We start from the raw sequence: 144,179 nt of genomic DNA, 5'->3' as shown, positions 1-144,179 counted from the left end.
GCCATTTTGTGACTTCTTTCCCTTGTGTTCCTTGCAGCCATGCTAGTTGTTGTCAGTTGTTCATAGTAGTGCTTTTTTCCCTCTTCCGTGCCATGCCTTCCTTGAGCATATCGGAGTTGTGTAGCCGTAGTTGTGGGGCGTAGAAAATGCTATGTGGCTGATTTTGGCAGATTGTAGTGTTTTCTTGTTTTGCTCGTAGATGTTGAACCGTAGCTCCGATTTGATCGTGTCCTACATGAAACTTGCTTAGAATCTCGTGTAGTTTCATTTTCCCTTGCTGGTTGCATGTTTTGAAGTGCTTGTAGCCGTCGTTGCACACATATTGCATTCATGCCATCATATTTTGCGATGCTTGTAACTTTTGATCCATAGCTCCGTTGGAGATGTTCTTTATGTGCAGATTGCTTGCCTTGACACGTAGAATCACGTGAACCTATTTGTTTTTCTGTTTAACAACTAATTAAATATGTTAATTCAGATCTGGACAGAATTATAAATTAACATGTGGGGTCGTCTCAGAGGTGCTATATGTCATTTCCGACCTCATTTAAAATGTCTAGATAGGTAGTTTAATTTCCTATTCACCTCTTGCATGTTTGACAACATTGATATTGCCGTGTAAATAACTGGGAGTGAACTAAATAATTTATATGTGGAGTTTCGTCAATATGCAACTCGTTGCATATTGAACTTCACTTAATGTGTAATGTTTGTTTGTTGTGAATTGTCATGCCGTGCCTTGCATGTTTTCAGCTTTTCATGCATCATTTGTGTTGTGTATCGTGTGGTGAATTCTGTGTGATGATTGTGTTTCCGGTTTGCTTCGTCTCGATAGAGTTCCGCAAGCGTGTCGGATGTGAGGACCCGTTCGACTACATCGGTTCGTCTTCTTCACGGAGGCATTCTTCTTCCAAGCGGGATCTCAGGCAAGATGATCATTTCCCCAGATACCATTACTATCATTGCCATGCTAGTCTTATCGCTTCTATCGATTATGTCTCGTTGCCTACCACCTGTTAAATATCAGCCTCTCAACAATGCCATGTTAACCATCAACCTGTTCAACCTAGCAAACCACTGATTGGCTATGTTACTGCTTGCTTAATGTAATACCCCAAGTGTAGGTCTTTCCCTTTTTGTAACCTTCCTTGTGGGGCCACCTTGTCAGAGATTGTGATGATATCATTTTTGTGCCATTATTTCATGTGTGTTCCCTAGTGCTTACTTCCCTTGCATGCATGCATTACATATAATTCCTTGCCATACTTATGAGTGCATGCCATGATCATGTTGCATTTGATTTTACTAGGAGTAGTGTTGTGGTGTTGAGAGTGCATGTGATCTTGCTAGGGTTAAGTGGTGGTTTTGCACTACCTTGTGATGCATGTGATAATGGTGTGTGTGATGTAGGAGTAAGTGCTAGTCATGTTTAAGCTCTTGCCTTTTAAACTCCTTTTCCCTCCTATTTTTATTCATGTCAAAATTCCTTCTTCCCAAAGATGATTCTAAAATGTCTGGTGGTTAGATAAAATGTGCTTATGAGGGGGTGCAATTTTTCTGGTTTGTTCTTTGGTTTTTAGAGGTGCAAATAAACTCAAAACAGTAGGTTAATTACTGTTTTGCATTTATTTCAAACATCTCCAAATATTGCATTCCTATTTTTCCCTATTGGGCCATAATTCCTTATGCCCAGCAAAATTTTCCTTTTGAATTTTGCCACAGTAGATTATTTTGTGGGTTATTTTTTTCTATGTGGGTGTTTAAAACTAAATAAGAATTCCCCTCCCAGCTTTATTTCTTGCCCTGGACAGCATGGGCCTCCTTCTCCTTCCGGCCCAGCTGCTCCCTCCAGAGAGAGCCCACGCGAAGCCCCCCTCCCTCCTTCCTGACGGCGCTTCCTCTTTTTCTCGCTGTCCTCTTTCCGTCAGCACGTGTGTGAGAGAGAGAGCTGACGGCGCCGTGAGCAGCACGTCGAGGTCCCCCTATAAGATGCGTTGGCGTCCGTGCCCGTAGCCTAGGGTTCCCCTTCTCCCCTCAGCCGCCGCCGCCACCTCTCCCAAGCCCATCTCGTTCCCATCTCTCTTCCTTCTTCTCTGTCAGGTAAGGTAGCAGAGAGCAGTAGACAGAGAGCAGTAGGCATCGCCGGTGACGCCGCGCCCCGCCTCCGTTCGCCGCCGTCGTCATGCCTGGGAGCTAGGGGTGGATCCCCGCGATCCATTCCCGGCGCTAGGGGCCCTGGGAGCCGACCACATCACCGGACCCGAGCTCGTCTAGGCCGTGCCCGCGGTGTCCCCCCAACTCTCCTTCGGTTCTGCAGTCGGGGCCTTCTTCGTCGACGGCCTGCTTCCCTTCGGCGCTCCTCCTCCCCATTCGGCGCCCCATCTTCCCCAAGGTGAGGCCGCGTCCTCCCCCTTCCTTCTTCCTCCGCGGTTCGGCTCGTTCCCGGTGTGGCGCGTGCTTCTCTGTTCCTTAGCAGCGGTTTAGGAGGATGAAGTAGCGAGGCTTGTTCTGCAGTGCAGAGTGTGTGCGTGCCTGCGCTGCGCAGAGGGGCTTCCTCCCCCTCGTGGTAGCTGCCGTGGACAGGCTGGATCCCTCGCCGTGTTGAGTCGTACTGAGTCCCCATGGCGTCTTCTCTGTTACCGACGAGCAGCAGTTTTCGCGCAGGGCATAGCAGTTAGTCGGGAGTGTTAGCTCACCTAGTTTCAGACTCTCTTCTCTGTCAGTAGCCATGTCATAGACGAGTGGTAACTAGCATGGTGCGCCTGTAGGAGGGCGTGGGTTCGAGTCCCCCCTCGGCGCCTTTTGTTCTTTTGTTTTGATTTATTCCTGCAGGTAGCTTACCTTGCCTTTTTCCCTTCTCCTGTTAACATCAGTAACAGCAGCGCAGTGGATGTGTTGTGGGGTGTTGTATCAGGGGGTCTGGGGTTCAAATCCCAGGAAAACCCCAGGTGCAGGAATTTTCACTAAGTCCCTGAGAACTGATGGTTTTGGGAAAGTTTGTGACCTTGTATCTTCTAGAGTTTAATTCCTTTTGCTGTGATTCTTGCTGGATCTTGTAGTGTTCTTGGTTTGAAAAAGCCACATATATTATTTGTCATATTTGAAGACCTGTAGCTATGTTGCATGTGGCTCACAAACAGCTAAGATGCAGAAACTGGCAGATTGCGTAGTTTTGCCATTTTGTTCAAAGTTTGTGTTTAATTGTTGTCTGGGGTTCTACCTTGCTCCATTTCATTCATGTTGGGTTAATATATGTCTTGGCAACCTGGGAACACCAGATTTGTGCCAATTGTGTGTGTGGTAATGAATCTTTCACGTAGGGCTTCATATCGTGTTTCGTTGATTCCCGTTGATCCGTAGCTCCGTTTGCAAAGTTCTTTACATGGGTTTGCACCGTTTTTACGAGATGCATATTCTCATATCATTCCCATGCATGTCCAAATATTTTAGTGCAAATTTCTGTCCAGGAACTTGTTGTAGTTTATCTTGCTTGTGCTAGTGTTAGAATAGTGGTGCATGCTCAACTTTCATCTCATGCATCATGTGATTGTTGCATTTTGTGGTGCTCCTGTTCATTGGCTGTTATTCTTGTGTTGGGTAGCACCGGGAGCGGAGACCGATTACGTGGAGTCAGGAGAGTACGTGTAGGACGATCCAGAATCATTCCAAGCTGAGGATATCAGAGGCAAGATGACATGACCTTGATCCCATATCTAGACTTGTTATGTTAGTTTTGATTCCACGTCATATTGCTCGCTGCCTACCACTGAAAAAATATTGCCTCTTCTTATGCCATGAGCCCAAACACCTTACTCTTTCCTAGCAAACTTGCATGGCTAGGTAGGCTTGCTCAGCTACTAATGTTAGCATTGTTAGTTGCAGGTGCTTATAACTCATGAGTTGCCATGAGCTTGATATCATTATATTAATTTCTGTTATTTAATTAATGTATCTATATATTTGGTAAATGACGGGAGGCCTAGCCTTTTGCCGGGTGTCTTGTTACGTTATTGCCGCCTTAGTTACCGGTTACCGGTGTTTGATTCCATAATGATCGCTCCTAACACGTTCGGGGTTGTTATGGGGACCCCCTTGATAAATCGCGTAGTGTTAAGGCTTGTCCGGCAGGACCCAACTTTGGTTTTAATCTGATAATCACATAATAATCTGCATAGGGAATAGCTACCCCGAGGAATTTAATCAACAACCGGGCCAGTGCTCCCCATGAGTGTTGGTCCCACCTGAGCGATGTCTGGGGCCCCACTGGTCACCCAGAGGTTTAGCCATCCCGACGTCTAGCTCATCTGTCGTGTCCTGAGACTGAGATACGCGGCTCTTATCAGGGTCGTCGACACGACGGGAGGTCCTGCTAGCCTTGTTTTGCCTTAGCGGTATATCTTGCGTATAGGAATCCCGGTGAAGCTTTGGTTTTCCCCAGAGTTGAGGTTTTCCTCTAAGGAAACCGACGAGATCACGAGATTCGTGATAGAGGATGCCTTTGCGGCTTGTGTTCGTTTGTGATGGACTAGTTGGAGCACCCCTGCAGGGTTTAATCTTTCGGAAAGCCGTGCCCACGGTTATGTGGCAACTTGGAATATTTTGTTAACATCCGGTATTAGAGAACTTAAACATAAGCTAATAAAAATGCCAACTGTGTGCGTAACCATGACTGTCCCTTTGAAGATCTCTCTCTTCGATCGGGAACACGGTGGGGTTATGAATGCCGTAGGTATGTGTTCAGGATCACTTTCTGATCAAGTATTCCCGATCGTTAGCGTAGACCACTATCACTTCCTTCTCGCGTAAGTTAGCCACTTATTCAGTCATAGGATGCAGCAGCCTGAAACACTTCACCCCTTCCTTACCCAATAGCATGACTAGGTCTGGCACCAAGGTCTTAGACTGCTGAGTCCCCGTGGCTCACGGATTCCTCCGAAACTTCCAGCAGGTACAGGTACCCCAGAGTCAGATGATCCCGACGGCACCCAGCTGGCGTGGCAGTACGACGAGGAGACAGATCGCCTTTACGTGAACTATCCAGAGGACTGAGCCGTGGTCGTGATCGTGGGCCTACAGCGGGTAGCATAGCATTTTTATTTTTTTGTAGTCCGTACCGGAACTACCTTGTTTGTATCTGCGTTGTACTCTGTATTATTAATAAGAAGACAGTTGAATCCCAGATTGTCTACTATATTTATTATTACGTGCTATGTTTACTTGCTTGCAAAACACTTAGATGCGCTTCTTTCCTATTCGGGGGCCTCGACCCCCAGATCGGAAAGGACCGCATCTTGGTCGTTACAAGTTGGTAATCAGAGCCTTACGACCATAGGAGCCTTTGTGTGATCGTATTTGGCCGAGTCGAGTCTAGTAAATGTTTTGAGTCTTAGTTATATCGGAGAGTAGGTTTCATTTTTCTCCTCTTCTTTGCTCTGGTGAGGCTTCCGTCTTAGGAAATCTTTAACTCTACTCCTTTTCCCGCTCAAAATTTTTTTAGGATCACGCGGGTGTTTGTGAAATCTATATGATTTCGATGTGACGGAATCGTGTCCTGGTGCCTCCTATCTGCTCTAAGTATCAGGGGAGTTGAGCTCCAGGGATTATCGCGCACATCACCATCATTCAGATTTCTGAGTACCTAAGAACGGAGGGTGTTCGTTATTGCTTCAATACGGGTAGTGGTGAGATAACCCCGACGTCCCCAGTACTGGTGTAGATTGTTCGGGGGTACTACCACACTTGGTATCGGGTGATCACGAGGATCTGTGGTAGACGAAGGTCCGAGATGCTGGTCGTGTGTTGAAGGGTGTGATACAGGTGACGGGTTAGTTTAGGAGTTGTGTGAAATACTCCTTGTATCCGGGTGCCTGATTGCATGACCCGTTATTTCGGGAATTCATAAGTAGGATATCTGGTAGTATCTTATAGGACTATCTTCCTACAGACGCTTGATTGAGGTTTGGGAAATCTCGATCATATGTTTGTTCCGAGCAGTACTAGCTCACACTTGTTTGCTGTGGCCTTATCGGAATTTTGTCGTCTGTTACTTTGAGAATGCACTCTTGCTATGTTGTTCGAGTGCAATGCAAAGTTCTATTCAGATATTCTATCTTTTGATTCAGCTTATCTTCAAATATTCTGTGAACTAATATGCTGTCCGTCTTCAGGATGGCTCCACCAACTCGTCAGACCCCAGCGCGTGAGGATATGCCGCCTCCACCTCCTCCTCCGCCACCGCCGCCGCCTCCTCCTGCAGAGGCCTAGCAGGCGATGATGGCAGCTACCAATGCAAATACTCAGATGCTGTTGCAGTTGATCCAGGAGAGAGCCAATCATCAGCAAGGCAATTTCCAGCAGGGTGGCAATCACTTTGCGAGTCTGAGTCAGTTCCTGTCAAACCAGCCTAGGACGTTCACTTCTTGCGACCAGCCGTTTGATGCGGAAGATTGGATCTGTGATATGAACAAGCATTTCGAGTGTAGCAATGTGCGTCCAGAGGATTATGTCAAGTTTGCAACATTCCAGTTGAAGGGGCAGGCTTCTATTTCGTGGCAGCAGCTTAAGGACTCCAGAGGTGGCAGGGTGATGTCTTGGGACGAGTTTTGTCGTGACTTCAGGTCCCACTACATTCCTTCCAGTTTTATTGAGGAGATGCGTGAGAAGTTCAGGCGCTTGAAGCAGGGCAGCAATTCTGTGTACAAGTACAATGTTGAGTTCCACGAGCTGGCCCGTTACGCATTGCAGGATGTTCGAGATCAGAAGAGCAAGATATACCAGTTCAGGGGTGGCTTGAAGGAGGATTTGCAGTTAGCACTCGCTTTGCACGATCCTGAGGAGTTTGACAAATTCTATAACTTAGCTCTCATAGCACAGGCAGCCTTGCTCAGGGTGGAGAACTCCAAGAAACGTTTCAGAGATTCCAGCTCTTCTTCGACTCAGGTGGTTCAGAAGCAACAGAGGTTTTGGGTTTCTCCTCCTCCTCCTCGGCACTCTCAGCAGCCGAAGCACTCAGGTGGACGTGGTTCTTCCCGCCCACCCAACCCTGGATTCCAGCAGAGATATCAGCATCAGAAGCAAGGGCCTCCTCAGATTCAGTTCCGGCAGCCAGCAGATGTCACTTGTCACAAATGTGGGCAGAAGGGTCACTATGCCAACAAATGCACTTCTCAGCTCCGTCTGCCGCCTCCTCCTCCAGGCAAACCTCCTAGCAACGCTCTTGTGAAGTTCAACCCCAGATCAGCTCGAGTCAACCTGGTGAATGCAACTGAGGCAGAAAATTCTTCGGATGTGATCATGGGTAATCTCTTAGTCAATGATTTTCCTGCGAAAGTCTTATTTGATTCTGGTGCTTCGCATCGTTCCTCTCCATTCCATTTGCATCCAAGCATAGTGTTCCTGTTGAAGAGCTTCCTAGTCCGTTGTCAGTAGTTTCTCCAGGCAAGTTCATGCATGCTAGTACCCGTGCTCCGGATGTTTCTATCAAGTTGGACAATTATTCTTTTTTGGCCTCTCCGTATGTCTTGGGCAAGTCCGACATCGATTTGATCCTTGGTATGGACTGGTTGGCCATGAATAAGGCATCAATTGATTGCGCAGCTAAAGAAGTGAAGCTGACCCACTCTTCGGAGGATGTGATCATATTCGCGGCGCGCGATGACACAATCCGCTTGTTCTCCTTGAATGAGAAGGGTGAGATCAATCCCATTGAGCAAGTTCCAGTAGTCTGCGAATATCAGGACGTGTTTCCTGAAGAGTTGCCAGGGATGCCTCCGCACCGTGAAGTGGAGTTCGTCATTGAGCTTGAGCCAGGCACAGAGCCAGTGTGCAAGCGGCCGTACAAGCTGGGTCCAGAGCAGTTGAAGGAACTCAAGAGGCAACTCGATGAGCAGGAGCGTTTGGGTTTGATCAGACCAAGCTCGTCACCGTGGGGATGTGGTTTTCTGTTTGTCAAGAAGAAGGATGGCACGGAACGACTGTGTGTCGATTACCGCCCATTGAACAAGAAGACAATCAAGAACAAATACCCACTTCCGAACATAAATGAGTTGTTTGAGCAGCTAAAAGGTGCTAAAGTATTCTCCAAGCTTGATCTCAGAATGGGCTATCATCAGATTCACATTCGTGAGGAAGACATTCCAAAGACGACATTCAGGACCAGTTTTGGCTCATATGAGTATACGGTCATGTCTTTTGGTCTGGCTAATGCTCCTCCGACTTTTTGCCGATTGATGAACTATATTTTCTCGCCATTCAAGAATGAGTTTGTCTTGCTCTATCTCGATGACATTCTGGTCTTTTCTGAGGATGAGGAAGAACATGAGAAACATCTCAGGTTGGTGCTTGATAAACTGAGAGAATACAAGCTTTATGCCAAGTTTTCCAAGTGCGAGTTCTGGCTGAAAGAAGTGGTGTATCTTGGGCATATTATCTCTGCCGAGGGCATTAAGGTTGACCCGTCCAAGGTTCAAGCCATTGTTGAATGGGAACCTCCGCAGAATGTGAAGCAGCTTCGAAGCTTTCTCGGTCTTGCCAGATATTGCAGAAGATTCGTTGAGAACTTCTCCAAAATCGCCAAGCCGCTCTCTAGTCTTCTTCAGAAGGGTGTCAAGTATGTGTGGTCTCCAGAGTGTCAACTGGCTTTCGATACACTCAAAGAGAAGCTTACCTCCACTCCGGTATTGGCGCCTCCGGATGATTCCAAGCCGTACCAGGTCTTTTGCGATGCTTCTCTTCAGGGTTTTGGTGTAGTCTTGATGCAAGATAGGAAGGTGGTTGCTTAATACCTCCAGGCAGCTGAAGCCTGCGGAGAAGAACTATCCTATGCACGATCTCGAGCTAGCAGCTGTTGTGCACGCCTTGATGACTTGGAGACATCTCTTGTTGGAACGTAAGGTTGAAGTTTTCACCGATCACAAGAGCCTCAAGTATATCTTCACTCAGCCTAACTTGAATCTTCGGCAAACACGTTGGGTGGAAATGCTCCAGGATTTTAATCCGAGTGTTGAGTACATGCCAGGCAAGGCAAATTTTGTGGCAGATGCATTGAGAAGGAAGGCATATTGCAACAGTCTGATTCTGCAACCTCTCCAGCTGGGTCTTTCTGAGTCTTTCAGGAAGCTCAATCTTCAGCTGGTTCCTCAGGGTTTTCTTGCGAACCTTCAGATCTCTCCTACCTTGGAAGATCAGGTCAGAGCAGCTCAGCTACTTGATACTATGGTGAAGAAGGTCAAGATTGGTGTGGGAAAGAGCCTTCCCAAGTATAAGTGTTTCACTGTGGATGCCAGGGACACGTTGTTTTTCGAGGACCGCCTTGTCGTCCCGAAAGGTGATCTCAGGAAGGTGATCATGGAAGAAGCTCATAATTCTCTGCTTTCTATTCATCCGGGAAGCTCCAAGATGTACCATGACTTGAAGCAGTCGTTCTGGTGGACCCGTATGAAGCGTGAAATTGCACAATTCGTCAATGAGTGTGATGTATGTCGAAGGGTGAAAGCAGAACATCAAAGACCAGCGGGCCTCTTGCAGCCTTTGCCGATTCCCGAGTGGAAGTTCGATCACATTGAGATGGACTTCGTCACATGGTTTCCGAAGTCCAAGAAGGGCAATGACGCTATCTTCGTCGTCATCGACAAATTGAGTAAATTGGCGCATTTCCTTCCAGTCAAGGAGTCCATTTCAGCAGCTCAGCTGGCAGAGTTGTACACCTCGAGGATTGTCTCGTTGCACGGTGTACCTATGTTGATCTCATCAGATCGCGGGAGTATCTTCACTTCCAAGTTCTGGGACTCGTTTCAGTCTGCTATGGGCACGAAGATCTGCTTCAGCACATCGTTCCATCCTCAGACTAGTGGTCAAGTGGAGAGAGTGAATCAAGTTCTTGAGGACATGCTGAGAGCCTGCGTTATCTCGTTTGGCATGAAGTGGGAGGATTGTCTACCTTTCGCGGAGTTCTCGTATAAAAACAGTTATCAAGCTAGCTCTGGCAAGGCTCCGTTTGAGATTCTCTATGGCAGGAAGTGCCGTACTCCGCTCAACCGGTCCCAGACAGGTGAGCGTCAGATCCTTGGCAATGATATGATAGAAGAGGCTGAGGAGATGTGTCGGATCATTCGCGACAACCTCAGAGCAGTGCAGTCCCGTCAGAAGAGCTATTACGATAGCAAGCACCGTGACATGTCATATGAGCTTGATGATTTTGTCTACCTCAAGGTGTCGCCTATGAAGGGTATGCAGCGTTTTGGCATCAAAGGCAAGCTTGCGCCTCGTTTCGTTGGTCCGTTCAGAGTGGTTGGCAAGAGGGGCGACCTCGCGTACCAGCTCGAGCTTCCGTCAACCTTTGCAAATGTCCATGATGTGTTCCATGTTTCTCAGCTTCGGAGGTGTTTCAAGAACCCCGAGCGCACTGTGCATCTTCAAGATATCGATCTCCAGCCTGACCTCTCTTATCGCGAGCATCCAGTTGCGGTTCTCGAGGCGGCTGAGCGCAAGACCCGTAACAAGTCTGTCAAGTTTCTCAAAGTGCAGTGGTCACACCATTCCGATAAAGAGGCTACATGGGAACGCGAGGATCACCTCCGTTCCGAATTTCCCGATTTCTTTCAGTCTTAGATCTCGGGGTCGAGATCTTCTTTGTAGTGTGGGAGAGTTTGTAATGCCCCAAGTGTAGGTCTTTCCCTTTTTGTAACCTTCCTTGTGGGGCCACCTTGTCAGAGATTGTGATGATATCATTTTTGTGCCATTATTTCATGTGTGTTCCCTAGTGCTTACTTCCCTTGCATGCATGCATTACATATCATTCCTTGCCATACTTATGAGTGCATGCCATGATCATGTTGCATTTGATTTTACTAGCAGTAGTGTTGTGGTGTTGAGAGTGCATGTGATCTTGCTAGGGTTAAGTGGTGGTTTTGCACTACCTTGTGATGCATGTGATAATGGTGTGTGTGATGTAGGAGTAAGTGCTAGTCATGTTTAAGCTCTTGCCTTTTAAACTCCTTTTCCCTCCTATTTTTATTCATGTCAAAATTCCTTCTTCCCAAAGATGATTCTAAAATGTCTGGTGGTTAGATAAAATGTGCTTATGAGGGGGTGCAATTTTTCTGGTTTGTTCTTTGGTTTTTAGAGGTGCAAATAAACTCAAAACAGTAGGTTAATTACTGTTTTGCATTTATTTCAAACATCTCCAAATATTGCATTCCTATTTTTCCCTATTGGGCCATAATTCCTTATGCCCAGCAGATTTTTCCTTTTGAATTTTGCCACAGTAGATTATTTTGTGGGTTATTTTTTTCTATGTGGGTGTTTAAAACTAGATAAGAATCCCCCTCCCAGCTTTATTTCTTGCCCTGGACAGCATGGGCCTCCTTCTCCTTCCGGCCCAGCTGCTCCCTCTAGAGAGAGCCCACGCGAAGCCCCCCTCCCTCCTTCCTGACGACGCTTCCTCCTTTCCTCGCTGTCCTCTTTCCGTCAGCACGTGTGTGAGAGAGAGAGAGAGAGCTGACGGCGCCGTGAGCAGCACGTCGAGGTCCCCCTATAAGATGCGTTGGCGCCCGTGCCCGTAGCCTAGGGTTCCCCTTCTCCCCTCAGCCGCCGCCGCCACCTCTCCCAAGCCCATCTCGTTCCCATCTCTCTTCCTTCTTCTCTGTCAGGTAAGGTAGCAGAGAGCAGTAGACAGAGAGCAGTAGGCATCGCCGGTGATGTCGCGCCCCGCCTTCGTTCGCCGCTGTCGTCATGCCTGGGAGCTAGGGGTGGATCCCCGCGATCCATTCCCGGCGCTAGGGGCCCCGGGGGCCGACCACATCGCCGGACCCGAGCTCGTCTAAGCCGTGCCCGCGGTGTCCCCCCAACTCTCCTTCGGTTCTGCAGTCGGGGCCTTCTTCGTCGACGGCCTGCTTCCCTTCGGCGCTCCTCCTCCCCGTTCGGCGCCCCATCTTCCCCAAGGTGAGGCCGCGTCCTCCCCCTTCCTTCTTCCTCCGCGGTTCGGCTCGTTCCCGGTGTGGCGCGTGCTTCTCTGTTCCCTAGCAGCGTATTAGGAGGATGCAGTAGCGAGGCTTGTTCTGCAGTGCAGAGTGTGTGCGTGCCAGCGCTGCGCAGAGGGGCTTCCTCCCCCTCGTGGTAGCTGTCGTGGCCAGGCTGGATCCCTCGCCGTGTTGAGCCGTACCGAGTCCCCAAGGCGTCTTCTCTGGTACCGACGAGCAGCAGTTTTCGCGCAGGGCATAGCAGTCAGTCGGGAGTGTTAGCTCACCTAGTTTCAGACTCTCTTCTCTGTCAGTAGCCATGTCATAGCCGAGTGGTAACTAGCATGGTGCGCCTGTAGGAGGGCGTGGGTTCGAGTCCCCCCCTCGGCGCCTTTTGTTCTTTTGTTCTGATTTATTCCTGCAGGTAGCTTACCTTGCCTTTTTCCCTTCTCCTGTTAACATCAGTAACAACAGCGGAGTGGATGTGTTGTGGGGTGTTGTATCAGGGGGTCTGGGGTTCAAATCCCAGGAAAACCCCATATATTTTTTTCCTTTTATTTCTTGCTGATTTTTTTTGTATTTTTCCTCCCTTCCTTTGTTTGCTACTCTAAGCCTAGATCAAAAGGTTGCAGATGTTCTTATGTATCTCTTTTCTTCCCTGGTGTTTGATGGAGGGTGAGAGAGAGCATGTATGTAGGGCATGTATGTGTTTGCGGTCTTGTAGTTCATGTTGTTGGTGTGTTGGCAAATAGGCATTTGTGCATAGAGGTTGTAAGTAGAGTTGATGGGGTAGGTTTGGAGATGATGTTGTTGTGAGTGCACCCCACTTGTGGTTCCTACTAATGTGTTTGAGAGGTGATGCTACCAAGTTACTTGCTTAGTTTTTCCCCCCTCTTGTTGTTCTTAGGATTAAGGGCATGATGTTGTTGTGAATGAAGTGGTATATATGTGAGAGTGTGCACCATCACATGCCCTTATGTGGAGGTGTGCATACTCTCTTGATGGCCTAGGGTCCCATTGTGAGGTGCTTGATCTAATAATATTGTGATATGGGTGTTGGTGTTGTTGATGTGCATGACACAAACATGGGGTTCAAACCCCCATGTCACTTTGTCATGGTGCACATGAAACTCTCCTATGTAATTATCATCTTAGAAGCATACTTGTGGAATTGCATTTGCACTTTGTCGAAAGTTTGGGGCTTTGTACCCATGGTATAGATGGAGCCCAAGGGCATGGATTTTGGGTGTTAGTAGTAGGGGTTTGTACTCAACACCATAGTGGTGTCAATCACCTCTTGGTGACATGGGTGTGCAAACTATGCCTAGACAAAGTGGGCATGTGGCTGGAAAATTCCAGATTTTTGAACTCTGAAAATTTCACTGAAGTCTGGAATGCTGAAAACATTTTCTTCCCCTGTAGATAGGGTTGTGCTGGTCATTCTGTGGAGAACTGGACTTAGTTCAGTGCTAGTGTTTTTAACCTGGGATGTTTGTGAAGCTTCCTGTAAATTTTCAAGTCATTTGGAGTCCATTAGCGTGTGATTTTATTGCTGTCAAAAAGCTTCAGAACAGAAACAGAATCTCAGGTGCAGGAATTTTCACTAAGTCCCTGAGAACTGATGGTTTTGGGAAAGTTTGTGACCTTGTATCTTCTAGAGTTTAATTCCTTTTGCTGTGATTCTTGCTGGAGCTTGTAGTGTTCTTGGTTGGCAACAGCCACATATATTATTTGTCATATTTGAAGACCTGTAGCTATGTTGCATGTGGCTCACAAACAGCTAAGATGCAGAAACTGGCAGATTGCGTAGTTTTGCCATTTTGTTCAAAGTTTGTGTTTAATTGTTGTTGGGGGTTCTACCTTGCTCCATTTCATTCATGTTGGGTTAATATATGTCTTGGCAACCTGGGAACACCAGATTTGTGCCAATTGTGTGTGTGGTAATGAATCTTTCACGTAGGGCTTCATATCGTGTTTCGTTGATTCCCGTTGATCCGTAGCTCCGTTTGCAAAGTTCTTTACATGGGTTTGCACCGTTTTTACGAGATGCATATGCTCATATAATTCCCATGCATGTCCAAATAGTTTAGTGCAAAGTTCTGTCCAGGAACTTGTTGTAGTTTATCTTGCTTGTGCTAGTGTTAGAATAGTGGTGCATGCTCAACTTTCATCTCATGCATCATGTGATTGTTGCATTTTGTGGTGCTGCTGTTCATTGGCTGTTATTCTTGTGTTGGGTAGCACCGGGAGCGGAGACCGATTACGTGGAGTCAGGAGAGTACGTGCAGGACGATCCAGAACCATTCCAAGCTGAGGATATCACAGGCAAGATGACATGACCTTGATCCCATATCTAGACTTGTTATGTTAGTTTCGATTCCACGTCATATTGCTCGCTGCCTACCACTGAAAAAATATTGCCTCTTCTTATGCCATGAGCCCAAACACCTTACTCTTTCCTAGCAAACTTGCATGGCTAGGTAGGCTTGCTCAGCTACTAATGTTAGCATTGTTAGTTGCAGGTGCTTATAACTCATGAGTTGCCATGAGCTTGATATCATTATATTAATTTCTGTTATTTAATTAATGTATTTATATATTTGGTAAATGACGGGAGGCCTAGCCTTTTGCCGGGTGTCTTGTTCCGTTATTGCCGCCTTAGTTACCGGTTACCGGTGTTTGATTCCATAATGATCGCTCCTAACACGTTCGGGGTTGTTATGGGGACCCCCTTGAAAAATCGCGTAGTGTTAAGGCTTGTCCGGCAGGACCCAACTTTGGTTTTAATCTGATAATCACATAATAATCTGCATAGGGAATTGCTACCCCGAGAAATTTAATCAACAACCCGGGCCAGTGCTCCCCATGAGTGTTGGTCCCACCTGAGCGATGTCTGGGGCCCCACTGGTCACCCAGAGGTTTAGCCATCCCGACGTCTAGCTCATCTGTTGTGTCCTGAGACTGAGATACGCGGCTCTTATCAGGGTCGTCGACACGACGGGAGGTCCTGCTAGCCTTGTCTTGCCTTAGCGGTATATCTTGCGTATAGGAATCCCGGTGAAGCTTTGGTTTTCCCCAGAGTTGAGGTTTTCCTCTAAGGAATCCGACGAGATCACGAGATTCGTGATAGAGGATGCCTTTGCGGCCTGTGTTCGTTTGTGATGGACTAGTTGGAGCACTCCTGCAGGGTTTAATCTTTCGGAAAGCCGCGCCCGCGGTTATGTGGCAACTTGGAATATTTTGTTAACATCCGGTATTAGAGAACTTAAACATAAGCTAATAAAAATGCCAACTGTGTGCATAACCGTGACTGTCCCTTCGAAGATCTCTCTCTTCGATCGGGAACACGGTGGGGTTATGAATGCCGTAGGTATGTGTTCAGGATCACTTTCTGATCAAGTATTCCCGATCGTTAGCGTAGACCACTATCACTTCCTTCTCGCGTAAGTTAGCCACTTATTCAGTCATAGGATGCAGCAGCCTGAAACACTTCACCCCTTCCTTACCCAATAGCATGACTAGGTCTGGCACCAAGGTCTTAGACTGCTGAGTCCCCGTGGCTCACGGATTCCTCCGAAACTTCCAGCAGGTACAGGTACCCCAGAGTCAGATGATCCCGACGGCACCCAGCTGGCGTGGCAGTACGACGAGGAGACAGATCACCTTTACGTGAACTATCCAGAGGACTGAGCCGTGGTCGTGATCGTGGGCCTGCAGCGGGTAGCATAGCATTTTTCTTGTTTTGTAGTCCGTACCGGAACTACCTTGTTTGTATCTGCGTTGTACTCTGTATTATTAATAAGAAGACAGTTGAATCCCATATTGTCTACTATATTTATTATTACGTGCTATGTTTACTTGCTTGCAAAACACTTAGATGCGCTTCTTTCCTATTCGGGGGCCTCGACCCCCAGATCGGAAAGGACCGCATCTTGGTCGTTACACTTAACCCTGTTGATAGCGTTGCTAGTTGCAGGTGCACATGCTTCCATGTGATAACATGGGTTCCTTGTTATATCACCATATTTAAATGCTATTTAATTTAATGCACCTATATACTTGGTAAAAGGTGGAAGGCTCGGCCTTTCTAGCCTGGTGTTTTGTTCCACCTTTGCCCCCGTAGTTCTCGGCTACCGGTGTTGTGTTCCATAAATGAGCGCTCCTAACATGATCGGGGTTGTTATGGGGATCCCCTTGATAATTCGTTTTAGATTAAAGCTGGTCTCGCAAGGCCCAACTTTGGTACTACATTTGCCTAATAACCTAATAATAATGCATAGGGACCCGCCGGCACCCGCGGACTAATTTAATCAACCCCCGGGCTAGTGCTCCTCATGAGTGTTGGTCCCACCTGAGCGATGTCCGGCGCCCCTCTGGTCACCCGAAGGTTTAGCGATCCCGACGTCTAGCTCATCCGCCTTGTCCTAAGAACGAGGTACGCGACTCCTATCGGGATCGTCGACATGTCGGTCGGCCTTGCTGGATTAGTTTTTCCTTTGGCGAGATATCTTGTGCATCGGGATTCCGGTGATGCTTTGGGTAATCTCAGAGTTGAGGTTTTCCACTAGGGAATCCGACGAGATCGCGAGCTTCGTGATGGAGGATTTCTATGCGGCTTGTGGTAATTTGTGATGGACTAGTTGGAGCACCCCTGCAGGGTTAAATCTTTTCGGAAAGCCGTGCCCGCGGTTATGTGGCAACGTGGAAACTTTGTTTAACACTGGTTCTAGATAACTTGAAGTTAACTTAATTAAAACTTGCCAACTGTGTACGTAACCGTGACTGTCTCTGTCGTGAGTTCTTTCTCCGATCGAGGACACGGTGGGGTTATGTCTGACGTAGGTAGGTGTTCAGGATCATTCATTTGATCATGAGTAGTTCGCGTCCGTTATACGTAGACCTTCCCCCTCTTATTTCTTGTACTCGTAAGTTTAGCGACCAAATATATGCTTAGCCGCTGCTGCAACCTCACCACTTAACCATGCCTCACCCATTAAGCTTTGCTAGTCTTGATACCTTTGGAAATGAGATTGCTGAGTCCCCTGTGGCTTACAGATGACTACAACACCAGTTGCAGGTATAGGTAAAGGTTACTTGACGCGAGCGCGTTGATTGTTCATTTGAAGTTGCTTCTTCTTCTTCTTCTTCATCGATCTAGGATGGGTTCCAGGCCGGCAGCCTAGGATAGCAAGGATGGACGTCGTTCTTATTTTTCTTGTTTGTTTTCGTCCGTAGTCGGACCCTGCTCTTACTCTTGATGATTATGTAATGTACTGATGTGACTCTGATGTAGCTTGTGGTGAGTGTAAGCCAACTCTGTATATATATCTCTTCTTTTCAGTACATGTACTTGTAATGATATCCATTCTTGCGACATGACGAGATGCACTTCTATCCCTGACGAGGCCTTCGTGCCAAATTGAGGATAGGGTCGCATCTTGGGCGTGACAAGTTGGTATCAGAGCCGTACCGACCTAGGAGCCGCCTTGATTGATCGAACTTGGCCGAGACGAGTCTAGTTAAAAAACTACTTTGAGTCTAGTTATATATCGGAGAGTAGGATTCTTTTTTCTCCTCTTCTATGTTCTGGTGAGGAATCTTGACGTAATAATTTACTCTACTCCTCTTCCCACTCAATTTTTTTTAGGATCACGCGAATATTCTTGGGATCTATATGATGCTGATGTGACGGAGTTCTGTCTTGGTGCCTCCTGTCTGACTTGATTTTCTTCCGGGGAGTTGAGCTCCAGGGGATTCTCGAGCACATCATTATCATTCAGATTTCTTAGTATCTCAGAAAGAAGGATGTTCGTAATTGCTTCAATACTAGTAGTGGCGAGATAACCCCGATGTCCCCAGTACTGGTGCAGATTGTTCAGGAGTACTGCCATACTTTGTATCGTTGTGATCACGAGGGTCTGTTGTAGATGAAGGTCCGAGATTCTGGTCGTGTGTTGACGGATGTGATACAGGTGATGGGTTAGTATAGGAGTTGTGTGATTATTATTCCTTGTATCCGTGTACCAAATTGCATGACTAGATATTTCGGGAGTTCATAGGTGGGAATTCAAGTAGTTACTTATAGGACATTCTTCCAAGAAATGCATGATGTTAGGTTGGGGTTCGACATCTAGTGGATTCGTTTGTTCACGGTCGACTTACAGCGGTACACGTTGTGTCTTAAAGAGTCCTTGTAGCTTGCTACGACTCGGGGACGCTTCGTATGTCGGGTGCACTGCCTTGCACTTGATGGCTACTGTAAAATAGAGCCCGTGCGATCCTGTCCACAAAAATATCGGACGAAATCTTTCTCATGAGTTTGTTCTGGCTTGTTTCATTAAGCCTCACCCTTTGTTTTGTTGAAATGTGGTATTTTGAGTTGCTTCGATGTCAAGTGGTGATTTCAGATCTTTCCTAATCTGTGTTCTCATATTTTTATGTGAGAGTATTAATTCTTTTGCTCTATCAATTATCATGTCAATTCCTTTTCAACCGGAGTCATCGTATCAACTATTTTCCAACCGGTGTGTTTCTCTCCAAGTGGATTCAAGCGTCTCCAATTCTTGCAGATCTTTCTCTCATTTATTCCGGAGTTCATCTCATATGTCCCGAGTTGTCTTTGTTTTTCCCCGCCCTCCCACCCTTTTCGTCAGTGATTCAATTTTTATCCAGGAGTTTTCTTTTCATTGTGCTTTCGTTGCTTGTTCTTTTCTCTCTTACCCGGTGATTCATTGTGAAGATTCTCAGGAGATTCGTGTCATATGTGTTCATTCTTGTCATATTTTCCGGTGAATTTAATTTAGTTGTCCGTGTTCATCATATCCTATTTATCCTTTTTATTCTTTCCCATGTCGGAAATTTTTATGAGCCTATCTTGGTATTTATTCCTCTTTTTTTCTATCCGGGGTGTTGAAGATATCTCGGAAGTTTCGTGTTTTCAATTCTTTTAAGTATTTCGAGGTTCTCAACCTCATCTAGTTCTCTTCATACCGGTGCAATATCTCTCTTCCAAGCAATCTTTTCTAACGGTGGTTTCTTCGAGTGGGCCATAACCCACAGGTTTTCCGAGGATCTTCTCTGGCTCTTGTAATCATTCGGAGATCTTTAACTCTTTTCAACTATGACGTAAGCATGATTTTCATCAGTGATATTCCTTCTCCAAGATCTATTTGAATTAATTCATTCTTTGGCTCAACCTTGCATTCTTCGTTATTTTGTTGTTTCTCATTCGTTGTTCTCGTCATCATTCTCAGCTTGCGATTTGAAGGAGTGTTTCTCTCAAATCTTGGTCCAGTCTCTTGAAGATTCATCATTTCAGCTTGGTGTCGTCATCTTATTTGCTCCAATCATGAGTGATCCCTTCTTGCTATCCGGTGCTTCTCTGAGTTGTTTTTATTTCTCGATCCTCCGAAGGCCATCATTTCAGAAGATTCTTCGTTCTCAACTTTCAGCGTTCATCCTCGATTCTTCTCAATTGTTGTCTCTTCATTCGTCTCTCGATTATCCGGTGCCTTGTTTAAGTTTTCTTCTCTCGGGTGGCTTATGATCTCTTCATTCTCATGTATCTCCATTAATTCTTGGAATTCCATTCAGTTGTGAATTCTTACCGGTGCGTCCTTCAATCATGCGTCAAGTGGTGCTTATCTCTCTCTCTCTTTAAGATTCTTTCAAGAGGAATAAGCTGTATGCTAAATCCGTTGCTTGTCATCAATTTAACTTGATGAAGGATAAGCATAACATAATTCTTATTCTTGTTCTTCCTTCTTTCAATTGATCCCAATTCTTCGTCCGGAGTGGCTCATGATATCAATTCCATGTTCTCAAAGTGTGCTTATCTTTTCTTTTCCCGAGTTCCAAGTTTTCTCAAGTATCTCTTTGTTTAGCTCATCTAAATCTTGGCTGGTCATAATCATATTCTTTTCTACCTTCATATCTTTGCATCGTTCATTTGTATACGGAGGTCCTTCATGGTGGTTCATCAAGGTTTCAATTCATTCTCAAGTGTTCTTCAAGATTCTTGTTGGAGAACCTCAAGTATCCTTTCTCTTGCATTTATATGTGCAATTTTTTCTTCCTTTATCCTTTGAGGTGGTATTCTAGCATTCTTGTTAGTGTAGGAGCCTCGAAGAGTTTTCCTCTCAAGAATGAGATAATTAAACCCACCAATTCTATGATCATGAGATATTTTCAACCCATGATTTCTTCATTGAGCTATCTTGTCTCAGTTTCACCTAAAGCTTTTCCTATGGATTGTTGCTCTCATGGTGCTTGTCATTAATCCAAGTTCTCAATGTATCCTCTTGGTGTAAGAGTGTTCATTTCTTGTTGCTCCCAAGCTATCCTTGTTTCTCTTAGTGGTTGGTTGTCACCTCATAGTTGTTGAGATGATTTTCATAAGCCCACTACTATCTTGTTCTTTTCGTTGTTGGTTTTTCCAATTGCTACGTCAATTCTCTGTCCGGAGGCTCTTTAATTCTATTGTGATGATAGTTGTCATTCTTTCTTCATTCTCTTCTTCCGCTTGAGCTAGTTCCTATTCTATTGTTCCGGAGGCTTTGTGATGTTGCTCTTTTGGGTCTATCATCTTGTTCTATCAAGATCATGGTGTTCCCTTGATCTATTTACTTGTTTGTTGTGAATATTGTCTATTTCTACCATCTTATCGATTTTTTTGTCCCTTTTTCCTATCGAAGTGCTGCCGAAATTTTCTGTGAATACTTGCTTCTTTCCCATATCATTCCTCATCTCTTTGCAACTTTCAAGGATCATTGGTTTCATTCGTTTGTCAAAGAAGCGATTAAGTTTTACCTCTTGTTCTTTCTCATCCTCTCCCCCTTTCATTCTTGGATCTCGGGGCAAGATCTTCTTGCAGTGTAGGAGAGTTGTGACAGCCCGATGCCGACGTTCCAGAAGATTCCTCTTCTATTCCGTTTTCGTCGTGTGTCTATTTTTCTTTTGTCGCATCATCATTGCATCATGTGCATCATCTGCATTGCATTGGCATCTCTGTGCCGCCAGTTTTTGAAACTTGCATCCGTTGTTAGTTGCCGGTTCACGTCGTTGTCCGTTCTGAGCCCGACTGCACTCGCACGCGCCCGCGGTACTGTCGTAACTCTGTTTTTAAAGCGTGTATAAAACTTTCTCCGATTGAGCTAGAATTTGTCGTGCCGTTTTATTTATATATAGGTAGGCCGCCTGTCAAATTTTGTCGCGATCGGAGTCCGTCTGGTACCCGAACGGTCGACCATAGTGGCACCGTATTCGGTCTACCGTCGGACGTTTGTCGGTGTTTTAAAAATCGTTGCCGTGCCGCCCGTTCTCCCACTCGTCCCCGGATATCCCCTCTACACGGCCACGTACCCGTTCCCGCGTTTGGAATCGTCCGAATCCGACCGCACGGTTGGATCCGGAACGAAATTCCGGCTAACCTAGCCCCCCCGTTTGTCTATATATACCCCTCCTATTTTTAAGGCAACCTACCACTCTCTCGTCCTCGTTTTCCGTGCCAGCCCAACAGCCAGCCGCCACCTCTCCCTCTGCCTCTCCTCTCTCCTCCCGCGCCAGGGCCCGCCAGGCCCATCTGGAGCCTGCCCCGGGCCCGAAAACCCTAACCCTAGCCGAGTTCCTCCCATGGCTGCTCTGCCCCGCCTCCATTCGAGCCTCCCACCGGCCCCAAGCGCGCCCTGCCTCGCCGGAGCTCCGGGGGAGCCTCCCTGAGAGCGCCTGAACCCCGGTGACCCCGCACTGGACCCTCTCCTTCCTCCTCTTCTCCCCTCCCTCTCTAATCCCTCCTCTCTCTCTTATGCAGGAGCATCCATGTCCGTCATGGCGCTGCTCGCCACCGTCCCGGATCCGACGGGAACCGGTCGGAGTAGGGCCCCACTGCCCAGATCCGCTCGTCCCTGCCGTCGTGGGTCACTGCCTCGTCGGCGTGGCACCCCTGCTCGCCGGAGCCGCCGCCATGGCTCCTGAGCCAAACGATGACCCGTCCCGCTTGCCCTCCTGTCGCTCGCGTGAGCGAGGCGTGCATCGCAGCGCGGCCCAGGAGCCAGCCCAGGCCAAGCCAGCCTACCGCCTCGGCCCAGCTCCCCATCCGCCCGGCCTTCTCCAACCGCCTCCCCCAGGCCGCCTCTTCCTCCAACCGGGCCAGGCCCATAAGGTGAGGAGCCCCCCTGCTAGCTATTCCCCGCCCCTGGCGATGCATAGCAACTCGCGACCCGTGTAGCCGAGTAGTATTAGGAGTTTTGGCCCATATAAGTATTTTAGGAATTTCTCTGGGATTTAATTAATTTTAGGAAAAAAGGCTATAATTTAAAACACTCGTAACTTTTAATCCGTATATCGGATCGGAACGTATTAGATATGTTTTTCTTGTAGTTTTTCGCGTAGTATCCGTTTTTGCAACTTGCATAAATGTTTGAGGTGGTTTGACCCACTGTTTGCCTAGTGTTGCATGCTGTCCCAATAGGACGTCCCGTAATTTATTTTTTCGCGCAAGACCGTATAGCCCGGATGCCGTAGTATAAATGCCCATGTTTTAGGGACCATTATTTCATGTTTTTTAGAGCGGTCATTGGTATTTTTACGTGTAGGATTTGCCGGTAGTTTATTTTCCCGTGTATAGGTTATTATCTCGCATTTTTGTGTGGCATTATTTTGTGTTGCAAACCCCACATATTTTATATGTTTCCGGGGTATGCAATTAGTTTTAGCTTTTGAGCAAGTTAGTTCGCGCGATATTTTGCTATGTTGCCCTTTTGTTTAATTCGTAGGATTTATTCCGTGCGTCGTTGACGGAATTGTCAACTAGAGAGTTGATCTTGGATGTTTTGTTTAGCCCCTAGTATTTTTGGTTGCAATAGCAATGCATGTTTAGGTGTGTTTTGATTGTCCTCAAGTTGCTAGAAATAGTGCTGACTTGGAGGAGCTGAAATATTTCTAAGTCTGGGATCTGTTATTATTTTGTTGCTGTCTTGTCTTGCTTGCATCTTCTGATCTGTAGTTCTTTTGAGGTTGGTCCAATAGAGTTAGTTGTACCCCTTGTGTTTCTCTAGCATGCTGTAAATTTTCATGCCATTTGGAGTCCTGTAGCTATAGGTTTTGCTGCTTTCAATATAGCTTCAGATCGAAAACTGCACTTTCATGAGGTGTAATTTTCTCCAAGTCTGAAATAGTGTGTGGGAAGCCATTTTGTGACTTCTTTCCCTTGTGTTCCTTGTGGCCATGCTAGTTGTTGTTAGTTGTTCATAGTAGTGCTTCTTTCCCTCTTCCGTGCCATGCCTTCCTTGAGCATATCGGAGTTGTGTAGCCGTAGTTGTGGGGCGTAGAAAATGCTATGTGGCTGATTTTGGCAGATTGTAGTGTTTTCTTGTTTTGCTCGTAGATGTTGAACCGTAGCTCCGATTTGATCGTGTCCTACATGAAACTTGCTTAGAATCTCGTGTAGTTTCATTTTCCCTTTCTGGTTGGATGTTTTGAAGTGCTTGTAGCCGTCGTTGCACACATATTGCATTCATGCCATCATATCTTGCGATGCTTGTAACTTTTGATCCATAGCTCCGTTGGAGATGTTCTTTATGTGTAGATTGCTTGCCTTGACACGTAGAATCACGTGAACCTATTTGTTTTGCTGTTTAACAACTAATTAAATATGTTAATTCAGATCTGGACAGAATTATAAATTAACATGTGAGGTCGTCTCGGAGGTGCTATATGTCATTTCCGACCTCATTTAAAATGTCTAGATAGGTAGTTTAATTTCCTATTCACCTCTTGCATGTTTGACAACATTAATATTGCCGTGTAAATAACCGGGAGTGAACTAAATAATTCATATGTGGAGTTTCGTCAATATGCAACTCGTTGCATATTGAACTTCACTTAATGTGTAATTTGTTTGTTGTGAATTGTCATGCCGTGCCTTGCATGTTTTCAGATTTTCATGCATCATTTGTGTTGTGCATCGTGTGGTGAATTCCGTGTGATGATTGTTTCCGGTTTGCTTCGTCTCGATAGAGTTCCGCAAGCGTGTCGGATGTGAGGACCCGTTCGACTACATCGGTTCGTCTGCTTCACGGAGGCATTCTTCTTCCAAGCGGGATCTCAGGCAAGATGATCATTTCCCCAGATACCATTACTATCATTGCCATGCTAGTCTTATCATTTCTATCAATTATGTCTCGTTGCCTACCACCTGTTAAATATCAGCCTCTCAACAATGCCATGTTAACCATCAACCTGTTCAACCTAGCAAACCACTGATTGGCTATGTTACTGCTTGCTTAACCCTGTTGATAGCGTTGCTAGTTGCAGGTTTAGATGCTTCCATGTGATAACATGGGTTCCTTGTTATATCACCATATTTAAATGCTATTTAATTTAATGCACCTATATACTTGGTAAAAGGTGGAAGGCTCGGCCTTTCTAGCCTGGTGTTTTGTTCCACGTTTGCCCCCTTAGTTCTCGGCTACCGGTGTTGTGTTCCATAAATGAGCGCTCCTAACATGATTGGGGTTGTTATGGGGACCCCCTTGATAATTCGTTTTAGATTAAAGCTGGTCTGGCAAGGCCCAACTTTGGTACTACATTTGCCTAATAACCTAATAATAATGCATAGGGACCCGCCGGCACCCGCGGACTAATTTAATCAACCCCCAGGCCAGTGCTCCTCATGAGTGTTGGTCCCACCTGAGCGATGTTCGGCGCCCCTCTGGTCACCCGGAGGTTTAGCGATCCCGACGTCTAGCTCATCCGCCGTGTCCTAAGAACGAGGTACGCGACTCCTATCGGGATCGTCGATACGTCGGGCGGCCTTGCTGGATTAGTTTTACCTTTGGCGAGATATCTTGTGCATCGGGATTCCGGTGATGCTTTGGGTAATCTCAGAGTTGAGGTTTTCCACTAGGGAATCCGACGAGATCGCGAGCTTTGAGATGGAGGATTTCTATGCGGCTTGTGGTAATTTGTGATGGACTAGTTGGAGCACCCCAGCAGGGTTAAATCTTTTCGGAAAGCCGTGCCCGCGGTTATGTGGCAACATGGAAACTTTGTTTAACACTGGTTCTAGATAACTTGAAGTTAACTTAATTAAAACTTGCCAACTATGTCGTAACCGTGAGTGTCTCTGTCGTGAGTTCTTTCTCCGATCGAGGACACGGTGGGGTTATGTCTGACGTAGGTAGGTGTTCAGGATCATTCATTTGATCATGAGTAGTCCGCGTCCGTTATACGTAGACCTTCCCCCTCTTATTTCTTGTACTCGTAAGTTTAGCGACCAAATATATGCTTAGCCGCTGCTGCAACCTCACCACTTAACCATGCCTCACCCATTAAGCTTTTCTAGTCTTGATACCTTTGGAAATGAGATTGCTGAGTCCCCTGTGGCTCACAGATTACTACAACACCAGTTGCAGGTACAGCTAAAGGTTACTTGACGCGAGCGCGTTGATTGTTCATTTGAAGTTGCTTCTTCTTCTTCTTCTTCATCGATCTAGGATGGGTTCCAGGCCGGCAGCCTGGGATAGCAAGGATGGACGTCGTTCTTATTTTTCTCGTTTGTTTTCGTCCGTAGTCGGACCCTGCTCTTACTCTTGATGATTATGTAATGTACTAATGTGACTGATGTAGCTTGTGGCAAGTGTAAGCCAACTCTGTATATATATCTCTTCTTTTCAGTACATGTACTTGTAACGATATCCATTCTTGCGACATGACGAGATGCGCTTCTATCCCTGACGAGGCCTTTTCGTGCCAAATTGAGGATAGGGTCGCATCTTGGGCGTGACATGCACATGCTAGGCTTGTCAAGTTTAACCCGAGTGTTCCGCGTGTGCAACTGTTTTGCACTCGTTGTATGTGAACGTTGAGTCTATCACACCCGATCAACACGTGGTGTCTCGAAACGACGAACTGTCACAATAGTGCATAGTCGGGGAGAACACAATTTCATCTTGAAATTTTAAGTGAGAGATCATGTTATAATGCTACCTCGTTCTAAGAAAAACATCACATGCAATTCATAAGTGACATGATATGGCCATCATCTTGTGCTTCTTGATCTCAATCACCAAAGCGCTGACATGATCTGCTTGTCACTGGCGCCACACCATGATCTCCATCATCATGATCTCCATCAACGTGTCGCCATCGAGGTTGTCGTGCTATCTATGCTATTACTACTAAAGCTACGACCTAGAAATATAGTAAACGCATCTGCAAACACAAACGTTAGTTTAAAGACAACCCTATGGCTCCTGCCGGTTGCCGTAGCATCGACGTGCAAGTCGATATTTACTATTACAACATGATCATCTCATACATCCAATATATCACATCACGTCATTGGCCATATCATATCACAAGCATACCCTGCAAAAACAAGTTAGACGTCCTCTAATTTGTTGTTGCATGTTTTACATGGCTGCTATGGGTATCTAGTATGATCGCATCTTACTTACGCAAAAACCACATCGGAGATGTGCAAATTTCTATTTAACCTCTCTCCAAGGACCGCCTCGGTCAAAACCAATTCAACTAAAGTTGAAGAAACCAACACCAGCCAGTCATCTTTATGCAACGAGTTGCATGTCGGTCGATGAAACCAGTCTCTCGTAAGCGTACGAGTAATGTCGGTCCGGGCCGCTTCAATCCAACAACACTAGTAGAAAACAGGGCATTGAGCCACCCACATTGGACCCGGATTGGATATAAACCGGTTCTAAAGGGTCTGTCCGCTGGGCCCTCTCCCTGCAGCAAATGGCCGCAAGGCCTTTAGGACCGGTTTGTAACACAAACCGGTCCTAAAGGTTTTTGGACCGTTTGCTGCAGGGAGGGGGCCCAGTGGACAGACCCTTTAGAACCGGTTTGTATCACAAACCGGTGCTAAAGGTTTTCTCATTTTTGCAGCAACTGCGGGGCCCCGCTGTCAGACCCTTTAGCACCGGTTTTTGACACAAACCGGTCCTAAAGCCCTCCTCTCCTTCCTCCCCGAGCACCCTATATTCCACCCCATTTTTTCTAGCTCGAGCTCAACTCCATTTTTGCTCTCTCCTTCCTCTTGGGAGCTCTAATCCATCACCATTTTTCTCCACCATTTGTCAAGATTGTTGGCACCCATTGGTCCTACGGTTAGCATCAACATTCCCTCTTCCGGCATTGCAAGTTTTGCTCGTTTTCTTGCTCATTTCATTTTTGTTGTGCTAGCTAGGTGTTTGATGAAATGCCTAAGCTAGAGAGAGTTCATCATTTTTTATGTATACATATGCAATTTGAGCTCAAATTTAATTATGATTTGTGGTTTTTTTTAGTGTCGCGCGCCTTGTCCCCTTCCTCACCGCCGTCGATCGCCCCGTCACCGACACAACCTTGGTGAGCCTATTGTTTTTATTTACCAAAACAAATTTTGATTTGTATGATTTACATATTTACTTGTATATAATTTTCTTATTGTGTAAGATTTTTTTTATATGTATAGCGCCATGGTTTTGATATCCGCCCCCGTTGGCCCTCGTCCAGTCTATGATTCGGATGTGGTATATTATCTTTTATAACTACATATTTTCATTTCCTGATTATATGACAATTAATTACGCCGACCAACTTGACATAGATATTTTTATCTAGGAGGTAGTGGAACCGGAAATGCCAATCGACCCTATTGGTGAGAAGTTACACTTAGTTGAACAAGAAAATGTTGGCCTGAAAGAAAGATTGAAAAAAACTGAAGAAAGGTTGGAAAAAACTGAAAGAGAGAAGATGATCTTGGAAAAGGTTCTTGCCGGTGTCGTCGATGGTCACAAGAGCGAGATGGACGCAATGCGTCTGAAGATTAGAAAGATTAGAAAATATGCAATTAGTAAAGAGGCTTGGTATCATTATGCCGTCGGGTCAATTGTTACCTTTGTTGCGATTTTGATCGCATTTGTTGTTGTTTTTAAATGCATTAATTAGAGAGAGTTTTTATGGTTGGTTTCAGTGTGTGTTTTTGTGAGAACTATATATGTATGGTCACTACGCTACTTTGGTTTTAACGTGTGATGAACTTTTTGTATTAATTAATTAATTTAGTCATGATGATTTAGCATAATGGTTTTTGATAAATTTATATAATGCAGATGAACCGGCAATGGATGTACAGTGATCGACGTCGTCCCGAATTCCTTAATGGCATGCATAGTTTTCTCAATGTGGCTGAGAAAAACAGGCAGAATGGATTTATTTTTTGTCCATGTAAAAAATGCCAGAATAAGAGGAATTTCCCTAACTCAAGAACCATACACACCCACCTGTTGCAAGAAGGCTTCATGCCCAGTTATTTTTGTTGGACCAAGCACGGAGAAAGAGGGGTTGTAATGGAAGACAATGAAGAAGAAGAGGATAATGATAACTATCCTATGTTCGGTGAACACGGTGATACTGAAATGGGGGAAGACGAGCCTGAACTTGAGGACATTGTTGATGAGTCTGATGATGATCTTCGTCAGGTCATTCGTGAAGAACAGATAAACTGCGGAAGTGAAAACGAGAGGTTGAAGTTGGAGCGCATGTTAGAAGATCACAAAAAATTGTTTTACCCAAATTGCGAAGATGGCCAGAAAAAGCTGGGCACCACCCTGGAATTGCTGCAATGGAAGGCAGAGAATGGAATATCTGACAAGGGATTTGAAAAGCTGCTGAAAATAATGAAGAAGATGCTTCCAAGAGATAACGTGCTGCCCTGCAGTACGTACGAAGCAAAGAAGGTTGTCCGCCCTCTAGGATTGGAAGTGCATAAGATACATGCATGCATCAATGACTGCATGCTCTACCGCGGTCACCACGAGAATTTAAATGCCTGCCCGGTATGTAGTGCATTTCGGTATAAGATCAGGCGAGATGACCCTGGTGATGTTGAGGGCGACGACCGCCCCAGGAAGAGGGTTCCTGCCAAGGTGATGTGGCATGCTCCTATAATACCACGGTTGAAACGTTTGTTCCGAAACAAAGAGCATGCCAAGTTGCTGCGATGGCACAAAGAAGACCGTAAGGAAGACGATATGCTGAGACAACCCGCTGATGGGTCGCAGTGGAGAAACATCGACGATAAGTACGAGGACTTTGCACGTGACCCAAGAAACTTAAGGTTTGGTCTAAGTACAGATGGCCTGAATCCGTTTGGGGAGCAGAGTAGCAGTCATAGCACCTGGCCCGTGACTCTATGTATCTATAACCTTCCTCCTTGGTTATGCATGAAGCGTAAGTTCATTACGATGCCAGTGCTTATCCCAGGCCCGTCGCAACCCGGCAACAACATTGATGTGTACCTGAGGCCACTGGTTGATGAACTTTTAGAGTTATGGGCCGACGAAGGTGTACGTGTGTGGGACGAGTACAAACAGGAGGAATTTGACCTACGAGGGTTGCTGTTTGTAACCATCAATGATTGGCCCGCTCTTAGTAACATCTCAGGACAGTCAAACAAGGGATACAGCGCATGCACACACTGTTTAGGCGAGACTGAAAGTATACATATAGGCAAGAATGTGTACCCGGGGCATCGTCGATTTCTTCCAGACAGGCATCCCGTAAGAAAGAAAGGAAAGCATTTCAAAGGCGAGGCAGATACACGGAGGAAGCCAACCCTCCCTAAAGGTACTGATATATATGACATGGTCAAAGATATAAAAGTAATCTTTGGTAAGGGTCCTGGCGCACAATCTGTTCCGAATGACGCCGACAACCACGTAGCCATGTGGAAGAAGAAATCTATATTCTGGGAACTACCCTATTGGAAATTCCTAGAGGTTCGCTCTGCGATCGACGTGATGCACGTGATGAAAAATATTTGCGTGAACCTGCTAAACTTATTGGGCGTGCATGGGAAGAAGTCGAGAGATACACCAAAAGCACGGCTGCACCACCAACGTATGCACGAACGAGACGACCTGATGAATCGAGAGAATTTCAAAGGTCCTGCCAGCTACGCTCTTACCAAGGAAGAGAAGGAGATCTTTTTCCAAGTCCTGAGCAGTATCAAGGTCCCGTCTGGCTACTCGTCGAACATAAAAGGAATACTAAACCTGGAAGGGAAAAAGTTCCAAAACCTAAAGTCTCATGACTGCCACGTGATCATGACCCAGTTACTTCCGATTGCATTGAGGGGGCTTCTGCCAGAAAACGTGCGAGTACCCATTGTGAAGCTATGTGCATTCCTCAACGCAATTTCTCAGAAGGCAATCGATCCAGCAACTCTACCAAGTTTACAAAAGGACGTGGTCCAATGTCTTGTCAGCTTCGAGTTGGTGTTCCCACGAACCTTCTTCAATATTATGACGCACCTCATAGTTCACCTAGTCCAAGAGATTTCCGTTCTCGGTCCTGTATTCTTACACAATATGTTCCCCTTTGAGAGGTTCATGGGAGTCTTGAAGAATTATGTTAAAAACCGTGCTAGGCCAGAAGGAAGCATGGTCAAGGGCTATGGAACAGAGGAGGTCATTGAGTTTTGTGTTGACTTTATTCCTGACCTGAACCCGATCGGTGTTCCTCAGTCGCGCCATGAGGGGAGACTGCGTGGAAAAGGCACGCTAGGAAAGAAATCAACAACATGTATGGACGAGAAATCTTTCACTCAAGCACACTACACAGTTCTAGTTAATTCCAGCTTGGCGGCTCCATATATCCAGGAACACAAGGATATTTTACGCTCGGAATACCCGGAGCAACCTGAAGATTTCATTGCTAAAGAACACGCGAAGACTTTCGGCGGTTGGTTGCAAAGACGTCTCATTAATGACAACATTGTTGAAGATGAGCTATACTTGTTGGCCAAGCAACCATCTTCGACTGTATTGACCTTTAAAGGGTACGAGATAAATGGTAACACATTTTACACGGCAGACCAAGATAAAAAGAGCACCAACCAAAACAGTGGCGTCCGGTTTGATGCAAAAGACGACAACGGGCAAAGGGTCACATACTATGGTTACATAGAGCAGATATGGGAACTTGACTGCGGACCTTCCTTTAAGGTCCCTTTGTTCTGGTGCAAATGGTTCAACCTGTCAGGCGTGAAGGTAGACCCGAAGTACGGAATGACAACAGTGGATCAGAAGAATCTTGGGTACGGCAATGATCAATACGTCCTAGCCAAGGATGTGGCTTAGGTTTTCTATGTGAAGGACATGTCTAGCAGACCGAGAAAAAGAAAAGATAAGGAAGCGAATACATCAGACGATGAGCCAAGGCGCCACATAGTTCTTTCAGGGAAAAGAAACATCGTGGGAGTCGAGGACAAGACAGACATGTCAGAAGATTACAATAAATTTGATGAAATTCCTCCCTTCAAAGTCAAAGATGATCCAAGCATCCCGTTAAATGATGAAGATAGTCCATGGTTACGGCGCAATCAGAAGAAAGGCAAGAAGAAAAATAGATAGGGGGTGTTGTTGGTGATGTGTAATAATGTATTAAACCTTTTATGTAATTGTGTTGACCATTTTGATAAATATTAAAAATTTGACTAGTTTCCACTAAATTTGATCATTTTGATAAATATCATTTTTATTTTTTAAGTGTAAAAATGACATTTTGACAATTTGTAAATAAATGTAAAAAAACAGAAAAGGAAAACAAAAAAATAAAATAAAAGAAGAAACAGAAAAAAGAAAAAGGAAACAAAAAGAAAAAGAAAACAGGAAACAGAAAAAAGGAAAAAAGAAAAATAAAAGAAGAAACAGGAAAAAGAAAAAGGAAACAAAAATAAAAAGAAAACAGGAAACAGAAAAAAGGAAAAAAGAAAAATAAAAGAAGAAACAGGAAAAAGAAAAAGGAAACAAAAAGAAAAAGAAAACAGGAAACAGAAAAAAGGAAAAAAGAAAAAGGAAAAAAACCTTTAGGACCGGTGTGTAACAACAACCGGTCCTAAAGGTGACCTTTAGGACCGGTCTGTAACAACAACCGGTCTTAAAGGTGGGTTCGGTTCGCGCCCGAATTTTGGACCCTTTAGCACCGGTCTGTGTTAGCAACCGGTGCTAAAGGGTCTTTAGCACCGGTTGTTAACACAGACCGGTGCTAAAGGCCCTATACCACTCCGGGGTCGCCAACTTCTCGCCTTCCCGCGCGTGCCTTCTCTCCTCCCCGACTCGGCCTCGATTCTCTCCTCGCCGCCTCGCCGCGCCATCGCCTCCTCGCCGTGCCGCCGCCTCCTCGCGCGTGGCGCCGCCTCCTCGCCGCGCCGCCGCCTCCTCGCGCCGCGGCCTCCTCGCGCCGCCTCGCCGGCCGACGATCCTCACCGCCTCCTCGCCGCGCCGGCCGCCACCTCCTCGCCGATCCTCGCCGCCTCCTCGCGCGCGGCCTCCTCGCGCCACCTCCTCGCCGATCCTCGCGCCGCCTCCTCGCCGCAACGTCGCCTCCTCGCCGCCTCTTCGCCGCGCCGTCGTCAAAGGTATATCCATATTTTCGTATATCCATATTTTCGTATATTCGTATTTAAAGCCGCCTTCATCATATTCCGACGATTCCGTAAAACCCTAAACCGACGATTCCGACGATTCCGACGATTCATAGTTTACCCTAAACCGACGATTCCGACGATTCCGTAAAACCCTAAACCGACGATTCCGACGATTCCGACGATTTCGACGATTCATAGTTTACCCTAAACCGACGATTCCGACGATTCCGTAAAACCCTAAACCGACGATTCCGACGATTCCGACGATTCATAGTTTACCCTAAACCGACGATTCCGACGATTCCATAAAACCCTAAACCGACGATTCCGACGATTCCGACGATTCATAGTTTACCCTAAACCGACGATTCCGTAAAACCCTAAACCGACGATTCCGATGATTTCGTAAAACTTTCCGACGATTACAATTCCTAAAACTTTCCTACGATTCCGACGATTCCATAACTGCGGGGAAAGTTTCCGACGATTCCGACGATTCCGTAAAACTTTCCGACGATTACAATTCTGTAAAACTTTCCTACGATTCCGACGATTAATTCCATAACTGCGGGGAAAGTTTCCGACGATTCCGACGATTCCGTAAAACTTTCCGACGATTCCGTAAAACTTTGCGATGATTACGACTCCGACGATTCCGTAAAACTTTTCCGTAAAATTTCCGGTTCCGTAAAACTTTTCCGTAAATAATTTTGCTAAGTTAAATTCTTGTTACTAGCAGGTGTTGAGCTATGGATCCCCAAGAACCACATGATCAGCATGCCGATCAACTCGCGGAAATGGGTGAGGCGGAGAAGGAAAGATACATGTGCCAGATGACTCCGGAGGAACTAGACGAGGCCGTGAAAGCCAAAAACAAAGCATGGTTCGCACGGTTTCCCCTGAAGCCCCCTCCAGACATCTGGAAGGAAACTCTGAAGAACGTACCAAAGTGGAAAATTGAGCGCACCATCGACAACTTATATTATCCTGAACCGCCGCCACCGCCGCCCCTTTCAGACTATGAACGGTTCATTGAAAAGATGCACACCGCACAGATGAAGCAGGCGGAGCAGATGAAGCAGGCGGAGCAGACGAAATGCGGGAAACAAGTTCCCCAGCTCGGACAACAAGAAGCACAGTCAATTGCCCCGCTCAAGGTGTTATCTGACCAGGCTTCAGTCTCCGGTCCACGCATGGGCGACGTAGGTTACGCTATTGCTAATGTGGTATATAAATATAAGCCCGAGCAGCCTCTGGTCGAAAATCCTAGTGCTCTAACAACCCAACTATGGAATTTACATGGTTGGTACTTGGAGGCCGCAAGGCAAAAGAGAGACTGTATCATGGCGGCAGTTCAGGATCAACACTACTTCGGAGAGTACGGTGTGGAGGTTGGGTTCGATGATTTTTTCCAGATGTACAATCAACGTGCCCTCGACAAAGCTATCGTCAGCTGCTACTGTTTGTAAGTGATTTATTTGTGTAATTTAATTATTTAGTTAAGCTCGCGTTCATTGCCCGTATAATTATCACTCACGAGACATTCTTTTTGTACGCTACTATGCAGAATGAAGATTCGTGAATGCAGGCTGACAGGAATCTGGGACTTTGGGTTCATTGACCCGTATTCGTTTCATCAAGAGACAATAGAAAAGTTCAACAAGGATACACCGGATGATTTGCTAAGGTTTTTGAAGCGACAAAGTACCAAAAAAGAAATACTTTGGCCCTACGCATTCAAGTGAGTGTTACTGTCTTGTACACATTACATTTTGCTTACCTGATGTTAAGTGTAATTGATGAGTATGCATGACTGCGTGTGTACACGTGCGCAGGTCCCACTTCATATTGTTCATCATTAGAATCGATCAAGGAGTGGTTGAAGTCTGGGACCCGTTAACCTGGGACGCTGAGAAATGGAAGAGCGCGCGTCAGATGCTTCAAAGGTATATATATATCGGCCTCTTTCGTTCATCGGCCTCTTTTTCGTTCATTTCCTGATATCAAGTAAGTAATAATTAACTCTTGTATTCATTTTTGTTTGTCGGCCAGGGTTTGGCAAATGTTCATCAAGGAAGAACCCGGTACATGGGCAGACAAGCTCCACTTTCAGATTAACAAAGTAAGTAGTACTACGTACCCTGGTTTCAATACCATTACCATTCTCTTTATTATTATTAATTTGACTGAATTATGTTCTCGTATATAGGGCGTCCCGCAACAACCACAGGGCACTGATTATTGTGGATACTACATTTGCGAGTACATTCACAGGATTATCAATGAGAAATCCCGTACTTCCAGAAATCTAGAGGTACGTAACCGGATCTTCATAACTTTATTTATGTTGCCATCAATTATGTTAGTTTTGTTCATAACTTAATTGTTTTCATATACTTATTTTAAAGCTGCAACGAAAGCGGGCGATGCTAAGACCAATCCAACGTTGCAAGCCAGTTGCAGAGGAATTGGCAGGATTTCTCCTCACGCAAGTCATAGATGAAGGCGGAGAATTTTTCCATCCTATGAACCAATAGCCAGCTCCCTTCTCTATGCAAGTATAGAGCTATATATAGGAAACGAACTTCAAATTATGTAATGATAATCGGTCCAGTACTTCGTGTTACATGTATATATGTACTTTTATTTGGTGCATCAACATTTAACCGCAAACACGGAATCGGAGAAACACTTAACCGCAAACACGGAATCGGTGTTTCCGGATACGTGTTTCCGATTACGTGTTCGTAAAAAACGGAACACGGACACACGGAATCGGAAACACGGAATCGGAAAGACGTAAACGGAAATACGGAACCGGAAACACGTAAACGAAAACCCTGAAAATACGGAACACGGAAACACCGAAATACGGAATCGGAAACCCTGAAAAGAAAAGGAAAAAAAAAAGAAAAAAAAAGCATTAGGACCGGTTGGTGTTACCAACCGGTCCTAAAGGTCCTCCGACTGCGCGCACTTTTCGGCGCCCACGTGGAGGCCTTTAGCACCGGTTTGTAAGAGACCGGTGCTAAAGTGGGGGGCCTTTAGTCCCGGATACGTAGCACCGGATGTGTATCCGGGTCCAAAGGCCCTTACCAACCAGTTCTAATACCCCTTTCTCCACTAGTGCAATACCATCAAATCGACAAAAGACTAAGGAGGGCAGAAAATCGAACATCAACGTCCACAAAAACCTTTTGTGTTCTACTCAAGATAACATCTACGCATGAACCTAGCTCATGATGCCACTGTTGGGGAACGTTGCATGGGAAACAAAAAATTTCCTACGCACACGAAGACCTATCATGGTGATGTCCATCTACCAGAGGAGATTAGATCTACGTACCCTTGTAGATTGCTAAGCGGGAAGCGTCAAGAAACGCGGTTGATGTAGTGGTACAAGTTCGTGATTCAAATCACCGATGTCCCACGATCCGTTCCGATCTAGCGCCGAACGGACCACACCTCCGCGTTCAGCACACGTACAACTCGATGAAAATATCGGCCTTCTTGATCCAGCAAGCAAGACGGAGAAGTAGATGAGTTCTCCGGCAGCGTGACGGCGCTCCGGTGGTGGTGATGATCTACTCCTACAGGGCTCCGCCCGAGCCCCGCAGACATTTGATCTAGAGGCAAAACTATGTGGAATAAGCTTGAGTTGAACGTGGCAAAAGTTGTGTCTCAAAAACCCCTAAACCACCAATATATATAGGAGGAGGGTAGGGGCTAGCCTTGGGGCAGAAGGGCCCCAAGGGTGTGCCGGCCGAAGGTGGAGGAGGACTTCTCCTCCAATTTGGTTTGGGAAGGAGGAGTCCTCCTCTTCCTTCCCATCTCCCTCTTTCCTTTTTTCCCTTCCTTTGGTATTTTTACTTATGGCGCCATAGCCCTCTTGGGATGGATCCACAAGCCCACTAAGGACTTGGTGCGCCACCCTAAGACCATGGGCTCACTCCCGGGTGGGTGGGCCCCTCCCGATAAACACCCGGAACCCATTCGTCACTCCCGGTACACTGCCGGTAATGCCCAAAACTTTTCGGTGACCAAATGAAACCATACTATATATCAATCTTCATTTCCGGACTATTCCAGAAACCCTCGTGACGTCCGTGATCTCATTTGGGACTCCGAACAACATTCGGTAACCACATATATAACTCAACTATACTAAAACATCATCGAACCTTAGTGTGCAGACCGTGCGGGTTCGAGAACTATGTAGACATGACCTGAGATACTCCTCGATCAATATCCAATAGCGGGACCTGGATGCCCATATTGGATCCTACATATTCTCCGAAGATCTTATCGGTTCAACCTCAGTGCCAAGGATTCATATAATCACGTATGTCATTCCCTTTGTCCTTCGGTATGTTACTTGCCCGAGATTCGATCGTCGGTATCCGTATACGTATTTCAATCTCGTTACAGGCAAGTCTCTTTACATATTCCGTAATACAAGATCCCGTGACTTACACTTAGTCACATTTCTTGCAAGGCTTGTTTGTGATGTTGCATTACCGAGTGGGCCCCGAGATACCTCTCCGTCACATGGAGTGACAAATCCCAGTCTCGATCCATACTGACTCAATGGACACCTTCGGAGATGCCTGTAGAACACCTTTATAGTCACCCAGTTACATTGTGACGTTTGATACACACAAGGTATTCCTCCGGTGCCAGTGAGTTATATGATCTCATGGTCATCAGAATAAATACTTGACATGCAGAAAACAATAGCAACAAAATTACACGATCACATGCTACGTTCATAGTTTGGGTCTAGTCCATCACATGATTCTCCTAATGATGTGATCCAGTTATCAAGTGACAACACTTGCATATAGTCAGAAAACCTTGATTATCATTGATCAACTGGCTAGCCAACTAGAGGCTTACTAGGGACATTGTTTTGTCTATGTATCCACACATGTATCTATGTTTTCATTCAATACAATTATAGCATGGATAATACACGATTATCTTGTAACAGGAAATATAATAATAACTACTTTATCATTGCCTCTAGGGCATATTTCCAACAACCATTTGGTCCTGGTTGGTGTGACCAACCGGGACTAAAGTTCCTCCTGCCTGAGCTCCCCGCAGCAGCCATGTGGAGCTCCTTTAGGCCCGATTCATAAGCCAACCGGGACTAAAGGTTTGGGCCTTTAGCCCCGGTTCCAGAACCGGGGCTAATGGGCCTATGGAACCGGAACAAATGAGCCTTTTTCTACTAGTGTAGGGGGCTTTGCTGTACTAGGAGGTGCATTTTCCCTAGCTCTCTATATGACAGTGGCTTTAATTTTAGCAGTTTTTGACATTGCATTTGATGCAAACATATAGGCTAGCTCAACATCACAATGTAGAGGGATCCAAGAAAATTTATCCTGGTTCCAAAATCTAAACTCAATAGCATCGTACAAACCCCACTGATATTTTGTGTATATTGCATCCCTAAAAGAGTTGTATGTGCTTGTAGCATCGATCACAAGCGAAAAAGTAAAGATTGTGCCTTCATCCTTAGTACCATACCTTGCTAAAATAGTCATTTGCACTTTAATGGATGGAGAAAGTGCACGCTCTAGATCCATCCTATGAATGCAAGAAAATATCCAAAAAACATCACGCACATCAGATCTACCTAAAACACAAGTAAGAACTATTTAAAAGCAACAGATGAACTTACCCAACCGGGGCATGTTGGCTCCTCTCCTCCATGGTCAGCGGAGTCCTCTCCATATATGACACACTTGATGCGTCTCCAAAGTATCGATAGTTTATGAGGTATTCATGCCATATTCACCTATCTTTACAATACTTTCATATGGCTTTGATGCACTTTTATGATTTAATTAGAACTAACATGAGTGATGTTGTTCTCACCAAAATTACTATGATGCCATTTCTTGTACAGAAAATGGAAGTTCTCGGAATTTCCCAAAACTTTTTGGTGATTTTTGTGGAACATATTAGCAACATTAGAGCGAAGAACCACCATACAAGGCCTCCCTGTTGGCCACAAGCCAACAGGGTGTGCCGAGGGGGGGGGGAGTCAAAGGGTTGTGCTAGTTCATGGGCCCCTTGTACCTCCATTTTGCGTGATTCCAATGCAAAAGAATCCTATAAATAGATAAACACCCTCAGAAATTAGGAGAGTCTCCCTACCTCGCCGCCACAACACTATGTATCGTCAAAAAACCAACATGGAGAGAAAAAAGTAGAGAAAACAGGAGAGAAAGAGAGAGAGAGAGAGAGATCCAATCTCGGAGGGGCTCCCGCACCTTCAGACTACTATGAAAAACCCCAACAATAGTGTTGCCAAAAATCATACTAGTAGCATAGGGTGCTGCGCTACTTTTACGATGCTATAGCAAACATTTAGCTGTAGCGCGGGTTGACCGCACTACTGCTATCTGTAACTAGTAGTAGCGGGTGTTATGAAACTTCGATGTACTAATAGTTGCAATGCCTCAATTTAAAGTGTGCTACTGATAACAACTCGCTGCTGCTAAAAACATACTCCAAGCTACTGCTATTAGTTTCTGAATTTTGTTGTTGCACATTTCCTTTTTTTATTTGAACATGTTTTATACAATAGTCTCTAGCATGTCATACACATACAATTTAATCATATCATACATATTTAGTTAGTCTCATAAAATCATGTCATCATCATAATCATCATCCAACATAATTGGTGTCACTCGTCATCATCTCGAAATAGCGATTCAAGTTATGACATGTATTGAATACTTGCAACTACATCGTCGTCCATCTAAACAATGATGTAGAAGATAAGAGCTATAACGATGAGTGAGAGAAAAACCATGCAGTACAGGAGGTGGCGGTTCTCATCCCTCTCTCGCGCTAGCGTCCACCTCAAGTAACTAGCTTATACTTCTTGTCTGCTATCGAACCCTTTATGGCTAGCACCTGAGAACCCATCCACTTGAGCCTGACACTCGGGCCACTCGTCTTACAATCCGGGAACCTTCCCTATGTACATGCGATAGCACTTCTTCGCCCCTATGTACCTGTTAGAGATGCATCTTCATCAAGGGAATCAACAAAAATATGCAACATAATATAATTAAGAAACCCAAAAAGAAAGGGTGTTATCAATAGATGCAACATAAAGTAAACATAATTAATCAGGGCAGGTTCATCGTACCCAAACTAAAAAACTAGAGGTACGTAGGTCATCATGTACCCAAACTAAAAAACTATATAGTGTTGTGCAAGTTCGACAGGGACCGTTGACATCACAAAGAGTTTCATCGCTACATGAAGTACCAATTCAACCGACACATCATCATCATCGATATCGTCAATCATTATTGCAAATTCCATCCATCAGACCATCGAGGATACACCCTAGCTTCTTGAATGGACTCAGGTCCTGATGTTATATGCCTATAGGAGTTCGAAGGTCAGCTCATGGTATGGGGCCGTGGTGGAACAATCCCTTCTCTTCGATGAATTCTTTCATGATGATTGTTGCAATGTCCCTCTAGATGTGAAAGAAGTCATCTCTGTGTTTATAATCCTGATCTACTCCTAAGGATTCTGCCCATTTTCGGATATGATCACCATTTCTGGTTTTCATGCGAAGCTGTTTGTGACCCCTTCTAAACTCCATCACATGATGGATGAGGTAGAATCCATCGTTCCTGCTTGATGTCGGTTGATGCACGCAGCAAAAGTTAGTTTTATGCGAGAAAGCTGGCCTACCCTTCCTTTTTCCTAATCTCGAGGTGGCCACCCCACACGCTGAAGCCGTGAAGAGCATCATTCAAAATATCCATTATATGGGTGTAGTCCTTCTTCTTGTAGTTTTTGGACGCATCGAAATACACAACATGGGAGACTCGCGAGAAAAGAACAATAAGGACGACACACCCATTCCTGCGAGAAAAAGAAAACACATCAAATTATTCTCCATATGAGTGAGAAGGAATGATTGAAATGTACATAAGGGTTTTCTGGCAACGACTTACATTGGATGATAAGGCATGAGAACCGTTTCCTTGCCCTTATTAGTTAACATGAAGTTTCTGATGTAGTTCTTAGCAGGTTTACTCTCAATGTCACCGAGACTCAAGAAGGACTCGTGGATCTAGTATGGATCCGCAACATCGATTTGCAGGATATGTTCTCTCCTAATGGCAAAGCTCATATCGCAAAAAGGTGGACGATTGGAAAACCGAGCTGCCTAGTGAGAAACATCTCAAAGATATAATCAGACAGCAGGAAGAACACCTCCACAAGCAGTGTGTCGACATTGCACTCCCCTTGAGGCACACAAACCACATATAGCTGATATCCTAGATCCTGCGGGGCGAGAAGCCTTATCTCAGTTGAGAGCACATGGTAGTGCAGTCTCCTGAGATCCCGTGATAAGCCCTCCAACAGACCCAGCGATAGGATCGGCTCATCCACGCCATCGAACATTGCCGCCCCTTTGATGGGTACATGGTCTATAATATCGGTCGATGGAGCCGACTGGTTGCTAGAAGCTTTGGCAGCTACTTTGGCGGCAGCAAGGCCTATCTTCGGCGGTCTCTTCATCTTCTTTTTCATGGGTTCACCTTCCAAATCCTTCCTTAACCCCGCCACTTGTGTTGTCAGGCTAAGCACTGTATGATCCTCGACTAGTTGACCCTACATTGAGGTGACATCTAGAGGCGTGTTGTGTGAGGATTTCATGAAGATAGACTTCTTGCAATCAAACCTAGGACGTTCCTACCCGGGCATTTCATCCATTTCCAATTCCACATGCTCACACCCCGAGTCATATGGCTGTCAAGGCCGAGTTTTCTGGGATTTTATATTCCCGTCAAAATGACCCTTGTGCATACCAGCCCCAGGAATACTATTAGCTGGTGCACAATTCCTTGATACAAATATCCAATAAATTACAAACTTTGGAGTAAAAGGCCATGAAGGCCTAAGGAGTACAACAAAAAAGTTTCTAGTGGTTGATGGAGGAAGCGGTTTGAGGATCTCGAGGGCCTATGGGACTCTATTTCCCACAGGAACAACTGACCTGGATAATTCCTATCTCACGCGGCTGCTATCTTCGGTGCGTAGGTTCTGGGGCTATCGTCGGGATGCTCATGTCCAAACACACGATCTGGACAAGACAATAGCCAGGGACAAGCCAGCGAGTACTTTGAATGTACTCGCAAACATCATGAAAACAAACATAAAATAGCAGGTGGATAATCTGCACTTGAAATAATTCAACTATATTTTGTCAGTCATAAGTTAACTTCTTAAGTGCAAGAAAGGAGGTAAATTATCCATTGTGGGAAATAAATAAGCAATCAATGAAAGAAAATTAAATGGAACATCAGGCGGTAATCCTCTTGCATATTTCCAAGAACAGGGAATAGCCCGATCGGGTGTCTTGAGCAACGCCTCAAGAGGATAAAGATGTAAAGCATGCCTCAGTCAGGCGTCTCAGCGACACCGTATAAAGGGCTCATACGAGGTAATAAAATGCAGCCATAGTTCGCATCACAACGACACCACATGCGGGGCTTATATGAAATAATAAAATGCATGCCTGAGTCGTGCGTCCGGGCGACACCATAGAAAGGGCTTATATGTAGTAATGAAATACATGCCACACTCGGGCGTCTGAGCGACATCACATAAAGGGCTTATATGAAATAATAACAATGAGTATCCAGGAGTTAGAACCGTCCCAGCACTAGTAGGGAAACCCCTATAGGTAGGAGCCTAGTAGTAGCGCTGGATAACATCATGCACTGCTACTACTTAGCAGTAGCACTGGAAACACTACGCGCTACTACTAATGTCTGTAGTAGTAGCGTTGGATGCATTTGCAGCGTTACTCCTAAAAGCGGCCCAACGAGGCAACCAACAGTATCTGTAGTAGTAGCGCTGGACTGTTAAAAGTGCTACCGCTAAGTTCCATAGCAGCAGCGCTTCCCTGGAACCAGCACTACTGCTAAAAGGGGCCCAACGGGGCCACCGACTGCAGTTGTAGTAGCAGCACTGGATGGGGAAAAGCGCTACTGCTAAGTGCAATAGCAGTAGCGTTCCTCTGGAACCAGCGCTACTGCTACACGTGGCTGTGGGCAGCTTTTCACCCACACACACACCCTCTCCCCCTTCATCCCCTTTGCCCTCCTTTCTCCTTTCCTCCTCCATTGTTACTTCTCCACCATTCTTGCCCTTCTTCTCTCTTCCTTCTACCTATCACCCACACCCACACACACACCATCTCCCCCTATGCCCTATCCCCTACTTTCTCCTTTCCTCCACCATTGTTGCCTTCATTTCACCAACACACACCCCTTCTCCCCCTTCCTCCCCCTTTGCCCTATTCCCTCCTTTCTCCTTTCCTCTCTCTAAGTTACTTCTCCACCATAGTTACTTCTCCACTATTTAGCCATGCACCTCTCTTGGGATATATATAGGTGAGTAAAAAGTTGTGCATCTCAATAATGGGAATATGTCTATTTGCGATATGAAGGGATTTGTGTGAGTGACATGACCCGTGAGTTGCTTTTGTTTTGCCGAAATGTCGATTTATTTCTGTTTCGGCGAATTTCGAGCAAACTCAGTATGTGCTATTTTTAGGCAAGGTCATGCCAATTTTTTATATGCATGCATTTTTTATGACCCTTTTGCTTGTTATACCTTGCAGTCATGAAGGTGGGTGGTAGGAAGGTGGAGCAATACTTGCAATCCGCGGTGATGGACATGTATGCAAATAAACGGACTCGGATTAGATGTCCGTGTAAAAGATGCAACGAAGGGGTAATTTTGGACCCTTTTGATCGTGGCAGTTTGAAGGCCCACTTGCTGATCAATGGTTTCATGGATGGCTATATTCTTTGGATAAGTGAAGAAGATGATGAGGACGTCCACATGGCAGGGAATAACGACATGGGTCTAGACTAAGAGATGACCGATCGACATGAAGACGATGGCGCCGGACACGACAGGTGTGAAGAGTCCGAACACGACGGCGGGGAAGAGTTCGGACATGGCGTCGGAGAAGATTCTGGACACAACAAAGAAGTAGAGTCTGGACATGGCAGAGAAGAGTCGATGGACACGCCGCAGACTTCGACGATACTATGTTTAGTCGTACAGGACCCTCATGTTCGAGACCTTCTTCGCAAGAGTACGAATAGCGAAATAGTTGCTTCTAGAGAGGAGGCCAAGCTGGCACAACTTGAAGTAGATTTGAAGACTTCATTATATGACGGTTGCGATCCAGAGGTTACCCGCTTGAGTTTCACGCTCAAACTTCTAAAGATGAAGGAAAAAAACAAATGGACAAACAAAAGCCTCGATGAGCACTTGAAGTATCTACAAAATAAAGTTCTTCCCGCAGCGAACCTATGTCCTACTAGTGTCGATGAGGCCAAGAAAAACGTTTGCCCTCTGGATCAGCCGCACATTAGATACCATGCGTACAACAACGATTGCATCATTTATCGGGGTGAACACGCGGAAAAAACCAGGTGTCCAGTGTGCAGGCTTCTCGATACAAGAAGGCAGGAAAGAAAGCTCTTCAGAAAGTTGTATGGTACTTTCTGATCACTCCCCGGCCGTCTGCAGCGGTATTTCATAGATCCTAAGGAAGCAAAGCTCATGCGCTGCCATGCGGAGAGGAAGAAGCCCAATGATGGAGATGATCCGAAAATGAGACACCTCATAGATGGTAGCCAGTGGAGAGCACTCAATGCCGAATATCGTTTGTTTGGAGAAGATGCAAGGAACATCGTTCTTGGTGCATGTACTGATCACATGAATCCATTTGGAAACTAGAGCACCAACCACAGCACATGGCCCATCTTTGTATGGATGTACAACCTCCCCCCATGGAAGTACATGCAGACAAATTACATACACATGAGCATGCTGATTCAAGGGCCAAAACAACCGGGAAATAATATTAACCTATATATGGGGCTTTTGAATGAGGAGCTAGACACGTTATGGAAATCGCCGGTCAAGACATGGGAAGCCATCACAAGAGATTATTTCTATATGAGAGCTGCGCTCATGATGACGGTGCACGACTATCTCGGTTATAGGTACACCTGAGGCCAGGTGTGCCACGGATACAATAGATGCACGAGGTGCATGGATGATACAACGTCTCAGCAGCTTACGTCAACGAAAGATGGTGGGTCTGGGAAAATTGTGTACATGGGGCATCGTAGATGGCTCAAAAAGGATGACCCGTGGAGAAAACATGGAGATCTATTCAATGGTTTGGCTGAGCATCGAGGACCTCCACGTAAGAGGAGCGGCGCCGAAATCAACAAGCTTTTGAATAACTGGCAATAGTGCCCCGCGTCGGGAAAGATGGAAAAGGCGATGGATCCGGTGTTGAAGGTATGGAAAACGAGGTCTATTTTGTGGGACTTGTAGTACTAGCCCAATTACGACACAACTCATTGCCTTGATCAAACGCATATAACAAAGAATTCCTCAAGAGCTTCCTTGGCACACTGATGAACATGCCGGAGAAGACCAATGATGGGTTGAAGGTAAGGAAAGACTTGGAGGATTTGGAGATCAGGGGGGATCTCCACATGCCCCGTAAAAAGTCTACGGAGGAGACGGAGATGGAGACGGCGACGGGGCCAAGGGGAAGAAAAGTCAACAAGAAGGAGCAGAATTGTTGCCCCCCTTCTGGCTTCACCTTAAGTCCGAAGGAGATCGATCAATTCATCAAGTGCCTCACGGGAATCAAATTCAGTTCCGATTACTGTGGGAAGATGCGCAGATTTCTAGACACCAAGAAAAAAGGTTCAGTGGGATGAAGTCTCATGACTGTCATGTGATGCTGATGCAGATACTCCGGGTTTCCATTTAAGGGATAATGGACAAGCATGTCCGTGAGACGCTTACTAGTCTCTGCAACTTCTACGACGTTATCTCTTGAAAGTCCATCAGTGTGAAGCAACTACGAAGGCTACATGAAGAGATCGTTGTCATACTATGTGAGCTTGAGATGTATTTCGCGCCCACATTCTTTGACATCATGGTGCATCTGTGTCTCCAGATCGTGGATGACATCATCGACCTCGGGCCGACATTCCTTCACAGCATGATGCTGTTGGAGAGGGTGAATGGGGTGATCAATGGATTCGTTTGTAACATGGCCCGTACAGAGGGGAGCATCGTCCAGGGGTATCTGACCCAAGAGTGCATCTCCTTTTGAGAGAATTATATGGGAAAAGAAGACCCTGGTTTTGGTTTGCCCGTCAACAAATAGGATGGCAGGCTTGGAGGAGAAGGTCACAACAACGGCCAAAGAGAATTGCACGTGGACTACTCGGATCAATGACACCACTTTGACAGGGCTAACTTAGTAGTGCTACAACACCTAGATGTGGTAGATTATTATGTGAAACTGCACAAAGAAATCATCGCAAAGAAGTACCGTGATCAGCGGATGCGCAAGACGTACGACAAAGTTACTATATAGCAGAACGCGACTTTCCTGCGTTGGATCAAAGAGTAGGTTCGTGCTAATCCCCCCGAAGAGAGTAGTGCAGACGAGTTTCTCATACACGTCTTAGCACAGGGCCCCGCGCCCAAACTCGTGTCCTATGAGGCATACAATATCAATGGGTACATGTTCTACACGGAGGCCAAAGACATGGACATTGATTACCAGAACTCAGGGGTAACGATTGAATGCGTGACTGACTCCAATGGCACAACTGAAAGATTCTATGGAAGGGTCGAAGAGATCTAGGAGCTTAAATATGCTGGCAAGCACGATGCGACGATGTTCCGTGTCAGGTGGGCTAGGGCCGTCATAAGATAAAACAAGTATTTCACTACCATGTCTATACCCGACGCGAAGAGCGCTACCATGGACATTAACGTCATAGCCAAAACTGAGCCATGCGTACACGCTAAGCACGTGACACAATGCTTCTTCATAACCGACCCAACCAATCACAGTCGTGTTGTCGTGAGGAGAGGCAAAAGGAACATCGTCGGAATGGATGGAGTCGTCAACAAGGAAGACTACAACCAATACGGCAACCAAATGAGGAAAGTTGATGACGATGATGAAGCACATGAAAAGAAGAATCCAGACTACATTACCTAAGAAATATCGTACTCCATGGTGCCAGAAAAGAAGAATGAACACAACGAACAAGAAAGGAAAGAAGCTCAATGTGAAACGTCTTCGACATAGCTAAGAAACAATGGGAAGACGAGCACATGGGCCAAGGAGGACGCCTAACGTGAAAGTCACGGAATCCCAGACCCTTTGGTGAAGTTCATCGACCCGCGGGAGCGTGACTAGATCAGGGCCAAGCACAAGTGGGACCGCGTCAAGAAGATCTTTTACACGGACGCGAACACGAGGGAGTTCATGAGACTACCGCTACTTGTTCTATTACCACCTTATATTAATTAGCTTCTAACTAATTTGACAATAAGTTTTGTCACATTTCTAAACTATCCATGTTCCCTTTGTAGGATGAACAACACCAAAAGGCAGCCGAAAGCGACAAGTCGTCTCAGTTGTCGGCGAGGCCCAAGTGGAACAACCCGTTTAACCGGGCCTTGAACATAATGAAAATTATCTTGGTGGAAAAACCTCCGCCGGGTGGATGTGTGCATGGCGTCGGAGATGGCGCCTCGTGGAAGAAATGCTACCACGAGAGGTGGGAGGAAAGAAAGAAGAGACGGGAGCATACTCAACTGACCATCGACGAGAAGGTCGCGCGGGCGGTCGATAAGACCAAAGAAGAGTTGACCAAGGTAGTCGACGATAAGGTCAATTGAGCCGTGGTAGCTTTCTTGGGCCAATTGGTTCTGATAGTTTTTGAGTATGTGAGGAGGAATCCAGAAAAAGGTCCAAAGGACATTCCACTACTCAGCCTTGTCGAGAGCAATTCGACGAACAACGCACTACCAGCACCTGCTCACGCAACTGCAAATGCTCCCGTACCTGGTCTCGCTCTGGTTCATAGCAGCCCATCCTCCGTCTCTGGCATGCTCGGCGGGGCTTCGTCTTTGGCTGAGCTCGATGTCATCACGGTAATTGTGCGTCATACACTCTTCACAAGCATATCTATATAGTCTTCCGTTTCAGTTGCCTTTCGGATGTCTGACATCGTAGTCATGTCTTCGCAAGCCGACGAAACCCCGTGCACCCTACTGTACGATATCAATGACCATAAGGTGGACATGGGAAAGGCCACGATCATCAAGCCGAAGGACCGCATGCTCCACAACAAACAGATGCCCCATGGCCTCTTCAAAGTTTGCGTGGCCAGTGTCAGAGCAGGCTTCATGAATTTAGCTCCACCGGTACTAGCCGGTGATGACGAGACCCCTCAACTGATTGGTGCATGCAAGAGCAGGGTCTTTCCTTGGCCGAAGACTCACCATCGTGTCGAGGCGCCCGGTAGCACACCAACGGCAACTCCTCAACAAGGTATGAACACTACCCCACCTACCCAATTACCTGCACCTGGCATGGGGGGAGACAGAGGAGGACGCGATGAGGGAGAGCCTCCATTATTGCGAGATGACGTCTCCCCCGTCGAAGAAGCAAATGTTGATGATGTCATGGAGGAGCATGATGATGATGACCCTAACCAGTATATCAATACCGGCTGTGATGATGCTCGGCAATATGACTCAGACTATGAGCGTGTAGATGACTTGATGATGCCTAATTTGCCGGAGCTGGAATGTCCGACAGCTGATTGCAAAAAGTATCTCTTCATGCGATCCTCACAGTAGACACCTCCAGATGCCGCCTCTACCCAGTAAGGACAACACAGGGGTCGTCCACTAATAATTAGCCCGATGACGCTAGGGGATGTGGTTAGGGAAGGTATGGCGGGCTCACTACTGCCACCCGCCAAGAAGCCATGGAGGATACCGGAAAAGAAAGGCTGTAAAGGCGCCAGAGCTGCTTCAAGCAGCTAGCCGAAGCCTCGGGAGGTAGACGAGATACCTGTCGTAGGTGCGGAGCGTTTCCATGTCGCCGGCTACCTGATCCTACCTCATAAAGCGGCAGAGAGCATAATGAACAATGATCTAAGGAGACTTCATGATGATGTGCTGGCCACAGAGATGAGACTTATCAGCTCGAAAAATCCAGGATACCCGCTTTACCCGGCTCAGGTTCCAGGTGCGAGTGGATACGTCGACACATGGCCCGCGCAAAAGTTCATCCTGCGATTTGACTACATCTACGACATGTTCCACATGACCGAGCTGAATCTTCAGTTCATCCGCCTGTATGTGCTGCATCTCAACTACATCATCAGGTGCGAGAACATAGATACTATGTGTCTCGCGGACCCGTACTATATGAACGAGAGCTTCTTGGCACACCGCAAAGAGCACCAGGACTGTGCGAGCAAGTACATCAGCAACTTCATGATCGCTAATAAGGACAAGAAAATGATTCTCCTGCCTTATCATCCCACGTAAGTTATCCGCGGATATCCTTTTGTAAGTTTTGATCATTCCTTTGTAAGCATGGAGGCTAATTTGAGATCAGCTTCTTTTGCACAACAGGGGGGGGGGGGGCGTCGTCCTCATCTGTCTGTACCCACAATACTTCTATGCTCTGTACTTGGACTCATCGATGAACATCAAGAAGAAGGATTACACGCACATAAAGAATGTTCTCGATAGTGCCATTTTCGCCTACAACCTTACTAGTGGCTATATCCAGGTAAAAAAGTACAGGAATAAAGCGTCGGCTTTCGGCGATAAGACCAACTTCTAGTGCATCCAACAACCAAACGGTAGTAGGGTTCATGGATTCTACCTCATGCATCACATGATCGAGTTCAGAAGGGATAGACAACGCCCTCGCATGTCATCTAATTCCGGTGATGCCGATATTCTTAGCTGGGCCACAAGCATAGGAAGCGCACCGAATCATCCAATCCGAGCTATCTTTTATCACATCTAGTGTGAACGTGCCCAGGTGATCATGAAACAGGTCGTCGAAAGAGGAGGGATGTTCTACCATGGGCCAATGAGGCGGGAGACTATCCGAGATGTGCTAATCACTTAGGGTCTGGACATGAATCCTTTCAAGAAGCTCGGGTGCTTCATCCCTGAATATGAAGATGGGAACTTCGACATGGAATAGTGATTGACGATAACAATGTGTGTGTTCAATTATAATGAATACTACTACTCTTTATATGAACTCTACATCGCTCTAGTTAATTAGTTTGTGTATGAGGAACTTTGTTATTTATATATGTTTACTGCTTGTGTTTCTCAAATACATTATGTTGCATATTATATATCGTTGAAGTAATCAACTTACGATGTAGGTAGATAGATCGGAGATGGCGAAGGACTGCTACGTCGTATTCATTGGGAGGATTCCAGGAGCGTATGACCACTGGCCAGACGCTCAGTTCCAGGTGGACAGGTACCCGGGCGCTAGCCATAGAGGGTTCGACAGCAGAGCCGAAGCGAAAATGAATTACTTGAAGTGGATGCTATGGCAAGATAAGGAGCAAAAGTGGTGCCTCAAGAAGTACTACATGGCCTCATTGTTTGATGAATCAAAGTGGATCTGGAGTACGTAACTTAGTTGGTCTCCCCCGGGGGAGACGATAACTACTCCAGTCCCTGATCCATAAACCATTTTGGATCCATTTAAGAACATAGTCCAATTCTCGGCGACGCTTGGGGCCGTCTGCTCTTGTTCTATCAATTCGTGTAAGAAATCTACCAGGGCTAGGGACTTGATTGCCTTCTTAGCTTCGAATTTGATCTCCAACGGGAGGAGCTCAATTCCCCATTTGTCAACTCGGCCAATGGCGTCTCTGTTATGCAGGATTTCTGACGGGGGGCCATCACTGATAACTGTGACCGAGTGATCTTGGAACTAATGAACCACCTTCTACATGGTTAGGTAAATACCATAGACTAGCTTTTGGTAGTGTTGATACCTTTCTTAGGAGGGGGTCAAGATTCTGAGATATAATAGATGGGTATCTGAACCTTGTATGGATTCCCTAGCTCATTGTGCTCCAAAGTGAGGACGGTGCTAACCATTTTGCTACTAGCTGCGATATAAAGGAGCAGTTGCTCCCGGATGCCTGGAGAAGCTAACACCGGCAAGGTAGAGAGCAAGGCCTTGAGTTAATCGAGTGCAACTTGCGCTTCAGGAGTCCACTCGAACCTATCCGATTTTTTCATCAATTGATAAAGAGGCACTGCCTTTTCACCAAGCCTTGAGATGAAGTGGCTTAGGGCCACAAGGCAACATGTGAGCCTTTGCACGTCATGTATGCGCTCTCGCCATCTCATTTAGACTATAGCGCCAAATTTGTCGGGGTTAGAATCGATACCATGTTCATAAATGAGGAAATCGAGTAACATGTCGGTCGGCACCCCGAAAGTACACTTGGCCAGATTGAGCTTGATCTTGAAGCGCCGTAGGTTTGTGAAGGTTTCGGTGAGGTCGGTTAGGACGTTAGAACCTTTCCTTGACTTCACCACTATGTCTTCCATATACGCCTCCATGTTTCGACTGATGTGCTTTTGCAATCACTTCTAGATCATGTGCTAGAAAGCAGCTCTGGTGTTTTTGAGGCCGAATGGCATAGTGATGTAGCAGAAACACCCGAATGGGGTGATGAAGGCCGTTTTTATTTCATCTGGCCCATACATTCGGATCTGGTTATACCCGGAGTACACATCCAAGAGTGACACACGTTCACATCCTGTAGTAGAATCTACAATCTGATCTTTTGGGAGGCCCGATTGAGGTGCTTGAAGTCAATACATATACGGAGTCAATTCTTCTTCTTGGGCACCATGACCACATTCGCGAGCCACTCGGAGTGGTAAACCTTGCGAATGAACTCAGCAGCTAGGAGCCGAGCGATCCCCTTGCCAGTTGCCTTGCGATTTTCTATAGAGGAATGATGCAATTGGTCCATGACGGGCTTGACCTTGGTGTCCACTCGGAGATGGTGCTCGACCATATGCGTGGGAACACCCGACATGTCAGATAACTTCCATGCAAAGATGTCCGAGTTATCACGAAGGAACTGGATGATCTCAACTTCCTATCTTTCACTAAGTGATGTGGAGATGTTCGTCACGGAGGCACTCAGATCGTTGGGGTGAACGTCGACCTGCTTTGTTTCGCCGGCCGGCTTAAAAGAGAATCCAGTAGCCGGCCGCTTTGACTTGAGCAAGTCAGCAACATCGACTGTTTTCTTGTAACCGTCGAGCTCAACTCCGAGCACTTCCTCATTGGCAATTTTGGAGCCCCGTTGGAGGCACTCCTCGGTGACCTTCTGACTACTACTTACCGTGATTACGCCTCTCGGCCCTGGCATCTAAAGCTTAAGATATATGTAACAGGGTGTGGCCATGAAACGTGCATAGATGAGCCTACCAAGGATAGCATGATAGGCACTGCGGAAGTCCACCACCTTGAAGGCCAGTCACCTTTTTTGGTACTTTTTCTTGCCACCGAACATGACGTTCACGGCGTTTTGGCCGAGTGACTTGCTGATACGTCCATTTTGCATCATGATTTCATGTTGATATTTATCGCTTTATGGACTGTTATTATACTTTGTGGTACCATACTTATGCCTTTTCTATCTTATTTTGCAAGGTTTATTTGAAGAGGGGGAATGCCGGCAGCTGGAATTCTGGACTGGAAAAGAAGCAAGTTTGAGTCCTCTTTCTGCGCAACTCCAAATGCCCTGAAAATCAACATGGAATTTTTTGGGAATATATAAAAATACTGGGTGAAAGAAGTGCGAGAGGGGAGCTGCCAGGGGCCCACAAGCCTGGTGGCCGCGGCCTGCCCCCCTGGCCGCGGCAACAGGGCTTGTGGGCACCCTGGTGGCCCACTGGCCCCCCTCTTCTGTTATATGAAGGGTTTCGTCCGGAAAAAAAATCAGGGCAGAGCTTTTTCGTGGATTCTCCGCCGCCACGAGGCGGAACTTGAGCACAACCAATCTAGAGCTCCGGCAGGACGATCCTGCCGGGGAAACTTCCCTCCCAAAGGCGGAAATCGTCGCCCTCGTCATCACCAACACTCCTCTCATCGAAGGGGACTCGTCACCATTAACATCTTCATCAGCACCATCTCATCTCCAAACCCTAGTTCATCTCTTGTAACCAATCTCCATCTCGCGACTCCGATTGGTACTTGTAAGGTTGCTAGTAGTGTTGATTACTCTTTGTAGTTGATCCTAGTTCGATTACTTGGTGGAAGAGTTTATGTCCAGATCCTTGATGCTACTCATTACACCTCTGATCATCATTATGATTATGCTTTGTGAGTAGTTACTTTTGTTCCTGAGGACATGGGATAAGTCTTGCTATTAATAGTCATGTGAATTTGGTATTTGTCGTGGTTTTATCACGATAGATGTCCTAGCGAAAGGACTTAATGTTGGAGCCATCGCACCTTGGTGGCGACTCAAAGGGATTGAACGGGAGCGGGACTCAGATTTACCCAGGTTCGGCCCCTCGTGAGGAGGTAAAAGCCTACGTCCTGCTGTGTGTTATATTGATGATGCTTTGATTACTAGGAGGGCGTAACTCGCCTGACCTAGCTCTCGATGATTCCTAACCTCCCCTCTGCTTCCCTGGGACTTGCCTTTATATACAGGTCGAGCCCTTAGGGTTTACAAGAGTCCTTGCCATCACGCAAGTCATGATTCTTTCTATCTCTAAGTCGCCGTGCTTTCCAAGACTGGAGAACTCCCCGACAATTGGTTCTCCCCGAGGATCTTGAACCGCCATCCAGCTCCTGGGCCTATTGGGCCAAACCTTGAATCGCCAAAGGATGAGTCGCCCACTTGGTGACCCGGCCCAACTAGGGCGAGTCACCCGCAAATAATATCCCCAACATTAGGCTCCAGATTGACTTGAACCTATTCACGCCAATACTCTTACCTAGGTAGGGCGACTCATTCTACTCCTTTTACGCATCATTCGCTCGAACCGCCATCCTTTGTGGAAATATCCAAGTCGTCGAACTGTTTCTTGATGACATCATCTTATCCCTTTAATCTCGGAAGAATTGATGACGCAATTCCCAACGGATCTCGCGGCACAGATATCCCGAAAATCTTGGCGCTATTATGGCGAATCTTTATCTTGTCTTTTCAATTCCCGCGGATTCCAGCGCAGACCTATTAAATAGGCTCAGAAAGGGAGCAGAGAACATCTCCACCTACCCATTTCGTTGGCCTCTTCTTCCTTGCGACCGTACCAAGAACTCCATCGCCGCCCGAGGAACTCCGTCACCGGCCACCGCGTCCGACGTGACTCCAGGCCAATCAAGAATGCAACACTCACCGCGGATCTCCCACGGTTGCTTCCGGACGCCATTGACAGGTCAGTCCTTCGCCATTTAGAAACAGATCTTAGCTCCTCGATGTTCATTGTGTGCCGGTTTCTTAGAACACCTTGAATGCCTCCATATACGCTGATTGATTCACAATAGTAGTAGGTACGGTAGCATCGACCATATCCTCAATCGATTAGCTCCCATTTGAGGAACTATAAAGGCTTCTGTCAAATCAACCTCACTGTTTTTACCCTAGCCATAGACTGTTTTACCTTATCCAGGCCTTTTTCTATCCATTTTAAGTTGCTCGTAGATCTATATTTTACTGCCTGCCGTGTAGAAACTTGTTTATAGATCCGCACTTCACCATTTTAACGAACATCTTTGATGCTCTGAGATGTCTCCCCTAAACAATAGGAAATTCCTAAGTCGCCCTTGTGCCCAGATCCGATCCCTTATTGGCGTGTCACCAGATTCCGTTAGTCACTCGACAAATGTTCGGCGAGTTAATAGATCCTCTTAGCCACTCAACAAGTGTTCGGCGAGTTAATTTACCCATCACCTTTTCCTCTGTAGCTATGGGTACCGTTTTCAAGGCTGATTGGCTCCTGACCAAAGTTGACGATGCCTTCCTCAACGACTGCGTGAAAACGGGGAATCTTGACCCAAAAGAAGTTATCGGATGGTGATCCGAATTAGGCGAACAAATCCCCAACCTGAAGGAAGGGGAGATAGTTGTTTTTGCTGAGCACCTCGAACGGGGGTTTAAGCCGCCAGGATCAAAATTCCTCAGAGATGTTGTGGCCTTCATGAACGTCCGCCTCCAAGACCTGGGCCCCAACTAGATCAGCAACATATGCCAGTTCCAAGTATTGTGTGAAGCCTACTTGCGGATGGAACCATCAGTCCCTTTGTTCTGGTACTTCTTCCATTTGAACCGCCAGACCGAGTTTGCCAATGGCCCTATCTTAGAACTTGGAGGGGTCAACGTTCAACGCCGCAGCGACAACTCATTCCCATCACTCGCCATGCCTAGCCATCCCAAAGGCTGGGGCGAGTCTTGGTTTTATTGCCAGGAAACTTCCCCTCCGGGTGAAAACAAACTCCTCGGCTATAGGAAGGAACGCTTGCCTACAAACTTCAAACTTCCAGACAAGCTCACCGAAGAAGAGGATTCGGATTTTATTCCAGTGCTATCCGAGTTACGATCTTTAATGAACAACGGTCTTGCTGGAGTTGATCTGATCCGCTGCTGGGTGGAATGGCGCATCCTTCCCTTGAGTCGCCGAGATGGCTTGATGTGTGAGTTTGATGGTACTTTGGACCACCCCCAATGCTACTTCCGCACAACACTCATAGAGGAAGATATTGTGACCATTATCAAGAAGCTAACCGGCGAGCCCTTGGCCAAGTGTAGCCAGATAGGGCTCAAACCATTATGCAAGATTAACACGGCTCCTAAGGTAAATAATTTAACCCGCCTTTGGTTCATTCTTCCCGACTTACTCGGATTCTGATTCGCATAATGAAAATTCCACTTCAGAAAGGCGACCAACTCTAGTCCAAGAGGCCGAAGAAAATGGCCCTGAAGCAAGCCAGACCGCCTCCAAAGAGGAAGACCAAGGGTAAAAACAAAGCCGCCATCACCGAATCGTCCGATGTGGACGAATCCCAAGTCGGCGATGTGTCTTCAGAGGTAAAATTCTATCTTCTTTGTCTTGACATCCGTTGCTATAATTTGTGCTTATATCTCTCCATCTCTTATGTATAGAATGATGATAACGAAAGCCAAGATGACGACGTAGAGGTAATTTCTATTTCTTCCGACTCATCTTCTCCTCCGCCTAAGCCGGCCAGGCGGGTTTGTGGGAAAGTTCCCATGTCTCACCCGAATGCTTGTCTGGATCCTAATTTTCTCTTGAAGAGGGCGCAACACGCTTCCTATCGGAAGACTCGGAGCCACTCAGAAGATTTGGTGTCCGGGTTACCAGTGAAAACTCCTACCAAGAAATGGCGAAATGAGGTATCCTTTATCAATGTCCACCTTCGTTTTCTTTTGGATCATACTTGTAACCCGCTCATATTTTGAGATATTACTTTTTGCAGACTTCTCCCCCTTCGTCAGGTGACTCAGTGATGTCGGCCCTTCCGCCAATGGTTCGCGTACCAGGGTAAGTCCTTATAATACTTATGTTTTTCCTGATGATGATGATGCTTGGTTTTAAGCATGACCCTCTTTTCCTTAGAGCGCAAGCGAAGAAGAGAAAAACTGGCGGCTCAACTTCCACCCCGGCTCCAGAACTTAAAGAAAAGCCAGCGTCGGCTCGTGCTAACCCGATGAAAGATATATCTGATGACCGGGTTGACCTTCCAAGTTCTTCCAAGGAAGGCATGGAAGCGCCCAACCTGCCAAATCCATTGAAGGCGAATGAAGATCATGACACTGTAATCATTACTGGTACTAGCTTCGGCTTCGGCAGTCTTATCGAAGCATGTATCAACATCGTCCGATCCTTCTACTGGACATGAAATTTCCAAGGCCAAACTCTCTCAATATGAAAATGTTGAGTTTAAAGAGCTCTGCTCCGGCTTCACAAGTCGCCTGGAAACAAGTTATGAACTGGAGAAGAGTCTGCTCCATATAATGAAGAATAAACATGAGGTAAGCCTTTTACAAGACGAGCCGGGTCTTCATTGTAGAAAAAACTTTCAACCTGTAACCCCCAAGGGCCGGGTCATCTTTTAAAATATGAGCCGGGTCTTGATTGTAGAAAAAACTTTCAACCTATAACCCCCAAGGGTCGGGTCATCTTTTCAAAGATGAGCCGGGTCTTGATTGTGGAAAAAATGTCGACCTGTAACCCCCAAGGGCCGGGTCATCTTTTGAAAGATGAGTCGGGTCTTGATGTGGTATAATTTTATCTAAAAAATTATACATTAGCCCCCAAGTGTCAGGGGTGTTGCTTGCAATAATATTGAGACTTGTCCCTTGATAATATGTTGACAGGAATCTCTGGCCCAAGCTGAGTCGACGTTGGGAGACTTAAAGAAAAGTTTAGCCGACCAGCAAGATGCGCGGGCTAAAGCGAAAGAAAAATACCAGATGATCTTAGGTGATATGGAAAAGTTGAAAGCTGCCAACAAGAAGTCTCAAGCTGACCAGGCCACCATGCTAAAGCAATCGGAAATGGCTGAAACAAAGCTAGAAGCCGTGCAACAAGAGCTGGCCGGCTTAAAGAAACATATCTCCAACATGACACATGCCATCTTTGGTAAGAAGGAATCCCTGATTTTGTACTTTGTAAAAGAAAAAAATAGTGTGAAAAAAGCACTAACCATTATAGTCCCTTATGGAGGCCCGAGAGCCGCCAACCTTCAGGATGACTACATCTTGAGGTTAAAGGCGATTTACACATTGACTGAGCAGCTGTATACTAGGAGCGTGCTGACCGTGAAAGCAGAGATGGGCGCCAACGAACCAATCACATCTATCAAAAAGATGCTTGGCTGCTTATCTACCCTTCCGCCTCAGATAGGTGAGCTAACCCGATCAGCCGCCCGGAAAGGGGCACTGACTACGTTGAGTCGGTGTTTGGCGTATGCTCCGGAACTGAAACCCGAAGAAGTAGCAACAGGCTTCCCGCAGCTCAAGGACGACGAGTCAGAATTTACTCAAGATGATTATCAGCGTGTCATCAGGGAATCACGCTTGGCGGCGACTCAGCTAGCAGCAAGCTTGGATTTGTCAAAATACCAAGCTTCTTATGACAACAAGAACAAGAAGGTAAACCCGCCAACCTTTGTGACAACCAGCTTGACTCCTCGTCGGCCCGAGAACCCTTTTGATTTGGAGGCGGACCTTTCGACATTTTTGAATGATGAAGACGAATTTGCCGCTCTATCCAAGTGCAATTGGGTGCTGGGCGATTTACAACTTGAAGTCGGCCAGAGCTCAGGGCAAGTTGACCCGGAGGCACTAGCAGAATAGATCTTACTGATTTGGCCATCCGAGCCATGTAATAGGTTATTGTAGAAAACAATCCCTTGCTTGTGCTTGTTTGCGGAACTCTTCTATGATCTTTAAAAAACCTTGTGTCGCCCTTGAGGCTCCTTATGATGCTTGACCCGCCACGTCAGTAAAGATTTTGATCACCAATCTTGGTGGGCTAAAAACATACATCAAACCATCTCAATGAGTAATGGATGATAATAAATAATAACCGACTCAAGTGTTCTGTCGAATTATTTGCAAAAAAACCCGGTTCAAAAAGATCCGCGAGTCGTATAAATCTTTGAAACCTTGTGGCAGTGCTAGGAAGGTGAGAGTAAGAATTTTGTCGGCTCGTTCAAGTCGCGGCATGATAGGACGAGTTAGACAAACTCAAGTGCTACCTGAGGGAGACTTTTTGTGTAAAAAAGCTCAAGTATTTAGACCGGATGATCAGGCGCGAGTCAAGCTACAGTGAAGCAGGTTCAATGAACCAATGGTTTCTCTATTCTCCATGTGGGGCGCTAGCCGGTACCATACATGTTTTAACCAAGGTGAGTTCAGGGTCCATAGAGCGTATTGACTCGCCAAGGGTTCATGGGTCCATATGGCGATTCGGCTAACACACAGTCCAGTATAACCATTTGTAGTGCGGTAATTTTTCGCTAGCCAAATGGGTAGTAAGGCTGATCTCAGTGAGAGGAAGCCCCCAAGTGACCTATGATTAGGGGAAAGACCGGTCATAGGATTGCAGAAGCGTATACGCTCTTACCACAAAACGACTTGGGAGCTAATAGCCCCCAAGTAAGCCGGCCTAATCCTCAGAATCATATAAGGCGCCCATGTTTGAATCATGCACTTGTAGCGACTTGATCCTCTTTGGCTTATCGATACCCAGTGTTGTAATAAGTGCAACATGGCGACTTATGCTCTCTGGTATTGGTAGCGTCCATGCTTGGGCGACTTGTCGAAGAGCAATAAAGATCCATGCTTTCAAGAAGATGAAGTGGCAGGAAAGACCCAGAATTCATGGGTATCAACTTTATTGCTTTATATAAATGAAAGACTTACAATCTTCAAAAGATGAGAGAAGAAAAAACAGAGTCAATAGCTCAAGTGTAGTAAGGCCGCAGGTGGGCTATGTTCCAAGGGCGAGTTGACTCAGCCTCCGTGGTTGGCCAATCAGGCCGAAGATCCACCAAATAGTATGACCCATTGCGAAGGTTTTGCTGACGACGAATGGTCCTTCCCATGGTGGTGACAACTTATGCATGCCAGTGCGATCTTGGATCAAACGGAGCACTAAGTCGCCCTCCTGAAAAGCTCGGCTCTTGACCCGGCGGCTATGATAACGCTGCAAGTCCTGCTGATAGATAGCCGATCGGGAGGCAGCCAAATCGTGCGGTTCCTCCAAAGCATCCAAAGAATCCTGACGTGTCAACTCGTTATCCTGTTCCACATAAGCGGCGACTCTGGGCGAGTCATGCCTAATGTCACTAGGAAGAATGGCTTCTGCTCCGTACACCAGGAAAAAAGAGTAAAACCCGTAGAACGATTCGGGGTGGTTCGGATGCTCCATAATACCAAAGGCAACTCCTCAACCCAACATCCTGGGGTGCACTCCAAGGGAACCATAAGTCGGGGCTTGATTCCTCGCAGTATTTCCTGATTCGCCCGTTCCGCCTGCCCATTAGATTGCGGATGAGCGACCACCGACACATCAAGCCGGATATGCTCACGGTGACAAAACTCCTACATCACCCCTTGTGATAAATTGGTACCGTTATCAGAGATAATGCTGTGTGGGTATCCAAACCGGAAGATCAACTTTTTCAAAAAATTGACGAACGTTTCTGCATCACAGCTGCCAACGGGTTCTGCATCGACCCATTTGGTGAATTTATCAACCGCCACCAGTAGATGAGTTTTTTTATTGGATGATATCTTAAAAGGGACAACCATATCTAACCCCCAGACCGCGAAGGGCCAGGTGATAGGGATCATCCTTAGCTCTTGAGCCAGCACATGGGCTTGTCGTCCATAACGTTGACAGCCATCACATCGATGAACTATCTCTTCCGCGTCCGCATGAGCCATCAACCAAAAGAATCCATGTCGGAACGCCTTTGAGACCAGGGAACGCGACCCGACATGATGCCCACAATCTCCGGCATGGATGTCATTTAGAATTACACACTCTTCATCGGAGGAAACGCATCTTTGAAATACCCCAGAAGTACTTCGCTTATATAATTCGTCGTTGATGATGACCATGGATTTGCTCCGACGGACGATTTGGCGAGCCAACACCTCATCCGAAGGCAACTCGCCTCGTGTAAGGTACGCCAAATAAGGAAGAGCCCAATTCGGCGTAACACGGAGAACCGCCACCAACTGGGACTCAGGATCTGGTATCGCCAACTCCTCTTCCGAGGGCAACCTCACGGAAGGATTATGCAAAATGTCCAGAAAACATTAGGAGGATCCGGCTTACGTTGTGAGCCGAGGCGTGAGAGGGCATCAACTGCTTCGTTAAGTCGTCGGTCGATATGATCAACTTGATAGCCATGGAAATGACCCGCTACATCAGACACAACCCTTCTGTAAGCCGCCATCAAGGGGTCCCGGGAGTCCCACGTACCCGAGACTTGCTGAGCCACCAGATTAGAATCGCCAAGACACCTGATGCGTGTGAGGTTCATCTCCTTGGCGATTCGCAAACCATGAAGCAAGGCTTCATACTCCACGACGTTATTGGTACATGGGAACATGAGTCGGAGAACATAACAGAACTTGTCTCCCTGGGGTGAAATCAACACCACGCCAGCCCCCGAGCCATCGAATTGCCTAGACCTATCAAAATAAATAGACCAGTATGTGAGATTAGGCCTGTCTTCCGAAATTTGCAACTCGGTCGAATCATTGATGAAGTCGACCAATGCCTGGAACTTGATAGCCGTGCGAGGCGTATACCGCACGTGGTGTGGCCCAAGCTCAATCACCCATTTGCCGTTTCGCCCTGTTGCTTCTCGGTTCTGGATGATGTCCCCAAGAGGGGCGGAGCTAACCACCGTGATAGGATGTTCTTGGAAATAGTGTTTGAGATTCCGACTCTCCATAAAGACCCCATAAACCAACTTCTGCCAATGCGGGTAACGTTGTTTGTAGAGGGTTAGCACCTCGCTGATAAAATACACCGGGCATTGTACCGGATATTCTTTTCGTTCTTCCTTCCATTCGACACCTACTGCCACGCTCACTACCTTGGAGTTCGGCGCAATGTATAGAAGCATAGGCTCCTTTTCAGTCGGGGCGGCCAAAACTGGCGAGTTGACCAGCTGCTGCTTCAGGGCTTCGAAAGCTTCATTGGCCTCGTCCGTCCAAACAAAACGGTCAGCTTTCTTAAGCAACTGATAGAGGGGAATAGCTTTCTCCCCCAAGCGGCTTATAAAGCGACTTAAAGCCGCAATACGAACCGCCATGTGTTGAACTTGATTCATATTCGCTGGTTTCCCAAGCGAAGTAATTGCTTCGATTTTGTCCGGGTTAGCCTCAATGCCGCGTTCGGACACCAAGAAACCCAACAGCTTTCCTGCGGGAATGCCAAAAACACATTTGGTGGGATTAAGCTTCATCTGATACACCCGCAGATTGTCAAAAGTTTCCTTGAGATCCTCCAAGAGCATCTCCTTCTTACGAGTTTTAACCACAATGTCATCAACGTAAGCGTGAACGTTGCGTCCGATTTGGCCGCGGAGGCAGTTTTGGATACAACGCTGGTAAGTCGCCCCAGCACTCTTGAGCCCAAATGGCATGGATACATAGCAAAAAGCCCTAAACGGGGTTATGAAAGCTGTCTTCTCCTGATCTTCCACAACCATCTTGATTTGATGATATCCGGAGTAGGCATCCAAGAAACACAAGCGCTCGCAACCCGCCACCAAATCAATGATTTGATCAATGCGGAGAAGGGCGAAAGGATCCTTTGGGCAAGCTCTGTTGAGGTCAGTGTAGTCGATGCACATGAGGAAAGTGCCGTTATTTTTGAGCACTAGGACCAGGTTTGCCAACCATTTAGGGTGGAAGACCTCGACGATAAACCCGGAGGCCAAAATATTGCATTAGGGTCAACATTAAGATGGTGCTCAGCGAATTCCCTCGGTACACCAGGCATGTCAGAAGGTTTCCATGGGAAGATGTCCCGATTCTCATGGATGAATTCGATGACCGTGCTTTCCTATTTGGGATCCAGACCCCCCCCGATAGTGAACTGCTTGGATGAATCGCCAGGAACAAAGTCCACCATCTTAGTGTCATTCGTCGGTTCGAACTTGAGGGGCGGCTCGACATCAGTCGTCGGCTTCTTGATGGGCGACATATCTGCCGGATCAACATTGGCTTGGTGATACTTGAGTTCTTCTGCAGCACAGGCGATTTTTGCGTAAGCCGCATCTCCTTCCTCACACTCCTTTGCTATCCTCCTGTCACCATCGACCGTGATGGGTCCCTTAGGGCTAGGCATCTTGAGTTTAAGGTAAACATAGTAGGGGCGAGCCATGAACCGGGCGTAAGCCGGCCGCCCGAACAATGCATGATAAGGGCTCTTTAGCTTGACCATCTCAAATATAAGTGACTCGCTCCTGTGATTGTATGTTGTACCAAAAGCCACAGTGAGTTTGACCCGCCCAATTGGATATGCCGACTTACCTGGGACGATACCATGGAATATTGTGGTTGACGGCATTAGGTCTTTCTCTAATAAGTTCATCTTTCGAAAGATGTCTAAATATAATATGTTGATGCTGCGGCCACCATCCATAAGAACCTTCGAAAGGGTATATCCCCCGACTTGGGGGGCCACGACCAATGCTAAGTCGTCGGGGTTGTCAATTCTGGACGGGTGATCCTCCCTACTCCATGAGATAGTCTGCTCAGACCAGTGGAGGTACCTGGGGAGTGCCGGCTCAGACACACTATACATTCGGTGCTTCACCTTCTTGTCTCTCTTACAGGCAATGGTGGTGAACACATGGTATTGTCCGCTGCTTAATTCTTTGGGATTGCTGTGGAACACGCCATGATCATCTTGCCCCTGTGGAGCCCCCTGCGGGGGTGGCTGCTGAAACACTCCGGGCGGGTTATACCGCTGCTGGTTATGCACAGGGTACTGGCCACTGCTTGGTTGCGAGCCGCCCTGGGCCCCTGGTATGAGAAAACCGCCGAACGGGTTCTGACGTTGATTAGGTGCACCGAACTGTTCCTACCGTTGGCCCTGGTCACCGGTTTGGCCCTTCTTGATTGCCTCCGCCCGAAATTCCTGCATCACGGAACAGTCTTCCCAAGAGTGAGTCGCTGGACCATCCGCCATGGCGTGGTGCGGGCAGGGGCCCTTAAGTATCTCGTTATAGTTGCCCTGCTTCTTGCCACTATAACCCCTCTTCTTCTGGAGCTGATTGCCATTGTTAGCACTCGTGTTGGCGACGAAGTCCGTGGATCCTTCCTGCTGCCTTCTTTTGCCGTTTCCACCATGATTATGGTGGGCGCATCCCTGAAACCAGGGGTGATTTTTGGATGACTCGCCTTTCCTCGGCGAGTTGGCTTTGCTGCCGTCCTCTCCTGGATCTTTAGTATCGTCTGCTTTGGCGTACCGAGTGAGGGTGTCCATAATTCGCCCATAACCTGGACCTTGCGCTTGAATCGCCCCAACTTCTGTACCAAGGCCTCATAGTGGCAGTTTTGCTCCAAGATCAGCACAGCTTGAGCCGCCATGATGCCATCTGACGATTGGATGATTTCTGCAACCCGCCACGTCCAGTGGTGGGCCGACTCATTGGGGCGCTGAATGTAGTGCCGTAAGTCGACGATCGTGATTGTGCATTTGCAAGTTCCCCAGAAGTTTTTGACGAAACGTTCTTTCAGTTCAGCCCAAGTCTGGATGGAGTTGGGTGGCAGGTTTTTCAACCAAGTGCGCGCCGTCCCTTCGAGCATCATTGTAAAGTACCTGGCGCAGACCGCTTCGCTTACATCGAGCATGTCCATGCGATTTCGTAACTCTCAACCCATGATGCCGGCTCAAGGTCCGGGGTGTAGTTGGGTACCTTCCTTGGTCCTTTAAAATCTTTCGGCATCCGCTCATTGCGAAGGGCGAGGGCTAAGCATGGCACCCCTACTTGCCTGCCGCCTCCGATAAGCGGCGCTAGGCTGGTTTGAATGTCCTGGTGATCCCGGCCAGGCGGGTCCCGATGGTTAGGCGGGTTAAACTGAGGTAGGTGTCGCGGTCCGCTGGTTATGGCGGGTTGGTCCTCTGGCCGACTTCTGGCGCGGCTCGCCTGGGGGGTGGAGTGCAGCCGATCGAGGCTGTGCAAGAATTGCGCGTTCTGATCCACCGCCGTTTTCAACATCTCAATGGCATTTCTTGCTTCTATTTCAGCCGGGGTGTTGCCATAAACCGGAAGGGATTCTAAGTGGCGAGTTGCGGCGAACACGTTGTCCACGGGGTTGGAGAAGTGGCACTGGGGCGTCTGGAAACGGGGAACGCGATCAACTGCTGGCTGAAGCGGCGAGTTTGGTGGCTGAGCTGGCCCTCCTCCTGGAACGGTTCCTGCCCCGGGGGTGCGCGGAGTGTCGAAAAGGCGGGTAGGGTTAAGATCAGGGGGTAAACGCCCCTGGTGCCTCCTCTGTTGAATGTCGTCGGACACACGCTCATGCCTTTCAAGTCGTCAGTTCTTGGTGTTCAAGCGGGCTGTCTCAGCGGTGATCTGAGCTTGCCGGGTCTCAATCCTGGCGGCTTCTGCCTCAGCATCTCGCTGAGCCTTCGCCATCTTATCTCGTAGCTTTGCCAACTCGGCATTTATCGTGCCCTGGTTTTCTGCCGTTACAATGGTTGCCATGATCCTTGTTATCTCCGCCGACAGGTCCACCAAGATCGCAGCTGGGCTCTTGGATGTTTTGCCAGCCTCGTTGTTGCCTGTAGGGTTTTGCTGGGAATGCGTCGCCCCCACCATGTATACGGCGATCTGACGGTGGGTCCGGTCGAGGACCTCGGGATCCATTGCCAGCGACAGATCTCCGAGGCAGCCCCCATGCAGAGACTGAATTGAATCTGTGTCACCCATGGATGACTCGTCGTCCGTGTTGACCGGCATAGTCTCGTGAGTCGCCGATCGCTCTGGTTCATCAGAGCCCTGCGTGAAGCCAACGAAGACCGTGCGTGTCAGGTTTGGCATCGCAATGGGACAGACATACCTGGCCGGCTCAACGATGTCGGTGGAGGTGTCCGGCTCAGGCACGGGTGCTCCGACCATGCCGATGAAGATGTTGAACTTTGATGTCTGATATGCTTCCCTTGCAACGGCGCCAAGAATAGTCGTGTCGACGGCACCAGGAATCCTTCAGCTGCGGCTACGCCTTCAGGGATTTCCTAGGCAAGTATGCAAAGGATTTCCCCCATGGCCTTGGAGCCTTGCGTTGGTGTTCCCTCGAAGCGGAAAGGGTGATGTAGCACAGCGGTGGTAAGTATTTCCCTCAGTTTGAGAACCAAGGTATCAATCTAGTGGAGGAGTATCACAAGACCCTACACAAACACAAAAGCTTGCTCCCAACGCTATGAAGGGGTTGTCAATCCCTTATCGATTGTTTGCCAAGTGAGAACTGAAAGAAACTAAGTAACAAAGCAAAGTAAAAGCGGAGGTGTAAACGATGGATGTGAATAGACCCGGGGGCCGTAGTGTTTACTAGTGGCTTCTCTCATGAAATCAAGTAGACGGTGGGTGAACAAATTACTGTCGAGCAATTGATAGAACCGCGCAAATTCGTGACGATATCTATGCAATGATTATATCTATAGGCATCACGTCCAAAACAAGTAGACTGATACTTTCTGCATCTACTACTACTAATCCACACATCGACCGCTATCCAGCATGCATCTAGTGTATTAAGTCCATAAGAACAGAGTAACGTCTTAAGCGAGATGACATGATGTAGAGGGATAATGTCAAACCAATGATAAAAACCCCATCTTTTTACCCTTGATGGCAACTACTTGATGTGTGCCTTGCTGCCCCTACTGTCACTGGGAAAGGTCACCACATGGTAGAACCCAAAACCAAGCACTTCTCCCATTGCAAGAATCATAGATCTAGTTGGACAAACAAAACCCAAGACTAGGAGAGACTTACAAGGATATCAAATCATGCATATAAGAAATCAGCAAAGACTCAAATATATATCATAGATAATCTGATCACAAATCCACAATTCATCGGATCTCGACAAACACACCGCCAAAGAAGATTACATCGGATAGATCTCCATGAAGATCATGGAGAACTTTGTATAGAAGATCCAAGAGAGAGAAGAAGCCATCTAGATACTAACTACGGACCCGTAGGTCTGAAGTGAACTACTCACGAGTCATTGGAGGGGCGATGATGCTGATGAAGAAGTCCTCCAACTCCAAAGTCTCCTCCGGTAGGGCGCCAGGAAGGGTCTCTAGATGAGATCTCACGGAAACAGAAGCTTGCGGCGGCGGAAAGGTATTTTCGAGGCTCCCTTGATTTTTTGCTGAATATTTGGGAATATATAGGCCAAGGATCTAGGTCAGGGGGCGGCCAGGGAGGCCACAAGCCCTGACACCGCCGCCTCCCCCTGGTGGCGGAGTGGGGGCTTGTGGGCTCCCTGGAGCCCACCTAGCTTGGCCCAAAGGCCCCCTGATCTTCTTCCGTTCGGGAACAATCATTTCGGGGTTTTTCTTCCGTTTGGACTCCGTTCCAAAATCAGGTCTGAAAAGAGTCAAACATAGAAAAAACAGGAACTCACACTTGGCACTGAATTAATAAGTTAGTCCCAAAAAGATATAAAAGGTACATAAAACATCCAAAGAAGACAAGATAACAACGTGAAACCATCAAAAATTATAGATACGTTCGAGACTTATCAAGCATCCCCAAGCTTAACTCCTAGTCGTCCTCGAGTAGGGAAGTGATAAAGAATGAATTTTTGATGCTTTGATGCTACCTAGGATAGGTGTCCTTTGTAATTCCTCTTATGTGATGTGAATGTTCAGATCCATTAGATTCAAAACAATAGTTTGCTATTGACGTGGAAACAATAATAATTCAAGCAAACTAGCAAGGTAATCATGAACTTTCAAAATAACAAGGCCAAAAGAAAGTTATCCCTACAAAAGCATATAGTCTGGCTATGCTCTATCATCATTGCACAATGAATTTAAATCATGCACAACCACGGTATTGGCCAAGTAATTGTTTCATACCTTTACTTTCTCAAACCTTTTGAACTCTCACGCAATACATGAGAGTGAGCCATGGTTATAGCAATATAGATGGTGTGGAGTGTGGTGGAGGTTGCAAGAGGAGAAGATAGTCACATTAACTAGGCATATCAATGAGCTGTGGAGATGCTCATCAATAGATATCAATGTGAATGAGTAGGGATTTCCATACAAATGATGCACTAGAGCTAATAGTTTTGTGAAAGCTCTTAAAGAAAACTAGTGGGTGTGCATCCAACTTGCTTGCTCACGAAGACCTAAGGCAATTTTGAGGAAGCCTATCATTGGAAAATACAAGCCAAGTTATATAATGAAAATTTCCCACTAGCTATATGGTGGTGACAAAACGAGAGACTCTCAATCATGAAGATCATGGTGCTTAATATGCACAAGTGTGGAAAAAGTGGTAGCATTGTCCCTTCTCTCTTTTTCTCTCATTTTTTTGGTGGGCTCTTTGGCCTCTTTTATTTATTTATTTCTTATTTTGGTGGGCTTCTTTGGGCTCTTTTATTTCCTCACATGGGACAATGCTCCATTAATGATGATTATCACACTTTCAACTCAAAACTTAGAGCAACTATGACTCTATATGGAATGCCTTCGATAGTGTACCGTGGCAATGATCTAGCATGGCATAGACATCAATGGAAACGTCATGCTAGCTATCTTACGATCATGCAATGGCAATGTAGACGTGGTGGCACATGTCATGGTGGTAGTTGCATGGCAATATATCTTGGAATGACTTTGAAAAAGCCATAGTAGGTAGGTATGGTGGCTGTTTTAAGGGAGGCTAATGGTGGGTTTTGTGCACCGGCGAAAGTTGCACGGCACTAAGAAGATAGTGATGGTGGCAGGTGAAAGTGCATCTAAACCATGGACTCAACATTAGTCATGAAGAACTCATATACTGGTTGCAAAAGTTCTATTAGTAATTGAAACAAAGCATTCAACGCATACTCCTAGGGGAAGGGTTGGTAGGTATAAACCATCGCGCGATCCCGACCGCCACGCAAAGGATGACAATCAATATACTAATCATGCTCAGATTTCATCACATAGCGGTTCACCATATGTGCATGATACGGGAATCACTAACTTCAACACAAGTATTTCTAGATCCACAACACCTTACTAGCATGACTTCAATATTACCATAACCACAACTCAAAACTAATTGAGATGAATCAAACTTCTCTAACTATTCAATGCACATGAAGGTGGAAGGTTTCGTATCCCTTTGGATAACTACCCCTTTTGAGACTACTTTCAAAGCATAGATGAACTACCAAGCCACGTATCCCTTTGGAGGCCACAAGCCCTGACACCGCCGCCTCCCCCCCGGTGGCGGAGTGGGGGCTTGTGGGCTCCGTGGAGCCCACCTGGCTTTTCCCAAAGGCCCCGTGATCTTCTTCCGTTCGAGAAAAACCATTTTGGGGTTTTTCTTCCATTTGGACCCCACGGTGGGCGCCAACTGTCGTGGTTTTATCACGACAGATGTCCTAGTGAAAGGACTTAATGTTGGAGCCATCGCACCTTGGTGGCGACTCTAAGGGGTTGAATGGGAGCGGGACTCAGATTTACCCAGGTTCGGCCCCTCGTGAGGAGGTAAAAGCCTACGTCCTGCTATGTGTTGTATTGATGATGTTTCGATTACAATGACGGCGTAACTCGCCTGACCTAGCTCTCGATGATTTCTAACCTCCCCTCTCCTTCCCTGGGACTCTCCTTTATACATAGGTCGAGCCCTTAGGGTTTACAAGATTCCTTGCCATCACGCAAGTCATGATTCTTTCTATCTCTAAGTCGTCGTGCTTTCCAAGACTGGAGAACTCCGCGATAATTGGTTCTCCCCGAGGATCTTGAACCGCCATCCAGCTCCTGGGCATATTGGGCCAAAGGTTGAATCGGCAAAGGATGAGTCGCTCACTTGGTGACCCGGTCCAACTAGGGCGAGTCACCCGCAAATAATATCCCCAACAGTATTCGTTCGGTATTTTGATATGCTGTATCTTGTCTTTTCCTCTAGTGGTGTTATGTGAACGTCGACTACATAACACTTCACCATATTTGGGCCTAGAGGAAGGCATTGGGGAGTAGTAAGTAGATGATGGGTTGCTAGAGTGACAGAAACTTAAACCCCAGTCTATGTGTTGCTTCGTAAGGGGCTGATTTGGATCCACTAGTTTAATGCTATGGCTAGACGTTGTCTTAATTCTTCTTTCGTAGTTGCGGATGCTTGCGAGAGGGGTTAATCATAAGTGGGATGCTTGTCCAAGTAAGGGAAGTACCCAAGCGCCAGTCCACCCACATATCAAACTATCAAAGTAACGAACGCGAATCATATGAACATGATGAAACTAGCATGAGAGAAATTCCCGTGTGTCCCCGGGAGCGTTTTTCCTCCTATAAGACTTTGTTCAGGCTTGTCCCTTGCTACAAAAGGGATTGGGCCACTTTGCTGCACCATTGCTATTACTTGTTACTTGTTACTTTTCACCTGCTACATTTCACCTTACTACACCATCACTTGTTACCGCTACTTTCAGTGCTTGCAGTTATTACCTTGCTGAAAACCGTTTATCAGAGCCTTCTGCTCCTCGTTGGGTTCGACACTCTTACTTATCGAAAGGAGTATGATTGATCCCCTATACTTGTGGGTCATCAAGACTCTTTTCTGGCGCTGTTGCCGGGGAGTGAAGCGCCTTTGGTATGTGGAATTTGGTAAGGAAACATTTATATACTATGCTGAAATTTATTGTCACTTGCCACTATGGAAACTGTTCCTTTGAGGAATTTGTCCGGGGTATCTTCAACACGAACGGAGGCACGAGGAGTTGCTCCTCAACCTAAGGTACCTACTGAAAATATCTTTTATGAAATTCCTTCGGGTATGCTTGAGAAACTATTGGCTAATCCTTTTAGAGGAGATGGATCATCACATCTAGACTTGCATCTAATCTATGTAGATGAAGTTTGTGGTTTATTTAAGCTTGCAGGTTTGCCCGAGGATGAGGTAAAGAAGAAAGTCTTTCCTTTATCTTTGAACAATAAGGCGTTGACATGGTATAGGCTATGTGATGATACTGGATCACGGGACTACAATCGGTTGAAATTCGAATTTCATCAAAAGTTTTATCCTATGCATTTATTACATCGTGATCGGAATTATATTTATAACTTTTGGCCTCGTGATAGGGAAAGCATAGCCCAATCTTGGGAGAGGCTTAAATCAATGCTATATTCATGCCCCAATCATGAGCTCTCTATAGAAATTATCACACTCAAAACTTTTATGCTCGGTTTTCTCATGAAGATCGTACCATGCTTGACACTTCTTGTACCGGTTCTTTTATGAAGAAGGATATTGACTACAAGTGGAATCTGTTGGAAAGGATCAAACGTAACTCTGAATATTGGGAGCTTGAAGAAGGTAAGGAGTCAGGTATGAATTTCTAGTTTGATTGCGTTAAATCTTTTGTTGAAACAAACACTTCTAGAGATTTTAGCGCTAAGTATGGACTTGACTCTGAGATAGTAGCTTCTCTATGTGAATCTTTTGCTGCTCATATTAATATTCCCAAAGAGAAGTGGTTTAAGTATCATCCTCCTGTAGAAGTCAACATAGTTAAACCCAATCTAGTAGAAGAGAAAGTCATTGCCTATAATGATCCTATTGTTCCTTGTGCCTACACTCAGAAACCATCTTACCCTGCTAGGAAAAAGGATTATTCTAAAGCTCCAACTGTCATATGTAGGGGTTACATCAGACCACTTGCACCCCGTGAGGAAATTAGAGTTGAACCTAGTGTTGTTATTATCAAAGATCTCTTAGCCGAAGAAATAGACGGGCATGTTATCAAATTCTGTGAGGACTTCGCTAGAATTGCTAAACCTCACGCGAAAGACAAATACGGACCTGTAGTTGGCCTGCCCATTGTTTCTGTCAAGATAGGAGATCACTCTTATCATGGTTTATGTGATATGGGTGCTAGTGTTAGTGCGATACCCCGGTCCCTTTATGATGAAATCAAAGATGAGATTGCACCTGCTGAGTTAGAACCCATTGATGTAACTATTACGCTAGCTAATAGAGACACTATCTGCCCTGTGGGAATTGTGAGAGACGTAGAAGTCCTGTGTGGTAAGACGAAGTATCCTACTGATTTCCTCGTCCTTGCTACTACACAAGATAGATTTTGTCCCATCATATTTGGTAGACCCTTTCTCAACACTGTCAATGCTCATATTTATTGCATTAAACAGACTGTCACAGTTAGTTTCGAGGGTGTGTCTCATGAATTGAACTTCTCCAAGTTTGGAAGACAACCCCATGAAAAAGAGTCGTCTGGTAGGGATGAAATCATTGCTCTTGCCTCTATTGCCATACCTCCTACGGATCCTTTAGAGCAATATCTGCTTGAGCATGAAAATGATATGCATATGGATGAAAGAGATGAGATATATAAAATTGTTTTAGAACAATATCCTATTCTTAAGAATAATCTGCTTGCTGAACTGCTTGGGGATCCTCCCCCACCAAAGGGTGATCACGTGTTCGAGCTAAAACAGTTACCAGATACTCTTAAGTATGCCTATCTTGATGAGAAGGAGATATATCCTATTATTATTAGTGCTCACCTCTCGAATCACGAAGAGAAGAAGTTATTAAAAACTTTGAGGAAGCACCGTGCTGCTATTGGATATACTCTTGATGATCTTAAGGGTATTAGGCCCACTCTATGTCAGCACAAGATTAAAACCGATCCTGATTCTAAGCCAGTTGAAGATCATCAACGGAGATTAAATCCTAGGATGAAAGAGGTCGTCAGAAAAGAAATATTAAAGCTTCTGGAAGCAGGAATCATTTATCATGTTGCTCATAGAGATTGGGTAAGTCCAGTGCATTGCGTACCCAAGAAGGGAGGTATCACTGTCGTTCCTAATGATAGGAATGAACTAATCCCACAGAGGGTTATTACTGGCTATAGGATGGTGATAGACTTCCGAGAACTGAACAAGGAAACCAGGAAAGACCATTATCCTTTGTCGTTTATCGACCAAATGCTAGAAAGGCTATATAAACACACACACTTATGCTTTCTAGACGGTTATTCAGGTTTCTCGCAAATACCTGTTGCACAATCTGATCAGGAGAAAACCACTTTCACCTGCCCTTTCGGCACCTTTGCTTATAGATGTATGCCTTTTGGCTTATGCAATGCACCTGCCACCTTTGAAAGAGGTATGATGGCTATATTCTCTGACTTTTGTGAAAAGATTCTTGAGGTTTTCATGGATGATTTCTCCGTTTACGGTTCTTCCTTTGACGATTTCCTCAGCAACCTTGATCGAGTCTTACAGAGATGCAAAGATACCAACCTCGTCTTGAACTGGGAGAAGTGCCACTTCATGGTTAATGAAGGCATCGTCTTAGGACACAAAATCTCTGAGAAAGGCATGGAAGTTAATAAGTCTAAGGTTGATGCAATTGAGAAAATGCCTTGCCCCACAGATATCAGAGGTATACGAAGTTTCCTAGGTCATGCTCGTTTCTATAGAAGGTTCATTAAAGACTTCTCTAAGATTTGTAGGTCTCTTACCAACCTCTTGCAGAAGGATGTTCCTTTTGTTTTGGATGAGGATTGTGAGGAAGCTTTCGAAATACTTAAGAAGGCCTTGGTAACCGCACCTATTGTTCAACCGCCTGATTGGAACTTGCCCTTCGAAATCATGTGCGACGCTAGTGATTATGTTGTTGGTGTTGTTCTAGGACAAAGAGTTGACAAGAAGTTGAATGTTATTCACTACGCTAGTAAAACTCTAGACAGTGCCCAAAGAAACTATGCCACTACGGAGAAGGAATTTTTAGCAGTCATGTTTGCATGTGAAAAGTTCAGATCTTATATAGTTGACTCCAAAGTCACTATTCACTCTGATCATGCTACTATTAAGTACCTTATGGAGAAGAAGGACGCTAAGCCTAGGCTAATCAGATGGGTTCTCCTGCTACAGGAATTTGATATGCACGTTGTTGACCGAAAGGGTGCTGATAACCCTGTAGCAGATAACTTGTCCAGGCTAGAAAATGTCCTTGATGACCCACGACCTATTGATGAAAGCTTTCCTGATAAGCAATTGAATGTCATCCGTACTTCACGTAGTGCATCGTGGTATGCTGATTACACAAACTATATCGCAGCCAAATACATACCACCCAATTTCACCTACCAGCAAAAGAAGAAATTATTCTTTGATTTGAGACACTACTTTTGGGATGATCCTCACCTTTATATGGAAGGAGTAGATAGTGTTATTAGACGTTGTGTGCCTGAACATGAACAGGGACAGATCCTGCAGAAGTGTCATTCTGAAGCCTACAGAGGACACCATGCTGGAGATAGAACTACTCGTAAGGTATTGCAATCAGGTTTCTACTGGACCACTCTCTTCAAGGATGACCGTAAGTTTGTCTTGCCTTGTGACGAATGCCAAATAATAGGGAAGATCAGTAAACGTCAGGAAATGCCTATGAACTATTCACTTGTCATTGAACCATTTGATGTCTGGGGCTTTGATTATATGGGACCCTTCCCGAGTTCCAATGGGTATACTCACATCTTAGTTGCTGTTGATTACGTCACTAAGTGGGTAGAAGCTATCCCCACTAGAAATGTTGATCACCACACCTCTATTAAGATGCTTAAAGAAGTCATTTTCCCAAGATTTAGAGTCCCTAGATATCTGATGACTGATGGCGGTTCACACTTCATTCATGGTGTTTTCCGCAAGATGCTCCCTAAGTATGATGTCAACCATAGAGTTGCATCTCCTTATCATCCTCAATCTAGTGGTCAAGTAGAGTTGAGTAATAGGGAGATCAAATTGATCTTACAAAAGACTGTCAATAGATCTCGAAAGAATTGATCTAGCAAACTTGACGATGCACTATGGGCTTATAGGACTGCTTATAAGAATCCCATGGGCATGTCGTCGTATAAAATGGTTTACGGTAAGGCCTGACATTTACCTCTTGAGCTAGAACACGAAGCTTATTGGGCAATCAAAGAGCTCAACTTCGATTTCAAACTTGCCTGTGAGAAGCGGTTGTTTGATATCAGCTCATTAGATGAATGGAGGGCACAGACATATGAGAATGGCAAGTTGTTCAAGGAAAAGGTTAAGAGATGGCACGATAATAGAATACAAAAACATGAGTTCAATGTAGGTGATTATGTCCTGCTATACAATTCTCGCTTAAGATTCTTCGCAGGCAAGCTTCTCTCTAAATGGGAAGGTCCCTACGTTGTCGAGGAAGTATATCGTTCCAGTGCCATCAAAATCAATAACACGGAAGGAAATTTTCCTAGAGTGGTAAATGGGCAAAGAATCAAGCATTATATCTGTGGTACTCCCATAAATGTTGAGAGCAATATCATCAATATCATAACTCCAGAGGAGTACATAAGGGATGTCTATCAGCCTGTTTTAGACTCTAAAAACGAAGATGTATGTGTTTCGGTAAGTAATTGGACTCCAAAACTTTTCTAGTAGGAAATTTTCTCCGTTTCGGAATTTATTGAAAAATAGAAAAATAAAAAGCAGTCCGGAGAGCGCACGAGGCGGCCAGAAGCTTGGTCGCCGTGCCCCCCTGGCCGCGGCTACAAGGCTTGTGGGCACCTCGTGTGCCTCCCAGACTCCATTTTCTTGCGGAGCACTCCTTCTGGTCCAGAAAAAATCATTGTATATACGCCCGAGGGTTTTGATCTCCGTATCGCGCAGTTTTCCTCTGTTTTCGTTTCGAGCTTGTTGTCTGCAGCAGATTTAGAGCAAAGATGTCTCAGGAATCTGTTGGGGAGAATAATCTCCCTCAAGTTCATGAAGAAGTAGATGCTGATCTGAAAAGAGTAGATGTCACGGAAGCCAGTGAAAAAGCTAGGAGAAAACCCAAGCTAGGGAGGAAGTTCAACCTATGTTCAACATTGAAGACGTTGAAGGAGTGGATTTTCTCCAACCCTTCCTCCACGTGTTGTCTCCATCCTTGATTGAACTCTTGAGGTTTTGTGAAACAACTCGTGCTTGCAATATTCCCCTTTCTCGTGAAGTTGTTTTGCTGGAGAATCATGTCGCAGATCTGCAAGCTATAAGTCAAAGATTGATAGCTCTCTTGGAATCAAAGGCAAAGACTCCACCACCATCACCACCAAAGGAAGACAACTAAGCATTGGTATGGGCAACTCCCTTGGCTTGTGCCAAGCTTGGGGGAGTTGCCCTGGTATCATATCACCTTTATATCTTTTGCTTTTACCTTTGTTTTAGTTCTTTCTTTTTCATTTTTTACTTTCTTCTCTTAGTGGGATAAGTCTTTAGTGTTTAGTTTAAGTATTTTTCCTTGTGTCTCCCCCGATGTATTCGAGCTTGCGAGCTATATAATAAAGAGTATCTTAGTCAAGGGCTTTGTTTTATGCCGTGATCAAAAGTATGAAAAGAACGATAGCATGAAAGATCATGAGATGATCTTATGGAAAGTGATAGCTTCACATATAACAAGTATGATGGTTGAAACTTGTTGAGAATAGACCAACATAGACCACAGTCATTGTTGCAATTAATAACAAGTAATAAGGAAAGAGAGGTTCACATATAAATATATCATCTTAGACACTTTTTACAATTGTGAGCACTCACCAAACTATTACATGCTTAGAAGTAGATGTTGGACAAGGAAGACAACATAATGAATTGTGTTTGCTTGGTTCCAAACAATGTTATATGTCTAGAGATCCCTTAGCATGTGACGATTGCTTCCATCTCATATTAGCAAAAACTTCCGTACTAAGTAGAAATACTACTTGTGCATCCATAAACCTTCAACCCAGTTTTGCCATGAGTGTCCACCATACCTACCTATGGATTGAATAAGATCCCTCAAGTAAGTTGTCATCGGTGCAAGCAATAAAAATTGCTCTCTAATATGTATTATCTATTAGTGTGTGGAAAATAAGCTTTATACGAACCTGTGATGAGGAAGACATAAAAGCGATAGACTGCATAATAAAGTTCTTTATCACAGGAGGCAATATAAAGTGACATTCCTCTGCACTAAGAGGACACACATCCAAACATCAAAAGCGCATGACAACCTCTGCTTCCCTCTGCGAAGGGCCTATCTTGTACCTTTACTTTTTTCCCTTGAAAGAGTCATGGTGATCTTCACCAATTCCCTCTTTTGCCTTTGTCTTGACTACCGTCATATGCTTGGGAAAGATCTATATTCATATATCAACTTGGAGATGAGTACTTATGCTTTATTATTGTTGACTTTACCTTGAGGTAAATGGTTGGGAGGCAAAATTATAAGCCCCTATCTTTCTCTGTGTCCAACTGAAACTTTGACACCATGAGTACCACATGAGTTGTAACAATTGTGGAAAACTAAAGAGATGATTGAGTATGTGGATTTGCTTTAGAAGCTCTTACTTGACTCTTTCTGATTTATGATAAATTCCAATTGCTTCAATGACTATGGACTATTGTTGGCTACTACTCGGTAAGGTTTCTGTTTCATACTTTGCTTTGTGAACGAATTGTTACTCTCCCATAAGAATCTTTATGATGTATTGATGTTCTATGTGTGACCATGATGCCCTCATGTCCGTATTATGTTTTATCGACACCTTCCTCCCTAAACATGTGGACATGTTTATGGATCTTCGTTTTCGGTTGAGGACAAGCAGGGTCTAAGCTTGGGGGAGTTGATACGTCCATTTTGCATCATGCTTTCATGTTGATATTTATCGCTTTATGGACTGTTATTATACTTTGTGGTACCATACTTATGCCGTTTCTCTCTTATTTTGCAAGGTTTATTTGAAGAGGGAGAATACCGACAGTTGGAATTCTGGACTGGAAAAGAAGCAAGTCTGAGTCCTCTATTCTGCGCAACTCCAAATGCCCTGAAAATCAACGTGTAATTTTTTGGGAGTATATAAAAATACTGGGCGAAAGAAGTGCTAGAGGGGAGCTGCCAGGGGCCCACAAGCCTGGTGGCCGTGGCCTGCCCCCTGGCCGCGGCAACAGGGCTTGTGGGCACCCTGGTGGCCCACTGGCCCCCCTCTTCTGCTATATGAAGGGTTTCATCCGGAAAAAAAATTAGGGCGAAGCTTTTTTGTGGATTCTCCGCCGCCATGAGGCGGAACTTGAGCAGAACAAATCTAGAGCTCCGGCAGGACGATCCTGTCGGGGAAACTGCCCTCCCGGAGGGGGAAATCGTCGCCATCGTCATCACCAACACTCCTCTCATCGGAGGGAACTCGTCACCATCAACATCTTCATCAGCACCATCTCATATCCAATCCGTAGTTCATCTCTTGTAACCAAGCTCCGTCTCGCGACTCTGATTGGTACTTGTAAGGTTGCTAGTAGTGTTGATAACTCTTTGTAGTTGATGCTAGTTGGATTACTTGGTGGAAGAGTTTATGTTCAGATCCTTGATGCTACTCATTACACCTCTGATCATGATTATGATTATGCTTTGTGAGTAGTTACTTTTGTTCCTGAGGACATGGGATAAGTCTTGCTATTAATAGTCATGTGAATTTGGTATTCGTTCGGTATTTTGATATGTTGTATGTTGTCTTTTCCTCTAGTGGTGTTATGTGAACGTTGACTACATAACACTTCACCATATTTGGACCTAGAGGAAGGCATTGGGGAGTAGTAAGTAGATGATGGGTTGCTAGAGTGACAGAAGCTTAAACCTCAGTCTATGCGTTGCTTCGTAAGGGGCTGATTTGGATCCACTAGTTTAATGCTATGGTTAGACATTGTCTTAATTCTTATTTCATATTTGCGGATGCTTGCGATAGGGGTTAATCGTAAGTGGGATGCTTGTCCAAGTAAGGGCAGTACCCAAGGGCCGGTCCACCTACATATCAAACTATCAAAGTAACGAACGCGAATCATATGAACATGATGAAACTAGCATGACAGAAATTCCCGTGTGTCCTCGGGAGCGTTTTTCCTCCTATAAGACTTTGTTCAGGCTTGTCCCTTGCTACAAAAGGGATTGGGCCACTTTGCTGCACCGTTTCTATTACTTGTTACTTGTTAGTTTTCACCTGCTATGTTTCACCTCACTACACCAGCACTTGTTACCGCTACTTTCAGTGCTTGCAGTTATTACCTTGCTGAAAACCGTTTATCAGAGCCTTCTGCTCCTCGTTGGGTTCGACACTCTTACTTATCGAAAGGACTACGATTGATCCCCTATACTTGTGGGTCATCAAGACTATTTTGCCCTATACTTGTGAGTTATCACTTGCCTTCTTCTTAGGGATGACCCCGTGGAAGTTCTTGTTGCTCTTGCTCAATTGAGACAATGGAATGTCCATTGCCTTCAGCGTGTAAACATAGATGATGTTGTGGCCGCTGCCTCCGTCCAACAGGACCTTGCGTAGTCGGACTCCGTTGATAACCGGATCGAGAACGAGCGCCTAACACCCAGGGGTGGCTATGTGGGCTGGATGATCAGACTGATCAAACGTGATGGGCGTCTTTGCTCAGTCGAGGTATTTGGCGATAGTAGTAACTGCCATGTTAACCTCCCGATTGACGACCTTGAATCGGCTCTTGCTCTCAACGTCGTCGAAGATCATGTGGACCTTTTCGATATTCGGATACCTAGAGTCATCTTATCCTTCTTATTCATTATCCTTTTCCTGAGAGGGCTCTCCACCCATCTCCTGCCGGAGCATGCAACAATCTCGAGCGGTGTGCTTGGGGTAGATGGGGTTGCCATCGTCGTCCCACTTGGCATGGATTTGGCATGGTGTCTACTACACAACTTTATTCGAGTGGTGTGCTTGATGTCTAATACACAACTTCATTCTTGTGGACTTTGTTGGGCGTCCAAGCACATAGTTTTATACGACAGTAGCAATTTTCCCTCAAGTTGATGACCTAAGGTTTATCAATTCGTGGGAGGTGTAGGATGAACATTGTCTCTCTCTCAAATAACCCTGCAATCAAATACAAAAACTCTCTTGTGTCCCGAACACACCCAATACAATGGCAAATTATATAGGTGCACTAGTTCGGCGAAGAGATGGTGATACAAGTGTAGTATGGATAGTAGATATATGTTTTGTAATATGACAATATAAAAACACCAAGGTAGCAAATGTAAAACAACAAGAAAAAGATTGTATAAATGCTTGGTAATAAGGCTGAGGGTTCATGCTTTCATTAGTGCAATCTTTCGACAATGCCATTGTAATAGAATCATACGAACATCCCTCAACATGCAAAAAAGAATCACTCCAAAGTTCCTTTCAAATAGAGAACAATAAGATGAAATTCGTGTAGGTAGTAGAATCACCTCAAAGTTATTATTTTTGGTAAATTTTTGATCTATTCCTATAAGTGTCACAAACAACCCTAGAGTTCATACTAGAATAAAACTCATGATACATATCAATCAACCCAAATATCACCTAGATACTCCAATGTCACCTCAAATATCCATGGGTAAATTTTGAGACATGCATCAAACAATTTAATATCTATCATATTTAATCCAACATAAAGAACTTCAAGGATCACCGCAAGATTTCTATCGAAGAACATAGTATGAAAACGTGCAATCAACCCCTATGCATAGATCCCCAAGGTGTCACAACCCTAGATTATAGCTTGTAGTTAGTTGGATCAGTGAGCATTCATGCATGCATTCAAATCAACTTAATACAATGGGGATGATCTACAATTAGGAAGTGATCAAAACCCAATGATTTGAAAAATTGACAACAAGGCAATAAAAATTAATACCTTAAAAGGGACCAAGAAAATGTTCCAAATACTTGGTAAAATAGTGACATAAAATAAATTTGTCAAACCAAAATTCTAGGTCACAAGAACTTTTGAAAAAGGATTTTTGAGTTGACCAAATAGCTAATTGGAATGGAATTATTTTGATTCCTTCTACTTTAAAGTTTCAAAAATGTTGAAACTTTTATGTGGCATTGGATATTATTATCTCTGTCACATAATAACATTTTAGGGTTTTATTTTTGGTCAAAAAATTTATTTTAAAACCTAAATCTAAATGCCAGAAACAAATAAAAACAGAAAAAGGAAAAGAGAGAGAGAGAGACTTACCTGGTGCCTACCTGGTCGGCCCAGCCCACCAGGGGCACCCCTGTCTTCTACCTCTTGCCAGAAGGCAGAGGAGAAGCAGGGGACGGCGAGCTCGCGAGAGCTCCACGCCTCCTGTCTGTCTTGCCTCTCCGCCGACTTGGTGAGTGGGATAGGCTCAGAAGAGCCGTCCTGATCTCCTCCTCCTCTCCATTTCTCCCTCTCTTCCCTGTTCCCTCTCTTCTCTCCCCGCCATGGCCGAGCTCGGTTTGAGCAGGTCGTCGCTGTCCATGCAGCTCCGGCCACCCCTCGCCTCCTTGACGTGCTCTTCATCTCCGCCACAACGAGTAGCTCCTCCACGCTGAAGGAATCAAGTCGCATCCTCCTGAAGTGTCATCGTCGCCGCCTTCTTCCCCTCCGGCCACCGGATCTCGCCGCGGTCGATCCGCTTCCACAGAGCCCCTCCAACCTCGCCGATGCCAGGAATGGAAACCCTGTGAGCCTCCGATGTTTTCCCCTCTCTCTCCCGCTCGATTATCCCCCTCCAGAGCATCTCCCCGATGAGCTCCAGTTCCGGCTGCCGCGCACGCTCGTCGCCGGCTCTCTCTCCGGCGACCCTAGCTCCTTGTGATGGCCCTGGTCGATCAGGCGCTTCACCAGCAACCTATAGTAGCAAACCACGCTCAATTTGGTGCTCTGTAACGCGTTTTAGCGCAACTCGGCGAGCATCCGCCGCGCCCGTGATCGCCGCATGCCAGGCTCCGACAGCCCCTGACGTGGCCAGCCTAATTAACCTACTAACCCCCCTAGAGCCACTGACAAAGGGCCCCACGCGTGGGTCAAACCCCACTTAGTGTGGGTCAACTCGGGATTAGCCCTGGCTCACTGACGTGTGGCCCCCACACGTCAGGTTTGACTTTGACCAGGCCAGTTGACTGCTGACGCATTGCTGACGCAGTAATTCATTTTCTATTATAAAATAATTCCAGGAAATGGCTAAAACTTGTAAAAATCATAGAAATTAAAATATAACTTGGATGAAAATAATTTATAAAAATCCAAAGAATCTGATTATGGCATTTTTATGCTGGTTTGAGAAAGTTAACAACACTAAATAGGCAAAATGATGAATAGGGTAAATTTAATAAATAGTTTGGAGTTGGAATTTGATTCCTATTTGAACTCCACTTCAATTACTATGACCAAACAATGATCTAGGAAACTTAGCACCCCAATATACCATCTTCATGCATGTTAAAAACAAGTTTACCTGAGCATCAGGTCGAATCAATTAAAATGGTATCCGTAAAATACCTAGTTGAAGTGATGTTTGAATCCTGATTCAAATCCACCTTCAACCTAAGAAATGGTAGCTATATTGGCCCTGTCACATTTCATCTTCATTTCTTGATCATGCATCATAGTGTTGCATTTCCGTGAAGTAATTATTGTTCCTTTCTTGTTTGCCGGTGTTGTTCCCTCCCGGTAGACGATGGTTCCGACGATGTAATCGTTGACATTGATGAAGACTCATTGCTATCTTCAGACTTGTCAGGCAAGCAAACCCCCTTGAGCATATTGATATAAACCCACTCTCTCGCTCCTGCTCTCTTTTACTGCATTAGGACAAACACGATTCAACTGTACATGTTATCGGTAGTTGAACCCATTCCTCTGCATGACCTGATTTTGTCACAGTAAATAGTTGAAACCACTTAGCATGAGTAGCAACTGCTTGAGCCTTGTTGTGCTTACTCATCCATGCTTGCTTACAATGCCAGCTATGCTTAGAGTCGTGTCGGGTCTGATCCATCTGGATGATGAATCAGAATGGTTGTGTTCATGTCCTACAATTTTAGAGTAAAAGTGTGAATCCGATTTGGTAAAGGTAGCGATGAGAGGCCATGTAGGAGTACATGGTGGGTTGTCTCATTGGGACCGTCCTTAAGAACTGAGTTCTATGTATGTTATCCAAGACAAGATACTACGACACATTGGGATACTTAATTGACCCTCTTGGCTTATTAATCGCCTCGATCTCTGTCCAAGGGTTGCAACTAGTTTCTGGTGTTTGTAGGAAAAGTGTTGGCGGCCGTGTTTAGCTCTGCCCGACGGGGTAGGTTCTCTGCGGTAGATACACAGTGGCACGGTGTACCAAGTGGCACCCGGATGGTGGGCTTGGGAACCCTACGCACATCGTTTGGGGCCGTAGAGGAAACCTCGGCCGGACTTCCTTGCGGGTTCAGTCTCAAATAGGCGATAAACCTCGACTAGGGTCTTCTGTGGTTAACGGTCGTGGCCGACACCCACGCCAGTGCTTCCGCTTGAAGGTTGCCGAGATGCATGACGTGCACATGGTGATAAGTGGTGGGAGCGTGCGTGAAGAAGTATACCCCTGCAGGGTGATTTAATCTATTCGAATAGCCGCGTCCTCGGATATGGACTACTTGGAAACATTACGTGGTACATAGACAACTTAAATGGATACTCTAAAACATGCAAGATAAGTGTGAGTGCTATGGAAGGCTTTCTCGTAGGGAGACGAGAGTGGATCCATAGTGGTGTATTGCATTGGTGAATATGTGGACTCGTGTGCGCTATCCCACCTCAAAGAAAGAACTTGTAGTCGTATTACAGGTTAGCGAGGAGTCAAAGCTGGCTTGCTGCAATCAAACCCCACAATCCTTTCATCGAAACATGATGCATATGTAGATAGTTCTGATGTAAGACTTGCTGAGTACCTTTGTACTCACAGTTGCTTTAATTATGTTTTGCAGAGAAGATTTAGTCTCTTTAAAAGGTTCTACGCGACGTGTTCGATGTTGACCGGAATAGCTTGGGAATCCCAGACAAAGGTCTGGCTCCTTTGGTAGGGTCGTGGTAGCTTTTCAGGCTCTTCCAGCCACTTTTAGTAGATGTCTGTACCCAGACATGTTTTGCTTCCGCTTGTTGTTTGTATGACTTGAGTGTCGGGTCACGGGACCCCTGTTTGTAATATCACACTATGTTGATTCTTATGAGTCCTTAATAAAAGCTTGAGTCATAGAGTTATGTTGTGATTCCATGTTGTATCTACACATATCGTGCATATTGTGTGTATGTTATGAAATGCATTATATGTGTGGGATTCAACACCTAGTTGTGTGACTTTAGTAGTACTCTTTACAGGGAAATGCCTCTTTGTGCTTCTATCGAGCCTTGGCAGCTTGCTACTGCTCTAGACACATTGATTGACCGGCGTGTATCCTTCTTTGCTGCTGTGTTTGTCCCCTCGGGGAAATGTCACACGGTGTAATGGAGTCCTTGTAGCTTGCTATCACTCGTCTATGCACGCTGTTGATCGACACCTGCTTTGCTGGGTTTTGTATGGCTGTCCCTGGACGGATGTACCGCTTGGGTTTATAACTAGTCATGTCGACCCAGGTTCTTTGTCGTTTGAACACTAGCAACATATTCATATACGTGAGCCAAAAGACGCAAATGGTCCCGGTCAAGGTAAGGTGGCAGCCGTGGAGTTTACCGTGCGTGAGGCCGCAAAGTGATGTGATGTGTTACAGGCTAGGTCCTTATGACTCGGGATCGGGGTCCCGACACAAGGTCACCGGAATCAGCAAGTTGATGCCATAACATATATCAAGTGAATCACTTGAATGCCTCAATGTCACTACGGGTATCCACATGCAAGACATACATCAAGTGTTCTCAAACCAAAATAGTCAATCCAACATAATGAGACCTTAAAGGGAAAGATTCAATTCATCACAACAAGGTAGCAAGGGAATAACATCATGTGATCCAACTATATTAACAAGGCCCATGATAGATCAAGATCGTGCCATTTCAAGAACACGAGATAGAGAGATTGAACAGGTAGCTACTAGTGCATACCCCCAACCCCGAGGGTGAACTACTCCCTCCTCCTCATGGCCTCCACCGGGATGAAGATGGCAACTGGAGATGATTTCCCCTCTGCAGCAGGGTACTGGGAAGGCTCCAAATAGGGTTTTCATCGGTACACAGGAGTGTGGTGGCGGTGCAGAAGTTCTCTCTTTATTTATGAGGTTTCTAGTATATATATGTTTTTCCAGCGCTTGAATCACGCCAAACGGAGTCATGTGGGCCCTAGAAGCCATCAGGGCATGGCCTAGGGTGGCGTGCCCTGTTTTCTTGTAGCCCACAGGTGGCTCCCCTCCGGTGGTTCTTCTCTCCAATTTTGCTTATTTCCTCCACAAAAAAATTTAAAAAAGTTTTAGGCGATTTCGAGAACTTCCATTTTGTGCACAAAAACAACACCATGGTAATTCTGCTGAAAATAGCGTCAGTCCATGTTAGTTCTAAATAAATCATATAAAGTGCATGCATACTTCATAAATTATCTGTACGTTGGAGACGTATCAGCATCCCCAAGCTTAATTCTTACTCGTCCTCGAGTAGGTAAATGATAAAATAAATATATTATGAAGTTTAAATTCTAGCAATCACTTTTTCTAGCATCACAACCAGCAAATTGTTTCATAAAAAGTAACCATGGTTGAGTAGCAATCAATTCACATGTCATGGTTCAAACAATGCATTCTCTTGAAACTCAACATCACATTTTCTTAGTCATCAAATAATTTCAATGCATCATCAAGTCTAAGTAAGAGCTCCGCATACTCAATTATCATATAGTCTTCTATGATTTCTAACACTCAAATAATATTTTTAGAACGAATAACATCCATCAAACATAGAGAAACATAGCGGCTTAATGTTTTGCCTCCCAACATATTTATTATAAATATAATTGTCAACAATATTATGAATAATGATAAAATATATTTGAGTGGATATATATTTTTTGATATTTCCACACCACATGGTACTTGTCAACAAATAGATCGAGGTTGGAATAATAAGTTAACTCAACATGAAAAGTAAGTAACACAAAATTAAATAGATTGTCCCTTCGCAAAGGGAAGCGGGGATTTGCAGAGATGCCAGAGCTCATTGTTATGAAATAGATTTGAATATGTAATTTTGGGTGGTGTGACTTTCCTGTCAACGTCAGAACATAGTTTTCAATATCTTCCATACTAATCACATTATTTGCGGTTCCCAAACAGAATTGAAATTTTACTCCCCCTCCACCATTCAAACACATTCCATGGCTAGCCATATCCACGGATACCATCCAAAGAACCAACTTTCTAGGGGGAGTTCTTGTTCATTTATTTTTGTATTATGCAGGATTGGGCATACTTTTTACCAGACTCTCTTGTGCAATGACAAGTGAATAAATAGTCATCTTGAGAATAACTCGCTTAGCATGGAAGATAATGACTGCCCCGTCGCTCCATGAGCGGTACAAGCACACAAAACAGATGTTTAGTTGAATGTTTAGAGGTGGCACATGCAAATTTAATTAGAATGGAAGTGAAATACCATATGTAGGAAGGTACGGTGGAATATCATGGAAGAAACATGGCTCAAGGATTTGGACGCACAAGTAGTATTTCTACTTAGTACGAAGTTTTGGCTCGCAGAAGGTTCTAAACAAGCACCACATGTTGGAGGATCCATAACAATATAAATTCTATGCAAATATACCCAAACATAATCATTACATTGTCTTCCTTGTCCAACTTCAACTATTTTCTCAAGTTTGAAAATAGTTAATTGGTATTCACAATCATAAAAGATGTCCAAGATAATATATTTTTATGTGAAATTTCTCTTTCTTATATTAGTCATTCATGAATTGCTTGTATCACCAATACTATGATTGCAAAACTTCAATAGATTTTTCATTCTGGAACTAAATGTTAAATTACTGCTAACAATATAGAGCATTTATAATTTCATATTTATGATAATTCATTCACTCACAATTTATTCTTAGGATATAAGTGAAGCACAAGTGTAAACATCAAACTACTCTCAAAAGATATAAGTGAAGATCAATGAGTAGTAAAACAATTAAGTAGCTCTATGAGGACTCTCTCTCAATAAAGGTTTTTCAGATCTGAGTATTTTATTCAAACAACAAAGAAAACAAAAATACACTGCAAGATAGCACATATCATGTGGACAAATAAAAATTTAGGGTCAACATAGGCTAACTAGTATTTGTTCATGTAGAGAAGTGGCATGCGTAGCATCCCCAAGCTTAGATGCTTGACACTTCTTCAAATATTTACTTGGGGTGCCTTGGGCATCCCCAAGCTTGAGCTTTTCAATCTCCTTCAATCATGTCATATCCCGGTTTCACCTAAGTCTCAAAAACTTCATCCACTAAAAACTTGAAAGAACTCGTGAAATAGGTTAGTACACATAATAGTAAATCAACACTTTATGTACTTCCAAAACAAGTTGCATAATAATATTCAAACATTAGGTACTATATACTATAATTTCCACAATTTATATCCACTAATATAAGTCATGAAAACTCTAGGATAAGTATAACAAAACTATGAGAGTAATCTGTCCAAACAGAATAGTGTGTAGCAATCTATTTAAACAGTTTAATTATGTAATTCCAAACATTCTGAAACTTAAGGTCGTGATAAAAATATTGTATGGAAGTACTGTGTAAAAATATTAGAAAGTTTCAACATTCAAGTTGAATCTCATAATTCAAATACTACAGCAAAAGTTTATGTTTTTGTACAACGCACATCACACATGCAATTCAAGCATTCTAAAGGCAATTCTTGGAACTTTTTATTCAAAAAGAAGATTATAAAGAATATATAACACAGGAAAACAAAATAAAATGATGGGCTAGCAAAAACACATATCATGTGATGAATAAAAATATAGCTCCAATTAAGATATACCGATAACGTTGGAGACGAAAGAGGGGACGCCTTCCGGGGCATCCCCAATCTTTGACGGTTGAGTTTTTTTGGATATTAGATTAGGGGTGCCTTGGGAACTCCCAATATAAGGGTTTTGCTTCTCCTTATTCTCCTCATATTGATATAAAACATAACGGAACTTCGTGAGATGGGTTAGTGTAATATAGATAGATCATAAAGTTACGTACTATCAAGACAAGATACATAATTATTCTCACATAATACCTACTGTATTCCATCAGTACCATAATTTATATTACTTAGTATAAGCTATGGAAACACAAAAATTAGCAAACTATGCACGCAAAATAGAATCTATCTAAAACAGAACAGTTTGTGAAGATCTTAATGGACACCATACATCTGTGATTCTGAAAATTCTAAGAAATTAGGTAAACGCAGATAATTTTCATGGAAGTTTGTGCAAAAAATTCAAAAAAAAATGATTCTCCAGTAAAATCACATAATTCATATACTGGACGCAAAAGTTTTTGTTTTTGCACAGAAGCAAACAAATAAGTGTCCACACTATCCCAAAGGCTTTACTTGAAACTTTATTGAAATTAAAACTATAAAACATGATTACCACAATATCCCAATCATGTGAACAGACAAAAATAGAAATTAGAAGTGTTGGGTTGTCTCCCAACAAGCACTTTACTGTAATGCCTTTTAGCTAGGCATGATGATTTCAATTATGCTCGTATAAAAAATAGTAATTGAGGCATGCAAGAGTGCATCATGAATCACATGACAAGAACATTTAAGTCTAACCCACTTCCTATGCATACGGATTTTTGAAGAAAACAATTTGTTGTAGTAATAATAAACTTGCATAGGAAGGAAAAACATGCATGACTTCAAAACTATGAACACATAGGGAGGAAACTTGATATTATTGCAATTCAAGCATATGCTCCCCCCTCATAATAATTTTCAGTAGCATCATGAAGGAATTCAACAATATAACAATCACATAAATAATTATTTTTGTGATGCACAAGCAAGGAATATTTATTACTACGCACACAAGAAAAATTCTTATCATTCATAGTAGTGGGAGTAAACTCAACAAAATTACTATCATGAGATACTTGATTGATATAATCCATGTGAAAATTAAAATCATGATGACAAGTTTCATGGTTATCCTTATTCTTTATAGCATAAATGTCATCACAATAATCATCATAGATAGCAGGCATGATTTCATCATAATAAATTTGCTCATCAAAACTTGGGGTACTAAAAATAGTATCGTCATCGAACATAGCATCCCCAATCTAGTGGCTTTGCTTATCAGCATCATGCATATTGAGAGAATTCATACCAACAATATATCTATCGTACTCACCATTCAAGTATTGCACATTAAGAATTTTCATAAACTCATCCTCTAGCAATTGAGCACAATTTTCCGAACCCTCATTTTCACGAAAGACGTTGAAAAGGTGAGGCTATTGAGGTAACCTAAATTCCATTTTTTGTAGTTTTCTTTTATAAAACCAAACTAGTGAAAAACAAGAAACTAAGAGATCTAATTGCAAGATCTAAATATATACCTTAAACCACTAACTCCCGACAACGGTGCTAGAAAAGAGATTGATGTCTACTACACAACTTTATTCTTGTAGACTATGTTGGGCCTCCAAGCACAGAGTTTTGTAGGACAGTAGCAATTTTTGCTCAAGTGGATGACCTAAGGTTTATCAATCGATGGGAGTTGTAGGATCAACATTGTCTCTCCCAAACAACCCTACAACCAAATACAAAAAATCTCTTATGTCCCCAACAAACACATAATACAACGGCAAATTGTATAGGTGCACTAGTTCGGCGAACAGATGGTGATACAAGTGTAGTATGGAGAGTAGATATAGTTTTTGTAAGCTGAAAATAAAAAAAAACAGCAATGTAGCAAGTGTAAAACAGCGAGCAAAATGTTGTATAAATGCTTGGTAATAAGGCCTAGGATTCATACTTTGTCAAGTGCAATCTCTCAACAATGCTATCATAATACAATTGTATGATCATCCCTCAACACGCAACAAAGAATCACTCCAAAGTTCCTATCTAATGGAACACAATAAGATGAAATTGGTGTAGGTAGTAGAACCACCTCAAAGTTATTCTTTCTGGACAATCTTTTGAGATATTCCTGTAAGTGTCATAAACAGCCATACAGTTCGTACTAGAATAACACCCATGATACATATCAATCAACCCTAATGTCACCTAGATACTCCAATGTCACCTCAAGTTCTATGGATAAATTATGTGACATATGCATCAAACAATTTTAGGTCAATCATATTCAATCCTACGCAAAGAACTTCAAGAAGAACCCCGAGATTTCTATTGGAGAATATATTATGAAAACCTGCAATCAACCCCTATGCATAGATCCCCAAGGTCACCGGAATCCACAAGTTGAAACAATACCATGTATTACGTGAACCACTTGAATTCCCCAATGTCGCTATGGGTATCCGCATGCAATACATACATCAAGTATTCTCTAACCATATATTAAATCCAACATAACAAGATCTTAAAGGGAAAGATTCAATTCATCACAACAAGGTAGCAAGGGAATAACATCATATGATGCGGCTAGATTAACAAGACCCGTGATACATCAAGATCATGTCGTCTCTAGAAAATGAGAGAGAGAGATAGGGAGATTGAACACATACCTACTTGTACATACCCTCAGCCACGAGGGTGAACTACTCCCTCCTCATCATGGCCTCTGTCGGGATGATGAAGATGGCCACGGGAGATGATTTCCCCTCTTCGGCAGGGTACTGGAAAGGCTCCAGATGGGTTTTTCATTGATACAAAGAGTTGCTTCGATGTAGCGGATGTGCTCTCTTTATTTATTTAGTTTTTGGTATATATAGGATTTGTCAGCGTTGGAATGATGCAAAATGGAGCCATGTGGGCCCCACAAGCCATGTTGTCTTGTGGCCCATATGTGGCTCCCCTCTAGTGGTTCTTCGCTCCAACATCGCCTATTTCCTGGAGAAAAAAATATAAAAAAGTTTTCAGTGAAAAATATAATAAAAATTATAAAAACAACACCATGGTAATTCTTGTGAGAACAGCGTCAGTCTGGGTTAGTTATAAATAAATCATATAAAAGTGCATCAAAACCATATAAAAGTATTGTAAACATAGGAAAACATAGCATGAATACTTCATAAATTATTGATACGTTGGAGACGTAATACTGATCTTCAGTCTTGTTTTTGGCTGCCCAATCCTTATCTTTCTTCTGCTTGGACTTGCCTTGGCCTTGCCTTGGGACAACACCGACTTCAGCCTTGCCTGATGCATCGGCCTTCTGTTTCTAGTTTTTCCCTGCGTTACCCCCGATTGAGGGGCTTCGCTCGCTCGGCCCTTGCCGTTACGGAGGCGGTATTCTTCCTCGTCGTTCCCGTACCAGTAGCGATCTCCATGGCCCGACTAAGCGATAGATCCCTAGCCTGATCGAACTTTAAGGTTAGCTCTGTGTACCGAGTACCTTCCTTGAACATGCACATGGTTTGATGCTTAGTCAGATTTTCCACTCTGTTGTGTAGCGTGGTCCACCGCTGGATGGACTCATGGAGAGTTCCATTGCTCTTCTGAATGCAGTGTTATACCTCGGTCAAACTGCCTGGGCGCTTGTTCGTGCCCTAATATGTTTTGATAAATGCTCGGGCTAAGTCATCCAGTCGGAGATACTGCTGGCGGGTAACTGGTTTAGCCATGGCCTCGCTGACCCCTCCAGCATCAAGGGAAGGTGCTTCTGTTGGGGAACGTTGCATGGGAAACAAAAAATTTCCTACGCACACAAAGACCTATCATGGTGATGTCCATCTATGAGAGGAGATTTGGATCTACGTACCCTTGTAGATCGCACAACAGGAAGCGTCAAGAAACGCGGTTGATGTAGTGGAACGTCTTCATGTCCCTTGAACCGCCCCACGAACCGTCCCACGAACCGTCCCACGAACTGTCCCGCGATCCGTCCCACGATCCGTCCCGCGATCCGTCCCATGAACTGTCTCGCGATCCGTCTCATGATCCGTTCCAATCTAGTGCCGAACGGACGGCACCTCCGCGTTCAGCACACGTACAACTCGATGACGATCTCCGCCTTCTTGATCCAGCAAGAGGGGGCGGAGAGGTAGAATAGTTCTTCGACAGCGTGATGGTGCTCCGATGGTGGTGACGATCTAATCCTGCAGGGCTTCGCCCAAGCTCCGTAGAAATACGATTTAGAGGAAGAACTATGGTGTCTAGAGGTGACTTGCACGTGGCAAAAAGTTTTCTCAAATCATCCCTAAATCACCACTATATATAGGAGGGAGGGAGGGGAGGAGGCAGCCTCAAAACCTCAAGGTTTGGCCAAAATTGGAGGTGGAGGAGTCCTACACCAATCCTACTTGGAGTAGGATTCCACCTTCCCACTTGGAAACTCTTTCCACCTTGTGTTTTTTCCTTCTCAAACCTTGTGGGCCTTAGTGGGTACTTATTCCAGCCCACTAGGGGCTGGTTTATCTCTTTCCATAGCTCATGAGACCCCTTGGGCATTGACACCCCTCCCGATGGTCCCCGGCACCCCTCCCGGCACTCCCGGTACACTACCGATGAGCCCAAAACTTTTCCGGTGACCAAAATAGGACTTCCTATATATTAATCTTTACCTACGGACCATTCCGGAGCTCCTCGTGACGTCATGGATCTCATCCGAGACTCCGAAAAACTTTCGGTTACCAACACCTATAAGTCAACTATACCGAAACATCATCGAACCTTAAGTGTGCAGACCCTACGGGTTCGAGAACTATGTAGACATGCCCCGAGGTACTCCTCGGTCAATATCCAATAGCAGGACCTGGATGCCCATATTGTATCCTACATATTCTCCGAAGATCTTATCGGTTGAACCTCAGTGTCAAGGATTCATATAATCCCGTATGTCATTCCCTTTGTCCTTCGGTATGTTACTTGCCCGAGATTTGATCGTCGGTATCCGCATACCTATTTCAATCCCGTTACCGGCAACTCTCTTTAATCGTTCTGTAATACAAGATCCCGTGACTTACACTTACTCACATTGCTTGCAAGGCTTGTGGGAGATGTTGTATTACCGAGTGGGCCCCGAGATACCTCTCCGTCACATGGAGTGACAAATCCCAGTCTTGATCCATACTAACTCAATGGACACCTTCGGAGATACCTATAGAACACCTTTATAGTCACCCAGTTACGTTGTGACGTTTGATGCACACAAGGTATTCCTCCGGTGCCAGTGAGTTATATGATCTCATGGTCATAGGAACAAATACCTGACACGTAGAAAACAATAGCAATAAAATGACACAATCAATATGCTACGTATGTAATTTGGGTCTCTTCCATCACATGATTCTCCTAGTGATGTGATCCCATTATCAAGTGACAACACTTGCCTATGGCCAGGAAACCTTGACCATCTTTGATCAACGAACTAGTCAACTAGAGGCTCACTAGGGACAGTGTGTTGTCTATGTATCCACACATGTATTTGAGTTTCCAATCAATACAATTCTAGCATGGATAACAAACGATTATTATGAACAAGTAAATATAATAATAACTAATTTATTGTTGCCTCTAGGGCATATTTCCGACAGCTTCATCGCGACGAAGTTGTCGTCGCTGCCGATCTGGACAGCCACTCGGTAATCCTCGAGCCAGTTCTCCGGCTTGGACTCGTCGTTCAACTTGCTGATTCCCATAGCTAACCTGTAGTTGGTGGGGATTTCTGATTCATGGATGTGCCTGTTGAATCACTCAAGACCAAAGACGCATCGTCCACCCGAGCACTCCTTGCGAGCTCGCGCTTGATCAACCACACGCTTGGTGATGATAGACCCCGCATTGAGAAGGGGAGCGTGATGGTCGTCTTCTTTGTAGCCCCTACGCCAATTGGGGCTTGGCCTGCGGTCTTCTTTGTGGGGCCGCATGTCATCGTAGGATAGGTGTTCGAGTGAACCACTCCTTGGTGGGGGTGTCCGACTGAAAATGCGATCATTGCACGTCCAATCCCCATACTGACCTCTTGGAGGACGAGGGGTTCTTCTGTGCCTTCCAGGTGCATGATGGCTAGGAGCCGACTGCACCGTATTCGCCCGGACGAACCTGCTCTGAATGTGGTGGTGCAACTCGCACACCATAGTGTTTTGCTGTAAGGCATTCTTCAGCAGAGCATTGATCTGTCGAATGCCTTCCCTAGCCGCAGAGTCACTCGACTTAATCAAATTAGGGATCCGAGTGGTCGCGGACAAGTTCTGCCGCGGTGTGCACAACACCTGGATGTTAAGCTGGCGGTCATTCGGGAACAACTGCTAGCAGTTACGATTTGAGCTCGGATTATCTCTCGTTGCGCATTCGTCAACTAATTTTTGGAGTCTCTAGAGCCACTTGTGATTATCCAGAGTGCTTTGACGCGTGTTCTCCACGGTCGTCTCATCTGGGGTATTCACGGTCATGCGGGTGAGTAGGGCGTCCTTGTTCCTTTACCTGAGCTCCTCATGTTGCTCCTGAGTGAGCGGTTGGGGGACGTAGATGTCAGAGTTGACGTCCTGGCGATCGCCCCCGTCACGCACGCGGGAGATACCCATGGAGTAGCCAGGAGGTCCTGACCTGGTCATGTCGGCCATCAGTATTTTTGATGCGTCTCCGCTGCTCTCGCAATTGAAATCGTCATAGGAGTCATCGCCTAATGAAGGAACAGGCTAAGAGTGGGCTCGTCGGAGTCAAGCATGGCCACCTGTTCCATCGTGGCTTGAAGAGCCACATCATGCTAGATCTGGCGCTGCAGCCGTGAGCACCTGGAGCGCTTGTGCCGAACCGAAGCGGGGCAAGGGGCGCTAAAAGGTATGACAATGATGGCTGTCGTAGAAGGACTCCGTGCATCACCGTACTAAAGTGCGCTACACCAGAAGCGGGCAACGCATCCGTGTCCAATGGTGCATCCTGTAGCCACGCCAAATCTTCCGCGATGAAGTAGAGGGAAGCTAAGAGGATCTCGCTGCCGAGTGTCATCATGATGATCGGAAAAGTTGAATCTCCACATGCGCCATAATTTGCTAGACGCGCATGATACGTCCCAAATGTATCTATAATTTCTTCTTGTTCCATGATCTTTTGGGTGACATTTTTATATATTTTGCTACACTTTGATATCTTTTTACACATATTTGGACTAACCTACTAACTCAGTGCACCCAGTGCCAGTTTGTATGTGCTGATGTCTTTTTTGGAGGGCCTTTTTCCCAATTTTCCGGAGCCCCAAAAATTCCGAGAAAAATATATATAAATCAGTGTAACGGAAGCTTCCGGATCACCGAAGATGTGCCAGAGGGGGCGAGGGCCTGCCCACGCGACCTCCCGGCACGGCCTGGCCCCTGGCCGCGCCCACAGGCCGCCTAGGTGCGTCCCACCTCGTGTGACACCCTCCTTCGGCCTTTATTTACTCCTCCGCAAGGAAACCCTTCCATCACATCCAGAATCGTGAATTTCTCCATCGTTCCACCGTCGCAGCGCTTCCGAGATCGGGAGCGTCAAGAGACCTCTTCCCGGCACCCTGCCGGAGGGAGGATTGACCTCCGGGAGCTTCTCCACCGCCATGGACGCTTCCCGAACGTGTCGTGAGTAGTCCTCCTTGGACCATGGGTCCATGACCAGTAGCTATGTGATGTCTTCTGCCCAATCTTGTGCTTCCATGATTAGCCATTGTGAGCTGCCCTACATGATCAAGGAACCTATGTAATTTTCTTGATACTGCTATGCTCGGTTTGTTGGGATCCGATGGATTATGAGATTATGTTCAGATTGTTAGGAGTTATATATTTGATTATCCTGTTATATTATGTTCTTCAGTGATTCATGCATGTTCTTCGTTGCTTTGTATTGCTTTGGCTGAGTAGTAGATTGTAACTCCAAGAGGGAGCGTTTTGCATGATTGTGGGTTCATGCCCCCTGATGTCTAGCTTGAGTTACAGAAACATTACACTAGGGGATATGTTGTTGCCACCAGGTAGAAAACAACGGTGTTTGTGACCACGGTTGCAAGGATTGTTTACCTTACATATAGTTCATTAATGCAGTTGTCCGTTGCTTTGAGTTTGCACTTGGGGTGGGGCTTGCAACTTAATACGAGCGAGATGTTCTGGATAGATATCTCAAGGTGGATGATTAGTAAGTAGATGCTGATGAATAAGCAGTCTACTTGTCTTGGCGTACTGCCCATTACTATTGAGCCTCTAACTTTGAAGTAGCATAATTAGCATTGAAGTGCGTTCATAATTCTGTCAATTTCCCAGTTGTATTTTGTTTACCCAAGCATAGTTGTTTATCATCTTTTGGGAGAGAGACATCACTAGTGAACATCATGTGACTCCGGTCCATGTCACCACCATTGCTTACACCTTAGTGCTTTCATTTACTTTTCCGTTGCAATCACTATCACTATTCCCAGTTGTGTTTCGATCATTTGCAAACTACAAGGCCGGAGAGATTGACAACCTCTTTGTACTCGTTGGGAGCAAAGTTATTTGGGTGTGTGCTGGTCCAAGTCTTCTACTAGCACCAGGGCAGGGACACCTACTTGTTGATCCTCGGAGTCCTCCTGGTTCGATAAACCTTATAGTCTCCGTGTAAGGGAAAACTTGCTTCTGACTGCATCTCCACCTTCCACTTGGGGTAACAAACGAGGAGCGAGAAGTATATTCATCATCTCGTGAGCAAGCAAGTTTTGTGGTGCCGTTGCCAGGGACTCCAGTCTTCAAGATAGGGGAGTTGCATGCTATATTTTACCTTTGCTTTTTAGTCTTGTTAGTTTGCTTTTTTAGTTTTTGCTTTAGAATCTTATACCAAGTTTCTTTGTTCTTGCTTGTTCTTGCTTGTTGTTGCTGCTATGGGTTCCACTTAAAACACCAAGTTGTCTGACTTCACTAGTCACAACAACAATGACTTTATATGGACTCCTATTGCTACTCCTACCACTCGGGTCAATTCCTATGAGATTAAACCTGCTTTACTGAACCTTGTCATGAAAGATCAATTCTACGGTGCTGGAGATGATGTTGCTTTGCACCTGAACAATTTTGTGGAGCTTTGTGATATGCAAAAATATAAAGAAGTAGATGGTGATATTGTTTAATTTAAGCTTTTTCCTTTCTCCTTGAGAGGAGGAGATAAAGTGTTGCTTCAATCTTTGCCTAGGAATAGCATAGATTTTTGGGATAAGAGCAAATATGCTTTTATTGGGAAGTATTACCCGCCTACTAAGATTATCCAGTTAAGAAGTAATATTGTGAATTTTAGGCAACTAGATAATGAACACGTTGCTCAAGCCTGGGAACATATGAAATCTCTTGTTAAGAATTGCCCTACACATGGTTTGACTACTTGGATGGTTATCCAAACTTTCTATGTAGGATTGAACTTTACCTCGCAGAATCTGTTAGACTCGACCACATGAGGAACCTTTATGTCAATTAAACTTGGTGCTGCCAAAAAGATATTGGATGATATGATGACAAATTATTCTCAATGGCACACCAAGAGAGCTCCAACAGGTAGGAAGGTAAACTATGTTGAGGAGATCTCCTACCTTAATGATAAGGTTGACATGATCGTGACTTTACTCACTAAGCAAGCTCCTATTGATACTCATGATGTTCCTTTAAATTCTTTGGTTGCTCAAGAAAGAGAGCAAGTTGATGTTAATTTTATATCTAGGAACAACTTTTATAATAAGGCTTATAGGAGTAATTTTGGTAGCAATCCTTGACCGTTCCCATCCAACAACTATGGGAACAACAACAATTATCCTAGCACCAAAAACTCCACTTCTGAATTAGATAGCGTGCTTAAAGACTTTATTACTTCTCAAAAAGCCTTCAACAAGATTTTAGACAAGAAATTAGAAAAATTAGATAGTCTCTCTTTGAAGGTGGACAACATAGCTCATGATGTAGAGATGCTTAAAATTAGAACTTCCCCCCTTGAGGAAAGGAACACCACACCCATGAATGCTATCCAAGTCCAAATTAATGAGAACATAAGAATGCTAGCCAAACTTAAAGATAGATGGGCTAGAGAAAAAGAAGAGGAAGATAGGATTAAGAGCCTTCCTACACATACTACCATTGCTACTATACAAGTTGTTGAGAACCTCAAAACTTTTAGCACCCATCACACCCATAGTCCCAATGGACCTATTAATGGTGATGCTAATACCTCGAACATAGGACAAGAAGGTCCTTTGAATTTAGAGACTACCAAAAGAATGAGATTAGATGCCATTACTACCACTTTAATTAATGGTAGTAACCTTTATTTTCACAATTGTAGTCTTTCCGAAGTTATCACTTTTTTTCCAAAGAATGGCTAAAGACCCCCACACTAGTGCACTCAATATTGCCTTCACCGAGCATATTACCAATGCCCTTATCAAAGCTAGGGAGGAGAAGCTCAAGCTAGAGACTTCTATTCCTAGGAAACTAGAAGATGGTTGGTATCCTATGGTCAAAATTAAATTGAATAATATCTCTTGCTTTTCTTTATGTGATGTTGGAGCTAGTGCATCCGTTATGCCCAAAATAATGTATGATATGCTTGATTTGAAACCTTTTGATCCATGTTCTTTTTGTGTTCGCCATGTTGATTCTTACATAAAGAAACCTTTAGGGAGAATTGATGATGTTCTTATTGTTGTCAATGATAATTATGTGCCCGTTGATTTTCTTATTATGGACATTGAGTGTGATACCTCATGTCCAATTATTTTGGGATGCCATTTTCTCCGCACCGTTGGTGGTATCATTGACATGAAAGAGGGGACCATTAGATTCCAATTTCCCCTTAAAAAAGGAATGGAACACTTCCCTCGAAAGAAGATTAAGTTACCTTATGAGTCCGTTATTCGGGCAAGTTATTCTTATGGAGTTGATAACACTTGATCTTTTTGCATCATGCCTAGCTCAAAGGCATAAAAGAAAGCGCATGTTGGGAGGCAACCCAATTTGTTTTTACTTTCACTTTTAGTGGTCTTGATGCTTGTTACTACTGTAGCAACATCATTGTATCTTTATTTTCAAGCTTTGTGCCAAGTTTTAGCCTCCGAATGCGAGAAAGTTCAAAAGTTGTGACATGGTGTCCAGAAACATATTTTGTCTGCTTCACGGAAAAATTCGCCAAAACTCACGATCATATTTTTGACCTGAATGTTTTTGACAACATGCCCTATATAATTGTCTTTCTGGCATCTGTACTGAGTTTTTTTATTTGAGTTGTAGAAGTGCCCCGAAAAAATATTTACTACATGATGTTCTTTTTTTCACAGATTCTGCCACGTTTTGCATTTTCATCGTTTTGCAAATCTTAAGCTTGCTTTTCCTTTTCAAAAACCTTTTGGAAATCATGAGAAACAGTATTTTTTCATGAAAAGCATTATTCCCATTAGGTAATGAATTATTTTATCATGGGTACTAACTACTCTAATCAGCTTATGATGAGTTTCGTATGAAGGGAGTTTTCAAGTATGCGATGGAAGATGATTAAAGAAGATCCAGGATTGTCAAGCGCTCAAGATTGGGGATGCCCGCATGCACCCCAAGAAATATTCAAGGAGACTCAAGCGTCTAAGATTGGGGATGCCCCCGTGCATCCCCTTCTCTACCAACAATCATCAGTTCGTCCATCTCCATGTTATATTTTTATTACTTCATATGTTATGTGCTATGCTTGGAGCGTCCCGCTCTTTACTTTTTAGTTTGTTTTATTTTTTTTGCTGTTCATAACAATTCAGAACCTATCCTTCTTTGTTTCGGAGAGAAACACGCTCCATTCCACTCTAGAACACAACATAGGTTTTCATGCTTATCCTTTTTGTGTGTTCTTTATCTTTACATAGCTACTGTCATGCTTAGCTCTTATTTTTCATGCTATATATTTTTAAGAGCTTTTATTTAGGTTGATTTTGGAACTCTCTTGAGTTATCATTCTTATCTTGTTTAGAGAGTTGGCTGGTTGCACTGAGTTGTTTGTCTTGCATGAGTAGGTACTGAGGTTGCTATTTAAGTATAGTAGTAACTTGCAATAGTTTTGAGGTATTGATTTGAGTAATGTTTGGACTATTGGTGCCAAGAGCTTGAGCCTATTAGTGATAGGTGTTGTATTTTGGGAAATCCGTGTGTCTTTTAAAAACTAAAAATTACTTGAGAAATCTAGGTACTAGATTGATCGCTAACCTCTAGAGGGGTTGGAATATATAGAATACCCTCACGTTACCATGGGTTGAGGATGCGCAAGGATAACCAGACCTCCAAACACTCCTCATTGGGGTACTTGTCTGTTTGTGAATCTCCTAACTAGATAGAGAGTTATCGATAATAAGTGTATGAGTTCTTCGGACTAATGTGAGTATTCGATTGTTGGCACTTCCACCATTCATATTTTGCTAGACACATCGGTAACGTGCATTGCCCTTTCTCACCTCGAGAGTTGGTGCAAACTTCGCCGGTGCATCCAAACCCTTGGCATGATACGCTCTGTCATCATAAGGCTCATTATATATTTCCTCAAAATAGGCGTCATACCTACCTATTAAGGCATTTACATAGCCTTTCTGAGATACATTTCGATGCAAGATCCACCATCTCATGACTTTATCATCATGTCATACATGTTTTTGCTTGATCGAGGAGCCGTAAGATAGTTGGGCCTTGCCCTTATTACTGCTACATGACGCGCTAGTTTGAATGCATATCCTGATACACAGGCAGAGGCATACATTTTCATACATCATGATAGTTTTCACTTGTCTTTATGTTGAGTACTTCTTATAAAGTGTGATGATCTTATTTTTATTCTTGTAAAACATAGAGTGTTTTCCTTAAGTGGGTAAAAGATCTGAAAGAGGACAAATGAAAAGATCCCAAAGAGGACAAATGAGAGATAAAAAGAAAGAGCCAAAGAGGCCACAAAAAAATAAAAAAAGAGAGAAAAGAAAAAAAAATAGAAGGGGGCAACACTACTATCCCTTTTGAAAGATCCACACTCGTAATCCATTGCTATATTTGTACTACATAGAGATTATAATTCATGCATAACTATGTGGGGACCCTTACACTATAGAACTTGGCTTGCATATTCCAATGAGGAGCCTCCTCAAATGAGCTATACGTCTTCATGAGCAAGCAAGTTGGATGCACCCCCACTAGTTCCATTAGAGAGCTTACCTTAGCTTATATGTGCATCCGCTGCATGGTAATCCCTACTCCTCACATCATATCTATCATTTGGCTTTCTCTCGCATATGGTTGTCCTCATTGATGTGATCCTTTCACACCTTTTTGTCTTCCTTCCCCATCATTATTCTATTTTTCCATCCTAAGTGGCAACATATCTTGCTTACGCTCATCCATTGCATGAGTGCTCAAAGTCAAAAGGGAGAGGATCATTTTCCTTGTGCCTGACTAGTGGTCTGGGGATGAGTCAAAATAAGATTCCAAAGGAGACCAAGTGTGAGGTTTAGTATATTGAGTTCTCAATTAGAAAATATTTTATCTCTAAACCCATCTCCCACTTCTTGCATGCAAACAACATTTGGAGATATTTGAGTCACAAACAGTGAGAGCTCTTGCACCTTTATGTTCTTACTTTGCTAATTTCAGTACTAGATATAGACTCTTGCTTGTCATTGTCTTGAATTGAATTGCATATGTTACTTGCTTTACTTTGAAGTTCTTATATGTATGTTAGCATGTCACCATGGAATATTATTGTGTTATCATTTACCTACTCGAGGAGGTCCAGGAATTAAGCTTGGGATGTTGATACCTCCCAAACGTATCTATAATTTCTGATTGTTCCATGATCTTTTGGGTACCATTGTTATATGTTTTTCTACACTTTGATATCTTTTTACACATATTTGGATCATGACCGGATCACCGAAGATGTGCCAGAGGGGGGGCAGGGCCTGCCCAGGCGACCTCCCGGCGCGGCTGGCCCCTCGCCGTGCCCACAGGCCGCCTGGGTGGGTCCCACCTCCTCGGACGCCCTCCTTTGGCCTATATTTACTCCACCATGAGGAAAACCTTCCATCACATCCAGAATCGCGAATTTCTCCATCGTTCCGCCGCCGCATCACTTCCGAGATCGGGAGCATTGGGAGACCTCTTCCCGGCACCCTGCTGGAAGGAGGATTGACCTCCGGGAGCTTCTCCACCGCTGTGGACGCTTGTCGGGGGGATAACCCCGGGGTAGGCTCAACGATCCTGCTCCTTTACCTTCAGCCTAGAAGGAATGACCAAAACAATTCAACAAAGCCCAAGTCGCCTGGCCGGCTTGGAAGCACCTACCGGCTCGGGGGCGAGGCGGCCAATTCTCTGGCTGGCCAGGAAGCAACTACCGGCTAGAGGTGAGACGGCTACCTCTCCCTGGCCGCCTAGGCCAAGCCAGCCGGCTAGGGACGAGGTGACCGTGCCCAGGTCGGCTAGTCAAGCAGGCTAGCCGGTTGGGGATCTCAAGTCACATTAGATCATAGGTCAAGACGAGATCCTACGATTAAAGGTGGCTACGCGTCAGCAAAGGTACTGGATCGGAGTGCAAGACGGGTACCAGCGTCGGCGGCCACGCCGTTTACCTCCCCCGGCTCTGATCCATCACCTTGCACAGTGTCGGTCGTCAAACTCCCACTCCATTACTGCACTCGGCGTGGGAACAGTAGAGGCGGTCGTACTGTCTGCCCATGACGAAACTCGTTGGACGACGCCGGACATACCATACGTGTCTTGCATCAACCTTACGCGAGAGCCTCATTGGCTAGCTGCGGATCCCACGGCCAGACGGGACCTTGTAGCCGGCGGGCCCCTCAAGCGACAAGACAAGACCCCCGTGGGCCCCCTAGCCAGCCGGCGAGGCTGCTAGCCGGGTCCCACTCTTGTACCCTTTATCCATATTGTAGGCCGGTGGGTTCGTCTATAAACCCCCCCGGCCCCCCTCCATGCAGAGGGTCGGTCAACTTAGCGCACACACCAACCACATAGGAGAGGCAGAGACGAGCCGGCTGCTCCTTCTTCCTCCTCCGTAATACAGCTTCAGGAGCACTTTGTAGTCCCATTCATACATCATACAGTTCGCCAGGACTAGAGGTATTATCTCTACTGAGAGCCCTGAACCTGGGTACATCGTGTGTTCCATGCTTGTACCAACCTCGTCCCCAGCGCCCTTCGATGCCACTTTGGTTCCTACCATCTTTAGCCTACCCATGGCTTATGTTGTGAGTATTCACCGACATTTGGCGCCCACCATGGGGCTGATCGCGGCATCAGCTAGCTTCACGTGGTGGGCGGGGCCCCGCACCTACAGCACCCAATGCATTGCGTCCGGACCGATCTGCATGTCCGCGGAGCCTGCCTTCGATGAGGCAACACCGATGATGATCGATGTCCTTGTCCGCATTGCGGATACGGATGGGGAGTCCGATGACGAGGCGCCTCCCAGCGTCGTCGTCGCTGCTATGGAGAACCTCAGCGTTCTCTTTAGCGACCTGCGCCTCAACGATAGTCCTCGCTACTTCGGCGAGGACTTCGATGTCGAGGCGTTATGCGCCAGCTTCAGTAGGCTCTCTATCGCTCAGACGCCTAGACACGACATGTACCCTAGCAACATACTCGTCTTGGACGGTCCTCCACCGTCTGTGGGGTTCTTCACCCCATACCATGTCGCCACCGTCTCTAACACCGTGGAGGTGATGGTCATCGGCGCTGGCACCAGCACAGTTCACGGCAAGGCGTCAGCAGACGCTGGTGGGCCTGCTACTATCATCGCTGACACTCTTCAGGCCGCGCTTACCGGCCTGAAGATGCCCATAGCCACCTCCACAAACCCCAACGACGCGCGGGCCTCGCTGGAGGAGGCTCTCAGGCAGATCTTGGAGGAGGGCATTGCCATCGCCTCGGCTAAACGCCGGATGGAGGCCACGTAGCGTGAGTATAACTCCGCATACGGCCTCACTCCGGTTTCCGAGGCCCCAAGCCGGCTTGGCTCGTTCCACGACCGCGGTCGGGTCATCGCCGAGATTCTAGGCAGCAAGCAACCTATCTACAAGGCTCCTGCAACCAACTTACAGGCGGCCATGGAAGAAATGCCAGTCTTGGAGGGCGAGGACCGCGCCTTCCAGGAGAAGCGGTTCAAGGATCTCCTTGACGCCGCCAACGAGCAGCGGACACGCCTTGACACCGGTCAAGCTCTATCGGAGTCTCCGGGACCCAACCCCGGAGCGTGCCGTAACCCCATCGGTCATCAACAAGCCGAAGGATCTTCCTCGCATCGCACTTCCGGCCAAAAGGGCGAGGGCAACCATGACAGGCGCTCCCAGCGCCAAAGCGAGCATACTTCAAGCCGGAGTCCTGGAGATGATGAGAGTGATTCGGTATATGAGGTTCCTCGTCCGGGGAGGACCCATGCTACCGGCTCGCACGGCGCCCTTCCGATCGCAGCGCGGATCGGCGCTCGCGTCCCTCAGGGCGACCACGACACCCGCAGGCGTCTCAACGCGCTGGAACAGTCAGCTCTTCTGGAGGAAGACGGCCCCATCGGTCCGGCATGCTTCGGCCCCCGGGTCCGAGGGGAGCCGTTTCCCCGAGGCTTCACTTTGCCTCAGGATACTCCCAAGTACAATGACACCGCCAAGCCAGAGGACTGGTTGATCGACTACACCACTGTCGTAGGCATTGCCAGGCGCAACAAACGTGTAGTAGTCTGCTATGTGCCACTCATGCTGCCCGGCTAGGCTCGGACATGGCTTAACAGCCTTCCAGCCGGCAGCGTCAACTCATGGGTTGACTTCGAGGAGGCGTTCGTCTGCAACTTCACTGGCACCTACAAAGCCCTGGCCGGCTTCGCGAGCTGGCCATGTGCGTCCAGAGGCCCGACGAACCCCTTCGCGACTATGCCACATGCGGGACGGAGCTTCACAACTCCTGTGAGGGAGTGCATGAGGTACAAGCCATCCAGTACTTCATCGACGACTGCCGAGACGGCACTCTCCTCAAGCACAAGCTCATGTGCTCCGAGCACACCTCTCTGTCTTTGCTCATGGCCAAGGCGAACAAGTACGCCACGGCCGACTCCGCAATGCGGGTCAAGGTGACCGCCTCAGACAAGGCTGTCCCCACACCGGCTACTCCCAAGCTGACTGCAGACAATCGAAGCGGCCAGAACAACAACAAGCGCAAGGCGGATCAGCTAGATTCGTGCTCCAACAACAAGCTAGTAGACAGTGTGGAGGGAGAGGCGCCGGCTGCTCAGGCCGGCTCCCAACAAAGGCGGCCGAACAAGGGAAACTAGCAGCCCAAGCAGACCTTCGAGCAGATGCTTGATGCGCCCTGCAAAATGCATTCTGGGGCACAACCCTCTACCCACACCCTTCGACAGTGCAGCTTTGCACGACGATTGTCGCAAGGGTAGGGCCTGCCGGCTGCCGGGCGCACAGGACGCGCCTCAAGCTCCGACTCCCGATCCCGCTCCACCACCCGCCGCCTCGCGATGATGGTCGCCTCCAGGACGTCTACCCCCATCAAGACGGAGCATTCGCTGTCTTCACTAGTGAAGGCGACGACAAGCATAGCCAGCACCAGTGACGGCGTGAGGTGAATGCCACGGTCCCCCCGGTTCCCCGATACATGCACTGGTCTGAAAATCCCAACACATGGAGCCGGGTCGACCATCCTGTGGTGATGCCTAACCCGGGCTCATACGCGCTCGTCCTCAACCCTACCTTCGCCTCCAAGAGGCTCACCTGCCTGTTCTCCCAGGTATTGGTCGACGGCGGCAGCAGCATCAACATCCTCTACCTCGACACCCTCCTCAAGCTCGGGCTCAAGGAGATGGACGTATTGCCGACCAGCATTGTCTTCCACGGCATCGTGTCGGGACAGTCCTGCTCGCTGATCGGCAAAACCCAGCTATTCCTCTTCGGTGACAAGGCTCACTTCCGCCGCGAGTTCATATGGTTCGAGGTGGTGGATCTCAGCAGCTCGTATCACGCGCTGCTGGGCAGACCGACTCTGGCCAAGTTCATGGCTATCCCCCACTACGCCTACCTGAAGATGAAGATGTCGGGTCCAAAGGGCATCATCACCATTTTTGGCGACTACAAGAAGTCGCTCGAGTGTGCACATGACAGCAGCCGCCTGGCTGATGCCATGGTGATTGCTAAGGAGAGAAGGCAGATTGACTGGCTCGTGGCTCAGGCTACCAAGAAGCCGACGATCCCTACTCCTCCATCCCAGTCGGCCGGTGAAGCCTCCTTCAAGCCGGCTAAAGAAACCAAGCAGGTGCCACTTGACCCTGCGAACCCCAAGCAGTGCGTCACCATCGGGGCTGGCCTCAGCCCCAAATAGGAAGGCGAGCTTGTCGACTTCCTCTGTGAGAATCGAGACATCTTCGCATGGTCCCCTAAAGAAAAACAACACCTGGCGAATGTGTATCGACTACACTAGCCTGAATAAGGCATGCCCGAAAGACCCTTTCGCGTTGCCCCGGATAGATCAAGTGATCTACTCCACTGCCGGCTGCGAAATGTTGTCGTTTCTGGATTCTTATTCAGGCTACCATCAAATCAAGCTGGATCCAGCTGATCGCCTGAAGACCTCCTTCATCACGCCCTTCCGGGCCTATTGCTACACCACCATGACGTTCGGTCTGAAGAACGCTGGTGCAACATTCCAACGTTGCATGCAGTAGTGCTTACTGCCACAGATTGGCAGAAACATCCACGTCTATGTGGATGACATCGTCGTCAAGACCAAGCAGCACTTCAGCCTCCTCGATGACTTGCAGGAGACGTTCGCCAACCTGCACGATTACAAGATTGCTACGGCAACAAAAGTCCTTCCCCGCCAACGCCAGGAATTCTTCTTGCTACTTCTCTTGTTTGCGTCAGTTTTTCCCTTGAAGAGGAAAGGGTGATGCAGCACAGGAGCAGTAAGTATTTCCCTCAGTTTGAGAACCAAGGTATCGATCCAGTAGGAGGGTCTCGTCAAGTCCAGGGTACGTGCACAAACACAAACGAGCTTGCACCCAACGCTTCAAAGGGGTTGTCAATCCCTTCAAGATTGTTTGCAAAGTGAGATCTGAAGGCAGAAAGTGCAACGAAGTAAAAAGTGTAAGGATGAAAATATGGTGTGGAGTAGACCCAGGGGCCATAGTGTTCACTAGAGGCTTCTCTCAAAATAGCAAATATCCCGGTGGGTGAACAAATTACTGTCGAGCAATTGATAGAACCATGCAAAGTCATGACGATATCTAAGGCAATGATCATACATATAGGCATCACATCCGAGACAAGTAGACCGATACTTTCTGCATCTACTACTATTACTCCACACATCGACCGCTATCCAGCATGCATCTAGTGTATTGAGTTCATGACAAACAGAGTAACGCCTTAAGCAAGATGACATGATGTAGAGGGATAATCTCAAACCAATGATGAAAACCCCATCTTTTTACCCTTGATGGCAACAACACGATGCGTGCCTCGCTACCCCTACTGTCACTTGGTGAGGTCACCGCACGGTATGAACCCAAAACCAAGCACTTTTCCCATTGCAAGAATCATAGATCTAGTTGGCCAAACAAAACCCACAACTCGAAGAGAATTACAAGGATATGAAATCATGCATAAGAGAGATCAGAAGAAACTCAAATAAGATTCATAGATAATCTGATCATAAATCCACAATTCATCGGATCTCGACAAACACACCGCAAAAGAAGATTACATCGGATAGATCTCCATGAAGATCATGGAGAACTTTGTATTGAAGATCCAAGAGAGAGAAGAAGCCATCTAGTTACTAGGTATGGACAAGTAGGTCTATGGTGAACTACTCATGCATCATTGGGGAGGTCATGGTGTTGATGAAGAAGCCCTCCGTATCCGAATCACCCCTCTGGCAGGGCACCAGAAGGTGCCCCAGATGGGATCTTGCGGAGACAGAAGCTTGCGGCGGCAGAAAAGTACTTTCGATGATCTCCTGATTTTTTGTGGAATTTTTGGGGATATATAGGCGCAAAACCTAGGGCAAACAGTGTCCAGGGGGCCCACAAGCCTGAGGGCCGCGGCCTCCCCCCTGGCCGCAGGTTGGGGGCTTGTGGGGCCCCTGGGCCCCCCTGCCTTGGCTCTCAAGTCTCCTGATCTTCTTCCGTTACGGAAAAATCTTTTTGGGGATTTTATTCCGTTTGGACTGTGTTTCAAAATCTCCTCTGAAAGGGGTCAAAAACATGGAAAAAACAAGAACTAGCACTTGGCACTAAGTTAATAGGTTAGTCCCAAAAATATATAAAAGGCATGCAAAACATCCAAAGTTTGACAAGATAATAGCATGAAACCATCAAAAATTATAGATACGTTGGAGACGTATCAAGCATCCCCAAGCTTAAGTCCTGCTCGTCCTCGAGTAGGGAAGTGATAAAGAATGAATTTTTGATGTGGAATGCTACCTAGCATAGTTGTCCTTTGCAACTTCTTTCACGTGACATGAATGTTCAGATCCGTAAGATTCAAAACAATAGTTTTCTATTGACATGAAAACAATAATACTTCAAGCAAACTAGCAAGGTAATCATGAACTTTCAAAATAACAAGGCCAAAGAAAGTTATCCCTACGAAATCATATAGGTTGGCTATGCTCCATCATCCTCACACAACTAATGTAAATCATGCACAACCCCGGTATTGGCCAATTAATTGTTTGTGCACTCTTACTTTCTTAAAAAAATTATAACTATCACGCAATACATGAGCGTGAGACATGGATATACCACTATAGGTGGGATAGAGTGTGGTGGTGGTTGTGAGACAAAAAAGAGGAGATGGTCACATTGACTCGGTGTATCAAAGGGCTATGGAGATGCCCATTAATAGATATCAATGTGAATGAGTAGGGATTGCCATATAAAGGATGCACTAGAGCTATAAGTATGTGAAAGCTTAAAAGAAGAACTAGTGGGTGTGCATCTAACTTGCTTGCTCACGAAGACCTAGGGCAATTTTGAGGAAGCCCATCATTGGAATATACAAGCCAAGTTATATAATGAAGATTCCCACTAGCATATAGTAGTGACAAAGCAAGAAGCTCTCAATCATGAAGAACGTGGTGCTATTATAAAGCACAAGTGTGGAAAAGATAGTAGCATTGTCCCTTCTCTCTTTTTCTATCCTTTTTTCATTTGGGCTCTTAGGACTCTTTTTTTTCTTTTATCATTTTTTTTATTTTTGTTTTTGGGCTCTTTGGCCTCTTTTTTTATTTCCTCACATGGGACAATGCTCTAATAATGATGATCATCACACTTTTATTTACTCACAGCTCAAAGCTCAAAATGATGATGACTCTATAGGAAATGCCTCCGGCAGTGTACAGGGATGTGCAACAATCTGGCATGGCGTATGACGTTGAAACATCTCGCTAGCTATCTTACGATCATGCAATGGCAATATGAGAGTTACGGCACAAGTCATGAGACGGATCAGTGGGAGTTGCATGGCAATATATCTCGGAATGGCTATGAAAATGCCATAGTAGGTAGGTATGGTGGCTGTTTTGAGGAAGGCATATGGTGGGTTTGTGCACCGGCGAGAATTGTGCGGCACTAAAGAGGCTAGCAATGGTGGAAGGTGGAAGTTCATCTATACCATGGACTCACATTACTCATGAAGAACTCACATACTTGTTGCGAAAGTTTTTATTAGTAATCGAAACAAAGTGCTAAACGTATACTCCTAGGGGAAGGGTTGGTAGGTGTTAACCATCGCGCGATCCCGACCTCAACACAAAGGATGACAATCAATAGATCAATTATGCTCCGAATTCCTAACAAAGCGGTTCACCATACGTGCATTCTACGGGAATCACTAACTTCAACACAAGTATTTCTAGATTCACAACACCCTACTATCATAGCTCTTAATATTACCAAATCCACATCTCAAAACTAATTGAGAGGAATCAAGACTTCTCTTTCTACTCAATGCACATCAAGATGGAGGTTTTTGTATCCTATTTGAGTACCTATCACCTTTGGGACTATTTTCATAGCATAAGCCAACTACCAAGTCATGCACCGCCGTGCTCTAAAAGATATAAGTGAAGCACATAGAGCAAAAGTATCTAGCTCAAAAGATATAAGTGAAGCACTATGAGCATTCTAGAAAAATCACGATGAGTGCATGTCTCTCTCTCTCAAAAATGTGTGCAGCAAGGATGATTGTGACACAACAAAAAGAAAATACTCCTATGATAAAAGACGCTCCAAGCAAAACACATATCATGTGGTGAACAAAAATATAGCTCCAAGTAATGTTACCGATGGATTGAAGACGAAAGAAGGGATGCCTTCCCGGGGCATCCCCAAGCTTAGGCTTTTTGGTGTCCTTGAATTTGGCTAGGGATGCCTTGGGCATCCCCAAGCTTGAGCTCTTTCCACTCCTTATCTCATCGTCCATGAGAACATCACCCAAAACTTGAAAACTTCACAACACAAAACTCAAACAGAAACTAGTGATAACATTAGCACAAGAAAACAAACTACCACTTCTTTTGGTACTGTAGCAAACTTGAATTCTATCTATATTGGTGTTGGGCTACTGTATTCTCACTTTTCCATGGCTAGTACCCCCGATACTAACCATAGTTTCATCAAAACAAGAAACCAACTCAACAAAAACAGAATCTGTCAAAAACAGACCAGTCTTTAGCAATCTGTATACTTCGTATACTTCTGGTACCTCAAAAAATCTGAAAAATTACGACTGCCTGGGAAAAAGGCATATAAACCTGCAGCAAAAAGAATCAACTCAAAATCTCTTTATGAATAAAAATGAAAAATCATCTCGTGAGCGATAAGTTTCTGTCTTTTTCCAGCAGGATCAAACAACCATCACCGAGACTAGTCATAAAGGTTTTGCTTGGCTCAAACACAAAAAGAAACACACACAAAAACACAATCACAACAGAATTGTGATGGTGTGGACGCAACAAAATAGAAAGGAAAAATATAAATTCATTGGGTTGCCTCCCAACAAGCGCTATTGTTTAACGCCCTTAGCTAGGCATAAAAGCGATAGAATCACGTATCGTCGTCTTTGGTGCTCAAACCATAAGTAGCGTGATTACTTATCATCTTAAGGTTTTCATCTTTCTTGCTGGATGATTCACCACTAGTTTTAGGAACAAAAACAGACTTGGTGATTTTATTGTGGGCAAAATTTGGAGTATTCTGCATAGCGGCAAAAGCGGAACCCAAGTTGGTTATAACATCCTCTAGTTTGCCAATCCTAGCGGAATCATGACCCAGCTTTTCGTTAACTGTGGGTTCCTTCTCCTTTAAATTTTTCAAAACCATTCCCACCTTGGATCCGTACTGAGTGATTTGATTGTGGATCTTTTTATCCAAATACTCAATGAGTTCGATCGTAGCAACTTTATTTTCAATGACGTCCAGCCTACGCATCACATGTTCCAGAGTTAAGGTAGTTCCATTAACCATGATTGGGGGTGAGCCTACCAAATTTATCACAGCTCCGTAAGAATCAATGGTATGGCTACCCAATAAATTTCCACCTACGATGGTGTCAAGAATATAACTATTCCAAGGAGAAACACCCACATAAAAACTGCGAAGCAGGACGGTAGTGGATTGCTTATGAGTAGATCTACTCTGAGCATTGCAAATCCTATAACAAGCGTCCTTTAAGTTTTCTTCCTCAATTTGTTTGAAATTGAGGACTTCGCTCTCGGGAGTATCATTCGAAGTGGTGGATCTAGCCATGAGAACAGGTAGGCTATCCCACATAGACGAACAGAGAGCAAGCGAGAGAAAAGGGCGAACGAAAAAGGGGAACGAAAAAGGCAAACGAAAAAGGCAAATTGGTCAAGTGGGGGAGAGGAAAACGAGAGGCAACTAGCAAACAAAGTAAATGCAAGAGATGAGTTTGCGACACCTACTTGCATGAGTTCTTTACTTTATCTTCCTCCCCGACAACGTAGCCAGAAATTCTTCTATTATGGCAACAAAAGTCCTTCCCTGGCAACGCCAGGAATTCTTCTTGCTATTTCTCTTGTTTGCGTCGGTTTTTACCTTGAAGAGGAAAGGGTGATGTAGCACAGGAGCAGTAAGTATTTCCCTCAGTTTGAGAACCAAGATATCGATCCAGTAGGAGGGTATCGTTAAGTCCAGAGTACCTGCACAAACACAAACGAGCTTGCACCCAACGCTTCAAAGGGGTTGTCAATCCCTTCAAGATTGTTTGCAAAGTGAGATCTGAAGGAGGAAAGTGCAACGAAGTAAAAAGTGTAAGGCTGAAAATATGGTGTGGAGTAGACCCGGGGGGCATAGTGTTCACTAGAGGCTTCTCCCAAAATAGCAAATATCACGGTGGGTGAACAAATTACTGTCGAGCAATTGATAGAACCGTGCAAAGTCATGACGATATCTAAGGCAATGATCATACATATAGGCATCATGTCCGAGACAAGTAGACCGATACTTTCTGCATCTAGTACTATTACTCCACACATCAACCGCTATCCAGCATGCATCTAGTGTATTGAGTTCATGACGAACAGAGTAACACCTTAAGCAAGATGACATGATGTAGAGGGATAATCTCAAACCAATGATGAAAACCCCATCATTTTACCCTTGAAGGCAACAACATGATGCGTGCCTTGCCACCCCTTCTGTCACTCGGTGAGGTCACAGCACGGTATGAACCCAAAACCAAGCACTTCTCCCGTTGCAAGAATCATAGATCTAGTTGGCCAAACAAAACCCACAACTCGAAGAGAATTACAAGGATATGAAACCATGCATAAGACAGATCAGAAGAAACTCAAATAAGATTCATAGATAATCTGATCATAAATCCAAAATTCATCGGATCTCGACAAACACACCGCAAAAGAAGATTACATCGGATAGATCTCCATGAAGATCATGGAGAACTTTGTATTGAAGATCCAAGAGAGAGAAGAACCCATCTAGTTACTAGCTATGGACCCGAGGTCTATGGTGAACTACTCATGCATCATCGGAGAGGTCATGGTGTTGATGAAGAAGCCCTCCGTATCCGAATCCCCCCTCCGGCAGGGCACCAGAACATGCCCCAGATGGGATCTTGCGGAGACAGAAGCTTGCGGCGGCGGAAAAGTACTTTCGATGATCTCCAGATTTTTTGTGGAATTTTTGGGGATATATAGGTGCAAAACCTAGGTCAAATGGTGTCTGCTAGCAGTCCCTAGCAACAGCACTAGAAAGATGCTGTTGACGTGCAACTATTCCTGACTTGATGCCTCCACGGCAACGGAGCCAGAAAAGAACTGCTCCTAGTTGCTCAACAATTAACAATTGCCTTGCAATGGCCCACCAGCGCGTGGGATCACGACAGTTTTCGAGGGTAGAGTATTCAACTCAAATTTTTGGTTCGCCCGACAGGAAGTTAAAGAATATTCTCAAGTATTAGCAGCCGAATGTGTCAGATTCAACCACACCCGAAAGATTAGTGTGTGCAAGAAAAGTATCAGCAGCAAAGTAGTATGATAACAACGGTGCCAGAAACGATCTGTTGACAACAGACTATTCCTAACGGTTGTATCAATGGTGCGAGAAGTTGCCCTGGACGGGAAATATTCTTTCCCGTCAGTGGCGCGAGAAAAAGTAATGTAGCAGGTACCAGTAGTAGCAAGTAACAGCAGTAGCAAGTAGAAGCAGCAGAGCAAAACAAGTAACAGCAGTAGCAGCAGAGCAAGTAACAGTGGCAGCAACAGTAGTAACAGCAGCAGAGCAAAACAAGTAACAACAGAAGTGTGACAAACTCGTAGGCAATGGGTCGGTGATTTGTTTGGATGACATTCATCATGCAACCGTTATAACACGGAGAGATATGTGGCTAGCTCCCGTTCGTCAATGTGATGTAGGCATGCATTCCGTGTGTCGTCATACGTGCTTAGGGAAAAGAACTTGCATGACATCTATTGTCCATCCCTTCCGTGGCAGCGGGGTCCAAAAGGATACTACGGGATATTAAGGTTCTCCTTTTAATAAAGAATAGGACCAACGCATTAACACTTGGTGAACACATGAACTCCTCAAACTATGGTCATCACCGGGAGTGGTTCCGGTTATTGTCACTCCGGGGTTGCCGGGTCATAACACATAGTAGGTAGCTACAACTTGCAAGATCGGATCTAAAACACACATATATTGGTGACAACATAATAATTTCAGATCTGAAATCATGGCACTCGGGCCCTAGTGACAAGCATTAAGCATGGCAATGTAGTAGCAACATCAATCTCAGAACATAGTGGATACTAGGGATCAATCCCCGTCAAAACTAACTCGATTACATGATAGATCTCATCCAACTCATCACCGCCCAGCGAGCCTACTAATAGATTACTCACGAACGATGAAGAGCTTCATTGAATTGGAGAGGGAAGAAGGTTGATGATGACGATGGCGACGATTTCCCCTCTCCGGAACCCAAAACAGACTCCAGATCAGCCCTCCAGATGAAGAACAGGATGTGGCGGTGCCTCCGTATCGCAAACGCGATGAAATCTTCTCTTCTTATTTTTTTTGGGACGAAAGTGAATTTATAGAGCTGAGTTTGGGGGCGGCAGAGCCACATGGGCCCCACAAGCTTGTTTGCCGTGGCCAGGGGGGCCGCGGCAACAGGGCTTGTGGCCCACTTGCCCATCCCCTCCGGTGGATCTTTGCGCAGGTATTTTTCATATTTTCCAGAAATATTCTCCGTAAATTTTCAGGACGTTCCGAGAACTTTCATTTCTGCACAAGAACAACACCATGGCAATTCTGCTGAAAACAGCGTCAGTCCGGGTTAGTTCCATTCAAATCATGCAAATTAGAGTCCAAAACAAGGGCAAAAGAGTTTGGAAAAGTAGATACGATGGAGACGTATCAACTCCCCCAAGCTTAAAACCTTGCTCGTCCTCAAGCAACTCAGTTGACAATCTGAAAGAGAAAGAAAAACTTTGACAAACTCTGTTTGATCTTGTTGTTGCAACTATGTCTAACTCACAACCAGAATTTCAGCAAGATCACAAGTTAACCACATAAGAAAGTGACACAAAGGTCTCACGGTAAACTAATATCAATGGCATAATCAGCTAGAGATAAAATAATAATGAGTTTCAGATACCAACAATTCAATCAAAACAAGCATGAAGCAATATGAATAGGTGGTATCTCGCTAGCTCTTTCTGAGACCGCAAAACATAAATGCAGAGCACTTTAAAAGATCAAGGGCTGACTAAACATTGTAATTCATAGCAACGAAGATCCAGTCATAGTCATACTCAATATCAATCAAAAGCAAAGCATAAAAATGACAGAGGTGCTCTCTAATTGGTGCTTAAATAAGAAGAGGATGACTCAACAGGAAAATAAATAGACACGCCCTTCGCAGAGGGAAGCATTGATTTGTAGAGGTGCCAGAGCTCAGGCTTTGAAAACAGAGATAATAATTTTGGGTGGCATGCTTTCATTGTCAAGGCAATGACCAAGAGTTCTCAATATCTTCCATGCTATTCATGCTATAGGTGGTTCCCAAACAGAAAAGTAAAGTTTTAACTCCCCCACCACCAATCAATCACACTCCATGGATAGCCGAATCCTCGGGTACCGTCCATACTAACATCAATCCAGGGGGAGTCTTGTTTTACAGTTATGTTTTCGATTTAAGCGTGGAACTGGGCATTCCAATTACCGGCCCCTTCCTCGTGAATGACAGTGAATAAACACATGTCTAGGATAACACGCCTAACATGGAAGATACCAATACCCCCTGTCATCACATGAGCTGTTCGGGCATGCAAAACAGATTATTTCTTGAAGGTTTAGAGAATGGCACATGCAAATTTACTTGGAACGGCAGGTAGATACCGCAAATAGGTAGGTATGGTGGACTCCCATGGAAAAACTTTTAGGTTTATGGAAGTGGATGCACAAGAATTATTCCACTTAGTACAATTGAAGACTAGCAAAAGACTCGGAAGCGACAACCTAGAGAGCGACAACAGTCATCAAGATGCAATGAGTTTGACTAACATGGAGTGCAAGCATGAACATGATATAAATCACCATGAACACGAACACCATAGAGGCTATGTTGATTTTGTTTCAACTACATGCATGAACATGCGCCAAGTCAAGCCACTTGAATCATTCAAAGGACAATACCATCCTATCATACTACATCATAGTCATTCACAAAATCTATGTTGGCATTCAAGACAAACCATTATAAGATCCTAGCTAGTTAAGCATGGCATCAGAAACTATGATCTCTAAGTTGTCATTGCAAACATGGTTCTCTCACAACAAAGCTGAGTCTGAGATGACAAGCTAGTCAGATTTACAAAAACAAGATAGATAGAGTTCATACCAGCTTTTCCAGTCTCAGTCACTTCATCATATATCATCATTATTGCCTTTCACTTGCACGATTGAACGATGTGAACAATAATAAGAGTGCTCATGCATTGGACTAAGCTGTATCTGTAGGCAGACACAAAGGAGAAGACAAAGTAATATGGCTCTTTGAAAGTTAAACAGGTATGCATGCAAGAGCCACTAAACATTGTAACCAATATCTTCTACCTTGACCCAAATAAAAAGAAAACTATTTACACGGGAAAATTCCCAACAAGCAAAAGAAGAAAGGACACAAAACAAGTAAACAATAAAACAAAAATAAACTACCATGGATAATACAGTGGCAAAGTGTAAAGACCGGCTAACAAAGTGAAAGCATAAGCATGAATGTAAAGTCGGTGAGAACACGTACTCCCCCAAGCTTAGGATTTTGGCCTAGCTTGGTCTACTCCCAAGGCGGGAAATAACCAGCTCCGGGATACTCCGAAGCGAACTGTGGATGCCACTGCTATGTGAGCTCCTCTGGCTCCGACTTATAAACTGGCGTCTGGTACTCGACTGGCGGCTCGGGCACGGGCACCTGTGGTTGGGCTAAGCCCCAATATACGTAGATGTCCGAGGGCATAATAGTGTACCTGCCTGCATGAAGATCGAACAAAGAAGGAGCAGGCAAAGTAATAGTCTCTCGAGTACCCTGACTAAATACCAGGTTATAAATCATCCGTCTACTAGCATCTCTATCCAGAAAATCATGGCGAACCATGCTGTCATAATCCAGATATTTTTCAGGAAGAAGCATTTCTTCTTCCTCGCGAAGTCTAATAGGTATCTCAAAGTGTCTAGCAAGACGAGTAGCGTAGATACCTCCATAGACGACACCTTTGGAACGGTTTGTGTTCAACCGCTGAGCTACTATAGCACCTAGGCTATAAGTCTTATTGCTATAAAGGCCTTCGCGCAAAACCGCAAGGTCTGGAGAGCTAAGTGATCCAGCCTCTCCACGGCCAACCAAACATTTTCCCACAAATAATGAGAAGTACCGAAGCACAGGAAAATGAATGCTAGCAATTCTAGCATGAGACACTCCTCTCTCCTCTCCAATAGCAATAGTACCTATGGAATCCTCCAAGTCCCGTGGACGAAGATCATGAATATCCCCAACATAAGGTAATTTGCATACATTAAAAAAATCCTATAGTGTCATGCACTGGGGATATCGTACAACATGAACTCAACCATGGGAGGATTCTTCCTCGGATAAAAGTTGAAGCTTTGAACGAAAATATTGGTGAGGAGGAGGTATTGTGAGAACTTATCTTCAACGAACGCAGTAAGACCTGCGTTCTCCACCAAGTAATAAAAGTCTTCATAAAGCCCAGCAGCATGCAAAAATTCATCACTTGGCCACTCGCATGCTCGAACTTCTTTGACTCGAGGAACCACATACTTGGGGTGGTTCTTCTCATCCTCCTTGGGGTTACGACTTGAAGAGCCTCTCAAGAACCTCCTCATCTTTTTCCTTTTCTAGCTCTGAAAAATTCTGAAATTTTTAGAGACTTCGAAAGAAAAGTGAATAGAGATTATCCCAACTCGTAGCAACTACTCCTACTAGTGCCTAGACACCATATCTACGCTAAAACTACTTGGGACAAGCTAAAATCAACATTTCAAGCTCAAGAACAGGGTCATCAAGGTAGCAACAATACGCGAAGGATAAAGCACTAGAGCAAAAACTAATTGGACTAATGGAGGAGTCACTTACCAAGGAGTAATTCCCCCAAAACGGTTTGGAGAATGGTGCTTTGAGCAAGGAGATCGAAAATCACAGCCAAATGAGCAAGAACACGGGTTTGAGCTGTGAAACGATTTTTTCTGGAGGTAGAAGAAGAAGATGGGGGGCTGGAATGAGTGGAGGGGGTCCCTGTGGCCCCCACAAGCTTGCTTGCCGCGACCAGGGGGGTAGGCCGCTGTGACGGGGCTTGTGGCCCACTGGTGTGGCCCCCAGGCCAGCTCTCAGTCCCGGTATTTTTCAAATATTCCAGAAAAAATCATACTAGATTTTCAGGACCATCGGAGAACTTTTATTTTCGGGGTACTTTTCTCCGGACGCTAAATAGGAAACAGGGAAAACTAAACTAAATCTATCATTTTTCTTCCAAGCAACAAAAGGTGAAAGCTTAAAACAGAGGTATGTGACTCTTTGATTCATCCATTTCATGGTCATCGAAAGAAATTCGTCAATGGGGTTGATCAAATCCTCATGACAAAACCTTCTCGAATCGCAAAAGAGAACGCAGAATTTTCGAATAGCCACTAAGTCACCTCAATGGGGATATGTATCTCCCCAACAAGCAAATCATACTTCATCTTGACACGAGGAATAGGGCATTCAAAGCTCCCAATAAGAATCGATGAAGTTTTTTCAATAGCATTGATGCAATGTACTTAATATCGTTTCTTCGGAAAGTGCATGGTATGCTCATTACCGTTGACATGGAAAGTGACATTGCCTTTGTTGCAATCTATAACAGCCCCTGCAGTGTTTAAAAAGGGTCTTCCGAAGATGACAGCCATGGCATCGTCCTTGGGAATATCCAAGATAACAAAGTCTGTTAAGATAGTGGTGTTAGCAACCACAATAGGCACATCCTCGCAAATCCCGACAGGGAAAGCGGTTGATTTGTCGGCCATTTGCACAGAGATTTTAGTGGGTGTCAACTTATCCAGTTCAAGTCATCGATAAAGAGAGAGCGGCATAACACTAACACCAGCTCCAAGGTCACATAAAGCAGTTCTTACATAGTTTCCTTTAATGGAGCAAGGTATAGTGGGAACTCCGGGATCACCAAGTTTCTTAGGAGTTCCACCTTTGAAAGTGTAATTGGCAAGCATGGTGGAGATCTCAAGATCTGGTATCTTCCGTTTATTGGTCACGATATCTTTCATGTACTTCGCATATGGAGACATTTTGAGCATATCAACTAACCGCATCTGCAGAAAGATGGGCCTTATCATTTCAATAAAGCGCTCAAAATCCTCATCATCCTTTTTCTTGGACGGCTTAGGAGGAAAGGGCATAGGTCTCTGAACCCATGGCTCCCTTTCTTTACCATGCTTCCTAGCAGTGAAGTCATTCTTATCGTATCTCTTAGGTTGTGGGTTATCAGGATTAACCGTAGGTTCAATCTCCACATCCTTATCTTTGCTAGGTTGAGCATCATTATGAACATCACTGTCCATATTGTCAGCAGGTTCATGTTCATCACCAGATTGTGTTTCTACATTAGACGCAGAAATATCATTTCATTCTTCAGGTGTGACAATATTTGGTGAACTGACATGTAGGTTTCTATCATCCTTCTTCTTCTCCTTAGGATGACTGGGTGTATCGGCATTAATTCCTCGAGAAACTTGATCAATTCTCTTAGGATGGCCTTTAGGATACAAAGGTTCCTGAGTCATTTTGCCTCCTCTAGTAATGACTCTGATAGAGTTGTCATTTAATTCATTGAGCAAGTCATTCTGAGCTTTAAGTACTTCTTCTACCTGAGTAGTAATCATAGAGGCATGTTTACTCAGAAGCTTCAGATCATTGACATTTCTGTCTACACAAGCACTTAAATGACTAAGAATACGAGTATTTTTTTTGATCGGCTACTGTAGGGAAAACCCCCCACAGCCATTTTCTGTATTGCAACTATGAAAACTGTATGTACAAGAGAGGTTGTAGAATGTACAAAGGGGGGAGGAGCAGAGGGATACAGACCTCAAGGAGGCAAAAAGGAAATCCACTTAAGGAGATCATCCCTGAAACTAGCCTTAATTCTATGAGCTAACAAAGAAATGTCATGATTAAATCCAGCTCTCCATTTCCTGAACTTTGGCTGTTCCTGGTTGAAGACCTTTGCATTTCTGGTAGTCCGGATATTCCAACAAGCACTGAAAACAACGTCAGCAAAGAAGGGATGAGGGAAGTTCTTTCGAGCTGCAACAGTAGCAGTCCACATAGATGACCCCTGCCAAGTGATCTGTAGGTAGTTCCAAACCCTGGTGCTGAATAGGCATGTGAAGAATAAATGGTCTCTGTCTTCCTTGACTCGGGCATGGAATAACACACAGAGATTAGAATCAGAAACCTTCCAGTGACGCCTTTCCAGCATGTCCTGTGTGTTCAGCCTGTCCATAATGAGCATCCAGGCAAACATCTTAACTTTCATGGTACAGCAGTTTTTCCAGATCCAGTTAAGCAGAGGGTTAGGTACAATACTGCTATGAACATGAGCATAGTAGGCCTTAGGTGTGTAGACCTTAGCATCCTTACGCCATACCCATCTGTCAAAGGCCTGATGATCAATGTCGAGGTCCAGAAGTAAAGATTGGACAGCAGTCAGTTCCTGATAAGCTTGAGCAGACAGTGGGAGGTGAAACATAGATAGCATACGGTCCTCAGAAAAAGCAGCAAAGACTTCTTGAGCTGTGCAGAAAGGGTCAGCCACAAAGGAGAACAATCGTTGGAATCTAGCTGCCAATGGCATAGTGGATTTGCCAAGTAACCAGGAATCAGACCAAAACAAGAAGGAGTCACCCTTATTAGGCAGAACATGGGTAACAGATCTGAATTGGTCAAGACGTTTGTAGATGTCTTTCCACCAAAAGGAGCCACAAAGTGCAGTACCCTGAGGTACAGTGTTATGATAGTAAGTGTTCCAAATCAGATGAACCCAAGGGATATCAGCATGATTAAGGAATTTATCAGCATGTTTGAGCAGGAGTGCTTCATTCTGAACTGCTAAATTCACAATCCCTAACCCCCCTTTATTTTTAGGCCTGCACACGAGGGGCCAAGCAGCAAGAGAGGGTGCATGATCATTCCCATTTCTTCTCCATAGACATTGTCGTTGAATCCGCTCCAATTGCTTCAGTATACCTGGTGGTATATCCAGGCTGCATAGGAAGAAAATGGGAACAGCAGACAGTGCTGAGTTTACATATTGCAGTCTGCCCCCCTGAGCAAGAAAAGAGGAACTAGCACTGAGCCTTCTTTCCATTTTATCCACCAGAGGCATGAGATCAATGATTCGAGGTTTAGTTGTTCCAACAGGCAGTCCCAGATATGTGAAGGGTAGAGATCCCACTTTACAACCAATGGAGTCTGCCAGGTCCTGCAGATGCTGAGAAGGAGTGTTGACAGGTAGGAGTGCAGATTTGTGATAATTCACCTGTAATCCACTGGACTGAGAGAAAAGCAAAAGCATTTTCTTAAGCTGCAACAACTGTGATTGGTCAGCTGGTAGGATGATAAGAGTATCATCAGCATATTGCACTATAGGGTAATCTTTATCATGGGTAGGTATAGGCAACTGGATCAGCCCATCCACCAGTAGTTGATTCACCAGAGTTTGTAGAAAGTCAGCAGCAATAGCAAACAGCAATGGGGACAAAGGATCTCCCTGTCTGACACCTTTTTACACATGAACTTCTTCCCAAGCACACCATTGATTAGTACTGAAGAAGATCCAGAGGCTAGAAGCTGCCTAACCCAAAGGATCCATCGATCATTGAAGCCCTTGGATTTAAGAATCTGGAAGATGAATTCATGCTCCACAGAATCAAATGCCTTTTCAAAATCCAGCTTAAGGATAACTATAGGCTTCTTGGATTGATGACATTGGTGCAGATACTCAAGAGTCCAGCCCACACAATCCTGAATAGTCCTAGATTTGATAAAACCGTACTAATTCTTGTGAAGACATTTAACAATCTGCAATTGTAGCCGATTGGCAAGCATTTTTGACAAAAATTTAAGACCCATTCCAGTAAGAGATATTGGTCTGTAATCTCCCACATGTTCAGGTGACCTATTCTTGGGAATGAGTGTAATATAGGAAGAATTCATGTTTACCAGCTAGGCATGGCCAGCATGAAATTCAGCAGCAAGCTGATAAAACTCAGGGGAGATAATGTGCCAGCATTTCTTGAAAAAAAGCCCATTCAAACCATCAGGCCCTGGAGCTTTGTCAGTAGGCATATCATGCACAGTTTTATCCATTTCAGACATGGAAAAAGGTTCTGTGAGAATTTCCAGTCCCTGAACTTCATCCAGTAGGGAGTCTAAGTCAAATGCCATATTAATGCCAAGAGAAGTTCCCATTCGATTCTTGAAAGATGCCCAGAAGCATGCAGCAATTTGATCATGATCAGAGATAATAGAACCATCATTTAACTTGAGAGAGGCAATGGAATTCTTCCTATACCGTTCAGTGTCCATAGCATGAAAGAACTTAGTGTTTTCCTCACCAACTTTAACAAATCGAATAGTGGCCCTCTTCTTCCAGTATAAACACTGAAGGTGTAGCAGATGTTCCAAATGCAATTTGACAATTTTCCTGAAATTAGCTTCCGGCCTGAATAAGTACCTCAGCTCTTCAAGCTCATCCAAGCATAGCACCACTTGATTGCTTCTGGAAATAAGATGTTTTAACTGAGACAGAGACGTCTGCCATTTCTTCAGAGCCTGCCTAAGATGCTTCATCTTATCCATGATAATAGCAGAGATGTGAGTCTTTCTTGAAGGAATGAGCCATGATTGTTGCACACATTCGATGAAGCCCTCCATTTCAACCCAGTAGTTCTCAAAACGAAATAAGTTTCCTTTGGGGATGGAGGTGTTAACAGTGACCACACAAGGCACATGATCAGATGCAGTCTTGGCCAGAGGGAGCACTTGGGTGAGAGGATAAGAGGAGATCCAGTTGGTGGATGTAAAGAACCAGTCCAGGTGCTCCAGAAGAGGGGTGTCCTGCATATTGGACCAAGTGTAGGATCTACCTTTGATGGGAAGCTCCAATAATCCTAAATGACCAATAACTTCATTGAAGATGAACATGTCATTTACATCAGCCCCAGGGAGGTTTGTGTTGTCAGGAGATCTAATGAAATTAAAGTCCCCAAGGAGTAGCCAGTTAGCCCCAGTGGGGATATGAAGATTGTAAAGCCAGCTCACAAAAAGATCACGGGCCTCCCCTTGACATGGTCCGTAGACATTAACCAAAGTCCATGATTCACCTGTGTGATTTGAGGTAAAGGAGGTGATCAAGCCATATGGGGTGCACTGTACTAAGTGACCAGTGAGAATGGAAGAGTTCCAAAGGGTGATGAGCCCTCCTGATGCACCCCTGGAAGGGGAGTAAGCAAATTGATCAAAATGTTTGGGGCAGAAACCTTTAACTGCTCGAAACTCGATAGACTGCATCTTTGTTTCCTGCAAGCAGACCACCGCAGCAAGGCTCTCATCGATTTTGTTATGGACTGCCCGTTGTCTATGATCCGAATTGAGGCCACGCACATTCCAGCACAGCACACGCCAACTCCTCTTGGAACGACTATCCATTGAAAATTAGAGATATAGCAAAACAAGGCTATGTAATAGCCATTGCAACCTAAGTTTCAAGCACCAAAAGACAGCAGAAGTTCAACAATACATAAAACCAGTACAGTAACAACTTAACATGGGCGGATTAAACATCAGAAGATGTGGGCGCAGAGTCAGCGGGATCTTCCATAAGTCGATCCACCGTGAGCTTATCCGGGGCTATGCCCAAAGACTGCCCTACCTCCTGGATCACTGGGATAGGAGTGACAGGAGGTACATCTTCAGTCTCCTATGACGTTGAGGACATAGGCTTGGCTTTCGGCTTCCTTTTCTTGGGGATGTGTGCAGGTAGCTCTTGCAGAATTGGCTTGAAGCCATCGCGCTTGATTGAGCCACGAGTACACCGTCTCACCGAGGAGTCCACCACCGGGGTGGCCTTCTTGCCGGACCCCTTCTTGGATGGAGCAGGAGAGCGAAAGGATAAGTCCTCTGAAGAAGAAGCTGGGCTGATAGGGGTTAACTCCTGTAGTGAGAGCGAGACAGAAGCAGGGTCCGACAGTGAGGGTCCTGGAGTATCAGCATCAAAAGCCACGTCCCACGATCGCTTGGGGATCAGGATGGGCTCAAGGATTGGCAGCTGGAACTGACGAGGTATATGCATAGCAGCAGCAGGGCCCATCAGATTATCAAAAGTGCGTGCCCAGGACATCACTGGGGGCAACGGAGGCCCATATAAAACCATAGACGCCCCGACAATAAGGTTGGACTGAGCGGGTGGAGGGGGTTTGTAGAGAACCATCGCCAGAGGGTTTGTATCGTGCACCTCCTCCAGCCTAGGCTCTTCTTCTTCCAGCTCAGCCCCATTGTCCAGACCAGCATCAGGACCAGCAGCACCAGCCTCCGGCACAGCAGCATTGTCCGGGGCATCAGCGAGAGCAGCAATAGCAGCATCAGCAATATCAACATTAGCGGCATCACGAAGATGCATTGGTGGTTCTTGAGCGGCCGGTTCCTCCGCCATCTGACCCTGCTGGGAATCAAGGTCCACCAATTCATGCACCGAGTCCGAGGAGGAGGGACTCGGCTGATCAATCACCATTGATTCCTGGTCTTGAACTGGATCAGCAGCAGGCGCATCGGCGGGCGCAGCAGGTGCCGCAGCCTGTTCCCAGCCTCCTCCATCAGCAGGCGGTTGACCCCAGCCTCCTGCCTCAAGATCGACGGGCGGCAGCCCCCAGCCACCGTCTTCAGTATCTGCACCGGCAGGCCCAGGATCTTCAGGGGCGAGTGGCACCGCATTCCAGCCTAGTGCAGGATATGGGGGCAAAGCAAATTGCAGATTGTCATGAGCAAGCTGCCCAGGGAGCGGATGAGGGTTGCCATTGAGAGGCATCGGATCCTCATCATTGGGAAGAATCTCTGCAGCCGCCGTACCCAAAATGTACACAGGAGCAGACCAGGACACCTTTGCGCCACCCCAAGCAGAATATTCTGAGAAACTGATACTGCGAGGTACCAGCCGGTCTTCTGGGAAGGCGGCAAATACAATAGAACGAACCAAATATGGGTCGTCATGGACCCAATGATGAAACTCCCCAAAGGTGTTAACAGCCGCCCTGAGATCTTCAGTGTTGCGAAAATCCAGTGGTACCCCCAGAAGCATGAGGCAGCCGTGACGAAAACCCTCTTGGCCGCGGAAGCCGAGACCATGATCATGACGTATGAAGCGCACCACCGAGTTTGCAAGAGGCTGCGGCACCATGTGGACTGTAGCATAACTCTCCGGAGCATCCCGGAGCTCAAACAAACCCACTCCCTCAATCCAGGGTTGAGCAGACTGGACATGGAATCCTTGATGCAGGAGAAGGGCAGCGACTTCTTGTCGTACCTGAATTACCTCGTCGGCAGGCGGCGCTGGATGAACTGTGGCGATGACGAAGCGCTCGTGGCGCCTGGTGATGGGTACTGCCGGCGTGGTGTAGGTCCGTGGCAGCCGCTCAACCCCTCCATCAATGATGTTGTGACCAGGCGGGAGGAAGAACTCTGGATCAAGCTCGAAGTTTTCCATTGCTGGTGGCGGTGGCAGAGTGACCGGTGGTGTCGCCGAGGGAGTTCGAGGAGGCGACGGCGATGAGACAGGACGGAACTGCTTCGCAGGGGTTGCTGTTTCTCCAAGAGTATCAGCAGTTCCCGAGATATCAGCGACAGGGGAGGTGGTGGGTCTCTTACAGTTCCAAGTAAGACAATTATTACGCATAAAAGAGGCTCCTCTAGATCGTGCGTGGCCCATCGTGCTGTCAGAGTAGCCAGGCGAAGTCGTACAGTTTGCGGCTAGATGGCCCCGAGCGTTGCAAATAGAGCAAGAAAAGATATCCTCAACCATACTATTAATAAGTTTGTCAAAGGCCGTATGGGCCTCCTGAGAAGAAGGAATATCCATCATGGAATTAGTATCAGGCCCAGAGGATGAAAAAACCTTAGCAGGCTCATTAATAAGAGAGGAGATTTGTCCAGAATCCAAGCTTGCCCCAGACGATTGATTCCCACTATTGAAAGAGCGTTGAATCTCGGCTGGATTAGCTGTATCCTTTTGCTGCACGTGGGAAGTTCCGAAAATTTTGGCAGTTTGAAAATTTTCGCCGGGAGAACCGGGGGATGAAACTTGGCAAGGAACTGTGCCAAACGTAATGTGCGGCGTGGCTACCTTCCACCGGAGTTCCGCCGGCGGTGGTGCAGAGATGATGACACGTTCAGGGGTAGGCACCGAATAACCAGCCTGCTCAAGAGTGACCAGCTCATCATGGGAAACAGGGTACCTATAGCCCTTGCAAACCTCATATTGTTGAAGGGATGCAAAAGATAGCTTCTTACGAACAGAAGATCCAGATTTGAGAGAAGACTTAAGTGGTCTGGAATGCATGGCCATCAGACCTAGAGAAGCCCTCCGCTTGGAGGGGCTCACAATAATCCACCCGGCATCACATTGCTTCTTCCAGAGAGCAAATTCCCGACGCCAATTAGGACCTCCATGTCCCCAAAGATGGAAGAAGCACTTAAAATTTGAGCACTTGAAAGAACGCAATTCCAGAATGTGAAAACCAACTTGCATGCATGAGACTTTGAAAGAGAAAACCGAATCTGTGATTTGAGAAACTCGAAACTCGATAGCCGAACCACCAATCACCGATTCCAGAGCTGCAGCCACTGTGTCAGGCGATAGCCGGAACACGTGACGACCAAAAGAGATCACCATAATGAAGGGGCGACGATGCTTCATAGGGTGCACCGTAAAACCCGAGTGGCGATAAACCTCATGAGAGAAAGCCAATCCATGCGAGAAATCCAGATCCAACGTGGAACCCCCCATGCAGGCCATGACCAGCCGCGAGAGAAGGGTCGAGAAGGTTCACCTGAACAGAGGGGCGGCAAGGGTGGATGAGATGCCGGCTAGAGTTCCAGAGCGCCATTGGGTCGCCGCCCGGGGAGGTGGGAGAGAGACGCCATTTTTACTCCCATAAATGTTGTAAGCAATACTATCGATACCATCATTGAAACTCTGTTCCAAATGAGTACTCTGTTCCAAATGAGTACTTTGTTCCAAATGTCTGCTAACATAATCATTGAAACTCTGTTGTTTGGCAACAAAGTTGTCAAATTCATCAAAACATAGGCTAGTAGGTTTGTCAAAAGGAATATCACTCTCATCAAACCTACGCAGAGAATTTACTTCTACTACCTGTATCGGGTTATCGATACCATGGATCTCTTCGATAGGTGGTAGATTTTTGACATCTTCAGATCTAATGCCTTTCTCTTGCATAGATTTCTTGGCTTCTTGCATATCTTCGGGACTGAGGAATAGAATACCTCTTTTCTTAGGAGATGGCTTAGGAGGTGGTTCGGGAATAGTCCAAGCATTATCATTGATCAAGATGTTATTCAGTAGGATCTCAGCTTGTTCTATAGTTCGTTCCCTAAAAATACAACCGGCACGACTATCTAGGTGGTCTCTAGAAGCATCGGTAAGTCCGTTATAGAAGATATCAAGTATCTCGTTCTTCTTAAGAGGGTGATCAGGAAAAGCATTCTGTAGTTGGATGAGCCTCCCCCAAGCTTGTGGGAGACTCTCTTATTTGAGTTGAGCAAAGTTGTATATTTCCTGCAAGGCAGTTTGCTTCTGATGGGCAGGGAAATATTTCTCACAGAAGTAATAGACCATATCCTGGGGACTACTCACACATCCAGGAGCAAGAGAAGTGAACCAGGCTTTAGCGTCATCCTTTAGAGAGAAAGGAAACAACTTAAGGATATAGTAGTAGCGGATCTTGTCCTCACTAGTGAAAAGGGTGGCTATATCGTGTAGTTTGGTAAGATGGGCTACAAACCGTCTCAGACTCATAACCGTGGAAAGGATCAGATTCGACTAGAGAGATTATCTCAGGGTCGACTGAGAATTCATAATCCTTATCGGTGATAAAGATAGGTGAAGTGGCAAACTTCGGGTCGTATTTCATCCTAACTTTCAGAGATTTTTCCTTCTACTTGAGAAGTAATTTCTCAGCGTCATAGGCATCCTTACACGCAAGAAAATCCTCAGCCATCTCTCCCTCCATAACATAACCCTCAGGTATATCAGGCAATTCATATCTAGGAGAGCTAGATCTAGCAGGAGCAAAAGCAGGTTCTATCTCAATAGTATCGACAATTTCAGAAGCATCACGAGCATTGGCAGTAACTCTAGCAATATGAGCATCAAGGAATACCCCTAGTGGCACATCAGGCAAAGTAGTATCTCTAGCAGTATCAAGCATAACATCATCAGGCAAAATAGCATCTCTAGCATCATCAGGCAAAGCAGTATCAAGCATAGCATCTCTAGCAGTATCAGGCATAGCATCTCTAGCAGTATCATCATAAGCATCATCAAGCACAGGCGACATATCAAGATTTCTAGCAGGAGGTGGTGTCGCAAACTTACTCATAACTGAAGGTGAATCAAGTGTAGAGCTAGATGGCAGTTCCTTACCTCCCCTCGTAGTTGAGGGCAAGACTTTGGTTTTTGGATCTTTCAAATTCTTCATAGTGATCAGCAAATATAAATCCCAAGTGACTCAGAGAATATAGCTACCCCTCCCCGGCAACGGCGCCAGAAAAATGCTGCTAGCAGTCCGCGGCAACGGCACTAGAAAGATGATGTTGACATGCAACTATTCCTGACTTGATGCCTCCACGGCAATGGAGCCAGAAGAGAAATGCTCCCAGATGCTCAACAATTAGCAATTGTCTTGCAATGGCCCACCAGCGCGTGGGATCACGGCAATTTTCGAGGGTGGAGTATTCAACCCAAATTTGTTGGTTCGCCCGACAGGAAGTGAAAGAATATTCTCAAGTATTCGCAGCGGAATGTGTCAGATTCAACCACACCTGAAAGATTAGTGTGTGCAAGCAAAGTATCAGCAGCAAAGTAGTATGATAACAACGGTGCCAGAAACGATCAGTTGACGGCATACTATTCCTAACGGTTGTATCAATGGCTCCAGAAGTTGCCCGTGGACGGGAAATATTCTTTCCCGTCAACGGCATGAGAAAAAGTAATGTAGCAGGTAGCAGCAGTAGCAAGTAGCAGCAGCAGAGCAAAACAAGTAACAGCGGTAGCAGTAGAGCAAGTAACAGTGGTAGCAACAGTAGTAATAGCAACAGAGCAAAACAAGTAACATCAGCAGTGGGAAAAACTCATAGGGTAGGTGATTTGTTTGGATGACATTCATCATGCAACAGTTATAACACAGAGAGATATCTGGCTAGCTCCCGTTCGTCAATGTGATGTAGGCATGCATTCCGTGTGTCGTCATACGTGCTTAGGGAAAAGAACTTGCATAACATCTATTGTCCATCCCTCCCGTGGCAGCGGGGTCCAAAAGGATACTACGGGATACTAAGGTTCTCCTTTTAATAAGTAACCGGACCAACGCATTAGCACTTGGTGAACACATGAACTCCTCAAACTATGGTCATCACCGGGAGTGGTTCCGGTTATTGTCACTCCGGGGTTGCCGGGTCATAACACATAGTAGGTAACTACAACTTGCAAGATCGGATCTAAAACACACATATATTGGTGACAACATAATAATTTCAGATCTGAATTCATGGCACTCGGGCCCTAGTGACAAGCATTAAGCATGGCAAAGTAGTAGCAACATCAATCTCAGAACATAGTGGATACTAGGGATCAATCCCCGTTAAAACTAACTCGATTACATGATAGATCTCATCCTACTCATCACCGCCCAGCGAGCCTACAAATAGATTACACACGAACGATGAAGAGCTTCATGGAATTGGAGAGGGAAGAAGGTTGATGATGACGATGGCGACGATTTCCCCTCTCCGGAGCCCAAAACGGACTCCAGATCGGCCCTCCAGATAAAGAACAGGATGTGGCGGTGCCTCTGTATCGCAAACGCGATGAAATCTTCTCTTCTTATTTTTTTCAGGACGAAAGTGAATTTATAGAGCTGAATTTGGGGGCGGCAGAGCTACGTGGGCCCCACAAGCTTGGTTGCTGTGGCCAGGGGGGCCGCGGCAACACGGCTTGTGGCCCACTGGCCCATCCCCTCCGGTGGATCTTTGTGCAGGTATTTTTTCATATTTTCCAGAAATATTCTCCGTCAATTTTCAGGACGTTCCGAAAACTTTCATTTCTACACAAAAACAACACAAGGGCAATTCTGCTGAAAACAACGTGAGTCCGGGTTAGTTCCATTCAAATCATGCAAATTAGAGTCCAAAACAAGGGAAGAAGAGTTTGGAAAAGTAGATACGATGGAGACCTATCAGTGTCCAGGCGGCCCACAAGCCTGAGGGCCGCGGCCTCCGCCCTGGCCGCGGGGTGGGGGCTTGTGGGGCCGCTGGGGCCCCCCTGCCTTGGCTCTCAAGTCTCCTGATCTTCTTCCGTTACGGAAAAATCTTTTCGGGGATTTTATTCCGTTTGGACTCCGTTTCAAAATCTCCTCTGAAAGGGGTCAAAAACATGGAAAAAAACAGGAACTCGCACTTGGCACGGAGTTAATAGGTTAGTCCCAAAAAATATATAAAAGGCATGCAAAACATCCAAAGGTTCACAAGATAATAGCATGAAACCATCAAAAATTATAGATACGTTGGAGACGTATCAAAGATCTGGCTCAACCCAAAGAAGTGCGTCTTTGGGGTTCCAGGTGGCAAGCTCTTGGGGTTCCTCGTGGCTGCTCGGGGCATCGAAGCGAACCCCGACAAGATCGGCACCATCGAGCAGATGGTGAAGCTAGCTCGAATCCTAGACGTCCAGAAGTTCGCCGGCTTCCTGGCGTCCCTTAGCCGATTCATCAGCCGGCTCGACGAGAAGGCTCTTCCACTCTATTAGCTGATGAATAAGACGACGAAGTTCGAGTGGAACGACCAGGCGGACGAAGCCTTCCGCGACCTCGAGCAGCTTATCTCAAGCCTGCCAATCTTGGCAGCGCCGACTCAAAGGGAACCCATTCTCATATACATTGCAGCGACCATTCGCGTGGTTAGTGTAGTGCTGGTAGTTGAACGCAAGAAGGAGGGCAAGGTACTGTTAGTGCGGCGCCCTACTTATTACCTCAGTGAGGTCTTGTCCGCCTCCAAGCAAAACTACCCCCACTACCAAAAAATGTTTTATGGTGTTTACCTTGCCGCAAAGAAGTTGAAGCAATACTTCCAAGAGCATGCCATCAGTATGGTGAGCACTGATCCACTTTCAGAAATCATGGGCAACCGTGACGCGATGGGCAGGATCGCCAAGTAGTCCATCTCCATGGCTGACCACGACATCCGCTGCAAGCCTCGCACTGCCATCAAGTCTCAGGTGGTGGCCGACTTCCTTGTCGACTAGGCTGAAACCCAATTTGAGCCGCCACCTCCAGACTCCACTAATTGGTGGATGCACTTCGACGGCTCGAAGATGCGAACTGGTCTAGGAGCCGGCATTGTATTGACGTCTCCGAAAGGAGACTAGCTCAAGTACGCTCTCTAGATCCACTTCGCCGCCTCCAACAACTTCACCGAGTACCAAGCACTCGCTCAGGGCCTCCGGCTCGCCAAGGAGATTGGCATCCGGTGGCTCCTCTGCTTCGGCGACTCGGACCTCGTGGTGCAACAAGTTTCTGGTGAATGGGACGCCAGGGACGCCAACATGGAAAGCTACCGCTTCCTCATCCAACAGCTCATCGGCCCTTTCGAGGGTTGCGAGTTTCACCATGCATGTTCCCAGGGCGGACAATGAGGCAGCTGATACATTGGACAAGATTGGCTCCACAAGACAAGCCATCCCAGCCAGCGTCTCCCTCGAGCAGCTGCACAAGCCATCTATCAAGTTGTCTCCAGAATCGGCATCAATTTTCGTGCCGACTGATTCTTCGGTGCAAGCGTCGTCGGCTATGCCAGCTGCGCGGGCTACAGCTCATGTGCCTGCTGCACTGGCTCTACCGACTCCAATTGCGGCACCGGCTACAAGCAGTTCACCGGCTACGACTACCTCGCCGGCTACAACAACAAATCCGGCTCCGCAAGCCTCGAATCCTGTCGTCTCGACACCTAGTGGGTGGACGTCATGCAGGTAGATGGCGAGCCAGCTGCCACGACGGCATCAGCGACACAGAGTCTCGAGCCCGCGACTGCTTCATCAAGTGTGCGGCTGTAGAAGCCCCCGACACTCAGGTCGAGACGGAGCCAGCCCTTGTGTCGGCTCCGTTGTGGGCTCAACCCATCCCGGCCTTCCTTCTTCATGGCGAACATCCTCAAGTGGAAGCAGAGGCGAGGCTGATCCAGCACTCGTCTGCAGCCTACGCCATCATCAATCGCGAGCTAGTTCGGCGTAGCGTGACTGGCGTGTTCCAGCACTGCGTCGAATCAGAAACGGGACAGGAGATCCTCAGAGACATTCACCAGGGGGAGTGCGGGCATCATGCCGCCTCTAAAACCCTGGTGGCCAAGGCATTCCGACATAGATTCTACAAGCCCACGACCCTCGAGGATGTCGTGGAGATGGTCAACAAGTGCGAGGGCTGCCAACGCTTTGGCGCACAGAGCCACATGTCGCCTTCGGCCCTCAGAACCATCCCCTTGTCATGGCCTTTCGCAGTCTCGGGGTTTGACATGGTGGGGCCATTCAAGACGGCTCGCGGTGGCATGACCCATCTCTTGGTGGCCATCGATAAGTTCACCAAGTGGATCGAGGCTAGATCCATCAAGAAGCTTGACGGCCCCATGGCCGTCAGGTTCATCACGGACATCTCTGTCCGATACGGTGTCCCCCACAGCATCATCACCGACAACGGCACCAACTTCGACAAGGGTGCTTTGGCGTTCTACTACTCCAAGGTAGGCATCCGGCTCGACTTGGCATCAGTGGCACACCCACAGTCCAACGGCCAGGTTGAAAGGGCCAATGGCCTAATCCTGGCCGGCATCAAGCCAACACTGGTGGCACCACTTGTCAGGTCAGCCGGCTGCTTGATTGAAGAGTTTCCGGCAGTACTGTGGAGCCTCCGCACCACGCCAACCGGTCAACCGGTTTCACCCTGTTCTTTCTGGTATCCGGGTCCGAGGCTATCATCCCTATGGATGTCGAGTTCGACTCGCCTCGGGTCACCCTGTACATAGAAACAGAGGCGAAGGAGGCAAGAGAAGACGGTGTCGATCTGCTTAAGGAGGCACGTGACCTAGCCTTGAGCCGGATGGAAATCTATCAACACAAGCTGAGGTACTACCACAGCAAGAATATCAAGCCCCTCTCTTTCAGAGAGGGGGACTTGGTGCTCAGAAGAATCCAGCGAACCGCTGGCCAGCACAAGCTCTCATCCTGATGGGAGGGACCCTTCATCATCAGCAGGGCATTGCACAACAATGCCTACTACTTGATCGATGTCCAGAAGCCAAGGAAGCGCAAGAGGGACGAGTCCGGCCAGGAGACGGAACATCCATGGAACGCGGCGTTGCTTCGCCCGTTCTATTGCTAGAAGGCAAGTATCAAACATGGAAAGATCATGCACATATGTATCTTTCTCCCTCTTCGGGATTTCTAATAAATGCAATGAAAAGAGCATGCACGTATGCTTCTTTTTAAATTCATGACTAGAGTTTTCACTCATTTTGTGAGTCCCTTGGTCCGGCTCAAATGGGTTCGGGGGCTTGCTAGCCGCCCGAACGACTTCCTTTTTGTAGAAGATCACATATTGCACGCTGGACCGATCCCTGGTCGTCTCGTAACAGCTACAGACCGGCTCCCGGCTGTCCGGCTAGCAAGGCGACGCCAGGTAAGGCCGGATGCATATAAAGTTCGACTACAAAAAGGTTGCCGGCTCGGGTTGGTTCGATCTTTTTACGATCTCATTCTAGCCGGCCTCTGCTGGTTTGTGTTTGAGTCTTTAAGTCTTGATGGTTCCGAAAAATCTAAGCCCAATATTCCGAAAGGTAGAAGCCTCGACCCAGTCACAGACCGGCTCCTGGCTGTCGGGCTGGCGAGGTAGACAGTAGAGGGAGTAAAGGTATTGGACAAAGAAGTCAAGCAGGAATCGAAAGATGAAAACGTAAAGCAGCACGCATGGCATTGTTGGAAATATTCCCTAGAGGCAATAATAAATTAGTTATTATTATATTTCCATGCTCATAATAATCGTTTATTATCCATGCTAGAATTGTATTGATTGGGAACTCAAATACATCTGTGGATACATAGACAACACATTGTCCCTAGTGAGCATCTACTTGACTAGTTCGTTGATCAAAGATGGTCAACGTTTCCTGGCCATAGGCAAGTGTTTTCACTTGATAATAGGATCACATCATTAGGAGAATCATGTGATTGACAAGACCCAAACTATGAACGTAGCATATTGATCGTGTCGTTTTATTGCTATTGTTTTCTGTGTGTCAAGTATTTGTTCCTATGACCATGAGATCATATAACTCACTGGCACTGGAGGAATACCTTGTGTGCATCAAATGTTGCAACGTAACTGGGTGACTATAAAGGTGCTCTACAGGTATCTCCGAAGGTGTCCGTTGAGTTAGTATGGATCAAGACTGGGATTTCTCACTCCGTGTGACGGAGAGGTATCTCGGGGCCCACTCGGTAATACAACATCACACACAAGCCTTGCAAGCAATGTGACTAAGTGTAAGTCACGGGATCTTGTATTATAGAGCGAGTAAAGAGACTTGCCGGTAACAAGATTGAAATAGGTATGCGGATACCGACGATCGAATCTCCGGCAAGTAACATACCGAAGGACAAATGTAATGACGTACGAGATTATATGAGTCCTTGGCACTCAGGTTCAACCGATAAGATCTTCGGAGAATATGTAGGATCAAATATGGGCATCCAAGTCCCGCTGTTGGATATTGACCGAGGAGTGTCTCGGGTCATGTCTGCATAGTTCTCGAACCCGCAGGGTTTGCACACTTAAGGTTCAGTGACGTTTCGATATAGTTGAGTTATAGGTGTTGGTAACCGAAAGTTTTTCAGAGTCCCGGATGAGATCCAGGACTTCACGAGGAGCTCCGGAATGGTCCGAAGGTAAAGATTGATATATAGGAAGTCCTGTTTTGGTCACCGGAAAAGTTTCGGGCTCATCGATAGTGTACCGGGAGTGCCGGGAGGGGTGCCGGGGACCTTCGGGAGGGGTGTCAAGCCCCAAGGGGTCTCATGGGCTATGGAAAGAGATAAACCATCCCCTAGTGGGCTGGAATAAGTTCCCACTAAGGCCCATAAGGTTTGAGAAGGAAAAAACACAAGGTGGAAAGAGTTTCCAAGTGGGAAGGTGGAATCCTACTCGAAGTAGGATTGGAGTAGGACTCCTCCACCTCCAATTTCGGCCAAACCTAGAGGTTTTGAGGCTGCCTCCTCCCCTTCCTCCCTCCTATATATACTAGAGGTATTGAGGGTTTTTGAGACACAACTTTGCCACGTGTTGGTCGACCCTATACCACGCAGTTTTTCCTCTAGATCGTATTTCTGTGGAGCTTAGGCGAAGCCCAGCCGGAGTAGATCATCACCACCACCGGCGCACCGTCACGCTGCCGGAGAACTCTTCTACCTCTCTGCCCCCTCTTGCTGGATCAAGAAGGTGGAGATCGTCATCGAGCTGTACGTGTGCTGAACACGGAGGTGCCGTCCGTTTGGCACTAGATCAGAACGGATCATGAGACGGATCGCAAGACGGTTCGTGCAACGGATCGCGGGACGGATCATGGGACGGATCGCGGGACAGTTCGTGGGACGGTTCGTGGGGCGGTTCGAGGGACGTGAAGACATTCCACTACATCAACCGTGTTTCTTAATGCTTCCTGCTGTGCGATCTACAAGGGTATGTAGATCCGAATCTCCTCTGGTAGATGAACATCACCATGATAGGAATTGCGTGTGCGTAGGAAATTTTTTGTTTCCCATGCGATGTTCCCCAACAGTGGCATCATGAGCTAGGTTCATGCGTAGATGTTATCTCGAGTAGAACACAAAAGTTTTTGTTGGCGGTGATGTGTGATTTGCGGCCCTCCTTAGTCTTTTCTTGATTCTGCGGTATTGTTGGATCGAAGCGGCTCGGATCAACATTACTCGTACGCTTACGAGAGACTGGTTTCATTGCTACGAGCAACCCCGTTGCTCAAAGATGACTGGCGAGTGTTGGTTTCTCCAACTTTAGTTGAATCGGATTTGACCGAGGAGGTCCTTGGAGAGAGGTTAAATAGCAATTCATACATCTCCGTTGTGGTGTTTGCGTAAGTAAGATGCAATCCTACTAGATACCCATGGCAACCACGTAAAACATGCAACAACAATTAGAGGATGTCTAACTTGTTTTTGCAAGGTATGCTTGTGATGTGATATGGCCAACGACATGAAGTGATATATTGGATGTATGAGATGCTCATGTTGTAATAGTTCATATCGACTTGCACGTCGATGCTACGGCAACCGACAGGAGCCATAGGGTTGTCTTTAAACTAACGTTTGTGTTTGGAGATGCGTTTACTATATTGCTAGGACGTAGCTTTAGTAGTAATAGCATAGCATACACGACAACCTCGATGGCGACACGATGATGGGGATCATGGTTTGGCGCCGGTGACAAGAAGATCATACCGGTGCTTTGGTGATGGAGATCAAGGACCACTTGATGATGGCCATATCATGTCACTTATGAATTGCATGTGATGTTAATCCTTTATGCACCTTATCTTGCTTAGAACAATGGTACCATTATGAGGTGATCTCTCACCAAAATTTCAAGCTCAAATTGTGTTCTCCCCGACTGTGCACCATTGCGACAGTTCGTCGTTTCGAGACACCACGTGATAATAGGGTGTGATAGACTCAAAGTTCACATACAACGGGTGAAAAATAGTTGCACGCGCGGAACACTCGGGTTAAACTTGACGAGCCTAGCATGTGCAGACATGGCCTCGGAACACATGAGACCGAAAGGTCGAGCATGAATTGTATAGTTGATATGATTAGCATAGAGATGCTTACCACTGAAACTATTCTCGACTCACGTGATGATCGGACTTGAGATACTGGATTTGGATCATGTACCACTCAAATGACTAGAGAGATGTACTTTTTGAGTGGGAGTTCTTGAGTAATATGATTAATTGAACTAATTGTCATGAACATAGTCTAATGGTCTTTGCGAATTACGATGTCGCTTGCGCTATCGCTCTACAGTTTTTATATGTTCCTAGAGAAAATTTAGTTGAAAGTTGATAGTAGCAACTTTGCGGACTGAGTCTGTAAAACTGAGGACTGTCCTCGTTGCTGCGCAGAAGGCTTATGTCCTTAATGCACCGCTCGGTGTGCTGTACCTCGAGCGTCATCTGTGGATGTTGTGAACATCCGACATACACGTTTCTGATGACTACGCGATAATTCAGTGCAAAAATACTTAATGGCTTAGGAGCAAGGCGCCGAAGACGTTTTGAAACGTCACGGAACATAAGAACGGAACATAAGAGATGTTCTAAAGAGATGAAATTGTGATTTCAAGCTCGTGCCCTTGTTAAGAGGTATGAGACCTCCGACAAGATTCTTTGCCCACGAAGTAAAGGAGAAAAGCTCAATCGTTGAGCATGTGCTCAGATTGTCTGAGTACGACAATCACTTGAATCAAGTGGGAGTTAATCTTCCATATTGGATAGTGATGGTTTTCTAAAGTCACTGCCACCAAGTTGTAAGAGCTTCGTGATGAACTATAACATATCAAGGATAGATACAATGATCCTTGAGCGATTCGCGATGTTTGACACTGCGAAAGTAGAAATCAAGAAGAAGCATCAATAGTTGATGGTTAGTAAAACCACTAAGTTTCAAGAAAGGCAAGGGCTAAAAGGAATACTTCGTAAAACGGCAAAACAGTTGTTGCACTAATGAAGAGACCCAAACCCAAACCCGAGACTAAGTGCTTCTGTTATGAGGGGAACAGTTACTGAGGCGAAGCTACCCTAGATGCTTGGTAGATAAGAAGGCTGGCAAAGTCGACAGAAGTATATTTGATATACATGATGTTGATGTGTACTTTACTAGTACACCTAGTAGCGCGAGGGTATTGGATACCGGTTCGGTTGCTAAGTGATTAGTAACATGAAATAGAAGATATGGAATAAATGGAGACTAGCTAAAGGCGAGGTGACGATACGTGTTGGAAGTGTTTCCAAGGTTGATATGATCAAACATCGCACGCTCCCTCTACCATCGGGATTGGGGTTAAACCTAAATAATAATTATTTGGTGCTTCCGTTAAGCATAAACATGATTGGATCGTGTTTATTGCAATACGATTATTCATTTAAAGAGAACAATGGTTACTCTATTTGCTTGAATAATCACCTTCAATGGTTTATTGAATCTCGATCGTAGTGTTACACATGTTCATGATATTGGTGCCAAAAGATACAAGGTAATGATGATAGTACCACTTACTTGTGGCACTACCGTTGAGTCATGTTGGTATAAATTGCATGAAGATGCTCCATGCTGATGGATCTTTATACTCACTTGATTTTGAATCACTCGTGACATGCAAATCATACCACATGAGCAAGGCCTTGTTTTCATTGAGATGAAACAAGATAGTAACTTGTTGGAAGTAATACATTTTGATGTATGCAGTTCAATGGGTGCTGAGGCACGCAGTGGATATCATTGTGTTCTTACTTCAATGACGATTTGAGTAGATAGAGGAGTATTTACTTAATGAATCACAAGTCTGAAATATTGAAAAGGTTCAATTCTGTTTCAGAGAGAAATTCGTCGTAACAAGAGGATAAACTGTCTACGATATGATCATAGAGATGAATATCTGAGTTGCGAGTTTTGGTACACAGTTAAGACAATGTGGAAGTTGTTTCGCAATTCATGCCACCAAGAACACCATGGTGTGATGGTGTCATAGCCACGACCTATTTGATATGGTGCATACTATGATGTCTCTTATCGAATTACCACTATAATTTATGGGTTATACATTAGAGAAAACCGCATTCACTTTAAATAGGACACCGTGTAATTCTGTTGAGATGACACAATATAGACTGAGGTTTAGAGAAATCTAAACTGTCGTTTCTTGAAAGTTTGGGGCTGCGACACTTATGTGAAAAAGTTTCAGTCTGATAAGCTCGAACCCAAAGCGGATAACTGCATCTTCATACGATATCCAAAACAGTTGGGTGCATCTCCTATCTCAGATCCGGAAGCAAAGTGTTTGTTTGTAGAAACGGGTCCTTTCTTGAGGAAAGGTTTCTCTCGAAAGAATTGAGTGGGAGGGTGATAGAACTTGATGAGGTTCTTTAACCATCACTTCAACTAGTGTGTAGCAGGGCGCAGGAAGTTGTTCTTGTGGCACCTACACCAATTGAAGTGGAAGCTGGTGATAGTGATCATTGAGCATCAGATAAAGTTACTATAGACCTCGTAGGTCGACAAGGTCGCGTACTACTACAGAGTGGTACGGTAACCATGTCTTGGAGGTCATGTTGTTGAACAACAATGAACCTACGAGTTATGGAGAAGCAATGGTGGGCCCGGATTCCAACAAATGGCTGGAGGATCCATGTGTGAGAACGAAGTGTAGACTTTGGAAGAACTACTTGATGGTCGTAGGACTATTAAGTAAAGATGGGTCTTTATAAGGAAAACAGACGATGATGGTGAAACGTCACCATTAATAAAAGCTCGACTTGTCGCAAGGATGTTTTCCTACAAGTTCAAAGGGTTGAGTATGATGAGACTTTCTCACTCACACCGATGCTAAAGGTCTGTTGGAATTATGTCAGCAGTTGCTGCATTATTTATGAAATATTGCACATGGGATATTAAAACATTGTTTTCCTCGACGAAAAGGTTGTATGTGATACAACCGGAAAGTTTTGTCAATCCTCAGGATGCAAACAAGTATGCAAGCTCCAGCGATCCTTCTATGGACTGGTGCAAGCATCTCATAGTTGGAATATATGCTTTGATGAGTTGATCAAAGCTTTTGGGTTTATACAAGGTTTATGAGAAACTTGTATTTCCAAAGAAGTGATTGGGAGCACTATAGAATTTCTGATAAGTATATGTGGTTGACATATTGTTGATCAGAAGTAATGTAAAATTTCTGTGAAGCATAAAAGGTTGTTTGAAAGGAGTTTTTCAAAGGAATACCTAGATTGAGCTACTTGAACGTTGAGCATCAAGATCTATGGAGATAGATCGAAACGCTTAATAGAAGTTTCAACAAGATGCATGCCTTGACAAGTTTTTGAAGGAGTTCAAAATAGATCAGCAAAGAAGGAGTTCTTGACTGTGTTGTAAGGTGTGAATTTGAGTAAGACTCAAAACGCGACTATGGCAGAATAAAGAGAATAGTCGAAGGTCGTCTTCTATGCCTTAGCCATAGACAGTACGCCATGCTGAGTACCGCACCTGATATGTGCCTTGCCACAAGTCTGTTAAGAGGTACAGAGAGTGATCCAGGATTGAATCACTGAACAACGATCAAAGTTATCCTTAGTGAGCCTCTACTTGACTAGTTCGTTGATCAAAGATGGTCAAGGTTTCCTGGCCATAGGCAAGTGTTGTCACTTGATAACGGGATCACATCATTAGGAGAATCATGTGATGGACAAGACCCAAACTATGAACGTAGCATATTGATCATGTCGTTTTATTGCTATTGTTTTCTCCGTGTCAAGTATTTGTTCCTATGACCATGAGATCATATAACTCACTGGAACCGGAGGAATACCTTCTGTGCATAAAACATCGCAACGTAACTGGTGACTATAAAGGTGCTCTACAGGTATCTCCGAAGGTGTCCGTTGAGTTAGTATGGATCAAGACTGGGATTTGTCACTCCGTGTGACAGAGAGGTATCTCGGGGCCCACTCGGTAATACAACATCACACACAAGCCTTGCAAGCAATGTGACTAAGTGTAAGTCACGGGATCTTGTATTACAGAACGAGTAAAGAGACTTGCCTGTAACGAGATTGAAATAGGTATGCGGATACCGACGATCGAATCTCGGGCAAGTAACATACCGAAGGACAAAGGGAATGACATACGGGATTATCTGAATCCTTGGCACTAAGGTTCAACCGATAAGATCTTCCGAGAATATGTAGGATCCAATATGGGCATCCAGGTCCCGCTGTTGGATATTGACCGAGGAGTGTCTTGGGTCATGTCTGCATAGTTCTCGAACCCGCGGGGTCTGCACACTTAAGGTTCAATGACGTTTCGGTATAGTTGAGTTATAGGTGTTGGTAACCGAAAGTTGTTCGGAGTCTCGGATGAGATCCAGGATTCACGAGGAGCTCCGGAATGGTCCGGAGGTAAAGATTGATATATAGGAAGTCCTCTTTTGGTCACCGGAAAAGTTTCGGGCTCATCGGTAGTGTACCGGGAGTGCCGGGAGGGGTGTTGGGGACCATCGGGAGGGGTGTTGTTGACGTGCAACTATTCCTGACTTGATGCCTCCACGGCAATGGAGCCAGAAAAGAGCTGCTTCTAGTTGCTCAACAATTAGAAATTGTCTTGCAATAGCCCACCGGCGCGTGGGATCGCGAACGTTTTCGAGGGTAGAGTATTCAACTCAAATTTGTTGGTCGCACGACGGGAAGTGATAGAATATTCTCAAGTATTAGCAGCTGAATGTGTCAGATTCAACCAGACCTGAAAGATTAGTGTCTGCAAGCAAAGTAGTATGATAGCAACGGTGCCAGAAACGATCTGTTGACGGCAGACTATTCCTAAGTGTTGTACCAATGGCACCAATAAGTTGCCCGTGGACGGGAAATATTCTTTCCCGACAACGGTGCGAGAAAAAGTATTGTAGCAGGTAGCAGCAGTGTAACGAGTAACAGCAGTGGCAAGGAATAGCAGTAGTGACAGCAGTAGCAAGTAGCAGCAGTAGCGAGTAACAGCAGTAGCAAAAGTAGCAGCAGCAGGACAAAGCAAGTAACAGTAGCAACAAGTAACCGTAGCAGCAATAATAGTAACAGCAGCAACAAGTAACAGTAGCAGCAACAGTAGTAACAGCAGCATAGCAAAGCAAGTAACATCAGCAGTGGGACAAACTCGTAGGCAATGGATCGGTGATTCGTTGGATGACATTCATCATGCAACAGTTATAACACAGAGAGATATGTGGCTAGCTCCCGTTCGTCAAGGTGATGTAGGCATGCATTCCGTGTGTAGTCATGCGTGCTTAGGGAAAAGAACTTGCATGACATCTATTGTCCATCCCTCCCGTGGCAGCGGGGTCCAAATGGATACTACGGGATATTAAGGTTCTCCTTTTAATAAAGAACCCGACCAACGCATTAGCACTTGGTGAACACATGAACTCCTCACACTATGGTCATCACCGGGAGTGGTTCCGGTTATTGACACTCCGGGGTTGCCGGATCATAACAAATAGTAGGTAACTACAACTTGCAAGATCGGATCTAAAACACACATATATTGGTGACAACATAATAATTTCAGATCTGAAATCATGGCACTCGGGCCCTAGTGACAAGCATTAAGCATGGCAAAGTAATAGCAACATCAATCTCAGAACATAGTGGATACTAGGGATCAATCCCCGTCAAAACTAACTCGATTACATGATAGATCTCATCCTACTCATCACCGCCCAGCAAGCCTACGAATAGATTACTCACAAATGATGAAGAGCTTCATGGAATTGGAGAGTTAAGAAGGTTGATGATGACGATGGCGACGATCTCCTTGATCCGGAGCCCAAAACGGACTCCAGATCTGCCCTCCAGATGAAGAGCAGGATATGGTGGCGCCTCCGTATAGCAAACGCGATGAAATCTTCTCTCTTGATTTTTTCGGGACGAAAGGGAATAAATAGAGCTGAGTTTGGGGGCGGCAGAGCCACATGGGCCCCACAAGCCCTGACGCCGCAGCCTGGGGGGGTGGCCGCGGCCACGGGGCTTGTGGCCCACTGGCTCACCCCCTCCGTGGATCTTTGCGCAGGTATTTTTCATATTTTCCAGAAATATTCTCAGTAAATTTTCAGGACGTTCCGAGAACTTTCATCTCTGCACAAAAACAACACATGGCAATTCTGCTGAAAACCGCGTCAGTCCGGGTTAGTTCCATTCAAATCATGCAAGTTAGAGTCCAAAACAAGGGCAAAAGAGTTTGGAAAAGTAGATACGATGGAGATGTATCAGGTGTCACGCCCCAAGGGGTCTCATGGGCTATGGGAAGAGATAAACCAGCCCCTACTGGGCTGGAATAAGTTCCCACTAAGGCCCATAAGGTTTGATACGGAAAAAACACAAGGTGGAAAGAGTTTCCAAGTGGGAAGGTGGAATCCTACTCCAAGTAGGATTGGAGTAGGACTCCTCCACCTCCAATTTCAGCCAAACCTAGCGGGTTTGAGGCTGCCTCCTCCCCTCCCTCCCTCCCTCCTATATATACTAGAGGTATTGAGGGTTTTTGAGACACAACTTTGCCACGTGATGCTCGACCCTATACCACGCAGTTTTTCCTCTAGATCGTATTTTTGCGGAGCTTAGGCGAAGCCCCGCCGGAGTAGATCATCACCACCACCGGCGCGCCGTCACGCTGCTGGAGAACTCTTCTACCTCTCTGCCCCCTCTTGCTGGATCAAGAAGGTGGAGATCTTCATCGAGCTGTACGTGTGCTGAACATGGAGGTGCCGTCCGTTCGGCACTAGATCGGAACGGATCATGAGACGGATCGCAAGACGGTTCGTGCAACGGATCGCGGGATGGATCGTGGGACGGATCGCGGGACGGATCGCGGGACGGCTCGTGGGATGGTTCGTGGGGTGGTTCGAGGGTCGTGAAGACGTTCCACTACATCAACCGCGTTTCTTAACGCTTCCTACTGTGCGATCTACAAGGGTATGTAGATCTGAATCTCCTCTCGTAGATGAACATCACCATGATAGGAATTGCATGTGCGTAGGAAAGTTTTTGTTTCCCATGCGACATTCCCCAACAGGCATTACGAATATAATGCAAAATTCATACATTCTGAAGCATTGGCCCACGGCCGAAGTTCATTACACACCCCAGTGGGTGGAACTTTTGGACTGCAATTCGTTGCAAACAACCAAAAAACAAGACCGGCTAAGGGGCGGTGGCCTCGTCCGTTGCCCCGGCTGCTGCTCTTGAAGTGGTGGTTTCACCATCGCCGGCTGCTCCCGAGGCGGTGGCGCCGTCTCCTCCGTGAGGGCTTTCGGCTCCGTCCTTGGCAGAGTCGGCATATGCCTCGCCGCTGGAGGCGGCGTCTTCCACCTCACGGGTCGCCTCGTCGGAGCTGCCTTCGGCTTCATAGGGATGAAGGTCGTGCAGATCCTCAGGGATCACGTTGCCGTCTTCACCCTGCTCCAAGTTGAGATCATCCAACGCGGCGTATGAAGCGATGTCGCTGGCCCTCACATGCAGCTGCTCCTCCACGGCCTGCAGCTCCCCCTCCGAGTTGTCACGCTGACCGACGAGCTTGCCCAAGTCCAGGTTTTGGTACCAAGACTTGGCCAAGTGCAGGGCCATGTAGGCTCCAGCACGCGCGGCCGAAGCGCGCCAGGCGTCAAGGCGATCATCGCCAACCGCCAGCGAGCGGGAGAGCCGGCTGATCAACGTCGGCTCCATGGCATCGGGCCATAGCCTTTATCATCGAAGAGCCTGCGGCCTGGAGCCGCTCCACGGACTCGCCCAGGGCACGCAGGCGGGCTCTGAGGCCTACGCCGATCTCCTCCACGCTCCAACCG

Source organism: Hordeum vulgare, chromosome 1H (assembly GCF_904849725.1).
Source record: "Hordeum vulgare subsp. vulgare chromosome 1H, MorexV3_pseudomolecules_assembly, whole genome shotgun sequence".
In the NCBI taxonomy this organism is placed as follows: Eukaryota; Viridiplantae; Streptophyta; class Magnoliopsida; order Poales; family Poaceae; genus Hordeum; species Hordeum vulgare.
Note: the sequence above shows the minus strand (reverse complement) of the source record.